At 42.2% G+C, this 144,179-nt stretch overlaps 1 protein-coding gene and 2 long non-coding RNA genes across 8 annotated transcripts; 1 reads left to right on the forward strand and 2 right to left on the reverse strand.

Moving 5' to 3' along the window:
• Window positions 1-1,752: 1,752 nt before the first annotated feature.
• On the reverse strand, window positions 1,753-7,889 carry LOC140116692 (uncharacterized). The gene is made up of 3 exons (XR_011852913.1): window positions 7,769-7,889; window positions 7,502-7,562; window positions 1,753-1,892 (listed from the first exon to the last, which is right to left on the reverse strand). It is a non-coding gene; the product is annotated as an uncharacterized lncRNA (long non-coding RNA).
• Window positions 7,890-12,445: 4,556 nt separating this feature from the next.
• On the reverse strand, window positions 12,446-63,912 carry RAP1A (RAP1A, member of RAS oncogene family). 2 transcript variants are annotated; one of them, XM_072137695.1, is made up of 9 exons: window positions 63,747-63,912; window positions 48,346-48,407; window positions 39,234-39,323; window positions 24,079-24,147; window positions 22,410-22,466; window positions 20,578-20,718; window positions 18,432-18,575; window positions 16,433-16,551; window positions 12,446-13,206 (listed from the first exon to the last, which is right to left on the reverse strand). In XM_072137695.1, the coding sequence occupies exons 3-8, from the start codon at window positions 39,288-39,290 to the stop codon at window positions 16,462-16,464; spliced, it is 558 nt and encodes a 185-aa protein (XP_071993796.1). In that variant the 5' UTR covers window positions 39,291-39,323; window positions 48,346-48,407; window positions 63,747-63,912; the 3' UTR covers window positions 12,446-13,206; window positions 16,433-16,461. The 2 variants fall into 2 exon arrangements, with proteins under 2 accessions (XP_071993796.1, XP_071993797.1); XM_072137696.1 differs by lacking the exon at window positions 63,747-63,912 and adding an exon at window positions 63,108-63,127.
• Window positions 63,913-64,008: 96 nt separating this feature from the next.
• Window positions 64,009-114,280, forward strand: LOC140119068 (uncharacterized). 5 transcript variants are annotated; one of them, XR_011853314.1, is made up of 6 exons: window positions 64,009-64,142; window positions 71,585-71,691; window positions 71,895-71,946; window positions 76,535-76,574; window positions 77,627-77,708; window positions 87,141-87,337. It is a non-coding gene; the product is annotated as an uncharacterized lncRNA (long non-coding RNA). The 5 variants fall into 5 exon arrangements; XR_011853315.1 differs by having other exon boundaries at window positions 87,060-87,142; XR_011853316.1 differs by lacking the exon at window positions 87,141-87,337 and adding an exon at window positions 87,005-87,023.
• Window positions 114,281-144,179: the final 29,899 nt, after the last annotated feature.

Genomic DNA, 144,179 nt, shown 5'->3' on the forward strand with positions numbered 1-144,179 from the left:
CTAGCAAGTGGATGTAGACCAATAAATATTACTCAATAGTAAAGAAAACTAAAATCTTTATTAAATACACATGATGAAATACATTAAATTCAACAAAGTTCGCAGGTACTGAAGTTCATGACCCAAGTGTACCTAATCCTTATATAAGGGTCATATATGGTACAAAGTATAAACATACATAGATATCAATGGAATGTACACAGTATCAGTTGGGGGGATTTATCATCAAGTTTCTGATGTAACCATGGAAACCAAACAGAGCTCAGCTTTAATTTTATACACATCTGTAGGAAAATGAAAGCTGTGCTCTGATTAGTTGCCATGGGCAACTAGAACAATTCTGAGCTAAGAGACTTATGATAAATCTTCCCCAATGTGCAGATATTCTCCATGGATTCTCACGTAGACTGGATCCTTTGCCTTCGGCTCCCTGTTTAGTACCAGGGACAACACATTGAACATGAGCTCCATCATATATTATTTCAAGAATAAAATATTATACTCTGTTGCAATATTGTGCACAGTAAAAGGACATCACACAAGGCAGATTTGCTCCAAATACTTTTCAACCTTAAATTAGTAGCAGTAATATGAATCGGTTTGTTTCATCCACAAAAACCTGGATTTATACAAACCCAATTCAGAGTTATTAAAGGAAACCTACCACTTGTAGTGGCAGGTTTCTGATGGAAATACCGGGCACCAGCTCAGGGTGAGCTGGTGCCGGAGCTTATTTTCGTTAGTGTTTTAAACCGCAGTATCGCGGTTTAAAACACTTTTTAAACTTTATAGCCGGCGCAGGCAGCTACGCGCTCGGAGCTTACCATGCGCGCGGCTCTCATTCACTTCCTATGTAGCCGCGCGCACGGTAAGCGCCGAGCGCGTACCTGCCTGCGCCGGCTATAAAGTTTAAAAAGTGTTTTAAACCACGATACTGCGGTTTAAAGCACTAACGAAAATAAGCTCCGGCACCAGCTCACCCTGAGCTGGTGCCCGGTATTTCCATCTGAAACCTGCCACTTCAAGTGGTAGGTTTCCTTTAAAGACTTGCAAAGAGTTTTGTAAATAATCTGGGAAAATACCAAAAAGTAGAAAAGGAACATAATGGGCAATGTTAATTCAATAGAATCTGTTTGCCAAAACTGACCTATCGCATCCATAATATATACTGTAAAACATTAACCTTGATAATAGTGAACAGAGCTTTACATGTTGTATTAGTAATATGGCTGAAATCTGAGACAATTTCTGTGTGAAGCATAACCGTCATTTGAGATAATTTTTTATATTTTGTGTGGGAGGATGTGGTGAACATTTTTCTAATATAATTCATTAACAGATTCTGCTTAGCTTTTAACAAAAGTCAAGCTACTCCCTGCCATAGAGCTGCATATTCCAGCCTGTACAGTGTGTGTCTATGAGGCTGCATGAGCTAACATCTAATCTCCCGGTGTTTATACAGCTCTGAGATGGGAGGATTAACCCCTCCACTTTCGGCTTGATCTTTGCAAATAATGCTCAAAGCATACTACAGCCAGGGAAAGAGCAGGAGGGTTAACTTTCACAGCTGTGTAAAAAAACAGGAGAGGAGAGAGAGATCAGTCTTCAATCCTGTAGACAGATTTGTAGACGTAACATTTTAACTAGGGGAATATTGCAGCCAGTTTCTTTTAAAACTAAACATAATCTCTTGCTGAAGCATATTAGAAAAGTGTTCACAACACCCCCCCCCTCCCTCCCCAAGAAACACACAATATCATTATTATTTTTTAATTTTAGAAGATACGAAATATCAGACAGACGTGGTGTCACTGAGAGAAGGTTGTCACTCACCATATTCAGTAGGAAGACATCTTGTACATCAGAGGATCTATCACTTCACATCTCCTAATCTGAAATAAAAAGTGAAAACATATTAAATTAAGTGACTCAAAGTAAATCCACAAACTGTGGACATCTGCTCCATAGTGGCCTCTAACCTCCCGTGTTTTGTTAGATTAGCTGTGTACAGTGTTAGATTATCCCCACTGAACATATCAGACGTCCTCTCCAGGAAAAATAAAATGTGACAAGGGACAAGATGACAGGTGACAATAAGTGTTCCTGCATCTAGTATGTGCTGCATTATGTGAGGCTTGAGGTTTACATTGTACATTATTCTTTATATCCACACTACAATATGGAACCATTCAGCATCTTAATAGTCTACTAACCTTTTTTGGGGAAAATAACTGGAAAATGTCAGTGTCACTATCTGCCAGCATCTCCTGCCAGGACATATATTACCAGGCATGGCAGTTGGGTTGCTATGGCAACTTTACCATGAGCCCCTAATCTACACATGGAATTTTATGTTAACTAGTGACTGTTACAATATAGGTTTTACTATGTAGCAGTTAGTTACAGCCACGGCACATTGCCCCTTCATCAGTAAATATTAATCACTCTCCAACCATTGATGTCATGGCCTTTCCCTTCCCACCTATAACTTGGTATCAGTTGTATCATCATCATGTAAAAACAAATGAACTAAAAGAGTTAGAAACTGTTCCTAGGTGATGAGATGAGTGGATGTGACATACCAGATGATGTATTTCGCTAGGAGTGCTCCACCAACGCTTTAGCCGCTGCACTGTACAAAGATGCCAACTGTAGTTGTCAAAGCCACACCCACTTTTTAAAATCAGTTAAATGCTAAGCTCCTATTGGCTAAAGCTTATGGAACAAACCAACCGGGACAGGGACACTATACCGTATATATGAAACCTATTGCTTCTTTTTCACAGAGTCAGTTAATTCCAATATACAATATGTGCTTCACAGTAGCACTAATATAATATATTGGGTAAATTGTCTTGCTTTGCATCAGTTACATTAATGGATTCTAACGCTCTATATACAAGTATCTCCCCATGATGCTTTGAAGAATGGTTTATGCCATGTCATATCTGTAGCCATAGTTTCTCACATTGGGGCTTATTAACTAAGGGTCCGCGGATCGCACTTTCGTCGGATTTTTGAAATTTTCGGGATTTGCACCGCTGTGACAGGTATTTAACTGGGGATTGCGTCGCACACAATCGGATTGTGACGCAGCTGCGCTGGCTTTGATGCGGCAGAAATCGGGGGGCGTGCCGATGGACGCTCTGACTGGGATTTATGATTCGAATTGTGTTGCAAGACCAAGCAAGACCAGAAGTGAGAAGCAGCCTCAGAAGTAGTTGTGTTATCAGAGAGTCATACACTGCTGAACTCTAAAATTTTAACACCAAGAACAGACCATAAAGATTAAAAGGAAGTAGCAGATGGTGCTAAAATCTGGAAATGAGAACATTCTTAAAGGACATCTCACACCAGGATGAAGGATTGTAAACCAAGCACACTGGTGTGTGTGTCCCCTCTGACAGGATCTGCACTTCTTTTAGTTTTTTATGCCCTGCCCTTTTTACAAAACAAAGTCTTTAAAATTATATAAAGAAGCCTGAGGGGCTCCAGGCACCATAGGTGTTGATTGAGACTGGAGCCCCTCAGGCTCATTTGCATAAACCTTTTTTCTTAAAAACAAGGGCATAAGAAGCTGAAAGAAGAGCAGATACTGCCAGAGGGGACACAAACCAGCGTTTAAGTGTGTAATTAACAGCACCTGTTGGTGGTGGCTCCTAACAGGTGGTGACAATAACTAAATCACACTTACAGCCAGTTGAAATGGATTAAAGTTGACTCAACCTGTGTCCTTGTGAGGACGGCAAAGAAAAATTGATGAGAGATTTCAACACAAGATTGTGAAGATGGTGGATAAAAAACCTCGACTAACATCCAAGCTGCCCTGCGGTCCGGGGGTACAACAGTGTCAACCCAAACTATCCATCGGTGTCTGAATGAAAAGGAACTGCATGGTAGGATACCTAGGATGACCCCACTTCTTACACAGAAACATAAAAAAGCCTGGCTGGAGTTTGCCTAAACTTACCTGAGAAAGCCTAAAACGTTTTGGGACAATGTTCTCTGGTCAGATGAGACAAAAGTTGAGCTTTTTGGGAAAAGGAATCAACATAGAGTTTACAGAAAAAAAATAGGCCTCCAAAGAAAAGAACACGGCCCCTGCAGTCAAACATGGCGGAAGTTCCCTGGTGTTTTGGGGTTGCTTTGCTGCCACTGTCACTGGACTGCTTGACCGTGTGCATGGCATTATGAAGTCTGAAGACTACCAACAAATTTTGCAATGAGTCCAGACCTGAATCCCATAGAACACCTGTGGAGAGATGTCACAATGGCAGTTTGGAGAAGGCGCCTTCACATCTCAGGGACCTGGAGCAGATTGCCTAAGAAGAATGGTCTAAAATTCCAGCAGAGCAGTGTAAGAAACTCATTGATGGTTCCCAGAAGCGGTTGCTCGCAGTTATTTTGTCTAAAGGTTGTGCTACTAAGTAAAAGGCTGAGGGTGTGGCCCATTTTTGGAGTTTTGTGCAAAATGATCAATAATGTGACTTTTTATTTCATTCTCTTTTGTGTTTTTTTTTTCATTGCAAGCAAAATACTTTTGGCCAACACTGTATATGAAAGTATCTGTCGTGGTAAATGGCGCACTCAGACACATGAGTGAAATTGCAGGATTTTATTTATTAAAGCGTCTTAAAATAACAACAAGCTTCTAAGGGAAAAGTACCCTTTTTCAAGTACATAGACTGATGCCAAGAATATAAAGAGTGCGATTGTTGGGTGTCATTTTTTTATGATGACAGGTTCCAGTTATTGTACTTCTCAATAATTCTTCTGCTTTTCAATTGTTTATTAACATTATATTGGAGTCATAAATGGGGGGGGGGGGAGTTGTCAGTTCAAATGAGAACTGCTTGTGGCAGGGAGCAAAAGATGACCTGCAACCAATAACCCCCCTTCCCCACCACACACTGCTTGCAGGGATCCAGGTAATGTTAAAGAAAATATTAAAATGCAGCAGAATTATTCAGATGCAAAGCAAAGTCATATTTAGCTTCAACATGCCAGAGGCTATTGAAACCTGTCATCATGTAAAAAGGACAGGTTCCCTTTAAATAAAAAGAAGAATATTATTTCCCCCACATATGTAGCTCATTGAGAGAGATTTATCAGTGATCCGAACTGCAAGAAGTTGCAATTATTCCAGCCAGCGAAGTGGGCGGGCTTGGGGTGTTCCTGGCCCGTGACTGCAATTTTTAATAAATTTCAGAAAATTTTTACTGAAAACTTTTCCAGGTTGAATCTGGCGTAGTTTTGTCTGCCAGAGTGAGTGGCCAGCGGATTTATGATGAGGTATAAGTCTTATGATGTATCCGCCATGGTGGCAGGTGGGCGTTAAAGGGATATTCCCATCTGGGCATTCACATTTAATTTAATTAATTTTCCATTCGTAAACATTTCTTCGATTGGAGATATATATAGCAGATTAATGAAATTGAATGAGAACACCCCCTTTAAACGTATGTATGATAAATGTTCCCCATAGTGTTAGTCTACAGGCCACTTAAGTATTAATATGGCACCATCTAGTGGTTGAAATTGAGTAAGCATTCTAGTGATCTTCCCCAAAGAAAAATCAAGCAGCATTTAACAGCTTGGACTCTTGTAAGACTGGCTATACAGTTATTTATGCCTGACATCAAAGCTGATGGAAAAAAATTGAGGACTTTGTGATTTGCTGCAGCTGATCTGTCACAATTGATAATATATAGGACCATACATACTTATTCAATACATTTATTAACCATTTCTATCAGAAGTTGAAAACAAAACAGCCATTCTGACCCTGTTTTTGTGTTCTATATATTGTGCCATTGATGTTGCATAAAAACATATTACCTTTATCATATTATTATGTATTATTTAAAGCAATGTGTTCATGCCATTTCCACAGCAAGTGGGGATGATGCAGACCACAGCAGAGTGGGTCATAACAGTGTGTTTCTGCCCTGCTCCTTTTGCACTCCATGACTGAAAGATAGGAGGTGTCGTAGAATTGTACGATGTGGAGACACACAGCAGATTAATGGCGGATATTCATGTAGGCGGTATGGACGGAGGCCCGGGGTCTTAGGCCCGCACAAACCTGGGCCCTATATGAAGATCCGCTTTCAGTCCTTCTTCTCCATGCAGCTCTGTCTTTTCTTCTTCCTGCCTGTGCGCATACACAATGACGCGGTGGTGTCATAGCCCGTCCGCACAACATCATAAGTGTGTGCTAGCCGTGAGGGCAGAAGGAAGAGAAGACAGAGCCATGGGGAGAAAAAGCCGAAGATGGGTATAGAATGTTTTTTTTTTCCAAGAGTGCCCTGCTGTGGACATTTCATTAATAGGGGGGAGGAATCTCTACTGTGGACATTCTGTAAAGCGGGCATCTAATGTGGATAGCTCCTTCTCACACTGTAGCCCCTCTGTTATTGTGCCACCAGCTCCCCACATATTATAGCCCCCTCTTATTGTGCTCCCCCAGCAGCTCCCCCTGTTATTGTGCCCTCCAAGCACTGTAATCAGCTCTGTCGGTGTCTGGAGGATACACAAATGCGGGTCCGACTCAGTTCTGGCAGGTGTCTAATGACATTTGCCCTGCACCCAGACACAGTAGGGAAGGGGGTGTTGAAGCCGCCTCCCAGTGCATGTGCCATTACAAGCAATGCCAAGTTATTAAGCAGGGTGTAAAAGATACAGGCCATGGCCAGAGGTCAGTATTAATATATCATTGCATGATTACCATACTTATAATAATATCAATCTTACACATATGTACTCACACACGTTACATAATATTTATTCTTATTGCAGTACATATTGTCTAACTTTGTTGACTCTTAGAACTCTTAATTATACTCTGAATGATATTTTAGTACTCAGGCCAAATATATAACATCTCCATGCTATATATTGTGGAAATAAAGATTGTTTTGTTGAATTATTGAATTGAATTATTGTAGTTTTCTATTATTTGAGGGGCTAGATTTTTTGCCCCGAGGTTGAAAAGTGTATTTATAGGTATTCAATAACACAGGGCCTGGCAAAGAATTGTCCCCTGGGTTGGGACTTCGTATTATATTCCCCTAGATGACCATTTATGCTTTCACACTAAACTGAATTTATCTACAGCATGCACCGGATATTCCCTACATCACTCTTATACACCACATGCTTTATCAACTAATAATCATGGCATTAGTCTATTTGTGAAATCATTTTGAGCTGTACTATACTGTATGCCTACAGATGAAATTTTAAGTTATGAGGTTGATATCCATAATACACATATCACTCATTTTGTACTATTAAGGTGTAAACTAAACTCAGTTGACATTGTTATATACTGTAGGTATGATGTGTGGTTCCCCTAATATATGTGTATGTCCTTATATATTTTTTAATATCCTGAAAGGTAACACTGACTTGGCACTGAGTTCACAAAGAAAAACAGCACCACAGGTAATATCCCCAGGGAGAAGTGAATCCAACCAGAACCTAATTGTGAGGTGCTCACCTGAGGACCACTTGTGGTATCACATCATGGGGTACAAAGAAGATAATGCTTCTCCAAGAACCTAGTGGATAGTAAAATGCACATATCTTAAAACAGCCCTTTGCTCAATCCCAATTCCCCTAAAGGGTTTTGTTAAGGTATAAGTATATAAAAAAATGGGGGCACTATGTGGAGTATCCACACTAAGGCACTAATACTGATTCCACCCCAGTAGGATAGTAAGCTTAAAGAGGACTTTGCATGAAATATAGTATACGGTGAAATTACCTTGCACAGATAACATGTGTGGAGATGTAGCATTTGCCTGGACTAGCGAGTGGCATGCGCAGAAGAGTACAAGCACAAGCTGCATTTTGAGCAGTCCCGGCTTCGGACATGAACTGGAACTTCTGTTGGTTACTAAGGCACTGATGTTCCAGATGTTTATTGTTTTCGTGGCAACTAAAATGAGCTCATAGAGCACATATAGAATGCAGTTAGTGGAGAGTCAGTGTAGTGTTGCTATAGCAACTATGAAAAGTTCTATGGAGGACATATAACATTACATATAAATATATAATTATACAGTAAGTGTGCCAAGTGTGTAATGTTGCTATTACTTCCCGATTCAAAATTGTACACCAAATTAGGTACCAAGCCCACTAAACAAATTAAAGGATCTCTTTATAGTTTTTTTTAGACAAAGGTAACAATCTCGGTGTTTTACCTCAGAACAAACTACAATTCCTTATGTTCTTATAGTGCCTTAGAAAGACTATTGACTTTATCACCATGGACACAGCATCCTTATATAATAATATTATACACGATATGGGGGTTTCAGCCATTTTTTAATACCTTGATAGAGAACCTAACATTCCTTTATGTAAGCGTGAATTCCTTCTAGAAGCTATAAACGGTCAACTTGGATCATAACTATTTTTGATCACATTTATTTGCAGTGAAAAGGGCAGCCGTGGGCAGGAAATATGTGCCTAGCTTTGATTACCAGTTTGTGTGGCTTTTTGAAGAAAAAAAAACTGTATACAGTTGAGAAACATGTGACCTTTTCAAATAAATGAATAACTCCCCTCACACGGGATTGGCTGTAGAGGAGCAGGGGGCGTTGCTAAGCCCAGTGATGGGTGTTTTCATATATTTGAAAAGGTCACATGGAGAAACTGTTCCAGTCCCTCCCATTTGGCAACTGCCTAGTCACACAGCAGATGCTAATGAAAGGTACTATATAACATATCTTTTTTTCTGTAAAACCTATTTTTAATACAAAAACACTTTGGCAGCGTATCTACTATGCTCTGTGGGGACTGGGGGAGTGCTAAAAATGGGTCTCCTGGTGACAGGTTCCCTTTAACACCTTCTTAAGCATAGTTATAGTTACTTTGATTTTACTAGCAGTCATTTTACTTACTAATATCCCTTATGAGCAATATAAGAAAATATAGTAGTAGCTTTAAAGAGCATCTACCACTAGGATGAAGGACTGTATGCAAACGAGCATGAGGTTCATTTGCATAGTCTTTTATCCTGGTGGTAGATGTCCTTTAAGACTAAGGCTATATTCACACTGCCGTTGCCCGCCCGTACCGTACCGTAGCGGGCAACGGCAGTGTACGGGGAGAGGAGGAGGAGGTGAGCGCAGCTAACCCCTGCCCCTCTCCATAGCAACCTATGGCGCATGGCGCCGTATTACGGGAAAAGATAGGACAGGTCCTATCTTTTTCCCGGGTACGGAACGGTACGGTGCCGCACGTGTGCGGCACCGTACCGCTCCCGTAGGGTGCCGTGCGCCCATAGGAGTGTATGGGGGACGTATATCGGCCGTATATACGTCCCCCATACGTTCGTGTGAATATAGCCTAAAGGTTAGTCGGCCCCTTTAGTAACATCCGCACAAGTCAGAAAGATTGTCTGGATCAATAAGTGTCTGATGCCGATTCTTCTATTCATTTTATTACCACTTTCTCAAGAGATGGTACACCTATAAGACATTTTACAGAAACCTTGGAATATCATGTTACATGATCCATTTTAAAAAGACATCATTCCAAGTAATCCTAGACTTAGGTTCCAAAGTTCAAAGTATTTAAATAACAGTCCGTGTCAATTGAAGTGGTCCTGAGAACTATATTGGTCCAATACTTCTGTTCCCTAAAATTATAGGCAGCTTTACATGCGGTCAGCCTTCTATCATAGGACCACCTTCAGTACTGCCTTTTCAGGTGAACATTTTTCTATTAAGAGTTTTATGAGCTGCATTGCTAAGAATGTAGTTTATTTAATGGAATGTGTAAATAAAAGGATTTCATGATAACTCAAATGTTGATATCAATACTCTGCATCGCTTTAATCATCTAAAACACAACGTACTGGGTTTTAAAACTGCAATGCTTTGTTTCATTGGGTTTAAAGGGGGTTTTCCCACAAATTCAAGTTGGGCCCTATCTACAGGATAGGGCCTAATTTGCTGATTGGTGGAGGTCTCAGTGATGAGTGGTGATCTCACTAGGGGTCCTAGGTACTACAGTCGTACCCCTCGACGCTCCAGAAAATGAATGGTGCAGACTACAATCTCCGCCAGCTCCACAGAGATGTATGGAGCAGAACGGACCTGCACGGCCGTCTGTTCCATTAATTTTCTGGAGCGAGAAAGGGTCTGACCGAGGGACCTGGCACCCCATTGGACCCCTCGTTTTTGTGATCTATGGGGGTCTCATCATTGAGACCCCCACTGATCAGCAAGTGAGGATGAGGCCTTACTTCAATTCATGGGAAAACCCCTTTAAATGATTGTTTGGAAAATGTATGTTAAAGTTGTATGTGCTCCATACACATCATGGAGCTCTTCATAGTTGCACTGATGCACCACTAAATCCCCACAGCAAACATCTGGATCATCAGTGCCTTAGCAAATGGAGCTTCCACTTTGACTGCATGGCCATTTACCAGTGTTACTACTCATCTGCATACACTGCTGTGATACTCGCAGTAGTACGCATAGTACGCACCCAACATATCCACACATGTCACCTGTGAAAGGCAATTTCACGGTATATTATATTTCTTGGCATTTTTTTTCATGCTTTATATTTCATGCTTTTTATTTAATACAATGGGGGGGGGGGGATTCATGAAGCCACTTCCACCTAAACAGAAAGTCTATCATTGGTTATGAGTTAAGATGACATTAGAACAAGGCTTGCTGGAAATAATTATTTAACAGAATTACAGTCTAATTAGAATTTCTAGTCTCTAAAACCTCAGCTTGCTCTTCATATTTAGAAATTGAATACTCAAAAATTTAACTAGCAGCACCACACATTACTTGGGTGTATTATGGTGCATGCTGTAGACTTACCCTGCTGTCCCTTTTCAGCCTTCATGAAGTCATGTCTGTCAGAGTTCAAGTAGATGAAGGACATGCATAGTTCTTCCTGATGCTCCTGTGTTAGGCAGCATTTGGGCGCTACCCCCCCCCCCCAAAATGTTCAAAACTCCTTATTTGAAGACTGATAGGCTGCTGTGTATGTGGAGCAGACTGCCAATCAATGCCATTAGGGGTGGAGGAGTAGTCACCTTCTGAATACACTAGACTTCTAGACTTAAAGGGAATCTAACACCACAATTCTACCTATAAAGGTAGAACCGGTGGTAGGTGCATGTATGGGACGTGAGGATAACCCTTTTTAGAGCTAAACCTCACGTCCCCGGTTTCTTTATGAAAACTTTATTGCCGTAATATATAACCGCCCATGCCAAAGTAGCCTCTTTGCTCCCCCTACCCTGAGATCTTCTGCACGCAGGTCCTCATAGCTGTGTGCCCTCGCCCGAGAAGTCGGCCCGCAGCGACAGCTCAGAGGCCAGAGATACTGCGCAAGCGCAGAACTCCGGCTTCTCGGACGAGCTGCACCGAAGATCTTGGGGTAGAACGAGTAAAGAAGCTACTGGGGCACGGAGTAGCCGCAACATATAGCATCATGTCCTGCTACTCCACGCCCCAGTAGCCGCTTTACAAAATTTTCATATTAGGGCAATAAAGTTTTAAAAAAGATAGTGGGGACGTGAGGCTCTAAAAAGGGCTATCCTCATGTCCCATACATGTACCTACCACCCGTTCTACCTTTATAGGTAGAATCGTGGTGGTAGGTTCCCTTCACTGAGGTATTCTCATCTGGGCAATGACATTTAATTCATCTACCATATAGATGCATTTTTTCAATTGGATGTTATTTAAAAAGAAAAGTTCCTGTGCGATGATAGTTTCCCATAAATGTAGTCATGTTGTCCCTTAGGAACAATTTAGTTCTACTGAACAAAGACAAATAGTTTCAGCATATAAAATGGCCGGGATTTACTGTATGTGTGTGTATATATATTTATTATATATACATACACACACATAAAATGTGAATGCCCAGGTGAGAATAGCCCTTTAAACTTTAATCTGATGTACTACTATGCAATTTCTAAAATGGAATTTTGTTGTGAATATGAATAACTCCAGTTCCTTTTATATTTACTGGCACCCTGCTAGCATCGTGTAAGGAGTCCTGGTGGATGGGCATATGGGCAGTTCAAACGACAGTCGTTTTCTCCTCAATCTCCCTCCCCCTCCCATGTGTTGGGAATGAGTAGAGGGGATTGAGGAAAAGACTACTAGTACCGGTCGAAATGACGCCCGGGACTTACCACGCAATGCTGGGAGTGCAGGCCCAATGGTTATTACTTACTAATTTTCATGTGGTGAAAAGTTGTGACTGAGAAAATGCCTTTAATAGATGATCTCCAAAGACTGACACTGGTTATACATTTTTGATTCACTGCTTCTAACCTTCTTACAATATTAAGAAACTGAAATAACAGTATTCTTTAAAAAAAACATGTAAACATGCAAGAGTAAAATATAATGGTGCCACAATGTGAAACAAAAACACACAATCAAGAAAATGAAAATGTACTAAAATTTAATCATTCATAAAAGCTGTAATTTAATTTGTGACAGTAAAACACAAGAAGCAATATTAGAGTTGTTTTAGTATATTATATATATTTCAGCTTTGAAATCCATAGAAATCAGTATCCCGGTTTTCCTATAAAAGACCCCACCATCCCTCCCCAAAGCATTATGCACAAAATGGTTTCTTAATTATAATATAATGGCAAGATGAAAGTTATAACAAACCCAAAAGTTTTAAATATAAAATGAAGTCACCATGACTCAAAAAGGTATTAGCCCCATTGAGTTCATTAAAGGGGATATATATCTCTCTATATATATATTTATAAAGAAAAACTAGAAATGGCTACATTTTTAGTGCTTGACACAGGCATGACTAGGGAGAGGAGCTGGAAGAGAAATCAATCTGAAATTCATTGAAGCCATTAGAACTAGCAATATTTAACATCTGAAATGCATTCATGCTCTCATAATCATTCAGAATCGAGTCAAGTAGGTTTATTTTCACATCTGTCAGCGTCACTATTGCAAGGGGTGACACAACGTGTCTTATAGTCAGAGAGAAATAGCTAAATCATTGCCAGGGAACCTTGTGCAAACAGTATTGGAGATTCAAAGTCTTCACATAATACAGTATGTAAAACAGAAGGAGCCTCTTCAGATATGTTAAGTTAGGATTGGATATCTCTTTTTTTTACAATTTGGAATGCTGGCACTTTCCAACCAGGCAACAGTTCTTCATTCCTATAGTCTAGAAAGGAGAGAGAAAAACAAACAAACTGATAAGTGAATATAAAACAACTGCAAAGTTGTGTAACAATTTTTTACTGAGGGTAAGTACAGTGTCAATTATTGTTAGACTATAGAGGACACAGGTTCCCTTTGAGAAAATACCACTTTGTTAGCTTTACGGCTGCATCTTTACATAACTATTGTCTCCTTATCTGCCTGTAATCTCAGTCAGGTCTCAGTTCTCGTGTATGCGCTCGTCATCTCAGCTCCGACCCCGCGTTTATGCGGAGGGAGAAAGGCGTACTGGGCATGCACGAGAATTGCGACAGCCCAAGGAAAGGGCAAGAAACCAGGAGGCAGGGCCTGCTGCGGCTACGAGGAGATAGGAGATGTGCCCAGAACCCCACCCCTCTGACTGGAAGCGGACCATGAATACAAGTTAATTTTTCCCGACTGCAGGCAGCAGTCTCAATTTATAAAGACAAGTCCAGCATACATGCCACCGGCATGGGCAGGTGTGTAGTCAATACTTTACTGCCCTGTACTCTGTGAATGGTGCAGTGACATGCTAGTGCCAATCATTGAAAGACATTTTTGTGGTGGTTTTTGTTTTAACAATTTGTTTAAAAAAGGGGAAATTGTCTTCATGCTTCTACGGTCAATAGAAATTGACAACATAATTGGTGGTTTATCTGATCAATCATCTTAACACCATCCACATAATTTATCTTTCATGACCAAGCGTGATGGTATCACCCAGTCACTCATCCTTAACCGGTTAAGGACCGGGCCCTCTCCTGTTTTTTCATGTCCATTTTTCACTCCCCACCTTCAAAAATCTATAACTTTTTTATTTTTACACGTAAAGAGCTGTGTGACGGCTTGTTTTCTGTGTAACAAATTGCACTTCATAGTGATGGTATTAAATATTCCATGCCATGTACTCGGAAGCGGGAAAAAAATTCCAAATGCAATGAAAATGGTGAAAAAAAGCATTTGCGCCATTTTCTTGTGGGCTTGGATATAACGTCTTTCACTGAGCGCCCCAAATGACATGTCTACTTTATTCTTTGGGTTGTACGATTAAGGGGATACCAAATTTGTATAGGTTTTATAAAGTTTTCATACATTTACAAAAATTAAAACCAGTCAGGTAAATTAACCCCCTAAACTAAATATATTTTCATAAACTGCCATTAGAGAGCATTGTCTCTATCCCTTCATTGTCCCTCCCTCTACATGCCTGTAAACTTAAGCAATGAGGTCCTAAAGCTGTATGCAAATGACCTGCGAGATGTCCAATGACTCATTATCATATTCAATCTGTTCGGCTTATTCATGAGTGGGAGGCACAGCCACACCCCCCCCTCCAGGTGCTCGACTGACAGTCTGTATAATTGTGGGAGGTATAATGGTGTAATGGCTCCTCCACGTGCTTTCTGGTGCTGGTGCCGCCTGCAGCCTGTGTGTGTATAGGAGAGATACAACAGCTCCAGGCAGCCAGGTTATAGCAGAACATGTCAGGTACTCGTGTAGCTGTAGTCTGTGTCTCACACATGTGTATTAGGAGGGAGAGTAGGTCAGCAGGTAAAGCACAGACACTATAGCAACGCTTTATAATACATTACACACATATGAGCAGGGGGAGGAGAGGGGAAGGGTGACATCACTGTCTCTGACCAAGTGACCAGCCTGATTTACATAATAAAGAAAAGATGATTTTACAATGATAAATGTATGAATAAACTAGATAAAGGCTGTAATGGAATCCTTGTAGTGACTTGACTAGTGACAGAACTGATGACCGGTGTCCTTTAAAGATGTCAAATGGTTGTATAAAGTCATGAGGGTGAAGAGTTTAGCACTGAATTCCAGTTCTCCCTGCCTGAGAAAACCCCTTCACAATAATAGAAGGTCCTGTAACCAGGGATACAAGAAATCTGGTACATGATGTCAATCACAGTTGAAAGGGAGAGCTTGACTTCCGTGCATAACTCTCACCTCTGTGGAGGAAACTTATCATACACCGGTGCCAACCCCAGTCCCGCTAGATACATAAAGAGGCTTATGCCTCTTGAGTTATCTGACTGACAACCAGGCTGCACGGCAAAACTACGCCAGGTTGGACCTCACGCAATTTTGTGGGAAAACCCACTCTGCTGGCAACAGCATGGTAGTGACATAGTAGCAAATATAAATTACATTTCCTTACAGTGTGCAAGAAATAGCGATTATTTCAGCACTTCGATTCCATAAAATGGCATAGAAGCACTGATAAATATCCCCCTGTGACTTTACATCTCAGTTCAAAGTAAATTTTCTGGACAACATGACCATGCTGAACCAGGAAAGAAACAAACTGGAAGGTGTTCATCTACTTTACAACATACTGGTAGTGGTTTGTCACTGCATTGTGCACTTTTTTTCATATGGGTCACCTAAAAGTCAACTATATCACTAACTTTTGGCGAGTGTGAGATGTGTGTATAAAATAGTGTTACAATCATGTTGGCGTACCATGGGGAGAATTTTATACCTACATAGTGTCAAAGGGAGGGAACATGTTCCAAAGCAACAGCAACTATTATAAAACGTAAACGACAAGATTGTTTGTGGTTCTAGGGGTGAAATTGACCTGCTTTATGCTTCTATGTTTGGGTTTGAGCTCCATCACAACATTGTTCTCATGGTATATGCTATCATTTTAAACATTGATCAGTCTATCCGACAGTCATACATGGATATAAGGGTGACACTTGAAAAACGTGATCATGTGATGTGGGTGGAGCTACTAAACTCCACACAAACTGTTAATAGATGGTCTAAATCAACATGTTCAGCGCAGAGAAAGAGACTCATACTGCCTCCTTTATACAGGAATAAAGCTTCTTTTTTAAAATACAGGCGGTGCCCTACTTAAGGACGATCCCTAGTTAAAGGCTGACCCTTTATAGCAAAAGATTTTTTTTTGCTAAATTCAGACAAATTATAACCATGATAAAGATTCTCAAGAAATGAAAGCAAAGGAAACTATGAGAAGAGCAGCTTTCCCCCCTGAAATGCTGCAGATTTGCCATTGAGTTCGTAGCAGACACAGCAATGAAGGCATTAATGAAGCTGATTTAGTGAGGATATCATAAAGGTGTAGACAGATTCCCTTTAATTGGAAAAAAGCAGAATGATCTTTTTTTTTACTAAACCTATGAAGCAAGCGTGAAGAGTCTTTGGGGTCGCGTAAAACTCACCTGGCTCAGACCTGCTGCTTGACTCATATCTAGAGCAGCAGACACGATGATTTCTTTTTAGGTTTCTTCTTTTCCACTGGTGTTTTTCTATTTATCTGCCTGACCAAGTCATAAAAGATCTGAAAGAGAAGATACTTTTTTCATCAAGAATCTGTACTACACACAACAAGCTTTCAATGTGTCATACAACATGTCATAGAAAAGAAATAAAAACTAAACAAAATTCCCCCAGCAATTTTGCTTTTTAAAGGTTGCCTGGGATCAAAAACATTTGTGGCCAGCAGTAAGTACCTTGTAAAATCCAACTCCTTTCTCTTTCCCCTCTTTACGGCGTGTGATTCTTGTCACGTGAGAGCTGCACTGCTAAGTGATAGCTCCTGAGTGCCGAGTGTGGCCTTATTATCCCTGGACTATGGACTCGGGGCTATAGTCCCCTGAAAGCTGGGGCAACTGCTGGAGTCTGAGGTGAGCAATGACATCAGGGACATGTCTGCGAGACCTATATAAATACATGCCTACATATATCATGTATTTACATTATAGCTGCACTGCATGTCCAAGCACAGATCATTGATGTGTGCACACCCCGACAGTGATTCCAAATGTTCATGGTGCAACAGCAAATGCAACGCGCCTCATCACAAAGTGAATGTGACCAATAGAAGGCTTTGAGGCCATGAGGCAGGCGCAGTTTGTGTGGCTACCTCACAGTCAAAACACAAGCTTGTGGGCATGAGGCCTCTCAATCCAAGAAAGAAATAAAATTATATATCTATATATGCCGTTTTTGCATTGAACCTGTTTCTACAGATTGTTTCCCTGCGTAATATAGCAACATATGTTTAAATGTTATTCATTTGCTTTACTATACATTTTTTACTCCTACTTCAACAATGCTCAAAGGAATAGTTTTACATTCTGTCATACAATCTCAACTGAATTGTGCCACCATAAAGACACCTATAACCACTGCATATGCAGCTTCTGACCGTTTCTGTTCTTGCATCGTTAAAGGATAAAAAACCTCAATTGCTTCACAAGAACCCATACAGTCTATGGAATCTGTACAAATAAGGTTAATTAAAATTAACATTTGTAAATTCTTTATGCAATAAAAAAAAAAATCAAAGTATGAAGGAAAAAAATAACAGTTCACCTTTTAATTTTATGTTGTGCATGATCAAGTTTTTTTTTTATTAATAAGCCATAAACCCACAGTGGCTTGGGCACCTTTACTTATTACTGCAGTCAGATTGACTCCCACGAGTCATTGTTGAATGCAGTCACAGGTTCCTTCCCCTGAACTGCTAGTCCACACTGCAACCCAAGAATAGATGACTGTATGACTTGTGCAAGCGGCTGCATAACTCACACTAAGGGGAAAAAAGATATCTAAGAACGTGTTGTAGCTCTGTAGTGCCATATTTCTGCTCAATCTGTATTAATGCTCTAATTTGTGCAAAATGAAGAGTCCAGTGCTTGAACTACAGTCCCTGCACCACTGTACACGGCTTTGGTTGGTGTTGCAGCTCATTCCCACTCACCCAGTGAAAATAGGCCTTGTGTAAAATAAATGCCACATCAAAAGCCTGGAGCAATAAGTGTTGGACCCCGGATGAGCTCCCAGAATACCCAATTCTGGGAGATCACCAATTGAGAAGAATAATACGTGCATTGATAACATAACGGGAAAATTAGGGAATGCACAAACTTGCCCATAATGTCACGTCGTACACTTGAGACCACATTAACCATGCATATGCTGTCCGACCTAAATGTAACATCCCTCTCACCGTTCACCCTGACATTTGCAGACAGTGGGTGGTGCTTCTCACATATAGTCAACGCTCCAGTCACAATTTTCAGGTTTGGATGAGAATACCTTGCATGACCCTAGTGCCCCATAGACATATAGAAGAGAATGACTAGAATGACTCCTTATCTGCAGATTCTACTCAATTATTGCCAAGCAAAGACAAAGATCTAAAAAAATACTCACCTCGTTTACGTTGATTTTAGATTTAGCAGAAGATTCTAAAAAGGCACAGTTATTCCACTGTCTGGCTAAATTTTGTCCCTGCTCTTTGCCAACTACCCGCTCATCTTCCAAATCACATTTATTGCCCACTAATATCATGGGAACCTAAGATGTGGAAAAACAACAATAGGGAAAAGAGATTATAGAAAGAACATACAAATTTCACACATTACATCCATAATCTGGCAATCTTATTTTTCATGGGTTTTGGTTGAATTCTGGCTGTGGCTTGTAGGTTGTAGTGGGCACCCACACTGCCGATGCCAGATCAACACATGGAGCAGAACGAGATGAATAGATGCATTTTTAATTTACTACCCAGGGACCATAGAGTAAAGATTAAAAAAAAAAATCCATTTGAACCATTACAGATTGGGCTAGCTTTGCTTTTATTTAGACCATCTTTTTTGTGATGGCATAAGAGGGCCCATTTGTTAATGGCCCCATTTAACAGTCCAAATAACATAATGTAAACCAAAAAAAGTAATATAGTAATAATGCAGGCACCTTATAGAAAAAAAAAATCATCACCACAGTCACTACTGATATGATGTTACAGCTTATATACACCTATCGCTACGGAAAATGTTGAATAGTGACCTCACTAATTCAACTCCAGTCAATTATTGCCTATGTCCATGAGCTGTGCAGCTTGTTGCTGAACGATGTTATGCGCTCTTCCGTCAAAGGAAGCCTTCACATTAGTGAAATTCAGATTATTTGTTCTACCACAAACGAATATCTTGGATTATGAGTAGAGATGTCCCCCTGGCCAATCACAGCCATAGCTATTATCTTAGGGGCTTTAACTCGCCAGACTGGCTGCATGGGTGCCAATCCAGCATTGTGTTCAACGAAACTAAAAGTTTGGGTCTGGTCATCTGTAATTATGAGCAAAATTCTTATGCAAATCAAAATGCTCGTATATCAAAGCAAGATTTCCTATAAGAAATAATTGCTTTAGGGACTTTTACTTTCTTTTTTTTTTTACTATGAAAATGTTTAACTTTTTTTTTTTAACTTTTTGAGACTTCGACTTGAACAAATGTTGCTCTGATTACCCGTTCAAGCCACTGAACTGCACTACTAGTACTAACAACTACAACACAAGAGACATCATTCACGGCCATATCATCCATGTCCCAGTAGGGATGGGGTTGAAGGAAATTGGGTGAAGCTTATTGAAAGTGATTGATAGGGCAGTGAATAGCAGCAGGAAATCCTGGTATACAGGGGATGACATGATGCTCGTATTGTGAAACAAGTAAACTTGTCTTGTAGAACACTCAGAGGGCAGGTTACTTGTTACTGTATTAGAAAAAAAGTTTTGTTATCTGGTTTTAATGACAACTGGTAATAATTTCCCTATAATATTAGGGACAGCTGGACAGTGTGACCTGGCACAGTGGTTGGTGTTTCTGACTGCAGATGGGAGTTTAGTTACATTCTTAGGTGCTACCAGTGTGAGGGTGAAGACACACATGGCGTTTTTGGGCCGTTTTTACTAAGTGCGTTTTCAGATCGTAAAAAACGCATGCGTTAAAAAACGCATCAGTTTTTAAAAACGCATGCGTTTTTGTCCGGTTTTCAGAATTTGCACAATTAAAAACAGACAAAAACAGATGCGTTTTTAAAAACCGCATGCGTTTTTTAACGCATGCGTTTTTTTATGATCTGAAAACGCACTTAGTAAAAACGGCCCAAAAACGGCCCAAAACCACCATGTGTGTCTTCACCCTAAGGGCATGTGTTTTTTTAATGGAAGCCATCTCCATTTGTTAGGTTTGGACACCAATACATAAATAATCAGATTTGTGTATCTGTGGTGGTTTTTTTCTGCTTTACTTCTCTTGTGCTTGATGGCACATACTCTTTATGCTGCTACATTTTAATTGGGCATTTTTAAATAATGAGGATTGTTCATTGGTGTCAAATAATAAAATTACATTAGGATAAAAACTTGGAGTAGATTGTACTCTTGACATTAGGATACTAGGGTTTCAAGTTCTGTAGGTTGTATATGTAGTACTTTGGTTTTTGAACCCTAAAGTGACTATTGTGTATAACAAAATTTATATTATTGTATGAGTTTTTTAGGTTTACTTACATCTTCTGTGTCTTTAACTCGCAAAATCTGCTCCCTCAAGTCTTGCAAGTCATTAAACGTGGACTGTGCTGTGATTGAGTATACTAGTGCAAATCCCTGACCATTCTTCATATACAAATCTCTCATTGCTGTGAATTGTTCCTAAAAATAAAATAAAACAATCATAAATCCGCCATATGCTGCAGAGTACAGGGAGCAGGTGCTACATAAGTGGTTACAGGGGGTATATTCACATGGAGCAGATTCCCGAAAGATATAAAGCTGCTTTTGCAGCAAGAACTGAGATTTGAACTTAATTACAAATAATGATGCAGAAAACTTTAGCCCACCATCTCTAAGCCCTCTAAACGTAATGGTAAATGTAAATAAAAATAAAATAATTTTCCAGTTTCAAGTTTGTGTCATCTCCAAATTTGGACTAAATTGTTGGTAGCCCTCATTTAATATGAGATATACCCACAAAAGTCTCAGAAATAACCTAAATCCAACAAAAGTTTAAAAAAAATTCGGTGACTGTCAATGAGACTTCTGCACCTCTCAACAGGTATTGTGGGCCACTACTCATGAGCAAACTGCATGTGAAGAGTGCTTTTCCAGATGGCAGGTTGCAGCTCATTCCAAAGATGCTGAATAGGATTTAGGTCAGGACTCATAGATAGACAAATGTTTTCCTCTCGGCCATTCTAGCTGTGTGTTTTGGGAGATTAAAAATGTTGCAAGACCCATGACCTGTGACCTGTGACTGAGGACAAGCTTTCTGACAACGTGCATCACAATTTTCTCTAGGATCCCTTGGTGGTCTTGAGATTTCATTATAAGCTGCACAGATTTAAGACACCCTGTGTCAGATGCAACAGAGCAGCCCCAGAACCTAAAAGAGCCGCCTCCTGCAGGTTTCCCAGTAAGGGCAGTTTTCTTTTCAAGATATGCTTCATTTTTCCCATCTGTGAACACAGAGATGATGTGCCTTGCCAAAAAGTTTTATTTTCGTCTCATCTGTCCATAGGACATTCTCCTAGAAGCTTTGTGGTTTGTCAACATGGAGTTTTGCAGTTCCAATCTTGACATTTTATTATTTGTTTTCAGCAATGGCGTCCTCCTTGCTCGTCTCCCATCAAGTTCACTTTAGTTCAAACAACGATAGATCGTGTGATCTGACACCGATGTTCCTTAAGCTTAAGTTCACCTTTAACCTCTTTAGAAGTTTTTTGGGCACTTCCTATTCATTTTTTGATTGGTCTTAGGACCTTAGAGAAAGAAATTATAGACAAGCATGATAAAAGTAAAGGTTATGAGACAACTCTTTCCTTCGCTTCCTCTGGTCATCTCAACAAACAGCACAGTGAGTAGCTTTAACCCTATATACAGGCACTCACTGATCACAAGATTGCAGACATATGTGATGCCAATTAGTGGACACACTGAGATTTAACATGTCCCATTGTTTTCAGGTGAACCATCATTTCTGTCCAGGATACAAGTTTTAGCTTTTAAAAAAAAAATTGGTTGAAGCATGGTTGAAAAGCAATGTCTGTCTTTCATCTGTTCTTTTTCATGGAAATTTTATTTATTTTTACTTTGGTCAGCTTCAAGTTATGACCAAGTTCTATGACCATTGTGGGTTTTTCTTTCATTAAACGAGAGGTACCAACAATTTTGTCCACGTGTGTATAAGGGTTTATCAAATGGTCACAAAGTTTAACAAAACTTCTTAGTTTGTACATCCCCAAAGTATACACTGTGCTATAAACTACAATGAAATTGTCATAAATAGCTGAATTTGCATTTCTTCATTGTTGATTTGAACAAATGCATGTATAAAAGTCACTTACAGTTCCAGCAGTATCGAGAATTTCAAGCATACATTGTTGTCCTTCTACCTCCACTTGCTAAAGAGAAAAAAAAACAAAACAGGAAGTTATTTCCCATAACATATTCTATGTGCATCTAAGTAATATCTCTATAAAATTCCAAGAGAAAAGACGGAGACCCTTGTAGAGTACAAAAAGTGGCGTTAAAAGGGGTTTTGCCCAGTGAAAAATATTTATGGCATATCCATAGGATATGCTATAAATGTCTAGCAGGCGCAGATCCCACCTCTGGAACTTACAATTTTATTCTAAATGTAACCCTGCCCGCTGCTTTCTGCCTGCTAATAGTCAAATCCAGACCATCAGTGGTGGATGGGTTTTAAGAAAACAGCAGAACCGAGTTATGTAGTTTTTATTACTCCCATAGAAGTGAATGGGGATGGCAGAAACAGAACAGTGAGCTCTTGTTTAAAGGGAATGTGTCACCGGAGTAGTAGTTTTCACTGGTGACAGGTTCCTATAGACACTATAGAGTAGATAGCAATGACGTTTTTATCAAATAAGTGGCTTATTTTGTAAGCAAAATATGCAATATCAGGCTTTACCTGGCTCCCTGCCACCACCCACAGTGAAGTCCCGGGGGCTGCACATTTCAAATTCTAAAGTCCACTGCTCATTTGCATAACTGATTCACTCGCAAACCCCCTCCCGCAACCTCCATTCCTGGACCCAGCCCTTAATGATCGCTGCACCTCACTACGCATGCGTAGTTTCCCTACGCATAGTTGCCTGGCAGTGAGGAAGTGCGCAACTCACTACAGAGTTTGCGTACCTCCGATGCCTTACTGCCTAGCAACCATGCACAGGTAAACTATCCACACGTGGTGCGGTGAGCCGCGTCGCAGCTCAGTGCCCATGTCTGCAATACAAGACTCACAGCGTCAGCAGTGAGCTGACATCATTAAGGGGTGGGCCAAGAAAGGGACGACGTGGGAGTGAATCAAAGAGCAGGCAGACTTTAGAATTAAAAATGCACAACCCCTGGGACTTGACTGCGGGTGGTGGCAGGTTTCAGATTGCAAATTTCGCTAACAAAGTAAGCCACACATTTGATAAACGTCATTGCCATCTACTGTATAGTGCCTATAGGAACCTGTAACCAGTGAAACCCTGGACCCTGATAATCTAACCAGATTGTAAACTGACAGAACTAGATGGATCATAATGTGTCCGCTTAGAGAGTCCCTGCAAACACCATGGAATTTTGCACAACCCAGGGAGTAAGTTTTATTGCCGTTTTAGCTCCCGAGTAAAATTGTAAAGTAAGGGTTTAACATGATCTTTATTGTGTTAACATCACTAGGGGATTAAAATTTGAGAATTTTCTTCCATGGGAAAACCCCTTTAACTATATTGGCAAAACAGAAGCAGCATAGCTAAAAAGTTCTAGAGGTTTGGGACATAGCCTCTAGGTTCATTTTAGAGATGGGCATTTACCATATATATTTGGTAACATGCATAATGGAAAGCAGAAGGAAAAGTTTTCGTTTGATGCCCAATACAAGCTGTACTAGTGATGTCAGGGGCAGCCCATAGTAGAACTTATGAGGGTGTAATGTTTGCCGAGATTGCCCCCAAGTGCGACACACAATTACATTCCATCTACAATATAATTTTAAAGAAACTTTACCTTTCTGTAGGAGTCTTCTATGGTAGGGTCATATTTTTCCACAAAAATTCCCTGAACAAACTGCACTGTCTAAAAAGACAAAAATAATCATTATTCAAAAGCAAGGGCAATAGGGGGAATTACTATACCTGCCCTAAGTAGTCAAAATGTTGCATAACAGAATATGCTGCATTTTGGGCTCATATTCACCTATTGAGCTCAAGTTCTGTAACATTTGTCCTTAAAAGGGAACCTTTCATCAGAAACTGACCTAATTAACCAGTACCAGTGTGTTGTGAAACACATTAACATCTACCAGATCATGTTTCTTTCATGGCTCAGTGTGGTGGCATCATTCAGAAAATCAACTTTGAAGAGGGTTGTAAACTGATTGTATAAAGTCATGCAGGCGGAGAGCTCAGCATTGAAGTCAAGCTCTCCCCACCTGAGAATGAAGGAGATCTGATTAGTGATCTGTCTGGATGCATGACCATCAATTAAAATGATGAGGGCATTCTGAAGTGTGGAAAGCTTGACTTCAATGTTAAACTCTCTGCCTCCTTGAATGTATACAGACAAATTACATGACACTTCAAAGTTGATTATCTGGACAATGCCACCTTGCTGGGCCATGACATGACCTAGAAGGTGTTCAGCTGCTTGAGGACATAAGGGTAGTGGTTTATTAGGTCAATTTAGGCTTACAGGTTTAAAGGGAACCTGTCATCAGACAAATCGCTATGAAACCACAATAAGTACCTTGTATGGCCGATTGCATGTGTGCTGGACATTTCTTAATAAATTGAGATTACTGCCAGCAGCAGAAAAAAAATTTACTTATATTCAAGGTCCACTTCCAGTCTGAGGGGTGGGGGCGAAGTTCCAGGTTCTCCAAGCACAGCAGTCAAGGAGGCGCCGGCACACACAGCCGCATCTTTACATAACCACACCTCCCCATCTCCCTGTAATCTCCATCTCGTCTCAATTCTCGCGCATGCGCTGGTCATCTCTGCTCCGACCCTGCGTTTATGCGGAGGGAGAAAGGTGTACTTTGCATGTGCAGGATCAAGACGAGACCATGGCAGGCCAGGGAGAGGGAAAGAAGCCAGGAGACAGGGCCTGCAGTGACTACGAGGAGATAAGGAGGTGTGGTTATGTAAAGATGGAGTCGTGAGGGCCGGCACCTCGTTGACTGATGTGCCTGAAACTTCCGCCCCACCCCCCTGACTGGAAGCGGAACATAAATATTAGTATATTTTTCCAGCTTCAGGCTGTGGTCTCAATTTATAAGACATGTCCAGCACACATGCAACCGGCGCTACAAGCAACTTATTGTGGTTTCATATTGATTCGCGTGGTGACATGTTCTCTTTAAGAACATGCACTAGGTAACACTTACTCTTCTCTAGCTCCAGATGACCACATCATGGTCACTGGTCTCATTCCCAATAATGTTCCTCAACAATTCATCAGTAATGTCACTGTTCCTGTAACCGCTGAGGACATAGACTGGCCAATTAATCACATGATCTCTGTCAGAGATCCATGCCACAGTGACTGGGAGCCAGACTATATAACATACTAGCAGCTAAAATTACCTATGCTGCAAGTTTAGTATTATGCATCTTATAATTTATGAGGGATTTATTAAGTGACATGCTCCATTCTCCATTGTGTTGCTGTGGAACTGTAGCACCAATTCAAATAACCTTGTGCTTGAATTGCATGGCTTGTATGTCACAAAGTGATGCTCAGATCAGTTTGCAAAAAGGTGGGGGAGAGATATGCCTATAAAACGCCTTTAAGCTTTTCGGAAGTGTTTTCGGTTGGGAACACAAGGGACGAAATAACATTCAGGCAAATCTATCCAGGCTGTGCGTAAAAAGCCCATAGTCTAGAGCAGTAAGGGTGGACTTTTTGGAGATAGAGTGCCACCAATACAATAGAAAGATGGAGAAATTTGGATTTTAGCTTCCCTCCAGGGTTCCCTGAAGAGAAAGAATCAAGATTCTCAAAGCAGGAGCTCCAACAATAATCTGTCTCTATCCACTCCTTCTTGTTCCTGCTGTAACCCTGGCAGCCAATGATGCCGCTTTAAAATGGCAAGTCCCGGGCTGTATTAGACCACAGGAGGAAGCCTTGAGTCCTATCTGGCAATCTCTGTATTGGGATGAAGGCCTGGGTGCCCACAGAAAGGGCTCTGAGTGCCACCTCTGGCACCCGTGACATAGGTTAGCCATCACTGGTCTAGAGTGTTTAAAGGGTGATCGCAGCAGCAGTTTTCTTCAGGTATTAAAAATACTAAAATCTGTGAAATCTGCAGTAAAACGAAAATGTGTAGAGCTTTCCACATTGGAAAAAAAAAAAAATAATACTTTTGTCTTAAAACATCCAGCACCACTGTGGTCCAAAGGCTACAAGAGACAAGACACAGCAAGAATTACCATTTACAGAATAGTGCGGAGACAAAAAGTAGACTTTTTTTTAATCCTGGAGAACCAGGATGTATAACCAGAAAATGATCTTATATAATTTCTTCTAATTATATGTGTTACGCGTCTTTCCTGAAAGGCTACTGGAGCAATCACAATGTGGTCACGCTTGCCCGTTACTTCTTATCTATTACTAACAATGTACAATACAATATACGCTATAATAAAGTCCTGTATAATAGCCCAGTCTACTGAAAAAGCAGAGAGAGTTAATGCCGGCATTATACACGGCTACATATTGGTTAGCGCTCTATCCAAGTGGAAAAACATGTTCCATCACCTCATGCACATAAGCAAAATCACAGCCGCCCATCTGTACAGGTCTCTTCATTGTGCAAACTGCATGGCAATACCCTTTGATCTTGCATAATGTTTGATGAACTTGTCCAAACAGAAGCAAAGATGATCATGTTTTCCAGCAGCTTAATGCAATGAAAAGCAGGCCTGATGCTCATTTCTCACGTCTCACATATGAATCGGAAGCCATATTGGAGTCCATCTCATGACAGAAGAAGAAAGAATAGAAGGTTCTGCTTGACATTTATTGGTGGTATAAGAGATACAGCCTCTCCTTTCTATGTTGTCTGTATAAGGATATGTTCACACGTTGTGTTTATACATTGCATTTACTTAAACACAATGAAAATATGTGAGAGCAAGGTCTATAAGTAGTAGTAGAATGAGTGTGTGCTCAATTGCAGTGGAAATAGATGAAAGTCAGGTGTCAAAAATCAGGTCATAAGGACCTACAGTTATGGTGTTGTTTAAAACCATCTTTAACACCTTAGCGCTCCGCGCCGTAGCTGTACTGCGCAGCTTCCGACGATTAGCGCTCAGCGCAGTACAGCTACGGCGCGAGCGCATAGGATTTTAGAATTGTCACCACGTCTCGCGACGTGGTGACATCGGGACGAGAATTGGGTGACAGAGGCAGGAGGAGTTCCTGTCTCCGTCACCCGACCAATCAAATCGGTCCCGCCCGCCGATCGCCGTGATTGGCCAGTCAAACCTGACTGGCCAATTACAGCGATTTTGGGCTGAAAAACGTGGTTTTAGCCCCTTCCTCTTCCTCCAGCGGCACCATTTTGGTTTGGTATCGCTGGAGAGAGGAAAGAGCGTTACTGTGTGCACCAAAATACACTTTTACACTATAAATAGTGTTCTGATCCTTATCTGATCCCTATTGTTCCCTACAAATTCCCATCCTATCTGTTTTTTCCTGTGTCCTGTGTGTTCCCTGTGTGATCGCCTTGTGTGATCCCACGTGTCTTCCGTTTTTCCCTGTCTGTCCCTTCTGAACCCAAACGCACTTTTCAGTGCGCTGTGTTAGCGTTGTTCTGCACTGGACGCACTTTTCAGTGCGCCGTGTGAATAGCGCTGCACAGAATCTTTAGCAGTCTTAGCGGTAGTTAGTTTGTCTTAGGGCAAGCTAGGTGCATTTGTAGCGCCTTTTTGCGCGGTGCACATAGGTTTTTTTTCGGTGCCTGGTAATATTTTTTTCCAGAGCGCCGTAGGTGTACCCGTACGTAGCTACTTTTTGTGTGTGCCATCTGTGCGGCTTGTCCGTGTGGTTTGGTGTGCATTCTCTTTTTTTTTGTGTGCTATCTGTGCGGCTTGTCCGTGTAGTTTAGTGCGCATTATTTTTTTTGTGTGCTATCTGTGCGGCTTGTCCGTGTAGTTTAGTGCGCATTATTTTTTGTGTGCCATCTGTGCGGCTGGTCCGTGTGGTTTGGTGTGCATTCTCTTTTTTTTTTTTTGTGTGCTATCTGTGCGGCTTGTCCGTGTAGTTTAGTGCACATTATTTTTTGTGTGCCATCTGTGCGGCTTGTCCGTGTGGTTTGGTGTGCATTCTCTTTTTTTTTTTGTGTGCTATCTGTGCGGCTTGTCCGTGTAGTTTAGTGCACATTATTTTTTTTGTGTGCTATCTGTGCGGCTTGTCCGTGTAGTTTAGTGCGCATTATTTTTTGTGTGCCATCTGTGCGGCTTGTCCGTGTGGTTTGGTGTGCATTCTCTTTTTTTTTTTGTGTGCTATCTGTGCGGCTTGTCCGTGTAGTTTAGTGCACATTATTTTTTTTGTGTGCCATCTGTGCGGCTTGTCCGTGTAGTTTAGTGCGCATTATTTTTTGTGTGCCATCTGTGCGGCTTGTCCGTGTGGTTTGGTGTGCATTCTCTTTTTTTTTTGTGTGCCATCTGTGCGGCTTGTCCGTGTGGTTTGGTGTGCATTCTCTTTTTTTTTTTGTGTGCTATCTGTGCGGCTTGTCCGTGTAGTTTAGTGCGCATTATTTTTTGTGTGCCATCTGTGCGGCTTGTCCGTGTGGTTTGGTGTGCATTCTCTTTTTTTTTTTGTGTGCTATCTGTGCGGCTTGTCCGTGTAGTTTAGTGCACATTATTTTTTTTGTGTGCTATCTGTGCGGCTTGTCCGTGTAGTTTAGTGCGCATTATTTTTTGTGTGCCATCTGTGCGGCTTGTCCGTGTGGTTTGGTGTGCATTCTCTTTTTTTTTTGTGTGCCATCTGTGCGGCTTGTCCGTGTGGTTTGGTGTGCATTCTCTTTTTTTTTTTGTGTGCTATCTGTGCGGCTTGTCCGTGTAGTTTAGTGCACATTATTTTTTTTGTGTGCTATCTGTGCGGCTTGTCCGTGTAGTTTAGTGCACATTATTTTTTTTGTGTGCTATCTGTGCGGCTTGTCCGTGTAGTTTAGTGCGCATTATTTTTTGTGTGCCATCTGTGCGGCTTGTCCGTGTGGTTTGGTGTGCATTCTCTTTTTTTTTTTGTGTGCTATCTGTGCGGCTTGTCCGTGTAGTTTAGTGCACATTATTTTTTTTGTGTGCTATCTGTGCGGCTTGTCCGTGTAGTTTAGTGCGCATTATTTTTTGTGTGCCATCTGTGCGGCTTGTCCGTGTGGTTTGGTGTGCATTCTCTTTTTTTTTTGTGTGCCATCTGTGCGGCTTGTCCGTGTGGTTTGGTGTGCATTCTCTTTTTTTTTTTGTGTGCTATCTGTGCGGCTTGTCCGTGTAGTTTAGTGCACATTATTTTTTTTGTGTGCTATCTGTGCGGCTTGTCCGTGTAGTTTAGTGCGCATTATTTTTTGTGTGCCATCTGTGCGGCTTGTCCGTGTGGTTTGGTGTGCATTCTCTTTTTTTTTTTGTGTGCTATCTGTGCGGCTTGTCCGTGTAGTTTAGTGCACATTATTTTTTTTGTGTGCCATCTGTGCGGCTTGTCCGTGTAGTTTAGTGCGCATTATTTTTTGTGTGCCATCTGTGCGGCTTGTCCGTGTGGTTTGGTGTGCATTCTCTTTTTTTTTTGTGTGCCATCTGTGCGGCTTGTCCGTGTGGTTTGGTGTGCATTCTCTTTTTTTTTTTGTGTGCTATCTGTGCGGCTTGTCCGTGTAGTTTAGTGCACATTATTTTTTGTGTGCCATCTGTGCGGCTTGTCCGTGTGGTTTGGTGTGCATTCTCTTTTTTTTTTTGTGTGCTATCTGTGCGGCTTGTCCGTGTAGTTTAGTGCACATTATTTTTTTTGTGTGCCATCTGTGCGGCTTGTCCGTGTAGTTTAGTGCGCATTATTTTTTGTGTGCCATCTGTGCGGCTTGTCCGTGTGGTTTGGTGTGCATTCTCTTTTTTTTTTGTGTGCCATCTGTGTGGCTGGTCCGTGTGGTTTGGTGTGCATTCTCTTTTTTTTTTTGTGTGCTATCTGTGCGGCTTGTCCGTGTAGTTTAGTGCACATTATTTTTTGTGTGCCATCTGTGCGGCTTGTCCGTGTGGTTTGGTGTGCATTCTCTTTTTTTTTTGTGTGCCATCTGTGCGGCTTGTCCGTGTGGTTTGGTGTGCATTCTCTTTTTTTTTTGTGTGCTATCTGTGCGGCTTGTCCGTGTAGTTTAGTGCACATTATTTTTTGTGTGTGCCATCTGTGCGGCTTGTCCGTGTAGTTTAGTGCACATTATTTTTTGTGTGTGCCATCTGTGCGGCTTGTCCGTGTAGTTTGGTGTGCATTATATTTTTTTTTTTTTGTGTGCCTGCTAGACGGTTTATCCGTGTAGTTTGGTGCACATTATCTAATTTTTCTAGTTCTCTATTTTTTTTGTGTGCAATGTCTCAGAAGACGTACACCGTGTTGGAGGCATATAACATGCTTGCCTCTGACACCGAGTCAGCTAGTGGGGATGATGGTCCCTTTTACTTATCATCATCCTCCTGCTCATCTTCTAGTGACCTGGAAGGACCCCCAAGAAGGCGCCGTAGGGTTCCAGGGACTTCTGCAGGAGAAGTGCCTGGGACTTCTGCAGGAGAAGTGCCTGGGACTTCTGCAGGAGAAGTGCCTGGGACTTCTGCAGGAGAAGTGCCTGGGACTTCTGCAGGAGAAGTGCCTGGGACTTCTGCAGGAGAAGTGCCTGGGACTTCTGCAGGAGAAGTGCCTGGGACTTCTGCAGGAGAAGTGCCTGGGACTTCTGCAGGAGAAGTGCCTGGGACTTCTGCAGGAGAAGTGCCTGGGACTTCTGCAGGAGAAGTGCCTGGGACTTCTGCAGGAGAAGTGCCTGGGACTTCTGCAGGAGAAGTGCCTGGGACTTCTGCAGGAGAAGTGCCTGGGACTTCTGCAGGAGAAGTGCCTGGGACTTCTGCAGGAGAAGTTTCTGGGACTTCTGCAGGAGAAGCGTCTGGGGCTTCCACTGACCCCACATGGGTAGCCCCAGATAATTATACCCCTCAGGTCCCTGACTTTACGGGCCATCCTGGAATTAACTTTGACACGACAGGGCTCAGAGCTGTGGACTTTTTTAAGTTTTTTTTTGATGAGGCGCTGCTGAATATTATTATATTTCAGACAAATCTCTACGCTGCACAACATATTGCCCAAAACCCCACGTCCTTTTATGCACAACCCTACAGGTGGACCCCTGTCACTGCAGCAGAGATGCACAAGTATTGGGGCATAATACTCCTTATGGGGATAGTAAAGAAGCCTTCAATCAGGGACTACTGGAGCACAGACATACTGTACCACACCCCCATGTTCCGCATGGCAATGAGCAGGATGCGCTTTGAAGCCATCCATAAGTTTTTGCACTACACTGACAACACACAGTGCCCACCCAGAGGTGACCCCAGTTATGATCGGTTATTTAAGGTCAGGCCCATATTAGATCATTTTAGTGCCAAGTTTGCCCAGGCATATACTCCCGCCAAACATGTGAGCATAGACGAGTCCCTGGTACAATTCAAAGGGAGACTTCAATTCCGCCAGTACCTGCCCAATAAGAGGGCAAGGTATGGTGTGAAGATGTATAAGCTGTGCGAAAGTTCATCAGGGTACACATACAAGTTCAGGGTATATGAAGGGAAGGACTCCACTATAGTGCCCCCAGAATGCCCCCCCTTCCTGGGTGTTACAGGGAAGATAGTGTGGGATTTAGTGCACCCACTGCTGGACCAGGGCTACCACCTCTACCTGGACAATTTCTACACCAGCACCACCCTGTTCAAGTGCCTCACTTCCAGAAATACTGCGGCATGCGGCACTGTACGCAGAAATCAGAGAGGTCTCCCTAAGTCGCTGCTTGGACAAAAACTTAAAAGGCACGAAAGCAGGGCACTATGCAGCGACTCTGTACTGTGTGTTAAGTACAAGGACAAGAGAGAGGTCCTTGTATTAACCACAATACATGAGCACACCACCACCCCTGTCCCAGTACGAGGTGCCAGTGCAGAAGCCCCCAAGCCAGACTGTATTTTAGATTATAATAAATACATGGGAGGGGTGGACTTGTCTGACCAGGTGCTTCAGCCGTACAATGCCATGCGGAAGTCGAGGGTGTGGTACAAGAAGCTGGCCGTGCACATCATGCAGATGGCATTGTATAATGCTTATGTGCTGCATCGATATGCCGGCCAGAGGGGAACTTTCCTGGAATTTCAAGAGGTGGTAATAAAGTACTTTCTTTTTGGAGACCAGGAAGGGGAGAGTGCTAGCACATCTGGAAGTGAGGCCACATCACGTATTGTACCAGGGCAGCACTTTCCAGGAGTAGTTCCCCAATCAGCCAGCAAGGGAAGGTCACAAAAGAGGTGCAGGGTGTGCTCCAAAAATGGCATTAGGAAGGACACCATTCATCACTGTGAGACATGCCCAGAAAAACCAGGGTTATGTATGAAAGATTGCTTCCGAATTTATCATACATCCCTGGATTTTTAGAGTACCCTGTTGTTACCCTGACGCACAGCTTATACATCATGCCGCATCTTCCCTTCTAAGCCCTGCCATGTGCCCAGCCTGTAGATTACTGTCCCGTATGCTTTACCCGGGAAAACATGCATCATGATTTTTAGGGTGTTTGTCTCCCGTGGCAGCAGCTGGGCACAAAATGACATAATGGATATTTTTTACTATGCACTATCCATTATGCACTTTTTCAGGGGTCCACCTGTGGGGTTAAAATGCTAACTATACCCCTAGATTAATTCATGGAGGGGTGTAGTTTCCAAAATAGGGTCAGTTCTTAGGGGTTTCTACTGTACTGGCCCCTATTGGCATCTACAAATCTTTCATGATGCCAAAAAGAAAAAAAAAAGTACAATGTCTGTGCTCCAACAAGTTATTCCCTTTTGAGCCCTGTCGTGTCTCCATCCTACAGATTATTGCCTCCTATGGGGTATTGCCCTAACCGGGGTAACCCGCAGAATGATTTTTGGGGTGTTTGTCTAAAGTGGCATGAGTTGGGCAAAATACTTTTGTCACTTCAATGGCATATTTGATAAATTGCAATACAATTGTTTCTCTGCACTACTCACTTTGTATTACATTTGAGCCAGCACCTTAGTGGTTAAAATGCTCATACAAACCTACATACATTCTTTGAGGGGTGCCCTTTCCAAAATGGGTTCACTACTTGGGGGTTTCTATTGTACTGGTACCTCGGGGGTACCCCCCATTACCAATCTAGTGAAAACGAAGCTTGAAAACCTAAATTGTGCTTCTTTATTCCTGACCCCTGCCGTGTGCCCAGCCTGTAAATTATTGGCACATGTGTGGTATTGCTGTACTCGGGACAACCCGCAGAATGATTTTTGGGGTGTTTGTCTAAAGTGGCATGGGTTGGGCACAGTACATGAGGCACTAAAATGACATTTTTGAGATAAAAACACAATTTTTACTCTGCACCATTTACTTTGCACTCAATTTTGGCCAGCGTGTTGGGGGTTAAAATGCTCATACAAGCCTACATACATTCTTTGAGGGGTGCCCTTTCCAAAATAGGTTCACTACTTGGGGGTTTCTATTGTACTGGTACCTCGGGGGTACCCCCCATTACCAATCTAGTGAAAACGAAGCTTGAAAACCTAAATTGTGCTTCTTTATTCCTGACCCCTGCCGTGTGCCCAGTCTGTAAATTATTGGCACATGTGTGGTATTGCTGTACTCGGGACAACCCACAGAATGATTTTTGGGGTGTTTGTCTAAAGTGGCATGGGTTGGGCACAGTATATGAGGCACTAAAATGACATTTTTGAGATAAAAACACAATTTTTACTCTGCACCATTTACTTTGCATTTAATTTTGACCAGCGTGTCGGGGGTTAAAATGCTCACCACAACCACCGATAAATTCTTTGAGGGGTCTAGTTTCCGTAATGGTATCATTTATTGGGGGTTTCTATTGCACTGGCACCTCACGGGCCCTGCCAACATGACATGGCACTCCAAATCCAAACATGTGAAAACGGAGCTGGAAAATCAAAATTTCATTCCTTCCGTTCTCATCCCTTTTGTGTGCCCAGTCTGTGAATTATTGGCACATGTGTGGTATTGCTGTACTCAGGACAACCCGCAGAATGATTTTTGCGGTGTTTGTCTAAAGTGGCACGGGTTGGGCACAGTATATGAGGCACTAAAATGACATTTTTGAGATAAAAACGCAATTTTTACTCCGCACCATTTACTTTGCATTTAATTTTGACCAGCGTGTCGGGGGTTAAAATGCTCACCACAACCACCGATAAATTCTTTGAGGGGTCTAGTTTCCGTAATGGTATCATTTATTGGGGTTTCTATTGCACTGGCACCTCACGGGCCCTGCCAACATGACATGGCACTCCAAATCCAAACATGTGAAAACGGAGCTGGAAAATCAAAATTTCACTCCTTCCGTTTTCATCCCTTCTGTGTGCCCAGTCTGTAAATTATTGGCACATGTGTGGTATTGCTGTACTCAGGACAACCCGCAGAATGATTTTTGGGGTGTTTGTCTAAAGTGGCATGGGTTGGGCACAGTATATGAGGCACTAAAATGACATTTTTGAGATAAAAACGCAATTTTTACTCTGCACCATTTACTTTGCATTTAATTTTGACCAGCGTGTCGGGGGTTAAAATGCTCACCACAACCACCGATAAATTCTTTGAGGGGTCTAGTTTCCGTAATGGTATCATTTATTGGGGTTTCTATTGCACTGGCACCTCACGGGCCCTGCCAACATGACATGGCACTCCAAATCCAAACATGTGAAAACGGAGCTGGAAAATCAAAATTTCACTCCTTCCGTTTTCATCCCTTCTGTGTGCCCAGTCTGTAAATTATTGGCACATGTGTGGTATTGCTGTACTCAGGACAACCCGCAGAATGATTTTTGGGGTGTTTGTCTAAAGTGGCATGGGTTGGGCACAGTATATGAGGCACTAAAATGACATTTTTGAGATAAAAACGCAATTTTTACTCTGCACCATTTACTTTGCATTTAATTTTGACCAGCGTGTCGGGGGTTAAAATGCTCAGCACAACCACCGATAAATTCTTTGAGGGGTCTAGTTTCCGTAATGGTATCATTTATTGGGGTTTCTATTGCACTGGCACCTCACGGGCCCTGCCAACATGACATGGCACTCCAAATCCAAACATGTGAAAACGGAGCTGGAAAATCAAAATTTCACTCCTTCCGTTTTCATCCCTTCTGTGCGCCCAGTCTGTAAATTATTGGCACATGTGTGGTATTGCTGTACTCGGGACAACCCGCAGAATGATTTTTGGGGTGTTTGTCTAAAGTGGCATGGGTTGGGCACAGTATATGAGGCACTAAAATGACATTTTTGAGATAAAAACACAATTTTTACTCTGCACCATTTACTTTGCATTCAATTTTGACCAGCGTGTCGGGGGTTAAAATGCTCACCACAACCACCGATAAATTCTTTGAGGGGTCTAGTTTCCGAAATGGTGACATTTTGGGGGGTTTTCTATTGTACTTTTACTTCAGGGGCTCTTCAATTACACTGTGGCACCACAAAATATTTGCAGCCAAATTGGCCTTCCAAATTCCCGGTATCGCTAACTCTGTTCTGGACATCGATGTGCGGGGAAACAGCAGCTGACATCCACATGTCTGGTATTGCTGTACTCGGAAGAAGCAGGGCAAGAAATTAGGAATATATATTTACCTCAAATTCCTTCTGAATGTATCCGTTTTAGGGCTAAATTGGAAAGATTGAAATCAAAAATTGAAATTTCAAAATTTCCACTCCATTTTCATATGCTTCCGGAAAAATAATTAAAGGGTTAACAGACTTCTTAAATGCTGATTTGAATAGGTTGAGATGTTAGGTTCATAAAATGGTGTTACTTGTGGGGGTATATAGTACATAAGCCTTTATAGAGCACTTCCAAACTGAATTGATCACCAAAAAGTTCGCATTTTTCAAATTTCAAGAAAATCTGAGAAGTTGCTACTAAAACTTCAAACCTTCTCACATCCATAAAAATAATGGAAACGTAAAAAAACAAATTATGGATATAAAAAGAAGACCAATGGCAAAAGGTTTCTATCAAAAAAAATTTGTGGTATCACTTTTTGTCTAAAAATTATAACATTTGAAACTTTGAAAATAGTCATTTTTTTCAAATTTTTCCTAAATTTTTGAATTTTTACCCCCCAAAAAAGGAACGGATCACTGAAATGACACTACTAACATAAACTACAATGTCTCACGAGAAAACAATCTCAAAATCACAGAGATATCTTAAAGCGTTGAAAAGTTATTACCACAGGAAGAGACACTGGTCAAATTTCCAAAAAAAGTTGCGAGCCTTAACCTGCAAACAGGCTGCGTCCTTAAGGGGTTAAATGCATTGAAAATGCATGTGTTTGGCTGGTTTGAAACAGTTTTTCTTCATTTGTGGATATGTAAGCAGCTGTAAAATGGATTAAAACCAGCCAGGTGTGTGACAGCACCCTTAGAGATGGAGTAGAGCCCTTCTTTATCTACCTACAGGTGATGGAGCTGGAATCACAAGTGACCTATATGAATGGAGCAGTAGTGTGCACACGTCAACACCATTGCACTCCCTTGTTTTGGACGTAAAGCACCAGTTACTACGACTTCATTCACACATTGGTCAACCCTCTGGTTATTACTGAAGGTCCCAGCAGACAGACCCTGTAGCCATGAGTCCTTCCTTTTCTTATAGATGGGAATAGTTACTCATACAGAATAAACACTCGGTCTATCCTGTTCTTATAGCTGTAGACAGGCCGCTGGTTTGCCCAACCCTTGCACACAAGAGTTGGATGCAGTGAGCATGCTGGAATGTCGATCCTGAGACTCAGAAACCAGAACGGAACCGCCATGCTGAGTTCAGCTTTGGTTTTGTGACAGACGTTCCAGCAAGCTCACAATGCGAGTGATGCATTACACTTGCTTGTGGGCAAGAGGGCTTAAAGGGGTTGGCCACATTACCTCATGATTTTTGTAATGTGGGTTAAGGTGCGGATGGGAAGGGGGGCAGGATATTAGGTAATCTACCAGTGTACATCTATTAATAGTTCTGCACCATTTTCTTGACAAATGAAGCCTGCTGTCTTTTACCTCATCAGCCAGACCTTCCAGTCCATAAAATGGCTACAGATGGAGAGTCATGTGATCTCCTTCTGTCCATGAACAATCACCATGCCAGGACCCTAGTATTCATGAATAGTATCATACGGTCCAGGCAGGACGATTGTTCATGGACAGATGGAGATCACATGACCGATGGGTAAAAGACAGGAGGCTTCACATTACATATCAAGAAGTGGTGCAGAACTATTAACAGATGTATAAATGGTAAATTACATAATATCCTGCTCCACACATGTAAACACACATTACAAAAACATTAGGTATAGTGACCAAGCCCTTTAACCCCTTAGCGGCTCTGCACCGGAGGCAAACCTGCATTGGGAGTGGGCTCCGATCACGGGCGTTTAACCCGTTAAATTCCACGGTTAGCGCAACTGTGGCGTTTAACATGCCTTTGTAGCCAAAAAAGTTAAAATGTTATGCCACTTGGAAGACCGTGATGCAAAAATGATAGATTTTTTTTTCCCCCACATTAGGGTTTTATTTGGCAAATTTTGTAAAACACAAGAAAAATTATTAAAGTCTGGTATCTCTGTAATCGTATCAACCCATAGAATAAAGATAAAACTTATTATTAGTCTATACGGTGAACACACACACAAAGTAAAACATCCAGTACAGAATTGATGCTTTTCTACTCCTGCCTTCAAAAATAAGTTCATAAAATTCAACAATAGGGGATACCCACCCCAAAATGGTAACACTGGAAAAAGCAATGCTCACCACATGGCGTCAATATCGAAAAAGCTAAAATTTTATAGCCTACAAAAGGGGCGAATGAGAAAACTAAAATCCTGGCAGCTGCAGAGTGCTGCTCCTATTCTGCACCTCGCTGTGCGCCCATAAAACAAGTAACGCCCACATATGGGGGGTCTCTGTACTTGGGAGAAATTGTATAACAAATTTTAAAAAGGGTTTTCTCTTTTTATATGTTGGAAATTTAGGGCTAAATGAACTTGTAACCGAATAAATCGGACCATTCCAAATTTCACCTCCATTTTGATTCAAATACTATGAAGATTTCAAGAGGTTAACAATCTTCCCAAAAGCTCTTTCTGATAGTTTGAGGGGTGCAGATTTGAAAATAGGTTGATATTGTAGGGTGGCTTTAATGCTAAATATTTAAAATTTCATTCAAAACAGTATTTATCTCCAAAATAGTAGATTCTGAAAATACAAATCGAATATCGATTTTCCGTAAGCCGCGGGACAACAAAGTAAATTATCCAGACATTTCAAAAATTATGAAAATGTTAAGTAGACAAATGTTATTCAGCAACTTATTTTAGGTGCTAAAACTATCTGCCTGAAAACACGATTATTTCGAATTCTGAAAATGGCAAATTTTTCAAAGAAAGATTTATTCGGCAAAGGCACAGTGTGCCATCATCTGAATTTCATAGATTACCGATCCCTGCATCTTATAACCCCCATACTGCAATCACCTCTATACCTCCAGTCATGAGGAAGTTCACAGAGCCATACTGGACATGGCGTCCCTGCTCCATTCTCCTCACCTAATCTGTGTTCGCGTTGGACATGCGGGTAGTCTTGTAAACTTTGTTTCCTTCTAGAGAAGGTTTTTGGGGAAAACACATTTGATACTTGGTGGTTTTAAACATCAAACGTGTCATTAAGTTTCTAGGTAAAAACCAGACGACAGCTTCCCTTTAAATCCTGACTAGTTACACAGTTGCTCCAGTAATTATATTTGAGGAAGAAATAATTGCAAATCAGGACATTTCCTCTCATTTTATAGTTAAAAAGTTACACTGACATTTTGGTCTAGGTTTTTGACTTACCAGTGCCGATTTCCCAACTCCTCCAGAACCGAGGACCACGAGCTTGTACTCGCGCATTATGGGTTTTGGTTTGTCAAATACTGATGCAAACTGTAAAGGTAAAACAATAAATGTATCATAAAAAGGAAAAATATTAGCCAAAACTATTTGAACACACAGGATTCCCCTGCTTCAATAAAAAATAAGTTGCATGGGTATTTTTTCCTACAAAATGACTAGAGCGAGGAGGCAGTGTTGCAGCTATTGAAAAGTGGAAAAGGTAGATATAAAAATGAATGCTAATGTAAGAGGTAAGTAGAAATGGTATACATATACAGGTTTACAGGCAGTACAACGTTACTAGAAATCACTTGCATTTACTATTCTCTAAAGTCAGAACAGGTTATTCAACTACAGTTGTGAAATAAATACGTAGCCATAATGAAAAGCTAGCTCTATATCTATATATACAAAATATCCAATATATAAAATGCAATATATATGGCTTTTAGGGATTTTGCAGACGATGAGTCTCTTCTTTGCCAAGTTCCAGTGCACTGTGGTTCCAAGTAATTCCTCCATGTCCCTGCTAAGCAGAATTATGCCTTTTTATGGCAGTCTGTCTCCCTATAACTTCTAAGATAGTTACTCACCCCTCCTGCTTCTACTTAACAAAAAAGGAGAATGACACAGCCAGCAATAAACATCTTTATTCCTGTGTTTATTCTACTAGCAATGCTGGGGGATTTCTGTTCCAGTTGTAGTAAAGGAACCGTTCCTACCACTCTATAGCGGCAGTACTCTGGTCTATGAACATGACTATTACTTCTGGACACAACATGATCTCTATTGTCATTTTCCAGCACCTATCTCTCTGTAGGCTTGATTTTGGCTCAAAGCTGCTGGGAGGAGAAACTGCCCATGTAACCTGTTCCTGTGCACAGAGCTTCTATGCAAGGCCCAGAACACCTACATAAGAAGAGCGTAAAATAAACAGTATTTCATTCATCTTCTGTTGCTGCACTATATCTTATGCTATGAATGTAGACTTAAAGAGAACCTGTCATGCAAAATAACCCCCCTAAACTAAATATATTTTCATAAACTGCCATTAGAGAGCATTGCCTCTATCCCTTCATTGTCCCTCTACATGCCTGTAAACCTAAGCAATGAGGTCCTAAAGCTGTATGCAAATGACTTGTGAAATGTCCAATGAAGCATTAGCATATTCAAACTGTCCACTCTATTCATGAGTGGGAGGCACAGCCACACCCCCAGTGCTTGACTGACAGCCTGTATAATGATGTGAGGCTGTATAATGATGTGCTTCCTGGTGCTGGTGGCCACGCCCCCTGCAGCCTGTTTGTGCATGTATGTGTGTACAGCTCCAGGCAGCCATGTTACAGCAGAACATGTCAGATTCATGTGTAGCTGATGTCTGTGTCTCTCACCTGTATATTAGGAGGATGCAGCATGTCAGCAGATGCAGCACACACACTGCCATGCTTTACTATACATTACACACAGACATGAGCAGGGGGAGGAGAGGGGAGGGGTAACAGGGGTGACATCACTGCCTCTGACCATGTGACCAGCCTCATTTACATGATAAAAAATAGATGATTGTACAATGAATAATGTATGAAATAACTAGATAAAGGCTGGGGTAGAGCCTTGTGAGCTGCTCCAACAGGTAGAGGTGACAGGACTAGTGACACAGACCTGATGACAGGTGTCCTTTAACCTAACCTGACATTCCCGGCAAGTTTCTGTCATCTTCAAGCAAGATGAAAGTTTGACCATGAGCAGCACTTTCATTGTTTTTGTTTTATTTGAGGCAACAATGTATTGCATCAGCTCGTACTTTAAAGGAAACTTAATACTCACAGATAAACTACAGATACTCACTTATCATCCTCTTCACCTCGATCTCGGCTCCGTTGAGAACGCAGGATGGCCTTAAAGTTACAAAAGGCTGCCTGGGGCACCATGATACATTGTTCAGTGCTCCGGCCTGTTAAATATTCACGCCTCCCTCATGAAGAGGGAGGCATCTATCACACACGAGGAGCTTGACGTCGCCTCGCTCACCAGCATGGGAGAGGGAGGTGAAAAGAGTCACGAATAATTAACAGTCACGGGTGCCGGGACATTGCGTCCCCACGCTCCGGCTAACTTTTCTTTTCAGGCGATCCTGATGTGTCCAGTATAAAGAAGACCAGCGCCGGCATTGAGGTACAGAGGAGTAAAAGTGAGTATCGGTAGATGTATTTTAAAGTTAGAGGAAAGCCACCAGCCAAAGTTTATATGCTTTTTCAATTTTCCCACTGCAGTTTTTCCATCTATAAGGCTGCATTCAGACAGGCCTTGTAGGAACGTATATATCCGTCCGCAGGTTTGCGGCCGGATATACGTCCCTATAGATGTCTATTGGGACCTGGTGGCGTCATGCGCCATCTTTCCCAATGTTTACAGTCATGTAGCAGCTGTTTATTATGGAAAGGGGAGGTTGTGCATCGCTCACCTCTCCAACTCTGCAGTATGAGCTACAGGAAATTCATGCAATATTCGATATACAGTATTGGAATATTGTATGAATTTCCTGTTACTCATTTGTTTCCTGCATGGTCGCACCATCCCTTCCACAACTGGTGAAAATCTTACTGTTATGACATTTCTTTCATTCCATCACTTTTACAATATCCATTTCATCTATCTGTACTGTTATCCCATTTTTAATCATTTTATCATCCTATACTTTTTTATATCTAATATTCCTTTGTCAAATTATTCCTGATTCGTTCCAATCCTCCTGTCCCTTGTGTGCATGCTCCGTTCAACCCAGCTAGCTATTGTGTTCCATAGCCGAGCACAGTGGAATGTGAGAACTGACGCACTTCCAGTCCGCAATGGATGGCGATCAGATAGGAGCTCTGTGCGAAGTATCCAACTAATACACCAATATATACACACGGCACCAAACTATAGAGCAGGGGTCTACTGCCATTCCTTTTTAGCAGATCTGTCTGCATAGCAGCATCTATTAAACTCCATTTGTTCATTTCTTCCATATGTTTTATGGATACAATTATCTATTTTACTGACATTTGTCAGCAGTAATACCAGGGTGGTCATTTCCCACATTGACGTACTCATGACTGGTCTTCAATTGATGCGGTTTATACCAACTGGACTCGTCAATAGATTTTTCAGTAATCTTATCAATGTATATACAACCATGCGCTCCTATGTTGACTCATGTGTTGACTACATGAGTATTTTAAATATGTATATGTTACTTACCATGGTTTCTGACTTGCTTTATGTATTCGAGAATAAGAGTTTTTCATCACAATAAAAGGCCAATACTCACCTTTCTGACGACCCCTGCAGGTCTTCTCCGCGATTCGTCGTGCAGGTACGTGTAGCGTCAGCCAACACTGACAGAGTGTGTGGCTATATAATGGGGCAATGCTAGCTGGCGATATATCTATTTGGGCAATGCTAGCTGGCTATATACTGGGGCTGGAAGGCATGCTTGCTATGAATTTCCCACCCTAGGCTTATACTTGAGCCAATAGGTTTTCCGAGTTGTTTTGTGGTAAAACTAAGAGCATTGGCTTATATTCAGGTCGGCTTATACAGTATATATTTAAGAGTACTTTATCACTCACTTGTGACATATGACTTCTAAACCATTACTCATTTGCTGATATTACAGTGTCTGATGAAGGTCAGACCGAAACTTCACAACAAGTTTATATATTTGTTTGCTGAATAAAAATTCACCTTATAAAATAATCTCAGTGAGACTGGATTCCATATTTAACTACTCATGGGACTGAAACCCTATGCAGAGCACCTGTTCGAACATTACGAGTCCTAAATGAAAGATGAATTATTATGACTGATGCTGGATGATTAATCTGGTGCAGTATAAGACTGGTAAGTCATACTATGCACCTCCTATAAGTTGGTCTAGTTTTCTTCACCACAATATAGAATTTTCTGACGCACGAACTGAATTTACTGTCCAATCACTCCCCCTAGTTACCAAGAACACAGGGGAGCCTTAAATGAGCATAAAATGGTCTTAAAGGGGTATTCCCATTTTGGCAAATTTATGTTCTTGTTTGTATAATGAAATGTTATACAATTTTCCAATATACTTTCTGTATCAATTCTTCACGGTTTTCTATATCTCTGCTTGCTGTCCTGCTATAGAAAGCTTCATTGTTTATTTCCAGTGGACAGAAATCTGACCATGGTCACACAGGTGCACGGCTCGTTAGTATCAGAGTTATTAGAGTGTTATAACGAGCCATGCACCTGTCTAACCATAGTCAGATTTCTGTCCACTGATAATAAACAATGAAGCTTTGCAGGAAAGCAAGCAGAGATCTAGAAAACAGTGAAGAATTGATATAGAAGTATATTGGAAAAATGTACAACTTTTCATTAGACAATGTTTATTTGCTGAAATTGGAAAAGACCCCTTTTAACCTTCAGTAAATGTGGCGCAAAGCAGGTGCAAATTACTCCAGTTTTCTGGCGTAGTCAGATTTAAACATCTCCCCCAATGTTTCACAAATCATACTAGGCCTCATTAATCAAAACAGAGAGCAGTGCTAATTGCTCATGATAACCGGAGCTCAGCTATCACCTTATAAACTTCTGTGGGGAAATGAAATATGAGCTCTGATTTGATTGTCATGAGCAACTAGAACATCTATGCTCCCAGACACTTGATTCAGTAGGCCCACTGCATCTGCTGAAAGGATCCACCAGCAAGTGCTGAGCACAGCCCCACTTTTGCATTACGTTCATTGTGTATGGACTGACTAATAGCAAGGTAAAACATGTGCTGCTGCTATGTGTACACATGCATTTAGGGGTGAATGAGTTTGGGGAGGAGCAAGTCCTGATGAACCGCTTCAAAGCACAATTAAAGTGCATTGTGTGAACGCAGCCTTATGGTTTAGAGAGCCATATGACTGTTACCGCCCCACTCAACTTTGAAAGAAATAACAAAGAAAGAAAATTACCATCAAAATCAAACAAGATAAACCAGGGGCACTTGCTTATAGATGCAGGCACTGCGACTGTGATAACAGTCTTATATTTGTTATCCATTGCCTCCTTCCTCCTAAAATAAACTTTAACATTTTAATGAGCCTGAAGCGTTCTGGGAAATGCTACGAGAGTCCCTCAGTGCTGCAGGTTCATAGGCAGTTAAAATGAGCAAAACAAGTCTCACCCAACCACTGCCTGTGTAATCTAGCAGTAGCAGGAAGTGTGGGTGAGGGCAGACCTGCCCTGCTCATTGTAACAGTATGTGAAGCTGGAGCACTGAGATAAAAGAGTACCCCCTTAGAGTCCTTCAGGCTCATTAGAATAACATTTAGAAAGAAGGAGGGCATGGATAACAAATATAAGGCCACCACAGTCACTGTGCCTGTATCTATAAATAAGTGCCCCTGGTTTATCATGATGTTTTTGATGGTACATTTTCTTTAAACTTAGCTGTATCCCATAAGCACAGCACATCTGCAGTAGAGTAGTATGCACAAGCTTCAGTGCATATGTGCCAGACCCTAGATGAAACCAAGGGGCATTACCTATCACTCAACCCCCATACGTGTGCATCGTGACTCACCTCTAAGACTGCAGTCAGACAATGTGCCAGGATCAAGATAAAATGAGCACTGAAAGCACATGTTACCCCTTGTTAAAAGGAAAGGCAATACACATGTTTCCATGTACTAAACATGTTTCTACATGTGAAACCCACATGTGTGTCTGGTAAAGATTTTCTCCCATTATGCCGGCAAAACAGTCCAAGCAGGACTTTTTTGTTTTGTGTTTTTTTTTTTTTTTTTTTTTTTTAACATGGCAGCACTTATATAGTAGGCTCTGAATCTCCAGTCCATAAAAAGTCCCAACAGGTTCTCTTTATAGCGCAACTGTAAAGCTATAGTGATTTTACCAAATTATTATATGTGATTCACCCTTTGAAAAAAAGCTGAACTATGATGACTTTGTGCTGCTCGTCCTTTTCTTTCCAAAGTTATGGCATTTTCTGTTCTGAAAGTGTGACAAAAATCTTTCTCACCAGAGGTGAAATGGGTGGAGACTAATGTCTGTCTGTCCATGCCCTCAAGCTGAGGCCACTTAGCTTGCCCACAGATCCCATGATGCCTTGTGTTCTCTCTCAAAGTAACTTCTAATAAATATATAGTTTCTGACAAGTAAATCCACTGAACACTGCATAGTGCACATACATGATGTATATAGTGACAGTCTGGAAGCTTCCATCACATGGAGGAGCAAGGAACATGTAATAAGTGGAAGAAATCATAAGTACATGAAAGCTATAGCCTGTGCTGTGTGAGCACCAAGTGTTAATAGCTTATCTGCACAGAGCTGATACTGCAGATGACAAGGTGCGGGAGGGGAGAGACAGAAAGTTCTGTAGAATCACAGACTGGGATGGAGGAACTGAATGGGAACAGGAGAGATCTTGTACCTTACTATTCTGTGCAGGAGACATTTGCTTTTCACACATCCGGCTCTGCTTCATGCACAAAGAGTTCTGTCACATGACCACCTCCTTCTCTGTGAGCAGGGAGGAGCAGCTCTTCCCCTCCATTGAAACAGTAGATTTGTTTATCTGATGTTTATACTAAGGGATTTTAGGGCTTATCAGGAGAGGGAGAGGAAGAAGCTATTGCATCTCTGAGATAATCTGAGGGGGATAGCAAAGAGACTACTGAATACAGGCAGTCTCCGGGTTACATACAAGATAGGATCTGTAGGTTTGTTCTTAAGTTGAATTTGTATGTAAGTCGGAAATGTATATTTTATCATTGTAATCCCAAACTTTTTTGGTCTCTGTGACAATAGGATTTTAAAAATTTTGGGTTGTCATAAGAATCAATATTAACACTAAAACTTTATTATAGAAACCTGTGACAACTGTTATAGCTGTTTATTGTAGCCTAGGACTAAAGTACAATAAATTACCAATATCCAGAGGTCCGTTTGTAACTAGGGGTTGTATTTAAGTTGAGTGTTCTTAAGTAGGGGACTGCCTGTATAGGTAAATATAATGGGCAAAATTGTTTTACATCCAAAGAGCTATTAATTTGTGGGGAAAAAAAAAAAAAACAAAAAAAAAAGAAAGAAAAACTTTAGTTACTCTTTAATGCTACACCAAAAAGGCATCTAACGCAAAGACAAATATCGAAGCTGCCATGTCCTCCAAACTTTCACTTGCAGTTTAATCACTTAAATTGTTACTGTGTGATACGTTGCTGAGAACAATCTGCTTCTGTTCACTTCTAGAGCATTGTTTTCATGCCTTAGTACTCCTACACAACATCTTCCAACAACTTGCACAGAATTAAAAAACAAGCCACTGTTTCTTTAACCCATTAACGACCAAGCACTTTATTTTTGTGCTTTCATTTTTCACTGTACACCTTCAAACATCTATACTTTTCCATGTAAAGAGCTGTGTGAGAGCTTGTTTTCTTGTAATTGCACTTCATTGTGACGGTATTTAATATTTCATACCGAGTACAGGCAGTCCCCGGGTTACATACAAGATAAGGTCTGTAGGTTTTTTCATAAGTTGAGTTTGTATGCAAGTTGGAACTGTATATTTTATCATTCTAATCCCAGCCAGAACTTTTTTGGTCTCTGCGACAATTGGATTTTAAAAATGTTGGGTTGTCATAAGAATTAAAGCTTCATTACAGACACCTGTGATAACTGTTACAGCTGATCATTGTAGGATGGGACTAAAGTACAATAAATTATCAATATCCAGAGGTCCATTTGTAACTATGGGTCGTATGTAAGTCGAGTGTTCTTAAGTAGGGGACCGCCTGTACTGGGAAGCGGTAAAAAAAATTCCAAATGTAGCGAAATTGGTAAAAAAAAAAATCAATTTCTTGGATTTTACGGCTTTCACTGAGCGCCCCAAATGACAGGTATACTTTATTCTTTGGGTCGGTACAATAATTGGGATACTAAATTTATATAGGTTTTACAATGTTTCCATACATTTACAAAAATTAAAACACCTTAATTTTACCATTTTCTGGCACTAACTTTTTCATACTTTAGTGTACGGAGCTGTGTTTGGTGTAATTTTTTGCGACTTTTGATGATGTTTTCAATAATACCATTATAAGAACTGTACCGCCTTACTTCTTATTGAATTGTTTATAGTTTTCAAAATGGCTAAAAAGAGGCATTTTCGTCTTTGGGCGTCATTTTCCACTAGGGTGTTAAATGCCCGTAATAACCATTATATTTTGATAGAGATCAGGCATTTTGGGATGTGGCAATACCCAACATGTTTATGATCTTTAATGTTTATATTTATATATAAGTTCTAGGGAAAGCAGATTTAGATTTTTAAGAATTTTTTATTTTTTAATTGCCTTACTTTAGCATGAAATGGTCAATGCTTCTGGAAGCACACGTAACCATTTGCGGTCACGTTCACACAAGGCGTTTGAAATGCATTTAGAAATGTGTAGCAGGAAGGAGCTTCTCCTAATCACAGACATGCATGTCTAAAACACATCTAATCAGGAGGAAGCTACTTTTTGCTGTGCTAAAATTGCGTTTCTAAACAACAGCAGCCACTCGCAGCTTCCGCCAATGGCCCCACATGTGAACCGATGCCAGAATAGTGACGTAATAGTACTGTGGATTTCAGGAAGTCACTTCTCACAGCACAGTAGTTTTACACCCATTTTCCGGAAGTCATTAAACCTCCAACTGCCCAATGACAATAATGGCCAAATTTGTGGCCATATACATCTCCCCATAGACGTCTATGGCGCCCAGCCACTGTATGGTGTGTGCAACCGTGAGCTACCGCACCGTGCATCTTTTCCTGTGTTTACGGCCTGAGCGCCATGCCTCGCTATGGAGAGGGGTGAGCAGTGCGCAGCAGTATGCTCGGCTGGGCAAGCATACAGTAGTGCGAGCGGAGCCTAATATGTAAGCTTTAGCAGGCAACATTCAAACATGAAAGAATTTTCTTCATAATATTTTGACACAATGAACTGATCAGTTTTTGTAAAACATCATAATTCACTATTGCCATGAGACTTACTTGCTATCCTGAGCATGTAAACAGTTTCTGCTGTGTGTTTCTGGAGCAATTGTATCCAAAACCTGCCAAAAGAAAAATAAATGTTTTATTCATTACTATAGACCACGTACATTTTAATTTCTTGACCATATATTGGGACTGGCCAAAATGTCTGACTTGTTATCCCATTATATTATCTGCCTCTGAAGAATCACCCATTTATGTACACGCCAGGTTTTAAATGTAGGGGTCTAAATACTGGTCAAACAACAGGTCTAAATAGCTCATGCATATGATCCTTGCCCACACTGCTTATGTCCTCCTTTGAATCTTTACATTTCCCACATAGGCTTGCAGAGGAGGCTGTTCCTTCTTATACTGTACCTTACCACACATCAAAAAAATGACACCATGACAGTCCATTGTTTTAGTTATCAGTAGGTAAAAGAAGCCAAGGAAAGAGTGGGAAGCGCATCCTGAGGAGCACACAGAAACCCTTTGGAATACAAAAGTCAAGTCGTCACCAGGAATATCACTTTCGGCCAGTGACCAGTTCCAATAGCCTATACTAGCTATGTGGATTTTAAAAATGCCTTTGTCATCATTCTGTATCATTTCAGTAGGTTACTTGGACTCCTGCAAGCCGTGTGTGGAGAGTCCCAGGGGGCTGGAGTTTGCCTAGGACTGCTCATACATTCTTCCTCTCCTCCACAACGTCTCCCTTCCTCCCCTCCCTGCTCAATGCACAGGACAGGTAGTGAGGATAGAGGAGAGGACTGGATGAGTGTGGAGGGGACAGACACACAGACTACCCCCCCCCCCAGGACCCCACACATGCTGCTGGCAGGGCACCAGGTAGTGTAAAATAAGCCATTATAAAACTACTAAAAATGATATAGAATGCTGTCAAAGGCATTTTTAAAATCAGCATAGTATAGGCTATTGGGACCATTCATGGTGACTGGTTTGCTTTTAATCCATTTATAAAGCAGGGGACACCCAGAGGTTGCTTGGGGTGAATCCTGCAGTGACTCTAGTCAATGACTTACGTGCTTGGTCCAGCTTTGAACATACTTAGCAGTGGTTGGGAGTAATAAAAACACAAGGGGCAATTACTTTCCAGGGCTATATATGTGAAGAATGTTGCTATTCATCCTTCAGTGACCAGACACTTGTAGCCCAGCTAGTAGCTTGAACTGTGAGATAAGCGCTGCAGTATGGGGCCGGCCAACCAAAGCAAGGCATGTATATTACTTACTTGTACCTCGCCAAAAATGATTTCCCTAAGGCTACATTCACACTGCCGCATGGGGGACCTATATACGGCGATATATGTCCCCCATAGACAGCAATTGGCGCACAGCGTCCTACGGGATCGGTACGGTGGCAGTACACGTGCGGCACTGTACAGCTCCGTACCCCGTGAAAAGATAGGACATGTCCTATCTTTTCCCAGCATACGGCGCCATGCGCCATTTATTCCTGTGGAGAGGTGGGAGGAGGGGGGGGGGAGCAGCGCTCACCTCCTCCTCCCGTGCGCTGTTATGTGCCCGCCGTGCTACGGTACGGCAGTGTACATCCAGCCTTACAGTAGCAAGGTAAAAACCATCTCCATAGATCATTCATCATATCATAAACTTGGCAAAACACCACAACAGAACAATCCATATTCAGCTTGCTCGATAGGGGCTAACCTTCATATGCTAAATACTTAGAAATGGGGGGGGGGGTCAGTAGTGACCTAAAAAAGACAGCAATTAGTCAAAATGAAAGGAACCTCCTTCTCTAAAAGGAACCTGTCAGCAAACAGCAAGAACCCTCCAGTAATGTCAAGAACCCGTCAGGTAACACAATATACTCCGCCATTTACTTTTGTTAGGTTAGAGAAATCATCCATTTAACTACAAAAAAAAAAAACGATTTCCTTATAACACACAGCATTTACTCTATGATATAACGGCTCGTGCACCTGTGTGACATCACATGACCATGGGCATATTTCTGTCCACTGGAAGTTAATATAGAAGCTTCTATAGAAGGACAGCAAGCAGAGATCTACAAAACCATGAGTAATTGATACAGAAGATAATGGAAAATAGTAATTGGAAAATTTTCATTACACAAATAATATCAATTATTTGGTGAAAGTGGACAATCTATGATATCAAAAAGGGAAAACTGGGGAGCATGTCTGGAGACCTGAAACATATGAGATGGTTGGCCAAAGTTGGGATCATCAGACCACTGTCCCTGAAATGGGCTTTATATAACCGTGCGACACTGGAAATCAATACTATTCCATCCCTCCGCCACAGGTACAAATAGCACTGGAAAAGGGAGTTTACAGAATGTCTTGGTCTTGCAAAATGAGATCATTATGGTGGGTGGCTGGACTAGTCACTGTGGCTCGTTCACCTAGTCAGAACATGATGGGCCTGGGCAATACTAATTTTCATATAATACGTCACACCATCTACTCCTATGGCACCAACACTGGCGGGTGTCACAGAGACAGTAGACCATGAAAACTGATGTATTTTCCAAAGAATCTTGGGACTGTGGTCACCTCAGAGAAACATTCCTCTAAACCACTACTACAAACATGTCAAATCAATGCAGTAGTTCTCTTTAGTAAAAAATATTTTATTTAAAGAAAAAGGGTCAATCAATAGAGCGCAATGAGGGATTAATATTAGAAATACTATTTTGCTTTATTTCCCAGATACTTAAAAGAGTATTCCTGTATCAGGTACTTATGCTCTCATTCACTTCCTATGTAGCCGCGTGCACGGTAAGCGCCGAGCGCGTACCTGCCTGCGCCGGCTACAACGTTTAAAAAGTGTTTTAAACCGCGATACCGCGGTTTAAAACACTAACTAAAATAAGCTCCGGCACCAGCTCACCCTGAGCTGGTGCCCGATATTGCCATCGGAAACCTGCCACTACAAGTGGTAGGTTTCCTTTAAGTTGGGAGGTCCCCTGAACACTGATATAGGCACCATTCACCACAATCTATGGTAGAGATAAAAATAGCCAAGTCGAATATTCTAGATACCCATGACAGCCAAAGAGTAAAACAAGAAAGATCCTGATAAAACCTGGGTCAATGCATTTGACAAAAAATCTTCCTTTTCTTAGACTCATGAGATACATTTTCTGCCTGAAATGGCCTCTTCTTCAGATGAAATATTTTGCGTTAATGCCACGTGTGAACGCTCCGTCATATACCCTGATGATGTCATTAAAGGATACCCCGGAATTACAGTGCACAACGCTGTGACAGAGTTTCTAGGCTATTCGGTTTACAGAGAGGGCTTTAGAAAAGTGTCCAAATCTTCGAAATGGTTCCCAGATCCCCTAGGATATCAGTAACAGGTGTCTGTACAGAGGACACTTCACAGGAAGCTCGGTGTCCGCACTGTGCTGGATCCCAGCAGACATGAGCTGGAGCCCCTCCCCCGTCCTCACACAGTTGGGGGCTGCAAGAGGGGTACGGCACAGCTCCAGCAGTGTGTGAGCATAATTTTAAAGTTGATTTAAGATGGAAGGAGGCCATGGATAACAAATATAAAACGACTACAGTCATGGTGCCTGGATTATGAGTAACTGTCCCGGGTTTATCAATGATTGATTTCCATGGTAGATTTCTTTAAAGAGAACCCATCACCACATATTCACATATGCAGCTAGTGACAGGTTCATATAGAGCCATATTAACTGACCCCCTTCTTTTAGCTAAAAATTGTTTCCCTTACATCCACATTAATCAACTTTATGTTTTATTACCTGGCATCAAAGGGGGTGTGTCCTGCTAAACCAGATCCTGCCATCTACTCCTTCCCATGCCTCTTCTCTGCATGTCATGTGACACAGGTCATTTAGCCTCCTAACAATAGCAGAATAAAATATGTCCCTTCCGCTATCAACGTTCCTCTATATTACATTCCGAGTTCTAGTTTTTTTACATAATCCAATGGTTAGATTATTTCAGATGCAATCAATGCATATTTACATTGCGATTTAATGAAGGATGGTCTCTATCAACTCTTTAAATCCTCTGGATTCAAGATTTTAAATTAAGTCCGCAATTCAATTAAGTCCAGCAAATGTCCCTTTCCTTAAAGGAAACCTACCACTTCGGGTATGGCTTATAAGCTGGACATGCCGTGCACCAGCTCATGTTTCTAAACAGTTTGAAAGTGTTTTAACAGTTTATTAATGTTTATATTCTTACTAGCTTCCCCGCACCGGGGTCCGCACTCGGCGCACCATGCGCGCTACCACTTCCTATTCAGATGCACGCACGGACGTGCGCATGGTGTGCCGAGCGCGGACCCTGGTGCGGGGAAGCTAGTAAGGATATAAACATTAATAAACTGTTAAAACACTTTCAAACCATTTAAAAACATAACGGAGGTAAGCGCCGGCACCAGCTCTTCCTGAGTTGGTGCACGGCATGTCCAGCTTATAAGCCCTACCCGAAGTGGTAGGTTTCCTTTAAGAAATTCAAGTCTATTGTAAACATGTGGTTATACAAGATTAATTGGGGAAATCAATTAATAAGATGCTGAATGACAGGCCTCATAGGTGTGTTGAGGAAACAGTTTGATGAGATCACAGCGGGCATGGATCATCAGAACCAATACGGAGGCAGCCTAGGGTTGCACAATGTATGAAAATGGGTTTGTCATTTTCAGTACTGTGCACTGAATGACTATCCTGTTCTACAGATTCCTTTGTAGATGTCCAATATTATTGTTGGGTTCTAAAGAGGGAGGGAATCCTCGGAAAAGAGGTGTCAGGCTGTTGGCAGGAACCAAAGCCCTTGAGGAAATGCCATGAACTGTCTATATATGGAATTTCTACATCTCTGAGGCCATCATCTGAGGCCATCATCATCTCTTAATTGAAAGTGAACCTGTCACCACATGTATCCCTCAAATCCACAAACACAGTACCTTGACCAGCAGTTTGGAAGTCCTCTGAACACGTTTTTATTGGTGCGTGTCAAAACCTTGATACTTGTACAATATTTTCATACTCAGAACAGGTCAATAGCAGAATTCTGTCATTTTCAATATGGAATGACTTCTGTTGTACAGGCTCCTAGTATCTGCCTGCAGAGGCAGCACCGGCAACAGGACCATAGTCACGGCTGCCAGTCTACACTTTAGGGCACAGATCCTTCCCCATCCATCAACTCCTCTATCCCTCACCTGGATTTCGTCGCCAGGCAAAGAGAACCCCCTGGGTGAGCCTGAACAGTCGGCCGGAAGTCCCACCCAATTCTGCTTCCGGCCACTCAGTGCTGTGATCCTGCAGAGAGTATTTGTATCTTTTGCAGGATCGCAGCGGCACGATTTGGGTCAGTAGCCCGCAATCAAACAGGAAAATCAACTGTATTTATACGCTTGATTTTTTTGGAGGACTGTGGCAATTCAGAGAGTGACGTTGGAGGGAGGAGCCAGGGCGTGCAGTATAAATGGAAGACAGGATTTCTGTCAGAGGGGAATCCACCATGATAAACCAGGCACACTCATACCGGTTATACACAAACGTGTGCAGCCATGTATACATGCTTTATGGTGGCAAAATCCCACTGAGAACGGGAGTCCCTCCATTATAAACAAATATAAAGCAAGCACGTTGCCTCTGCCAGCCAAACCGCCACGCTGGAATGGTAATAGTTAATTCTGTTGTGGCTGACCAGATTAACAGGTTACAACCATAGTATATCAGAATGGCTACATACTTCCAGTAACTTATCTTGACTGTAGAAGTGAACAGCCACAATCACAGGCAACTCCTAGGGTTACACATTTCAGTTTCGGAAGCTTGAGAAGCCTTTGCTTTACTCTGCTGTATGGAAGACAAAAGTGGCTGTTTTGCTGTCATGTGCCGATGCAGAATGGCAAACACACAAGCTCCTTGTTACTATGGGAGAAGCACAATTGTCTATTTGTCCTTTCCTTGACACACACAAAATATGTTTCCACCCCAATATCCATGTCTAAAATTTCCAAGTAAAGGGAATCCAACATCGAAATCAAGCATGAAATAAACAGTCCATGGCAGCAGCACACCAATTGTCAAAAAAAATTTCATTCACCCATAGTCAGATATATAACACAATGTTTAAGCTCCTCCCTGGAGCCATTATCAAGTGATCACTGCTTTTTGAGTCAAACCTAAGGCCCCTTTCACAGATCCACGTCCACATAAATGCCTATGGTGCCCAGCGGCGGTATGGCAACACACATACTTATGGCACCGGACTGTGCAAAGGGAAAAATAGAGCATGCGCCATCTTTCCCAGTGTTTACGGCCGTGCATCGCTATGGAAAGCACTGCTCACCGCTCCTCCAGCACACTGCTGTATGCGAGCCCTACAGGAAGTGTTCACCTGCCAAATATGGGTTTGGACCCTTATATTGTCACTGTGCTCTTGCAACTTGTTTCTTTGGTTACCAAAATCATGCATGGATAAACCTGGGACATTTACTCATAAATCCAGAAACTGACTGCGGTAATCATCTTATATTGGTTATTCATGGCCTCTTCCTTCATAACTATTACAAGCCTGAAAGGCAACCAGGACAGTTCCCAAAAGAACTTGCCTGTTCCTGCTTGGCATTGCCCTCTCTCTGTCTGATGTAATCTCACTGCAGCACAGGAAGTTGAAGCACACAGTGGGAGGCAGAAATGCTTCTTGCCGCACAGAGGTGCTCCCGAAACCGCCCCAGTAGCCATTCAGGCTCATTAGCATAGGAAGGAAGGAGGCAATGGAAAACAAAAGAAAAATACCACAGGCAAGGTGCCTGGATCTATTAGTAAGTTTTCTTGCCAAGGCCCTTCCACTTGTTTTTTTTTTTGTTGGTTTTGTAAAAGCATCTTAAATGCATCAGGTGGAAATGTGCCCTAAAGTTCGGGTCTGCACATCTCTAGGCCGATGACAGAAATAGCCCCAGAGGTCAGAGAGGAATAGTACAGCACGGTGCATGTGGACTGCTATGTTCAACTGTGAGGTGGGACTCAAATTCCTTTTGCTGTGGATGGGGGATAACCGTATGTTGCCATTATTGGGACCCATTTTTGGGTACATCTAGTTTACTGATAAATCCATTTTATGGCTTAATAGGATTACAATGTTTTCTAATTTTTTTTAATTGTTTAGCTTTGTAACGCTTTAACATACCCAGGAGATTTAGAGACCGTTATCCCATGACAAATTGTACTTCAAATTAGTTTAAAAATTTAGATGATCTCTTTTGTATTTAATTAACAAAAAAATGGAAATTTGGCCAAAAAGTTTGAAAAATTCTTCATTTTCTAAATTCTCTAATTTTGAAGCAGATGGTCATAGGGCCCAAATGAATTCATAACTTACATTTCCCAAATGTCTGCTTTACGTTGGCATGTTTTTTTTTTTAAAGTTCCATGTATTTTAATTTTAGTGCCATTTTTAAAAAAAATTTTGGGGGGGAAAAAAAAAAAAAAATCACCAAAACCTGTATTTAGATGGACCTGCTCAAGCTTCAATTGACAGAGGCTTTAAATAATAGCAAGACTCGTAATTACTCCATTATGGAAACTACACCTCTAAACATATGAAAAAGCACTTTTACGAAGTTTGTTAACCGTTTTGGTGTTTGATAGGGGTTAAAACAAAATGGAGGTGCGGTCTAAAAAATTGTAATTTTTTTTGGACAATACATTCATTTTGGGCAATCATTTGCAATGGATTGAATGAAAAAAAGGACTCCACAAAGTTTGATACCCAATTTCTTCTGAGTACACTGATACCCCATATGTGTTCTGGGCATAGAACGGAAGCTGACGTCTTCCAGAGCAGATATGCATTGGCAAATTGTACAGGCTGAATTATTTTTTTTTTTTTTTTTAATGTGGACCTATGGGCTTATTTTTTTTCCACATGAGATGCACTTTTCTGATACATAATTTTGGGGTATCTATAGCTAATTGAAGACATTTTATTAACTCTTTGTAAGTGGAGGAAATGAAAATCATCAATTTTTGGTAAGATTTTTTTTTTTTGGCCGCTTACCATACCATAAACCTAGTACCGTATATACTTGAGTATAAGCCGACCCGAGTATAAGCCGACACCCCAAATTTTACCGTCAAAACTGGGAAAACCTATTGACTCGAGTATAAGCCGAGGGTGGGAAATGCATTGGTCACAGCCCCCCCCCCCCCAGTATGTATACAGCACTGCCCCCACAATGTCCGCGCGGGTCCTCTTCTGGCTTCCGAGCCCGTCTTCTTTCTTTAACTTCGTGCTGGGCGCCGCTGTTAGAGAAGACAGAAGACGGGCGCGGAAGCCAGAAGAGGACCCGCGTGGACATCGGGGGAGCAGTGCTGCACGTCGATGCCACTGGAGGGTGAGTATACAAGTTTATTATTTTTTACATATTTTTAATGACTATGACTCCTGTATAAGCCGGTCGTTTTTCAGCACATTTTTTGCGCTGAAAATCTCGGCTTATACACGAGTATATATGGTATATTATTTTTACAATTATGAAAACACATTTATATAGATGTTTTTTTCCAATTTTACCGAATAAAAAGTAATTTGGAGAAAATGCTGTTAATTTTAGCGTCATAGTCTTTTCAAATGCATAACCTTTTTATTTTTCGGCTGACAAATCTGGTCAAGGGTTGTTCTTTTTAGTGGTCTCATTTTAGAGTCAGTAAGATTTTTTTAATCACTTTTTAGAGAAGTTTAAAGGTATTAATTCAAAATTATCTTGCAGAACGTTTTTTTTTTCATTTTCTTTTTACTTTTTTTTTACCTTATACAAACTTGAACCAGAGATGCTATGATCTAATCACACATGCTTGGACAGTTTACAGTAAGACACAGAAGGGATCTGACTGTAGAAGAGCTTGGGCATCCCCGGGGCACTTGGCAGACCTCGGGGCTGCCCAGAAGAGGATCGGATTCCCCGGTAAGCGTCACAGAGGTTCCGATCCTTAGGGGGAATACCACGGCGTGTAAGGGATTAACACTCAAGATCAGAGCCAGCTCCGATTGCGAGTGTCGGAGCGTGGTGTCAGCTGTAATATACAGCTGACAACCACTGCTTCTGGTGCTGGCTCCTTTTGTGAGCCGGTGCCAGAAGCTGGATGAAATCAGAATGTCCCAGTGTGGAAAGCATCCTTATGTACTATTACGTCCAAATGCACGTAGAGGTTAAACCCTATTAAAAATAGTTCCTGTCTCTATCCTATCCAATACCTTTTACAGGTCATCCTGATTATTTTTAAAGGGGCTATTTTCAGGAACGTGGCACTGGGTTTTTTTTTTTTTGTTTTTTTTGGGGGGTGGGGGTGGGGAAGTGAACAAATAATTCTGTCATTTTCTTTATAAATATTCTTACATCATTTACAGTGTGAGAAATTATATGTCAGTTGTATAGCGTGGTTCTTTACAGATTCATAGATACCAAATATGTTTCTCTTCTTTAAACGTCTACATGGTTAATGCAACTGGACAGCAGTACTTTCCACAACCGGGTCTGTACTTGTGGTGGGAGAGGAGACAAGCTCCTCTTACTATAGTTGTATGGGACATTAGTCCCGGATCACGTCTCTGTTAGGTATTCAATTATTTCCTTCAGGAATTATGGGTCACAAAACCAGGAATAATGAACACACAGAACAGGTGCAAGTCTCTCCAGTGACTATACAGAGACAGGTACAATGAAAAGACTTGAACTTGTTCTGTGTGTGTTCTGGTTTTGGCTCACATTAACTGAAGCCCTAACGGAGATGTAGACAGAGTCATTTCATGTGCTAATGCTGGTGGCAAGTGGTTAAAGGGAACCTGCCACATCTGCTTAGACGTCTTTTCCTAAACCCTTGTATTTACCATAATATTACAATTATAATGTTAAAATAAAAAAATATCTGTTTGATACACATTATGTTGTTTCATTTGCCAATAAATTGTCAAGTGGGTGTGACCAATCTCCCTGTCAAAGGAGTGTGTATACAGTGACACTGGAATTTCTGTGATGAATAACAAAAGCATAATGCAGATTTCTACAAATATTGGACTTCAGAATTACTTTATGCAGATTACAAGACTTCGCTAAAACAGACATGTCGGGAGAGGTGACAAGACATCAAAAAAAACAAATGGTTTTAAAACCTAACGTGCATAAACTGGAGCTTTAACCCCTTCGCGCTCCGCGGCGGATATATCCGCCACGGAGCGCAGTGACTTAGCGCTCAGTGGCGGATATATCCGCCACGGCTCCTATGCCGGCTCGGCTCTGGATCAGAGCCGAACCGGCATCGGGAAACACGGGGTGCCGGCTGTAACTAATAGCCGGCACCCCAGTGTAACACCCGCGATCGGAGTTGTCTCCGATCGCGGGTGCTTAACACGTTAGATGCCGCGGTCAGCGCGACCGCGGCATCTAACAAGTATCTGGGGGGTCTTTCCCCCACGATCGGCCCCCCCGAACCGTTTTCGGGGGGCGCCGATCGTTGCTATAGTAACTCTGGGGTCCGATCTGGACCCCAGAGTTACTAGCAAGAATTGCCAGTAAGATGGCGTCTGTGACGTCATCTTACTGGCAAAGTGCCAGCCTATGCAAGTGCATAGGCTGACACTGATAATACTCTGCAATACATGAGTATTGCAGAATATTATCATGAAGAAGCAATCAGAAGATTGCTTCTTCATGTCCCATGGTATAAAAGTGAAAAAGTAAAAAAAAAAGTTATTCAATAAAAAAATAAAGTCATAAATCACTAAAAATGCCCCAAACCCCCAAAACATATAAAGAGACATATAACTCAAAAAAAAAGTCTAAATCATAACACAAACCCCACATATATAGTATCACCGCGTCCGTAACAACCCGTAGAATAAAAGTAAATCATTATTGAACCCCCACGATAAACGCCGTAAAAAAAAACTGTTATAAACCCTCCAAAAATTATGATTTTTACCTTTTCAATCCCACAAAAAATGATATAAAATGCGACCAAAAAACCATATGTACTCAGACATGATACTGGTGCAAAGTACAACATGTCCCGCAAAAAACAAGCCATCAACCAGCTCCGTAGCCAAAAACGTAACAAAGTTATGCCACTTGGAAGATGGCAATACAAAAATTATAGATTTTTCCCCACATTAGGGTTTTGTTTGACAAATTTAGTAAAACGTAAGAAAATATATTCATGTCTGGTATCCCCGTAATCGTATCAACCCATAGAATAAAGATAACATGACTATTAGTCTATACGGTGAACACCAAAAAAAAAAAAGTCAAAAATCCAGTACAGAATTGATGCTTTTCTACTCCTGCCCTCAAAAAAAGTTCCTAAATTTTCAACAATAGGTGATACCAACCCCAAAATGGTAACAATGGAAAAAGCATCTCATCCCGCAAAAAAAATGCCGTCACATGGCCCCAATAACGAAAAAACGAAAATTTTATAGCCTTCAAAAGGGGCCAATGAGGAAACTAAATTCCTGGCAGCTGCAGCGCCCTCCTTCCCTTCTGCGCCTCGCTGTGCCCCCATAAAACAAGTAACGGCCACATGTGGGGGGTCTTTGTACTCAGGAGAAATTGCAGAACAAATTGTATGGTGGGTTTTCTCTTTTTATATTTTGGAAATGTGTAAATTTTGGTGCTAAATGAACGTATAAGGGAACAATATGACCATTCTAAATTTCACCTCCATTTTGATTCAATTACTATGAAGATCTCAAGGGGTTAACAATCTTCGTAAAAGCTGTTTCTGATAGCTTGAGGGGTGCAGATTTGAAAATGGGTTGGTTATATAGGGGGTTTTGATGCTAAATATGTAAAATTTCATTCAAAACTGTATTTATCCCCAAAATAGTCAATTCTGAAAATCCGGAAAAGCGATATTCTATTTGCAAGCCGCGTGACGTCAAAATAAATTATCCAGATATTTCAGAAATTATGAAAATGTAAAGTAGACAAATGGGAAATGTTATTCAGCAACTTATTTAGCTGGTAAATCTATCTGCCTGAAAACGTGATGATTTAGAATTTCGAAAATGGCAAATTTTTCAAAAAATTCATCACATTTTCTTTTTTTTGTAAATAAACGCAAAACTTATCTGCCAAAATTTACCACTAAAATGAAGTACAACATGTGGGGAAAAAACAATCTCAGAATCGTTTTGATAAGTAACAGTGTTCAAAAGTTATAACCATATAAAGCGAAGCAAGTCAGAATCCAAAAAATCGGGCTGAGCCTTAAGCTGTAAAATGGCTGCGTCCTTAAGGGGTTAAAAGAACCAAGAAAAAAAAAAAAAAAAGTTAGGCGTTTTACACAAAAAGTAAATTATTTTTGTCATCAAACTTGTATATATCTATCCCAGGTTAACCAATCCTGCCGAGTTCAGTTCAGCTGCTCAGCTTAAAACACACATAGGCTTCGAATGTGACAGAACAAGTTTTGCCTGTGTGCGTTCATGCATCATGTGACTGCTGAGGCCAATCAGTGACTACAGGAAGTTAGAATGTTCAGTGATGGCTGCACCTTTGCATCTGTGACTAGTAAAGACATTGGTTGGCCCTCGGGATCACATGACCTACAACACTGAAAAAAAATGGGGATAACTGGAAAACACCCTCAAACGGCCCTTTGTGGAGGAACGTATGTTCGCCCGGGTGCTTTGCACCCCCTTTCCACATGGAGGAGTGCGGCACGGCCGTACATATGGGGAAAGATAGAAAAAGCTCTTTTTCCTGTGTACGGTATGGTAGACAATGCACTTTCATTTTTGAGTCTAACAAAACTTGCAATATGTTCTAGTTTGATGAGAATTTCTTTGCAAAAATTACATTCAACTAGAGAGAGATAGAGAGATATATATATTACATACACTCACTTTATTAGGTACACCTGTCCAACTGCTCGTTAACACTTAATTTCTAATCAGCCAATCACATGGCGGCAACTCAGTGCATTTAGGCATGTAGACATGGTCAAGACAATCTCCTGCAGTTCAAACCGAGCATCAGTATGGGGAAGAAAGGTGATTTGAGTGCCTTTGAACGTGGCATGGTTTTTGGTGCCAAAAGGGCTGGTCTGAGTATTTCAGAAACTGCTGATCTACTGGGATTTTCACGCACAACCATCTCTAGGGTTTACAGAGAATGGTCCAAAAAAGAAAAAACATCCAGTGAGCGGCAGTTCTGTGGGCGGAAATGCCTTGTTGATGCCAGAGGTCAGAGGAGAAAGGGCAGACTGGTTCGAGCTGATAGAAAGGCAACAATGACTCAAATCGCCACCCGTTACAACCAAGGCAGAAGAGCATCTCTGAACGCACAGTACGTCGAACTTTGAGGCAGATGGGCTACAGCAGCAGAAGATCACACCGGGTGCCACTCCTTTCAGCTAAGAACAGGAAACTGAGGCTACAATTTGCACAAGCTCATCGAAATTGGACAGTAGAAGATTGGAAAAACGTTGCCTGGTCTGATGAGTCTCGATTTCTGCTGCGACATTCGGATGGTAGGGTCAGAATTTGGCGTCAACAACATGAAAGCATGGATCCATCCTGCCTTGTATCAACGGTTCAGGCTGGTGGTGGTGGTGTCATGGTGTGGGGAATATTTTCTTGGCACTCTTTGGGCCCCTTGGTACCAATTGAGTATCGTTGCAATGCCACAGCCTACCTGAGTATTGTTGCTGACCATGTCCATCCCTTTATGACCACAATGTACCCAACATCTGATGGCTACTTTCAGCAGGATAATGCGATAAAGCTGGAATCATCTCAGACTGGTTTCTTGAGCATGACAATGGGGTCACTGTACTCAAATGGCCTCCACAGTCACCAGATCTCAATCCAATAGAGCATTTTTGGGATGTGGTGGAACGGGAGATTCGCATCATGGATGTGCAGCCGACAAATCTGCGGCAACTGTGTGATGCCATCATGTCAATATGGACCAAAATCTCTGAGGAGCTTCCAGCACCTTGTTGAATTTATGCCATGAAGAATTGAGGCAGTTCTGAAGCCAAAAGGGGGTCCGACCCGTTACTAGCATGGTGTACCTAATAAAGTGGCCGATGAGTATGTATATATGTATACACACACACACACATTTAGAGAAGGAAATATACACATACATTTTCCAGGGTGGGATATTGAAAACTTTGCTTCAGTGCTACCTTGTGAAGCAGTCCCCTTTACATTAAACATGAATTTCAGGAAGCCTAACATGGGGTAGTAACCAAACTGGTGTACCTATTCCAAAAGGAGAAGACTCCATTAAAAAAATGTAAAAGAGCATTTAGTAAAGAAATATACTGACTGTTGTGTTACACAGTGTAGTGACAGGGCCAGTGAACTGCTGCCATCTAGAGTGGACCATACTTTAAATAAGATAGAAGATATACTGATCAAACATCTGATCAAACTGCTCATCTCCTCATGCTCTATAATACTGTGGCTGCAAATCAGACTGCAAGATAACCAGAAAGCTTCCCATTAACATGGCTGCAGGGAAAGGCTGTCAAGTTACAGCTCTCTGACTTCACCACAAAATGTTGAAGATGTGTTGCCACAGTCTGGCATCAAGCTACTGCAGTGCCCAGTAGTCCTTATTTTCCTCCATTAGGCCAATAAACAATATTTTATATAGCACGAGATACATAACCATCTGCTAGTTAGAAAATGTATTTTCTTCAGAGAATCGTATCACGTCTTACACCCAAGTCTTCACTAACGGAAAGGAGTGACACCAAGCACTTACCAGCAGATGTGAAACTTTTTCCATCCCCTCATTGAGCAGCCATAGCTTATGATGGGTCTATACTTGTGACCTTCTAACCATCAAGCATCAGTGAAATCTCAATATTGGGTGCACCGCTCCCCCCTACAGACCCCTGTCACATCAGACACATGTGATCAGGGAGGGGGGTGTAAGCATCAGTGACCCAACCAAACACCAAATGCCAGCACTACACAGTACTTCTTCTCTATGACATCTACTTGTTGCAATTTCCTGGGTTACTCAGCGTCCAGCGGAGGAGGACACATAGCAATTACAGGTTACAAATAGCCAGTGCCCAGGCTGCGGCCACAATGTCACACCACCACACCCACCAGCCTTGCCACCCACACAGGACATGGATCCCTGGCAGAGGGCACCAGGACAGAGTGCTAGCTCCTCGGATCAGTAGCCATGGACGGAGGTCAGAGGCCACAAGGGAGGGCAGGACACGCCACACAGACTGGAGGAAGTCCCAGGCCTGAACCCTTCCGCCCTCCACACCCAACCCGGACAGGGCCTAATGTGAAGGGCGGGCCGCAACCCCGGCGTTTCCTCTGCTTCCAGCCCGTCATTCTGTCCACTAGAGAAGCCGAAAGTTCACACCCAGCAGCCGCTTACCAATGGAGTGGCTTCTTCCACAAATCTGCAGCCGCCACCTCCAGCCGGATCCCCCGGCAAAGCCCTCGTCCCCTGGTGTGAGCTCAGAGCCGTCTCCTAACCGGACACACAAGCGCACAACAGCCGCTACCAGCGCCTCACGCCGGGAACCCGCCTCGCCTGTGCGCGTCACCGCCTGCTCGCTGGGAAGAGGCGGGGCCTAAAGGGTGGTGCGCGCGCGACCTGGAGCATCTATCGAGGCGACCAATAGGAGACGTCGAGCAGCCGGGACCGTTATGTGATGTAAAGAGTCCCGGCTTCCTGTCACATACAGCCAGCTGTACGCGCGTATACAAGTGGCCTGGGATTACGACGTGTATGGAAGCAGCCAATAGCAAAGCCTGCGTCATGCTATAGGTACAGTGACGTGTCACAGGCCCGCCCTGGGGGTCACGGTCCTGCTTACAGAACTGTCACGTAGTGAGGCTCCACCTATGGGGAGTCGAGTTCAGCAACCCCACCAAAAAAAACACCGTTGCCTATAGAGACCAGTAACCATTCAGCGTTCACGTTTCAAAAATAGTTTAGGAAAGTGACTGCTGCGGGCAGGAAGAGCATTGCACTGAGCCAATAGAGATGCTCTTTTCTATTTTTCTTGTAAACCTCATTCATGAAAGACAAAATGTAATTGGTTGTCTGCTCTTGTGTCTTGTTAGGATAAATCACCTCAAGTACCTAAATCACCCACATGTCCTTTTGGAATGGTGGTTTGGTGCCCCAGAATGCCCATTAGATTTCCTCTTTGACCGCTAAAAAACCCAAACTTATATAATTACCCGATGCACTCACACTGATGCCGGGAGCACCAGACAGTCTTAGGCCTGATCAGACTCATCACTTGGTAAAGTTTAAGGCCTCTATCACACGAATGTATGAAAACGGCCATATACTAGCCGTACCACGCTATTTTCATATGTGTAGCATACAGCCACATTCATTTCAATACATGGCCATATTGTCCCGCTTCCCAGTACACGCCATGGAATATTAAATACCACCATTTTGAAGTGTAATTTGTCACACAGAAAATAAGCCATAACACAGCTCTGTACATGGAAAAATAAAAAAGTTATAGATTTTTGAAGGTGGCGAGTGAAAAATAAAAACGGAAAGGGAAACTTCTTCCCTATGCGTTCTGTCATAGAACAGTGCAGCGGGAAGTGACTTGACAACACGGTTCAGGCACAGTAATCAGGGCAAGATGGCGGCCATCCATCTTGGCCATGGACCAGAGACAGTCCCCAGTTAATGATCGCTGCTATTGGCTGCTCAATGCAGACCACTGATGATTGGTGCTGTCCTAGACAGCAGCAATTATCATCATGTGTTACTCCCATTAACCCCTGTGATGCCCATTGTGATGAATATTGCTGCTATAGGCTGGTCTGGATCGACCAACCAACAGCAGCGAACATGAACTGTGGGGGGGCAGCGAAACCTGTCTGGACTGCGAGACAAAATGGACGTTTGTCATCTCGTCTAAATCGTGTTACTGATGTCATAAGCAAAATTGCTACAATTGGCTGGTCTGCATTGTCCACCTACTATACCGGGAGCAAGACGTAAAAAATTTAGAGCATGTCCTATTTTCTCCATTATTTCTTTATGCTCCATAGAAGTCTATGGGAATGTTTAAAATATGCGCAACATAGGGTTCTGCACCGTATGCTTACGTATCCCGTATACCACAACCAGTGGGAGGTGTATTTTATCAGCCATCCAACCTGCTATCATTTGCCAGCCCACTGTATTTTATAGGCTACGGATCAGTGACATACAGTACACATATAGATAAAAACTTCACATGTATACAGGGGCTCAGTGGTTAGTATTACAGCCTTGCAGCGCGGGGGACCTGGGTTCAAGTCCCAGGGTGAACATATGCAAAGAGTTTGTATGTTCTCTCTGGGTTTGCGTGGGTTTCCTCCGGGTCCTCCAGTTTCCTCCCACACTCCAAAACATACTGGTAGGTTGATGAGATTGTGAGCCCCATTGGGGACAGGGACCGATTTGGCAAGTTCTGTGCAGCGCTGCGTAATCTGTGTGCGCTATATAAATAAAGGAATTGTTATTATTATTTACGGATTCATACAGGATGGGAATAATCATATGTTTGTGTGAAAGAGGCCTAAGGGGGCATTCCTAAGGCCTTGTGCTTACCTGGAACTGATCCCGAGCGGGCACAGGGCCAGGAGGAGGGGTGAGCGCTCCAACCTCCATAGGCACAAGAGCTCCTCCTTCCATTCTATGCGTGCGTGGCTGCACGACTCTGTCACAGTGCCACAGAGAGAACTCTAAAAGGGCGATTTGTTGTAGTTGGTTCAGTGTACCAAATCGCCCTAACAAGTTCTCATTAAGAGTTCATTTATGGGACTTTCCAGGAATATGGAAAATCCCAAAGGAGCCATGGTAAAAAACATAAAAGGAATACTTTCTTACTGCACTCCATCTCCTGTACCTTCTGGGTACATGCACACAATGGTTTATTTTGGATGTGTGCTATCCTTTTTTTTCGCACAGGATCGTGACACATTGAAAACCATACAAACAGAGGCCAAAAAAAATTACGTAAATGCGTTTTTACACCAGTTTCACCACATTTGGATTTTTCCCCAGCAGTATTCCCAGTTCATGGCTTGGAATAATAAATACCATTCAAGGTATAGTTTGTTACGCAAAAGCAAGTCCTCATACAGCTCCTTACATGAATATAATAAAAACGTTATGGGTTTTTAAAAGTTGTAAGCGACTCTAAAACGGTGAGAAGAGTATTATTACCTTTCTGGAAAAAGTGCTGGGGTCAGGAACCTTTTTGGCTGAGAGAGCCGTGCAATATGTTTAAAGGGCCACTGACAGAACAATTGCTGCAGCAGTCATTAGTACAGCTAGGAGTGTTCCTCCCTGCTGTACTAAGCCACCACCGGACTGAAACAATGGTAATTTGCTGTAAAATAAAAACGAAATAATTTACTTTCGAGCTTGCAATGCATGACATCTTGTCCAGCACTCTGGCTTCTCCTTTTTAATGTGCTGCCTGGATATGGCTTCTTCCCACCTGAAGATAAGAGATGCAGCTTTCAGGCATGCGCAGAAGAAAGAAGAAGCCAGAGTGCTGGACGAGATGTCATGCATCGCAAGCTCTAATGTAAATTATCTATTTTTTATTTTACAGCAAGTTACCATTGTTTTGGTCCAGTGGGGGCTATTACAGCAGGGGGGAACACTCCTTGCTGTATTAAGTGACTGCTGGAGCAATTTTTCTGTCAGTTGCCCTTTACAACTGTTGGTCTTAAATAAAGTGAACAAAAAAGAGGGTGCTCGGTCCCACAGGGAACTAAAACACACCCACTTAAGGTAGTACAAACAAGTCGGCACACCCAGGGTAATAAACAATTGAACTTTATTAAATAGGTTTACATAAAGTGCACATATTTACTAGTATTTAGTTTTAAAGTACAACAATACACACATTTATGTATTCATATATACATCATATACTTAGACATAAAATATATACTCACCATATATACACATACTGCATATTCATACAAACAGACACACACATGCAACATATACACAGTATATACATACACATACAGCATATAAACAGTATATACATATACACACATACAGCATATACACAGTATAACATATACACAGTATATACATACACATACAGCATATAAACAGTATATACATATACACACATACAGCATATACACAGTATATACATATACACACACATACAGCATATACATATACACACATATAGAATAAACACAGTATGTATTCTCTATTTCACTGTTATAAACAAAAATGCAGCATTTCACAGATATAAGTCTAACCTGTCTCTATTAGTCCTGCTGTACACAATTTCAGTTGCCCCTAGACACGACTCTGTAACTTCTGACTTAAGGTTGGGTGGCCGTCATCTTGGATTTCTGTGTGAGATTGTACTCACTGATCACATCCTGCCAGGAGATGGTGAGGAGAGAGAGATGCTGCAAACTACAAACTACAGGGAGATAAGTGATCAGGGAGAAGGGGGAGGCAGGCACATATCTATGAGATGTAGCAGAGCTCACAGTGTAACATTGTAAAAGTCTGTCAGCCTCTGTGTAATAGGCATCATGCATCTCTGATCTGTCTCATCTCTATGTGTCAGTGTGTTAGTACACTGTCAGTAGTCAGGTGAAAGTGCATATACACATGTAACCTGATAATATAACCACATTGTCACCCCACAGAACTAGATGGATAATACAGTAATGTGCCTGCTTAGAGAGGCCCTGTCCACACCCTGGAATCTTACATTGAGCAGCCCAGAGAGTTAAAGAAGCTAAAACAGCTATAAAAACTGAGTAAAATTGTAAAGTAAAGGGTTAAAATGATCTTTATTGTGTTAACATGACAAGGAGATTGAAATGTGAGAATTTCCTTTTGTGGGAAAACCCCTTTAATTCCATGGGTTCCATGAAATGGTCACAGAACAAAATAATTTATTGCTATTATATAAAACTTTTATGTAAAGTTGAAAATCTCTACAAAATGGAAACATTCCTCCATCTCTACCTAGAGGTACATTTTCCTGCACCCATCCTGGTAAAAAAAATTGAAAATCACATTTCATTGGACATAACAGTGAATAAAAAAATGGAAACTGTAGATGAAGACATGTTGCCAAGTATAATGTACAAAGAGCAATACTGTTAGCAGATGGGGAGGGTTTAGCTACTGCATGTGTGTCATGTGAGTCTTCCGTTCTTGTAGTGAAATTCAGCAATTCTTTAAGGAGCTTATGGTGCCTTTGCTGAAGCAGGAAGCTGTTGATCTGTACTTTCACAATCAAGTAAAGCCATTGTTTCAAGCGGCTCGAAATATCTCAAGTATTTTTGTTTCTCAAGGACGCAATGTATCAGTGTATTTCAGATATCTATATCAAAAATTACCAGTGTGCCCTTTCATATATAGAGGCTTGGGCAATTATTTGAGCTTAGATGTACAGACAAAGATGGAAATATGATGTATAACTAATATCTAATAACAGATATATAAAGTTGTCAGAACATCTGACTACAGTATTTTACATGTGTCCATTCTCTGCAGACAAATGAAGCAGAGGAAAGGAGGCTTTAGGCAAGAATGTGGAAGTGAAAGAGGTGTCTGCCAGTATCCCCAGACTCCCCTCTCCCAAAAACACATTCTCAGCTAAATTTATGAATGTACCTAGTAAAGCCCTACAAGAACAAATTGTTATATACTGTATTCTGACAGTAAGAAAACATCTGCAATAGATTGAGCAATTGCTGGTAGTGCTGACCGCGTGAATGGGTGTTGGTCACAATACAGTTAAAGGAAGTTGGGTAAATATATTCTAAAAGTGGAGTTAAATCTGTGTCTTCATAGTTCTTATTTACAAACATACATATATATACACATACAGTATACATGTACATTTTGGTTAGTATATATTTCACAAAGGTTTATGTAATTTGTAATTCTAGGTTTCAGTCCTGAAAATTTTGTTGATGCCGTCACTTAGTGATTGATGGTGTTTTTATACTGTTTAGAGATATATTCTCACAGTATGACTTCCTTAAATAAGAAGGGCGTGGGAACACTTTAAAAAGCAGTAGGTTTCAAAGGGTTTTTCACACATCAGTATACTGCTTCTGTTCTCCCTGTATTTTGATTGTTACCCTATAAATATATATATATTATGGAAGACTCATGATTGAGGAGAATTTTTTGAAGTCATTTCCGCTAGACACCTTACATGCCATCCACGCTCACTTTACCATCATTTACTTTTCAGAAGTAAAAAGAGCAGCATGAAAGTATTTCCACAATTTAGACATACCATAAATTTGAAAAATCTTGTGCATATTCAACACCAGAATTTTGACTTATAAGACTTCATAAGTTCCACTCAATGCATCTTCTTTATACCACACAACATATACTGGCAGTGTAAAGCGCCGTCGAGTTTGATAACGCTATATAAATAAAGATTATTATTATTACAGCCCATATGCAACAGCACCTCAATAACAGAAAGGACTCTCAATGACTGGGGGTCTCAGTCATTTTGGTGAGGCAACACCTTTAAAGGGTATATTCACTATAGAGACGCATTTACAGTTGATGCTTAGGTTACAGATCCCATTGATGTTTAGTAACACACATTAGGAGCCATATGCATACACCTAGTGTTTTCTATATGTCTTAGGCTACATTCACACTACAGTATGGGGGACGTATATACGACCGACGTATATACGGCCGATATACGTCCCCCATACACTTCTATGGGCTCACGGCCCTGTACGGGAGCGGTACGGTGCAGCACACGTGTAGACATGTCCTATCTTTCCCCGTATTACGGCGCCGTGCGCCATTAATTCCTATGGAGAGGGGCGGGGTGAGCTGCGCTCACCTCCTCCTCCTCTCCCCACGCTGCCGTGTGACCGCCGTGCTACGGTGCGGCGGGCTCACGGCAGTGTGAATTTAGCCTTAATTGACCTCTGGAATTGTTGCTTTTGGTAAAAAGAATGATTATAACAGCTCATAGAATAATCTTTGTAAAGGTGGACTATCCTATATTGATGTCCACACTAATGTAGTTTAGTTGTTATTACTGTATGTAGAATATTTTAACTTAAATATCTGTCGTAGCCTCCTTATCACTATGTACAATACCAGTTTCTTCCTGTTTTCCCAACCCATAGCAGCTTCACTGCCAACCACATTTCTCTTGGATTAGTACTTAATAACAATTATTACCACATCACCATTCTGGCAATAAAGAGGGTTCATGTACTAAGATCCATGCACCAGTTTCCTGTCGCATTTTGCAGAGTCGGCCCCCCATATGTGTTGTGCATGACCCCTTTGTGTTGCAGCTGCACTATACTACATGCGACACAGACTTTATCCCTGAAGGGGGCGTTCCAGTGTACAGTGGGAGTCCAACAGAAATGTTGTGTTCGTGCTATGTTGAAGGTGCACCAAAAAATAAGTCCTGCACTCTCTCGGAACAGTGTAGTGGGCCCAGATTAATGAAGAATGTGAACCAGAAATCCTGAATCTGGCGCACCCTCCACTATACGCAAACTGCATATAGTACAGACTGCACTGTTTTTAGTAAATGTGCCCGAATGACACAAAACGAGGATGTGGCTTACTGCTTTGTATACTTCTAAGAGTAATAACATGCACTACTAAAAACATTGCAATTTCCTAGTGTTGCTTAAAGGAAATTGCAATCAAATCAAGCATGGATAAACTAGAGACTCTTACTCAAGGATCTAGGCACTGAGAGTTATACTCTTCCATCTAAAATCAACTTTTAAAATTGTTCTAATGAGCCTGAAAGGCTACTGCCTGATATAATCTCACTGCAGCCAGGGAAGTTTCAGCACACAGTGGGAGGAAAGTGGGGTGCTCTTTGCACACTGTAAATCTGCAACATTGATGGGCTCTGGGAACTACCCTAGAAGCCTTTCAGACTGATTACCATAAAAAATAAATATAAGAAGATTACCACAATCAGTGCCTGGATCTATGAGTAAGTGTTCCTGGTTTTTCCATGCTTGATTTTGATCCTAGACTTCCTTTAAGAAGATAATTTTATGTCTACTAGTGACCATTTGAAAATAACCTAAAATTTACCTTACAGTTGTGTTTCCACATTCAGATTTCTGCAGACTTTGAATGTGAAAGGAGTTAAAGTATTAAAGAAAGATTTACATGTACATGTACATCTTATTTATGAATTCACTCCTTGTTTTTTCCTTCAGAAACTACATGTAGAAATGTGAACATGGCAGGTCATAAAGACATTATAACATGCACTTTCACAATTGGAGAATAAGAAGACTGAGTGATCTGAGCAACTTTGAAAGAGGTGAGGCAAAAAAAATCACAGCCCATGTAAGTGCCTCAATGCCAGAGAAGCAAAAGTCAGGGCATGTTCTATTCCTGCTTGAGTTTGTGGCTTGGGCAGCAACCTCAGGTCGCTTATTTGAGGCTCATGAAATGCACATGTTTGTGTGAAAGGATGAGACAACTGTATTTCATATAAAATAAGGTTTTTCCTTCTTCTATTAGGGTCCTTGCGCATGTGCATTAAAGAACAGGAAGATATGCTGTGGCAGGAGATGTAGGTTGGCTCAATCATAGACTTCTTTCTAGGCATTATAGTGCGTACATTGGGATTATTTTCAGGGAATATGCTTCCGTTCTGTTCCATTTTCACCGATGGAGTGGCAGGTTAAGCATGTGAAATTCCACTCTTTATTCAATACTTCAATATGGAAATAGCAGACAACAGCACTTGGGTATCTCCAACACTCTCATGATCCTTTATGAGACTGCCGGAAATAGCCTAGTGATGTGCCCTGCAACTACTGGCACACCAATAGACTGGAATGGAGTGGCCAGGACACATGCTTGATCCATTCATTTATGAGCAGGAGACCCCACTATTGATTTCTGAAATTGAAATAAATACTGTATGCTTGAAATGTATGAAAAGTTAAGATTTGTTTTCTACAGCCAATGATATTTGTCAGTCTAATTTCCCCAGATATACTTACACAGCTATAGAAAGCAGATTAACCTATATGTTTGTCATTGGATTTGGAGGAAACCTGTGCAAACACAAAGAGCTCAGAGCTTATGTTCACTTAGTTGAATTTTAACCTATGTCACTAGAATTGTAAAATTACAGAGCTAACTATTTCATTAGAAGTAATCAATTAATGCTGGATCCTAACTTTGTAGTAAATATGTCAAGAGACTATTTTTTCCATGAAGGAAATTCATACAACCAACCAATGAACTTAGTGTTTTACTTCTCCTCAAATGTCTATCTCTCTGCAGTCATTTAGTAAAAGTTTTATTACACAAAGATTGACAAGGAGAAGCTGAATTGTCACAATATTACCCACAAAACACATTTTCTCATTTTACAAAGATTCAGCTTCCCTGTGTTTCTTTTTTTTCCTACATTAGCTATAAAAAAATGTAATCTATATTGACATTATAAACAATACATACTAGATAAAAATAGTATGGACAGAGCTATATAGGGCACCTTCAGACTACTGTACTTTACGCACTATTGAATCCCCTCCCCCCTAAAACACTGGACCATTTCCTATCCAGAGCCCTGGATTCAACATCTCTAAAATGTATTATTGTAATTGACAATGTACTTTGACACTCAGGGTATGCAGAAGCCTTTATACTACAATCCATTTTTTTATGTTTTCTGTTGGTATTGGCTGGCTTGACTATGTCAATTCTAGGGGTTGTCTACCTAATCTGTCATGATACCTACTTAGTTAGTATTCGCGGTGTAGTATGACCCATAACAAAAAGCTTGAATTGAAAAAATCCTGTTCTTTAGGGTTTTACTTGCATGTACTTGGATAATGATGAAGGGTGTGTCTGTGGACTACAAACAGCTGTTTGTATGGGGAAGGTAAGCAAAGCAATTGAGGCAGCCAGAACAGAACAGTGGTGACCTGGTATGTTTACTATTCACATATACAGGTGGTCCCCTACTTAAGGACACTCGACTTACAGACAACCCATAGTTACAGACAGACCCCTCTGACCTCTGGTGGAGCTTTCTGAATGCTTTACTATGGTCCCAGGCTGCAATGATCAGCTGTAAAGTGTCTGTAATGAAGCTTTATTGATAATCCTTGGTCCCATTACAGCAAAAAATGTTTAAACTCCAAATGTCACTGGGGCCAAAATTTTTTTTGTCTGGGTCTACAATTATAAAATATACAGTTTCGACTTACATACAAATTCAACTTAAGAACAAACCTCCAGACCCTATCTTGTACGTAACCCGGGGACTGCCTGTAGTAACATTATTTTATGGGTGGGAAGTGGGTCACTTTAAAGAAAATCTACCATCAAAATCAGGCCTTATAAACCATGGGCATTACTCATAGATCCATGCTTCAAGACTGTGATAATCTTCTTATATTTGTTATCCATGGCCTGTTTCCTTCTAAAATCATTTATGCAAATGAGCGAAATTGTCTCTGGGGGTGTTACCAGTGCCCCTCTGTGCTATAGCTTCACAGGCTGTTATTTCCCTCTCCTATTTAGTGAGATCACAACAAGTAGAGGGAAGGGCTGTAGTGCTGAGGGTGCAAGGCGGGAGAGGAAACAATGTAACAGCCGTAAAGCTGTAGGATGTAGGGGCTCTGGTAAACCCCAACCCCCCCCCCCCCCCCCAGAGCCCCTGGATATATGAAGTGTCCTTGGTTTATCATTCTTGACTTCAATGGTAGATTTCTATAAGCATTTAGATCTACCTGAAGAGGGACAGTAAAGGAGTACACATTGTGGATTACATGGTAACATATATGTTTACCATTAAATAAAATACTGTTATAACAATATAATGTAGGTTCAAGTCATTAAAAAAGGTTAATATGGTCTGCCATCATTGCTCCAATGCTTCCTAGCAGCAGGCTTCTGTTAATGCAGAAATAGAATCCTAAAAGGGGCACAAATAGATGACTTAATTATAGCAAGTCCTTATCTGTGTGACAAGTCAGGAGACTGAACAAGCTATAGCTAAGCGTGAAAGATGAGAGCTCTGCTTTTCTCTTTATGCAATGGCCCAGTATATGGATGAATACATTCACTGCAGTGTATTTTTAACATTATTATGTATATTATCATGTATTGCTCAACATATTACCTACATGACATGTCAGTGTATATTTTACAAATATGTTTTGCTGTGTCCCATGAAAAAAAGAGCACATTTTTAAAAAAAAAGATAGGTCATAGGGTCATACAATGTATAATCAGCACAGTGGCTTAGTGGCTAGCATTAGAGCCTTGCAGCGCTGGGGACCTGGGTTCAAGTCCCAGGGTCAACATCTGCAAAGAGTTTGTATCTTCTCTCCTTGTTTGCATGGGTTTCCTCTGGGTCCTCCGGTTTCTTCCCACACAAACATACTGGTAGGTTGATTAGATTGTGAGCCCCATTGGGACCAGGGACCGATTTGGCAAGCTCTGTGTAGCGCTACATAATCTGTGTGCGCTATATAAATACAGGAATTATTATTATTTCTGGACTCTATGGTCAGTTGGTGAAACGGGACACTGCATGGTTTGTGATTCACGGACCAACAACAGCAATCTGTGGGAGCACAGCGGGCGCTGCTCACCCCGCCCCTCTCCATAGGAATATATACCATACCGCTCCCGTTGGGCGCTTGAGTCCATAGCGATGTATGGGTGATATATATCGGCCGTATATACTTCTCCCATACACTTCTATGTGCTCACGGCCCTGTACGGGAGTGGTATGATGCAGCACCGTACCGCTCGCACCCCGTAAAAAGATAGGGCATCTCCTATCTTACCACGTGATACCGCGCTGTGCGCCATATATTCCTATGGAGAGGGGTGGGGGTGAGCAGCGCTCATCCCCTGCTCCTCTCTATAGCGCCGATTTATGCCAGCCGTACTACGGTACGGCGGGCATACATTGTGTGAATGTAGCCTTAGGCTGAGTGCTGTCCATTTTGTCATATAACTTATGGCATATAGCTACATATAAAGCAATACGATTTAAAAGAACTCAAGCATGTATAATTGTCTGTGTGATCATTCTATTCAGTGGTTCATGTCCTAGTTTGGTCTTATTTTCACGGACTACATAGACTATGGAGGGAAATGTAGTCACCATTCTCTGCAGTAAATAAAAGAATGCCACCTCAAAACCGTCCCTTTTTGTGGCAAAATTCGGACAAATCTGCTGCTGAATTTCCACAATGGAAAGATGATCGCTTCTAGTGGCTATGAGCCAGCTGCCCATGCAGTAATAGCAATAAGCTAAAATGAGATAAAAGGTTACCTGTACATATCATCACAGACCTATTAGTCCTGAAAGTAAGCGGATAGGACCTTCTGCATTCATCTGACATACTATGACATCACCGGCGCTGCTCGTGCACACAAACCCCTCAGTCTGCACTTTCTATAGCAGTACTGCCAAGTTGTCTTTCAAAATCTGCTGCCTCATTAAAAAACATTACTCGCTATCATAGTATCTTGTTGCAGAGGAGTGAAATTAACCATGGCAGACATTTCTGGTTAATTGAAGTATTGAGAGAAAGACCACTATACTCTATAAAACCTCAGAATGATATAGTGTACAGCCCTAAAGTTCTACTTACATCACCACAGGGATATATGGTTTTGGGAAATTTTATTGGTTTTTATCTGAAACAATGGACTCATCTAAATGGGTATAAAACATGTATTATCCCTATGAACTAAATAACCCCAAATGAAAACTAAAACATGGTGCTCAATTTAGAAATAATAGAAATAAAAGGGTTAACTGAGCTTTGTTGAGTCAGGAAAGTGTCACTGGGTTTTGTGTAACTGCAGCCACAGGTCATGGTAAAGTAGCAGCTTCAATCTAGACATACTGGAGGAAACCGATACCCCTATCTGGGTGGCAGATGTGGGTAACTAAATAGGGGCATACAAATACACACCCTGAAATAAATACCTAGCTACTCTATCTCTACAACTCAGTGTCTGTTGTAGAGATGGAGCAATAACCTTTGTGCAACCACTGTGGGTAGTCTGTCCACATTCAAACAAAGATAACAGTGGGCTATGTAAATAACCGAGGTAGCAATCCTGCTGTGTACTGTAATTGTAAATTAGAAGGATTTACTTTCATTTTTATCTAGGAGGAAGAAGGAATTATGAAGGAAATACAGCAATTTACAGGTAATATTACATTTATAGTTTTCTAAAAATTATATATATAATTTTGTCAATGAAAGAAAATTCTCAAATTTCAATCCCCTTATAATCATTTTAACCCCTCTCTATCACTCAGTAATGGTCAGTGTAAAATTCCAGAGTGTGGGCGGGGGCTCTCCAAACAGACACATTGGGGCACATTTACTTACCCGGTCCCTGCACGATCCCCAATTGGGACTGTCTGATGAACTCTGCTGCGAAATAAGATTGTGCGCCCTATATCCTGCATGTGTCGCTTCCCCTGATCAGGTCCGCTGGAGTTCACCTTCTTCTTCCTGGTGTATGTAAGTGCTTCGCTTTTGACACAATTTTGACGTTAAATCCTGCGGTTTGTCCGAATCCATTGGATCGTCCGACGACCCGCCCTCCAATTTGTGTGTCCGATCGCATGCACCAAAAACCCCTTTTAAATCCCCGTCCCAGTGGCGCAAAACAGAATTCATCGGGATGTCTGACAAAAGTGTGGTTCGCAGGGCCCTTAGTAAATGACCCCCTTTATGATCCATCTAGGGCTGTGAGTCCTCTCCATACACAAACAGCCAACATGGGACATAATACTACGTCACATGTCAGTATGGGGTTAAGATCAGTGTGCGGCCATTTTCCTTGCTGGTCAAACTATTAGTCCGCCCAGCTCTGTATACTCATTATATGACCATTATACTGTGCTCTTGATACTGTACTGTATTTGCTATCTAGTTGTGACTCAGAATGTTGAATTCCCATCTATGTTATTTGATTGTCTTGTTGCATGTTCACACTTGGCATAGGAAGGGAACTCAATAAGCAGGCAGGGACAATTTTGGGGGCTCAGCAGTAGAGCTCACTGTCCTTGTTTGCGTCCGGCCATTACAGTCAGTTTGTCCCACAAAAAATGATTCATTAGACAGCTCAGTGCACGGAAGTATGTGAAATATATGGATTTCAGAATATGGTGATATCGCAAACTTTTTTTTAAAAAGATTTAAATTTTATTTTAATGCTATTGCATTTGAATTTTTTTGTTTTTTTCCCAGCTGCCAAGTATGTTACATTGAATATTAAATGGCGCCAGTAGAGAGTACAAACCACCGATAACAAAGTCATGGCTTGTGGAAGGTGAGAAGTTAAATGGCATTGAACGGGTTGTCCAGTCATAACAATCTCTGTGCATTGGGCATAGCTTTCTGATTGTCTTCTGACCTTTTGAAAGTTCATAGCCAGTTTAAAGTGGTTGTCCGGAGGTTGAAAAACATGGCTTCTTTCTTCCAAAAAACAGCTCCTCCTATGACCATTGGTAATGGTGGTATTGCAACTAATGTCCATTCATAAATATACAGCTGAGCTGCAATTCCAGAACAAACCATGGTCAGGTGTGGTGCTGTTTTTAGAAGAAAGTGGCCAAGTTTTTCAACCTCTGGACAACCAATTTAATGGAAACTATCTGTCACATGTTTTAGATGTCTTAATAAAGTATAGGATATGATTGTTCCACATAAAATACACATTGCGCTTCTTGAAATGGCTCTGTAACTCTGTGGCCTATTTACTGGAACCTATATTGACATAATGGGGGTTATTTATCAGTGCTTGAACGCCTGTTTTGGGGGATATTTTCTGGTGCAATCCAGAAACAGAAATTATTTCTCCCTTTATGCCCTGTCTACAAGCCTGAATGGGTGCAGGATAAGGCTCAACACAGAATTGCCAAGTGGCACGGGTGCATATACATCCATCTGCCAGATACTCCAGATATATCCAGCTTGCCGGGAGTAGTGATGTCTACGTCATATGCTGGTGCACCCAACCTCAGCGTATGATAAATAACCTCCAATGGCTCCATTTCCTACAATCTTTCAAAACAAGGAATTGCTCATCTGTAATGAGTGATGCTTCTCCCTCCAAGCCCTGCACAATGTATAATTCAATGAATCAGCTTTGACTGAAGCATTCCTTTAAAATTAATTTAGAGTCAAACACAAATAATAGACATTGGCGCACATTTACTAAGGGTCCGCGGACCGCATTTTTTTCGGGTTTTCCAACTTTTTCCGTTTTGCGCCGCACTTAACTGGGGTTTTTGGCATATGCGATCGGATTTTGGCGCAATCAAGCCGACTTTCATGCAACACAAATTGGGGCGTGGCAGTCGGACAACCTGACTGAATGACTTAGTCGCAGGACTAAGCGCAGGATTTAACATTCAAAATTGTGTCGCAAGCCATGCACTTACATGCCCCGGGAAGATGAACGTGAACTCCGGCGGACCTCAGCGAGGAAGCGACACATGCAGGAAATTGGACGCACGATCTTAGTGAATTGCGGCAGTTCCGAATACTCGTTGGACAACGGACCTCGCGGATCGTGACGGGACGGGTAAGTAACTGTGCCCCATTGAGAGGGCTAAAGTACAGAAGTTTCTATCTCTCACAATGGAGCTCATTTACTAAGGGTCCGAATGCTGCCGAATAGCCCCAGGATTTTGGCGCACACAATCGGATTTTGGAGCATCGTCGCCAGCTTGCATGCGACAGAACTCGGGGGGGGGGGGGGGTGACTGTCAGACAACCCGACGGATTCGAACTCGGACACACAATGTTAGTGAATCGTGCCGGACCCGAATCCTCGTCAGACAGCGCACCGCGGGATCGCGATGGGACCGGGTAAGTAAATCTGCCCCAATGTCTGTGGATTATCTTATGTGAGAGAAGGAAGAGGATTTGGTTGTGGGCTCTTTAACACAGGCTGTGTATGGGACTTCTTTTAGTGGATAACAAGAAAAGAAGTGGAAGGGATAAACTTTTTGTGGCTTCATGGCGGGAAGTTCCTATCCACTCTGCAAGCACAGGGAAAAAATGTCTAACTGTGGAAATTATGCAGCAAAGAGAGGAACATGCCTAAAATGTGCAGGTTATACATAGTTGCCTTAAAAAGAAAACAAGAAAGTTTATATTTGGTTGTTTTGAAAGAAAATATAAGAATATATAGCCATAGAAGGATTGCCAAACTGACCAACACAGGTGTAATACAAACTGCCAAAGGCACTCAGTGTGTAAAGTAAAGCAAACAGTAAAACCACAAATGAGGATAAAATCACTGCACTCACCAGGCATAAAAATCTTTGCTTTTTCTCAAGAGCCAGGAAGCACCCTTTGCTGTACTGTTTTTTTTAAATGGGACACTCCCTATTTTAGGTATCGCCTGTATGGAAATTTTAAGTTAAGTTTTGACTTGAAAAATCTTATTCTCTAATAAAGCCGTTTGGACACTAGATATAATGGCTGAACCTCGTCTTGGAAAGGTCCTAGTGTACTCTTGCTTATTCTTATGAGTAGATAAGAATAAATAACCCCCATTATGTCTATATTGGTTACAGTAAATAGGCCACAGTTACAGAGCCATTTCAAGAAGGGCAATGTGTATTTTATGTGGAACAATCATATACTATAATTTATTAAGAAAAGCAAGAAAATCCCAGATAATTGATGGTTATGGTAATCATCAGGTGATAATGACGTTATCCTAACTTTCGCTGAACAGTGGGTGTAGCACTAAACACAATTCAAAGAGACTTCAATTCAAAGGAAAATTGATAATCAGAAACAAAATATTTTCCTTCAGGGAATAGTGGCTGCTGAATACTGATACAATGGGGGACATGTATCACTCCTATTGCTTTCTTTTTCTTTTTTTTGTGAGACTTTTTGCAGTTTGAGACTTTTTAGTTGCAGAATCCAGCAGCTTACCAAAGTTATCTGCCTCAAGGATTTAATGCAGTTACTGTATTACCGTATTTATCTTTGTAGCCCAGATGTTTGTTCAACTTTGGGACTTTTGGGCTCTGAAATTGTCATATTCTTGCACCTAACATGTCGCAAAATGGAGCATGCTAGGCTTACTTTTGGTAAACAACTATTTGGTGAGACTAATCAGGCAACTCCTCACATGTATCACAAAGGAAAAAAACCTTACGATACATCGCAATGACAAATTAGGCCAATTTCAGGAAACTTGGAAAAGTGGCAGCTGAAAAACTATGATGCATGTGCCCCCCAGACTTACTTTTGGGAGCTACAATTTGGGACTAAAAAGTCACAAACCACAAACAGTAGCAAAAGTGAGACTAAACAGGCAACTTTTCATTTGTATCAGAAAGGGATAAAAACTTAAGAGACATTACAATGATTAATTAGGCCAACTTCAGAAAACTTGAAAAAGTGTCAGCCGAAATACTGTGATACATGAGAATTATTAGACTTCTAGATGTACCAATGGCATGTCAGCCGAATGCAGTTCTCGCTGATTTACTGTATAGGCAATAACTTCTATATCATTCAGAACTTGACCGCTTGAACATCTACCAGTTGCCTGATTGAGGGGTCTACAAAAGTCCTAGTGGTCACCCTTCAGCCCAAAGATCTATAAATTATTGACTATCCAGTGCGGAGGTGATGACAGTTCTGGCTGTGATATCCCTTTAAGCAGGATTCGGGTAGTGTGATATTGAATATCTATATGAAATGTCTGCCTCTTAGCTAAACTAATGAGGGGTTTTCGGGATATCCCAAGACAAAACTTGCAATGTAGATCTGAATGCAATATTGTATTATTACTGGGTACAAATGTAGACATTCTGTTGGGAAATAAGGTTTTATGATCAGGAAGGTGGTTTTTTTATTAGTATTTTCTGAGTTATGCATTTATTTTATCCACCTCTTCTTTCAACTGTTAAAGATACAGATGTTAAAATGTGGGCCAAATATGTGCATATAGAGTAAAATGTAGGTACATTTATGCATCAGGAAAGATAATATAATAGAACATTTATACCAGATGTTGTTTCCTGAATGATTGGTATACATGTACTATTTCCTACCACAGTTTCCCCACTACAGGCCTAGGGTGTGCTTACCTTTGCTGTCACTAAACCATTAGCAGTGGTTACAAGACCTTCATATCAATCATAAAAAGCAATTGTCTGAAAGATCATTGATCCCTATGACAACCATTATTTAATAGTTCACACTTCAGCAGGCATTACACAGAATCAGAGTTTTAATCTAAGTCATAATGAGGAAGTGAACATTGATTCATTCTATTTCAGTCAATGCGCTGCATGTATAGAAAGTAAACATCTTGCTGTGTACGTCAATGGAAACATATTGTCCATACACTTTTAAATATCAGTTAGGCCTCTTGCACACAAACATATTGGACAGTGATGGCGAACCTTTTGGAGACCGAGTGCCCAAACTGCAACCAAAATCCACTTATTTACCATGAAGTGCCAGCATGGCATTTGAAGCAGTAACTTATAACTACCTGTTCTTCCACATCTTTCAATCGTATCGGCCCCCTGAGGCCACCAATACAGTTGAAAGAAGGAGGGCAAATTCAGTCTCTGTAGAGGAAGAATGTTGGGTCCAGCAGGAGGACCTCCAGAGGTATTGCAGTTCTTTCAGCACCATCTCACTTTTCCTGCAGTTCCAATTAGACAATGAATTGTCGCTTTAAAATAGCGCTGAGAGCAGCATCTCTTCCTGGGACTGCAGAAAGTTTTTTGGTTGATTTGGTGAACTCTGTCCAGGGCCATGGTCTGAGTGCCCACAGAAATCGCTCTGAGTGCCACCTCTGGCACCCGTGCGATAGGTTCGCCACCACTGATATGGGGGAACGTGATCTGGCCTCACAATTTGCAGCCGGATCACAGCCCCTATAGACGTCTATGGCACGTGTATTCGGTGTGGTGTGAACACTGTTTCTCACACACTGTGAAAGAGCCAGGCGTCTACCTTGTATAATATGGGACATGTGCTATAGGTTGTCACTTTACGGCGGTAGCTGCTCAGCTTTCAATGGAGAGGGGTAAAGAGCTCTTCCAGAAGGCATTTCATCCAGAATATCCTCAAAAAATCCACCGGTTGTCTAATGTCCCAAGTTGATGGACCGTTGGTTAAATGTCCCAAAGCCCCTTATAGCACTTTGGTTTGTAGACACTATTAAAAACTAAATCTTTATCGTTCACTATAAATCAGTCAGAAACCACCACCCTTTGTATTTAAGATCAGAAATGTTTTAGGGTGATTTGGGAAACTAAACCTCCTGTCCGTAAGGACATGTGGGTGGTTTAGTGTCCTAAATCGCCCTGATGGTTTCTCTTTAAGCTTGAAAACATTAAGATTTTAAGTTTAGCCAAAATTGCCCATCTCTATAAAGGGAGTTATACAACTTCCCAGCATACTTTCTGTACCCTAACAGTTTCTACAATTTTTAAGTGTAGACATTTAATGGGAACATTCATTTCCAAGGGTGAAAAATTGTGCTGGTCATGTGATGCTAGCAAAGATGTGTGGATATCAAGCAAAACACAGATTTATTCATATGACACAGACAGATGTTCATCTGCAAAAAATTAAAGCTCTGCAATAATTTGATGCATAATAATAAACTAATGAGTACAGTACAAACAGTTGTAACCAGAAGTTTACATACGCACTATAAAAAACACATAGGCATGTTTCATGACATAAAATCAGAATTAATCTTTCCCTTTTTTAGATCAATTAGGATTACCAAAAATATTTACAAATGCCAGAATAATGAGAGAGGATTTTTAAGGCATTTATTGGTATATTACTTTATGCCCAGCCTATAAAAAACAACAACTCTGTACTCACCTTTGTGATGACAGCCCCCTTCTTCCACCCCCCCCCCCCCCGCAGGCCCTATTGTTTACCAGTGTCCCTGTGACACTGTTATGTCAGCAAGCGGCTGGTTTGTGCAATGGAAGAGCACAGGAACACAGAGCCAGAGCATCGCAAGAAAAGGATCTGCGGGCTGGCATCGGAAAGGTACAGAGAACAGAGGTCTGGTTTTTTATAGGCTGGGCATACCTTGGCCAGGGAGAAGACTATATACTGGGAGCAGAGGCTGCTAGCTTTATACCATATATATTTGAGTATAAGCCGAGCATTTCACAGATATAATTCCAACCTGTTTCTATCAGTCTTTTCAGTTGCTCTGGGATCCGACCATAAGTAAATCTTCTGATTTTTATGATCGGGCAGGACAGATTCTTTTCATGAATTGCTGTCTGCTGGATGAAGTGTGATCTCTGCCCCTCCCCCTCCATTACAAGTGGAACTCACACACAGACACTAACAGACACTTCTTGCCTGCAAGCAGCGTGCACATACTTGCTTTACATGTTAAAGGCAAGATAAGATCTTTATAGCATGGGAAGGAAACATGTAGCAGATCTGACTGTGTTATAGCTGAGGTAGCAGAGTATCATTGTGCATTATATCCATCTCATTGATCTCATCAGCTCTCATCTCTGATCTGTCTCTTCTTTCTTTTTCTATGTGTCACATAATAGTGAATGTTTCAAAGCTGAATGAAAGTGTAAATAAACCTGTACCCTGATAATATAACCACATTGTCAGCACACAGGGATGTGTCTGCTTAGAGAGTTCTGCCCACACTTTGGAATTTTACACTGACCATCACATAGTGATAGGAGCTAAAACAGCAATAAAACTCAGTAAAATTGTAAGGGAGTTAAAAATTATCTTTATTTTGTAAACATCACTAGGGGGTTATAATTATGAGAACTTTCTTTCATGGGCAAACCTTTTTAAGTACAAAGAGAATGGGCCCTTAGAATCATTTCCTCTAATGGTTCCATGGTCTCCTTGCTTATAACTGAACACACTCCAACTGTCCAATCAAATGTTTGCGGTTATTTTTAAAATGTATTTAAACAAAAGCATTTTCTAATGTCACAGTTGATGCTTTAAATTTAGTGTCATTTGCAACATGTCTGTTTCCTGAAACATTTTGTGGTTTGCTTATCGGGGCACGGTGACTGAGATGTAGGAAGCATTCATTAGAAAATGCTTTATCCCTGACAACACCCTGCAGCTATTTAAAAACAAATAGTGCTGCGTCTATGAAGATATATTGTGTATTCTTAAAGTTAACAGCTAATTACATTGCTTTGTCAACAGCGAAAGAAGAAGCAGCTTCTATAATGCCTGATAGCACCATGTGGGTAAAACCACAGGACCCTGGTGCCCTCCCAACCTGACTTTAGAGACAAACAGAGGAACAGTCTATTGAACTGAGTTATTGAACTCTTCAATACCTTAAACTTTATCACATCCTACCGTATATCTCAATGAATGAAATATTCCAGTTGCACTTCTTTATTCAACATATAGTGGAATGTGTTGAGAACAGTAAAACATAATTAATATTAACATCAACATTCTCATGCTATTGCTTACTTAGTAAGTCATATAGGTGACATCTACCTCAATTTAATTTTGAACAAAACAATAATGGGAGTCCATATAACCGAAAAGAATTAAACATTATTAATTTTAATGCTTTCCCTGCCAAAGACGTATCTCATACATACTCACAGAGCGGCACCTCTGTGGCCAAGGACATATGTTATACATCCTGGATTCTTAGAATCTTAATTTTCTTTTATCTTAAAGAGGAGAATCTCCTTATCTTTCCCGTTTAAAGTGACAATTTTGGGTTGATTTTTTTATATCTAAAAGGATCACTCCCGACCTGTAAGTGAACCTATCATTAGGGACCTCATTTTCTCCAAAGATAGGTTGCAGAAGCCCATCATACCTACATTGCAAATATGTCTTTCTGCCTTCTCTAAGCATTTGCATTACAATATACACTCACCGGCCACTTTATTAGGTACACCATGCTAGTAACTGGTTGGACCCCCTTTTGCCTTCAGAACTGCCTCAATTCTTCGTGGCATCGATTCAGCAAGGTGCTGGAAGCATTCCTCAGAGATTTTGGTCCATATTGACATGATGGCATCACACAGTTGCCGCAGATTTGTCGGCTGCACATCCATGATGCGAATCTCCCGTTCCACCACATCCCAAAGATGCTCTATTGGATCTGGTGACTGTGGAGGCCATTTGAGTACAGTGAGTACATTGTCATGTTCAAGAAACCAGTCTGAGATGATTCCAGCTTTATGACATGGCGCATTATCCTGCTGAAAGTAGCCATCAGATGTTGGGTACATTGTGGTCATAAAGGGATGGACATGGTCAGCAACAATACTCAGGTAGGCTGTGGCATTGCAACGATGCTCAATTGGTACCAAGGGGCCCAAAGAGTGCCAAGAAAATATTCTTCACACCATGACACCACCACCACCAGCCTGAACCGTTGATACAAGGCAGGATGGATCCATGCTTTCATGTTGTTGACGCCAAATTCTGACCCTACCATCTGAATGTCGCAGCAGAAATCGAGACTCATCAGACCAGGCAACGTTTTTCCAATCTTCTACTGTCCAATTTCGATGAGCTTGTGCAAATTGTAGCCTCAGTTTCCTGTTCTTAGCTGAAAGGAGCGGCGCCCGGTGTGGTCTTCTGCTGCTGTAGCCCATCTGCCTCAAAGTTCATTGTACTGTGTGTTCAGAGATGCTCTTCTGCCTACCTTGGTTGTAACGGGTGGCAATTTGAGTCACTGTTGCCTTTCTTTCAGCTCGAACCAGTCTGCCCATTCTCCTCTGACCTCTGGCATCAACAAGACATTTCCGCCCACAGAACTGCCGCTCACTGGATGTTTTTTCTTTTTCTCTGTAAACCCTAGAGATGGTTGTGCGTGAAAATCCCAGTAGATCAGCAGTTTCTTAAATACTCAGACCAGCCCTTCTGGCACCAACAACCATGCCACGTTCAAAGGCACTCAAATCACCTTTCTTCCCCATACTGATGCTCGGTTTGAACTGCAGGAGATTGTCTTGACCATGTCTACATGCCTAAATGCACTGAGTTGCCGCCATGGCTGATTAGAAATTAAGTGTTAACGAGCAGTTGGACAGGTGTACCTAATAAAGTGGACGGTGAGTGTAATTGTGTGTTTTAACTTACCTGGCTTCCTGACAAAATCCAGTGTTTAGTCCCTGGGGTTGACTTTGGTTTGGATGCATTTAAAAAAACAACACATTACTTGTCTTTGCTGCCCACTCCTTTGATAGCCCACGCATTATCTGCACTTGAAAAAGGCATTGACATGTATTAAAAACACCAAATAAGTGTGTAAAATACTGAGACACTGAACAAACTCTGACTGAAAACTGATTGAACTGTTTTTCACTGACCAACCCCTGATTGCACTCTGATTTTGTAGGCCATGACTATCTTAAAATTTCTAGCTGAAAAGTAGGTTTTTGTTTTAGTGATTTTATGATGATTTATTCTGATGAACATATGACTATGATATATCTATGGGCTCTACACATGTTCATCTTTTACATTTAGGAGGTACAAACAATATTTCTGCTTGGGGCACATTTTTGACATGAAATAAAATGTTAAATTTTTGTAATAACATTTTACACATTATATCAAAATTGCATGCAGGTGCCTCTGTCTATAAACTCTGTAATGCAATTTTGATACTATAAAAACCTTGTAGAAACCAGTGGAAATGCCTCAAGACTAGGAAATGAGACACAGAAATGTGTGTAACCCTCAAGTGTCTGTATCACCTCTGTAGAACGCCTGGGCATGCATCTGATGAAGAGGCGGATGTCATCCTGAGGGATCACATCCCAGACCTGGATTAAAACATAAGTCAACTCCTGGACAGTCTGTGGTGTAATGTGGTGTTGGTGGAGGCAGGGTGGGCTTCAAGTTTCAGTAGGCCCCTGGGCGACAGAGCCTCAGGGTGCCCCTTTGCAGTGAACTCACGTGGCGGCATTAAAAATTCATAAACTAAAACAGTCCCCTGTTCATGGTTATTTTATATAAAGCCCCCCCCCCCCAACCCCCATAGATTCTTTACGTACAGCCTAATTTGGGCCCCCAAGCAGCTCTGGGCCCCAGAACTTGCCCGGGTATGCCCAGTGCTGATGTCGGCCCTAGGTGGATGGAGCGAGACATGATGTCCAAGATATGTTAAATTTTTATCCAGGTCTGAGGAAAGGGCAGGTTAGTCAATATTAATTGTAATCCTGTGATGGAATGCCTCCTATATATCTGGACCCTTATTGTTTTAATTGTTTAGTTAATCATGTGATGGAATTGAGTGCTGCATAGAAAACAGATTAAGGCTAGTTTCACACTGCTGTATGCTTGCCTGGCCGTACGGTAGTGCGCTGGATAGGAAGAGGGGTGAGTGATGTTCACCCCTCCTCTCTCCATAGCGAGGCCTGGCTGGAAGCTATAGCATGACCTATCTTTTCCCTGTGCATGGTATCGTGCCGGGCACCATAACCGTCTATGGGGACATATATTAGTTCGCAAGTTAATATATCCCCAAAACGGCTTTGTAAAATCAGCCAAGGATCTACTAATCCTAGAGGCCTGAGCTAGAATTTTAGTAAGTCGTCAACATTCTGAAAAATATATCTAACATAAAAAGTTGTGAAAAAAAATATTTTCTTGTGAAATTTTCCCTTTTAAATAATGGGCCTATTCTCTTCTCGGGTATTTATAGCATTTGATGTTGGCCCCCATTTGTAAGATGTCTTTGCAGCCACTGATAACTATGGATGAGGGAGAGGAGGGGAGAAATCAAATATGGCCATCTGTTCTCTGCTGAAGTATTTGCAATTTTTCTATGCTATGACATAATTGCAATATTTCTGTTCTGGGACATCATACTGACTGTTTTTGACATTGTTATATATTTAGGAGACCAGAATAGTGACAAGCTTTTTTGTTCTGTAGAGAGTTCTTTTATACAAGCTATGGAAATGCGAAAAATTAGGGCTTCACTCACTTCAGTACAAATTCCCAACAGATTTAAAAACTGAGCTTGCAGATTTAATATATCTAACCTAGATAATCATTTATGCTTGTGCTGTGGAATGTCTATTCTTGTGGAAAGCAGCATTATAATTTGTCACAGCTGCTCAGAGTCGATACAGTTGTGTAAAATAGCACTACGCTTACTATTACTTGACTCTCTAGGAAAGCTATTGCCCCACCCTTCACATTACTTTTTTTCTGACCTACATGATAAAAAAAAATATTAGTAGGATGTTTTGTAAATGTCCATGAATTCTATCTATGGTATATAACAGTAAAGATTGTTGAAAAAAATCTACAAAAACACTGTAAACCAAAAAGGACAATCAAATATATTTGAAAAGAAAATAAGTAATCTACAAGAAGAAGTTACACTTAAAGGAAATCTACCAATGGGATAGGGCTTTATTCACCAGTAATGCTGCTAGGTAGCTTCCAGCAGGGTCCTATGTGACATCCTGTACTTTGATTAAAAATTAACTTTGACTGGACTTACACATCCCCCTGATCGTTTCTCCTTCGCCTCCCTGCTCCCTCTGCACTCTCCCCTATCCACTGTGAAATCTTGCAGCAGCACAGAGCTCTACTTTGTGCTGCCACAAGTTTTCGGCACACAGCAGGTGACAGAGAGTGCAGAAGGAGTATGAAGGCAATGGAGAAGCGCTGCAGGGGTGCACTTGTGCTTGATTTACATAAATGTTAAAATAAATGTTTTAATAAGAGTATGGGACCAAAACACATAATAAACATAGGGCTGTATTCAGAAATGTGAATAATGGTGAAGATCATGACATTGGACACATACCATAAACATAAGATCTATTAGCTGGAGGCACATGCATACTCTTAAGCTCAACGTGCAAATGTTTTGAATTTGGAAAGGGGAGCTTAAACAGCCAAGAACCAATTAACTGTCAGTCAGAATCCAACTGTCAATCAGCTCCCCACAAGGCAGCCCTGGGTGTGGTTCACAAGCTCTGAATTCAGCAGGCACAGTTCATACAGAGGATTCTGAAAGCTTTATTATTGGATTGTATATGTTTTGCTGAACAGACTGATTTTGATAATGCACAGATTTAAATCCAGAGAAGGCGAAATCAGGACTTGTATGTGTTTATTACCACCTTCTGTTATTATGACAAGTACATTTGAAAAAGAACAAAAAGGAGGTTCCATAACAGACCAGAGATTCTTGATCCATAATAACAAAAAGTTTATATATTAGTTGCCAATGACACCAAAGATTAGGAAGTGAAACAGGAAACACCTGAGACAGAACTACCTAGAGAGTGTGTAGGAGGTTAAACATGTCAATATCCACCCCAACATCTAGTTACAATGCAATACAGTATATACTGTGTGTCCATTCTCTAGTTCAGACAACAGATCAAGATTTGTAATTTAATTTTACAATAAGAAAAATACGGTTTATCATAAAATGCAAAGAAAATAACTTTATTCTCTATTCTATTCTGCTATCAATGCTTTTCCACCATTAACAGATGACTGTCAGTACAGCGGAAAGGAAATGTTAAAGTTCACAGTGAGTGGAAAAATAAAGGAAGTGAATGTCAGGAATGTTTTAACCAACATTAGGAGAAATTCTGTTTAGAGAAAAGAATAACAGCTGCTTTCAACAGGATTACAATGATGTAACACCCTGAATACCAGTGTCAAAATAATTGTTGGATCGAAAACTATTTATCATGAGTTTTAGGATACTTTGACATCATCAGTATTTAATCAGTATTTATGAATCAAAACTTGAAAAAGCAATCTTTACAGTAAAACAGTAATATGGAAAGATGTTGTATTGGTAACACAGGACTCAGGGAGACAGACTGAGCCCCCCAAACTGTCCCTGCCTGGGTCCCCCATTAGCAGTTGCCAGTAACTGGTCATCATTCCATTCCCTCCTGCACCAAAGTAGGGACATTAAACAAGACAAACAGACAAATAAGACAGAAGAATAATAAGCCGTCTGGTTACAACAGAGATACAAGGTACAAAATTGCAGATAAACAGGGATAGTCACAAAATTAGAGCCAAAATCGAGTAACCATAAGTACAGATACGAGAGTAGAACTCGCACAGAACAGTAAAGCAAACTTTTAACTAGCGAGAGACAAGGCAAACTGAAGATATTTATGTGTTAACCAGGAACCCTGCTCCAGGTGCAACCCCTGCTGGTCCAGTACAAGACTGCAAAAAGTCAGGTGTGATAATTTCACTCAGCAGTACAACATTAAAAACTCTGTTCAGACAAAATCAAGTGAGTCACAAAGAGATCAGTGGGTTAAAACAGATCTGTTCTGTGTTTAAGACCTACTTCTGGTATTGACCTCCAAATACTAATGTAAAATAGTATTGAAATTCTAATGAATTTTACCATCAAAATCAAACTTCAAAATACCATCAAAATCAACCATTGTAAACCAAGGGCACATACTCATAGATCCAGGCACTGTGACTGAGGTAATCTTCTTATATTAAACTGTCTCACCCCCATTCCCCATCCCTAAGAATTTTTGTGTAGTGAACATTTCCTCCTCACTGTCTTTCTACTTACTGCAAAAGGGCTTCAGAAGTAGGGGGAGGGTATGACGGTGTAACAGCATGTAATGCCATGGATAACAAATACACTTGGGCTGTATCCTGGCCTAGCATATGGACGTCTGGAGAAACGGAGGGGGGAACTCTCCTCACCTCTTTCCTCTCCATAGGGAGCTAGGCCATACGTATGGGGAAAGATAGAGAGTGCCCTGGAAACAACATGGTACGGTGACACACGCGTACTCACTGTACCGTACTGTGCCGTATATAATGCACTTCTATGGCAACCGTATGCTAAATTTTTTTGTGCATTGGGTTTATCATGTGTGTCTGGTTTATCATGCTCGATTGTGATGGTACTTTTTGTTTAAAATTGGGGGCCACACTAGGCAGAGATGGTGTGGCTTGAGGTTAAGTCCATATGGGGTAAAAATGGTGTAATTTTCTTTAATACTTTTTATTGAGTCAAAGTATCATTTGTTACACACATGAAATGGAATAGATATCAGACTCATTTTTATTTAAAGGTTACAGATTATCTTTCCAGGATAATAACAAAACCAAATACAGATAGTTTTTAACTTTTTAACATTATAACAACATACAAACTAATTCCAGAGAGATTCACAAATTATTTCTTATATTTCTTGTGATGATCTTTCATGTAGGTGTCATGGAGGATCATAGATTAGGATATCATGAACACACTCTTAAGAATATAAGGAACTTGTATCTAGTCTAGAAGGGTTTGTTTTACAATTTTATACCAGGGGTCCCACATTATGTAGTGGGCACTGAGGGATCGGTTTCTGAGAGCAAGGGTTCTTTCCAGATGGCATTGTTGGGAGAATATTTCTTGTAGGTTTGGTTGGTTGTTGGGATGTCTTCCATGCTTTTGCAAGGAGGAGTTTTGCTGCTTTAAAAATATTTGCATAATTTTTAAAGCTTTTTTCCTGTAAAAACATAAGAAGCTGAAAGAAGAGTTGGTCCTACCAGAGGGGTATGTCAGTGTGCTTGGTTTACAATCCTTAATCCTGGTGGTAGATGTCCTTTAAAGGAAACCTACCACTTGAAGTGGCAGGTTTCAGAAGAAAACACCGAGCACCAGCTCAGGGTGAGCTGGTGCCTGAGCTTATTTTTGTTAGTGTTTTAAACCGCGATATCGCGGTTTAAAGCACTTTTTAAACTGTATAGCCGGCGCAGGGAGGTACGCGATCGGCGCTTACCATGCGCGCGGCTCTCCTTCACTTCCTATGTAGCAGCGCGCATGGTAAGCGCCGAGCGCGTACCTCCCTGCGCCGGCTATACAGTTTAAAAAGTGTTTTAAACCGCGATACCGCGTTTTAAAACACTAACAAAAATAAGCACCGGCACCAGCTCAGCCTGAGCTGGTGCTCGGTGTTTTCTTCTGAAACCTGCCACTTCAAGTGGTAGGTTTCCTTTAAAAGCCAAATTTATTGAAATGGCAAATGCTGATGATAAATGTAAGGAGCATAATAAAGAGGTGCACTATTCCTGAGTAATGATAAATTCAACCCGGAGAACAATCTACATGAGTTAACTATTGTCCAAATAATATTATTATATTACACAGTCATAAGCAGCTATATAGTTTACATCATTGAATACAGTAAATGTGACTATTTGTGAGACCATGAGGTCATACATATAATCAATGCAATAATCATACATTTAAGTGTGTTAGTAGCAGCAGGTCTGTGAAACATACATTTTTGATATTATATTCTAGGATTGAAGCTGGAATTGGTGTAATGATATGTGAGATTTTTCACACAAAAGCATAGCCCCTTTTCTCTCTGAGTTTAATTGCAAAAATCAAAGAACACAGCAGTGTGAGGACACTCCCCGAGTTCTCCAAGACCAGCAACAATTCTGGAATATAGATCAATTTTCACAATACATACAAAGCTATACAGTGGTACAATGGTTATACAGATCTCATAGGTTGACACCTAACACTGACCAGACCCATTTAAGACCTCAACATATTATAGAGGAGAAGCGTCTGAGAGTAGAACTGTTATAGTTGCCTATAGCAACCAATTAGAGTTTAGCTTTCATTTTCCCACAGCTGTTTATAAAATTAAAGCTGATCTCTAATTGGGTGCCATGAGCAGCTAGAACAGTTCTGCTCTCAGACACTTTTGACATATCCCATAATAAAGCTAGTAAAATTCATAACTCGCTCATACACACACCTGTCCCCAATATTCAGATGTAAGATTTCAAAGTTCACACATCTATATTTATCCACACGTCACACCCAGCTCTTCCTCCTTAAAGCTCCTGTAGGGAACATTGCACCTATGGCATTGACACTGGTCAGTGACATCATCAATGGAGAACCAGATGGGAAAACTAAGAGGATTGAGGCTGCGGTCACATAAAGCTTTTTAATTGTGGTTTGAAACACAATTCAAAGGTTGCATTGAAGAGTTTGACCCAACCAGTGGTGCATGTTCCTGATTGCAAGTGATGGGTTACACTATCCCACTCTTTCCAGGTCTCCTTAGGAAAAGAGCCATGTACAAGTTTTTATTATATAACACAAAACTGCCTAGAGTTTAATGTGAAAGTTTTTTGTGAGCTGCCATATTTAGTTCTTATTCTTGTTTTTTGCAGCTGCATTGCGATTCATATTAAACCCTGAGGGCAGTTTTAATGCTCTAAGCTTCCATAATATAGATTTTTAGGTCTATTCACCTATTCTTTATCATCTGTGTCACACTATTATTATTCACAATAAACACATGCTCACATTTCAGAACTGTGAATGTGACTTTAAATAGGGCACAGCAGGGTAACTGTCTTGCATAACCCGTCTCCATTATAATTCACCACCGCATTTGTTACTTTGTTACATTAAAGTTTCTTTGTAAGAAGCTTTCATGCTTTTATCATGTACCTACTAGGACAACTGCATATTGTATAGAAGAGATGTAAAGTATTAAACCATGGAAAATGTTTCAGGGAACTAGGAATGTATAAATTGTTAGAGTTAGTATGATTGAAAAAATCCTGTACAGGTGGTCAACTACTTAAGAACACCCGACTTACAGATGACCCCTAGTTACAAACACCCATCTGGATGTACTATAGCCCCAGGCTACAATGCTACATGTGTTGGTAACCTGCTGTATGGGCACACGCCAGAGCGTTGAAGGGAAGCTGCACCATTCAGAGCAGATTATGCATTGTCACTTTTTATTGGCTTTACAATCTTTATTTTTTTGGCAATTTAGACATATAAGGGCTTATTTTTTGCGACATGAGATGCACTTTACACACTTCATTTTAGTGGGTTTCAGTGGTTACCGCGATGCAGTACTATTACGTCAAATGTCGGGAATCTCAGTTTTTAAAATGCACCAGAATTTCTGTTTTAAGTTTCCTAGACTATAAGACCAGATGTATGGACCATTAAAGACATAATAGGGAATGTGAGCAGCAGATTAAGATTTGTACAAGTACATAGATAGGGCATCTGAATTTATGATCCTCCTCCAACCTATATGTGTTATTCATGTTACTCAGGAAAAAAAAGTTACACTTATAGATTATTTGCATATGCCATTGGGCCATTTTTTAACATAAAAGGGGTATTTCATACCCAACCAGAGGGTGCTGTTAGTGGAGCTGGTAAAAAAAATTCCTTTGACATCAAATAATCATAAAATGCACATTTAACTATATTCAATTTTAACCACCATTGCTTAGTGCTATATGCCCTACTGTGCTCTTCTGATGCATGCAAGGAACACTTCCCAAACACATCATGAGGCAACATATAGTGCAGAGTATATAGGCCATCTGTATGAAAAATGGTTGGTTTACCAGAGAATCCTTTATAAATAAATTTGCTACAATGTGCTGTATATTGGTTTATTATTAAAGGACATCTACCATCAGGCATACTGAAGGTTGACGTATCCTCATGACTTTTTTTTATTACTACTCCATTCGCGGCAATATAGAGTTATAAATTAGCCTGGGCACTCCGGCGACTTCACTGCAGTGCCTCAGAGCGCCTTGTATCCGTTATGCTAGCGGCGACTCTCTCCCCTTCCTGAAGGAGCAGGGTGTGTTTCAGCAGTGTTGTCCCAACCAATCAGGTTGCACCCTCTGCCTTATAGTCCTTTGTGCTCTGCTCCCCGCGCCTGAGTAAAGCTTCCGAGTTTGCTAGTCTGCTGTATGGGGTGTGTTTCTGCTGATTTCCCATGTGTGATCTCCCGGTTAGTTCCTGATTCTATTCCAGCTTTGTACTCCCTGGTAAATTTACCCCGGCTTGTATTCTGAACCTGTGCTGCCTGCCACGACCCTCTGCCTGTTCTCCACTTTGCTTCTATGCTGCCTGCCCCAACTCTGGACCAACTTTGACTACCGCCTTGCCTGATACCTCGGTACCACATACCGGTGCCTGCTGGGCCAGCTGCTATCAATACTGGGACCACCACAACAGGTGACCTTGCAATCTGTCCACAGCAAAGTCCAGATCCCTGTATAGTATCATAGTATATAAGACTGGAAAAAGACGCAAGTCCATCAAGTCCAACCTTTAACAATTAAATAAATGCTTTATCCCCATAACCCGTGATATATAGGTTTAAAAGGGTGAATAACGGAGAGGTCCAGGGATAACGCCCTTAATGTGTGGCCCAAAGCCAAACTAGTTAGTACAGTGGGTTCACAACTCGCTACACATAATGTAAAAAACTTTGGGTCTACTTCTTCTCAGCCTCACTGAAGCTTCATTGGATATAGCACACTGCAAATCAACAGTGATGCTACTGGGGACTTTGCACGTGAGGGACATTCCTTCCATGTAACATAGCTGCCATAGAAATATTTTCCTGGTTTTGCATCCCATCGCTGGAGCTAATGAGACTCATGAGGCCATAGGTCTTTGAGTTATTCTGAGTAAGAGCTCAGGGTCAGACTGGCGACATTCTCCAGAATGACTAGATTTTTTTGCTGGTGAGTTGTAGGGACTTGTTAGACGGGAAATAAAAGGGTTAGAGGCAGCTGTGACTGACATGTCATGGAAGTAGTGAGGTCAGTGGTACAAAATAAAGCCATTGCAGAGCATATAACAGAAAGAGCTTTGTCACAAGCTCATCCTCGCTTCTGCATCTCATCATCCTTGAAAAACTCAGTCCTCTGTTCTCAAAGATCAAGAAACAATGGCATATATTAATGGAGAACCAGGTCAAGTTTATTTATAAAGAAATGCATCCATTTATCTTTTATTGATTTTGAGATATAAAATAATAATTAAACATTGTTACAAGAAACATTCAGATGAAAAAATATGTAAGGATACAGTTTAAAGGCGCAATTGTAGGATATTATGGCAGTGAAAAAGATACATCTGATTTGTCAGGGTTAAATTATAATACATTCTAATAAGAGGATTTAGTTAAATAAGGTATTTGACGAAAATGTAAACCTCAGCCAAATTTTAGTAATGCCCTTTAGATCTGAAACATGTTACTTAGAAGTAAAACAGTAAAAAAGTATTTCTTACAAGGCATCAATATACATCATATCTATGGGCCATTTTATACACTGTATTCCCCCATGTATCCCATGGATGAAAAGAATTTTCTCAAAAAATCTCAATCACTATGTTATATGCGAATAACATAATTATTGAGATTTTTTGAGAAAATTTTTTTTTTTCAAATACTGCAAAGGTTTTAACAGCTCAGGCAACATACTCGATGTATTTAATATACCATTCATTGGGAGGGATTCATCAACCTGTTTACGCCAGAATTCTGAATTAATTTCAACCTGAAATGCAGTATGCCACATTTATTGAGGGTTTTAGACCACTTATGGACAGTTTCCAGACTTGAGCCTGCAAAGTGAGGGGCAGAAAATGCAGACAAACACTACAACAACTAACAGCTAGTATAAAGAATGTATCTATAGTTTTAAACTCCTCTAGATTCATCATCCTTCATGATTAATCTGGCACAGAACAAGACTGTGGAGTCTAACACTTCACTGGTCTATTCACCAACACTTATACATCTTCCCTATTGTCCTTGGAAGCTAGAAAGAAATTCCAAATACAGTAATATTCACAAAAAAAACTTGCCACCATTTTCTTACAGGACTTGTTTTTATGGCTTTCACTTTGCGATCTAAATAAACCACCCTCTTTATTCATGGGTCAGTAGAATCATAGGAATAACAAATTTATATACAGTGGATATGGAAAGTATTAAGATGCTTTAAATTTTTTAATTTTCAATTTGTTTAATCGCAACCAATTGGTAAGTTTTTTTTCTCATTTATCGTTAAGTTATAGCATGGTTTATAATCTGGCAATATTTTAGTTGGTAGCAAACTTTTGGCTGCCCCTCCCCCAGTGCATAAAGGCCTATTGTCAGGGTTCTGGGTCTGTGGACCCTCTGGTCCACTGCAGGAGATGGTACTAGCCGACACCTGGGACCGGAGTCTAAGTGGCACCTGGTCTTCACCAGAGCCCGCCGCAAAGAAGGATGGTCTTGCTGTGGCGGGGTGCCACCAGGTCGTTCCACAGGTGTGACTAACCCTTGGTGGCAGCCAAGGTAGTAGTGCAGAACACAGTCTGAGCCCGGGGAAGGAACACTGCAACTCGGGAGCAGGCAGACAGAAAAGGAACGCAGGTATAGGCTGGAACGCAAGAATAGGATTAAAGTCAAGGTCAGACAGGAGGTCAGGACAAGCGGCACAGAATTGGATTCAGGGACGTAGCAGAAGGTCAAGACAGGCGGCAAGAAATCGAGGTCAAGAACGTAGCAGAAAGTCACAGCAGGAAATGCACAGGAATCACTAAAGGAATGCTTTCTCTAAGGCGTTAGAGGCACAAAAATCCAGCAGGAGTCACAGGAAGAGGCCTTCTATTTATCAGGTCAGCGGCCAGCCTGCTCCAATTAGCAGCACAGCAGCCCTTTGAATCTAACAGAGCCAGAGGAGACTGCGCTGAAGCAAGGAGAGGTAAGTCTGCACCTAGCGCGGAGGGGCACACAGGTGCAAAGCGAGCAGGGCCCTCACACCTATTGTTGTTCTATATGACGATTTGTACTCTGTAGTGTAAAATTATATTTGAATATGTCCACTATGATTTGTGAACCGCTATGGAATTTGATGGCGCTATATAAATAAAGATTATTATTATGATGTAGCCTTGGCCTAATTTGGTGGACATCAGGGACCTGGATTATTTTTTTTTATAAAATGGTTAACAAGGATGTATCAGGGAGTTTTTATTTAAATAATATATGTTTCCTAAAATAGTGTGTTTGCCAAACTTGCTTTAGTAATGGTGATGTCTAATTGACAACCATTACTAAGGCCAGGGCCTAGTGTTAGCCAGTAGAAATGACTGAAACTAACCCAATTATCATTATTTTGATACCCACCGCCATCAGGGGTGCCGCGAAGCTACAATAAAGCACTTCACCATCTACATATGATCTGGTACAGAGTTGGCTACAAGCTCGTAACATTGGGCTGTGCGTGGCCCAAAAACATGGGTTCCACATCTTAGGAATGTCAGCCTGCTGCTGCTTTATTATATCTGTCAGGTTATTGAAAATGGGGGCCCTAAACCCTTTTTTTAATTATTATATTTTTTTGGAGAATGTTTTTAATACATTTTTAAAAAATGTTTAGGAGCTCTGGTCTGAAGAGTGAATATTGGGGCCTGGTGTTTACATTTAATTACCTTATATACTCGAGTATAAGCCTAGTTTTTCAGCACAAAATTTTTGCTCAAAAACTCTAACTCGGCTTATACTCGAGTCAACTAAAAAAATAAAGACAAAACTCACCTTTTTGACGTCACCCATAGGTCCTCTTCTGTCTGAAAGATGAGTACAGTGTTAGTTTTTTTCCTACTACAGGGGTTGGGCAGGCTGTATGCTACAGGGGCTGGCAGACTATATACTGGGAGGCTGTAACCAATGCATATCCCACCCTTTGCTTATACTCGAGTCAATAGGTTTTCCCGTTTTTTTGTGTTGAAATTAGGGGTCTCGGCTTATACTCGGGTCGGCTTATACTCGAGTATATACGGTACTCGTCTGGTGATACTTAAAGAAAGTGAGGGAGGGGGTTAATCTTTCTTACAGTAATGTCAGTCTCTTCATGTATCACTGAAAGAAAGGATCAGAATCATCAAGATTCAGAGACCAATTGCAAAACACTGATGTGATTTCATTTATAGGGTTTACATAGTATATATTTAGAAATTATAACTATACTTTGTTCTTAGAAATACTTGACACCCTTTTACTCACATTCTTTTTTTTATAGATGTGCTGAATTATCAGATAACTGAATGTTTAGATGATCCAGCAGAGAAATGGTTAAGCCACATACTTTCCTTGTCTTCATACAATCATGCTCTGCTTTTTCCAGGAAAAAGTCTGGCCCCATGGCATTCTTCCAAAGTCGGCCACCCCACCTATCCTTCCTGTGTTTCATCTCTGTCTGAAAAGGGATGTGGCCCCAGCTGTGCTCCGAGTTGTTCTGTTAATGCAAGTACAATGCTAGATTGTAGGGGGTTGGCTTGTGATCCCCTTTAGTAATTTACAGAGTGGTACTGAGTCATCTGGTCAGTGCTCAGTGAGGATGTGATACTGTATCCCGGTCTTCCAGTGAAAGGGACATTTATATATTGTCAGTGAAAGAAGTTGAGAAGCTTCCGGTTACTACGTACAGTTCCTCTCCTACCCTCTGCAGGAAGTCCCTTGCTTACAGTGCTGGATACCCCCAGGCTGCTTCCTCTTCCATGTTACTATGATGTATAGGGGAAGTGTGTCCATCAAAGCGCAAAGCACAGCAAAAATGTTGTCCCTTATGAACCAAGGAAAAAAGTCTGTGATGACAACCTGATTCACTTTTAAGTGTTCCCTATCAGACACCATCTGTGTTCACACCCCTACTTTACAAGTAGTAAAACTTCAGCTATGAAGTTGCCAAAGCAAATATATGACATAATATTTACATTTTGTGGAGACCACCCATATGTGGTGTGCTGTCAGTTGGGCATGATTTAATACAGCTTAGGGTTAGAATGTAAAAATATTGCTTGGGTGCATATACAGTAAAAAGAGGGAATATGAATGAAAAGGTAACAAGTTAAATAAAAAAGTTGCATACATTTTTTACCAAATTTACTTATTCTGAGTTCTTGCATATGTTTTCCATGAAGTAGTATGGGGTCATGAAGAATCTGTATAACATGTTCATTACAAAACTGCTGGTAGTAGATGGTAATGATACTGGGAAGTCCCACTTGGGTTACTGTGGGACTTTCCACAAAGAAATACATTAAAATCAGTAACATGGTGGATAGAATGAGGAAGTTGTAAATGTACGTGGCACTTCTGGAAATGATGACAAGTAGATGAAAGATCCACTCAGATGGGATGCTGATTGTCTTAGGAATAGATTGAGGAGGTTTGTCTACCAGGATGAATTGCATTAGTTGCATAAACAGCGGTGTAACTGATTTTTAGTGCCAGGAATCATCATTGTGTATGACTGGGCTTGGCATTGGATATATAGAGAACAACGTCTTTGTCTAACAGTGGTACTTAAACAAGCTTTCGTGTATTAGGGAGTATGTGTGCCTTTAAAGAGGATCTGTCAGCCCCAAAAAGGCCCCCATCCAAACATGCCCCCCATAATCCTCTTCGCAGTCCCTATCTATCTATGCTAAATTTATTCTAATGTATTTAGGGAAAGTTTAGGTAAATCTTCCTGGAAGAACTGACCTCTTACCAAATAAGAGGTTGGATCCAATTAACTTCATGCTTGTGGTTGGGTATATTCATGAGGGGGCTGGCACTTCTCTGTATCCACAGGCCGCCGCTCACCCGGGATTTGGTTCTTACATGTGCATGCACACACTGGATGCCAGCTATGATGGCATCCAGTGCACAAACGCTCACAGCGGGGCCATGTCAGTGAAGCCCAAACGCTGCCGGCTCTCCTCGATGCAGCCTGCCCGCTTGTCCTGCTTGCTTTTGTGCAATATATACGATGCTGGCGGCTTCACTGACATGGCCCCGCTGAGAGTGCTTGTGCACTGGATGCCATCATCGCTGGCATCCAGTGTGTGCATGCACGCATCCTGGGGGAGTGGCGGCCAGTGGATACAGTGGAGTGCTGGCCCCCTCATGAATATATACCCGACCTCAAGCACGAAGTTACGTGGATCCAACCACTTATTTGGTAAGATATTGGTTTATTATGCAGTATGCAACTAAGGAGGTAAACCAAGAGTTGGATATGTTTCTGCATATAGACTGGCCTGTGAAAGATAGGTATAGGTATGTCACTGCCTATTCATTTTTAACTTATAACTAGAGATGAGCGAACATACTCGTCCGAGCTTGATGCTCGATCGAGCATTAGCGTACTCGTAACTGCTCGTTGCTCGGACGAGTATTTCGCCCGCTCGAGAAAATGGCAGCTCCCGCCGTTTTGCTTTTTGGCGGCCAGAAACAGAGCCAATCACAAGCCAGGAGACTCTGCACTCCACCCAGCATGACGTGGTACCCTTACACGTAGATAGCAGTGGTTGGCTGGCCAGATCAGGTGACCCTGGGATAGACTAGCCGCTGCCCGCGCTGCTCGGATCATTCTCTGTCTGGATGCCGCTAGGGAGAGAGCTGCTGCTGCTCAGGGAAAGCGTTAGGGTGTTCTATTAGCTTACTGTTAGGCAGGAGTGATTCTAAAAGAACCCAACAGCCCTTCTTAGGGCTACAATAACGTTATAATTTTTTTTTTTTTTTATTTGCAGCTAGTACCATATTGTGAGGAATTAGCAGGGGGACTTGCTACCGTTGTGTTTAGCTCTTAGTGACACACATATCCACCTCAAACACCAAAGTGGGAAAATTTATTAGGGGTTTGAGTAGAATTAGGCACAGTCTGCCAGTTTCTTTTTATTTTACGTTTATTTTTTTCATAACTCAGCGTCATCTCATCTGGCATAGTAGTGTGCTGTAATACTTGGCTAGAAAATAGCCATAGGAGAATACAAACGTCTTAATTACGCCTACAGTAGCGTTATATATATTTGATTTCTGGTTGATCTGCTGGTGGCTGTACTTGCTGCAGTGCATCTACTATCAAATTGGGAGCAATTTGGAGTCAGACTTGCGACCACTGTGTTTTAGTGACGCACATATCCATCGCAAAGACCGAAGTGGGAAAATTTATTAGGGCCCGGGGTTGTATTTCAATTAGGCACAGTCTGCCAGTTTCTTTTTATTTTACGTTTATTTTTTTCATAACTCAGCGTCATCTCATCTGGCATAGTAGTGTGCTGTAATACTTGGCTAGAAAATAGCCATAGGAGAATACAAACGTCTTAATTACGCCTGCAGTAGCGTTATATATATTTGATTTCTGGTTGATCTGCTGGTGGCTGTACTTGCTGCAGTGCATCTACTATCAAATTGGGAGCAATTTGGAGTCAGACTTGCGACCACTGTGTTTTAGTGACGCACATATCCATCGCAAAGACCGAAGTGGGAAAATTTATTAGGGCCCGGGGTTGTATTTCAATTAGGCACAGTCTGCCAGTTTCTTTTTATTTTACGTTTATTTTTTTCATAACTCAGCGTCATCTCATCTGGCATAGTAGTGTGCTGTAATACTTGGCTAGAAAATAGCCATAGGAGAATACAAACGTCTTAATTACGCCTACAGTAGCGTTATATATATTTGATTTCTGGTTGATCTGCTGGTGGCTGTACTTGCTGCAGTGCATCTACTATCAAATTGGGAGCAATTTGGAGTCAGACTTGCGACCACTGTGTTTTAGTGACGCACATATCCATCGCAAAGACCGAAATGGGAAAATTTATTAGGGCCCGGGGTTGTATTTCAATTAGGCACAGTCTGCCAGTTTCTTTTTATTTTACGTTTATTTTTTTCATAACTCAGCGTCATCTCATCTGGCATAGTAGTGTGCTGTAATACTTGGCTAGAAAATAGCCATAGGAGAATACAAACGTCTTAATTACGCCTACAGTAGCGTTATATATATTTGATTTCTGGTTGATCTGCTGGTGGCTGTACTTGCTGCAGTGCATCTACTATCAAATTGGGAGCAATTTGGAGTCAGACTTGCGACCACTGTGTTTTAGTGACGCACATATCCATCGCAAAGACCGAAGTGGGAAAATTTATTAGGGCCCGGGGTTGTATTTCAACTAGGCACAGTCTGCCATTTCCTTTTTTATTTTACGTTTATTTTTTTCATAACTCAGCGTCATCTCATCTGGCATAGTAGTGTGCTGTAATACTTGGCTAGAAAATAGCCATAGCAATAGGATAGCATCGTTTGGTTTTAAAAACTAAAAAACACAAAAAAAAAACAAAAAAAAAAAAAAAAAGTTAAAAAAAAAATACAAGTTATAACTCTCATTTTCAAAATGTTTAACCCGAGGGCTAGGGGTAGAGGACGAGGGCGGGGACGTGGGCGTCCAACTACTGCAGGGGTCAGAGGCCGTGGTCCTGGGCGGGGTGAGACACCACCTGCTTATGAGGGAGCAGGGGAACGCCGCAGAGCTACACTCCCTAGGTTCATGTCTGAAGTTACTGGGAATCGTGGTAGAGCACTGTTGAGGCCAGAACAGTGCGAACAGGTGATGTCGTGGATTGCCGACAATGCTTCGAGCAATTTGTCCACCAGTCAGTCTTCCACGCAGTCCACCCATGTCACCGAAATCGGCACTCCTCCAGCTCCTGCACCTCAGCCTCCTCCCCCCCAGTCTGCCCCCTCCCAGCAAAATTTGCCATTTGAACCGGCATACTCTGAGGAACTGTTTTCTGGACCCTTCCCACAGTCACAAACCACTTGTCCGGTTGCTGATGAGCAATTTTCCGATGCCCAGGTTTTCCACCAGTCGCAGTCTGTGGGTGATGATGACCTTGTTGACGTAGTGGAAGAAGTGTGTAAAGAGGTGTCCGACGATGAGGAGACACGGTTGTCAGACAGTGGGGAAGTTGTTGTCAGGGCAGGAAGTCCGAGGGGGGAGCAGACTGAGGGATCGGAGGATGATGAGGTGACAGACCCAAGCTGGGTTGAGAGGCCGGGTGAACACAGTGCTTCTGAGACGGAGGAGAGTCCTCGACCAGAACAGGTTGGAAGAGGCAGTGGTGGGGCCAGACGGAGAGGCAGGGCCAGAGCTGGTGCATCAGCGCCAAATGTGTCAACTAGTGAAGCTCCCGTGGCGAGGGCTCCTGCGGCGAGGGCTAGATTTTCAGAAGTCTGGAGGTTCTTTAAGGAAACACCGGATGACCGACGGACTGTGGTGTGCCACATTTGCCAAACCAGGATCAGCAGGGGTTCCACCACTACTAGCTTAACTACCACCAGTATGCGCAGGCATATGAATGCTAAACACCCCACTCAGTGGCAACAAGCGCGTTCACCTCTGGCCGTGCACACCACTGCTCCTTCCCCTGTGTCAGCTGATAGTCAGCCCCCTGCCCAGGACCCTGCCACAAAAACCCCATCGTCACCTCCACGATCCTCCACAGCATCCACCAGCGTTCAGCTCTCCATACCCCAGACGCTGGAGCGGAAACGCAAATATAGTGCAACCCACCCGCACGCCCAAGCCCTTAATGTGCACATCTCCAGATTGCTAAGCCTGGAGATGCTGCCCTATAGGCTAGTAGAGACCGAGGCCTTTCGCAGCCTCATGGCGGCGGCCGCCCCTCGGTATTCGGTCCCCAGCCGCCACTACTTTTCCCGATGTGCCGTCCCAGCCCTGCACCAGCACGTGTCAGACAACATAATCCGTGCCCTGACCAATGCCGTTTCTGACAAGGTCCACCTGACCACAGACACGTGGACGAGTGCTGCCGGGCAGGGCCACTATATATCTCTGACGGCACATTGGGTTAACTTGGTGGAGGCTGGGACCGAGTGTGACCCTGCGGCTGGTCATATACTGCCGACGCCGAGGATTGCGGGGCCTACCTCGGTCCAGGTGTTTGAGGCCTACTATGCCTCCTCCTCCTCCCACCCCTCCTCCACCTCCTCCTCCGAACGACCATCCGTGGGCATGGCGCCATCAGTCGGTAGCTCTAGGCACAGCAGCAGTGCCGTCGCTAAGCGACAGCAGGCGGTGCTCAAACTGCTGAGCCTAGGCGATAAAAGGCACACCGCCCAAGAACTATTACAGGGCATCACGGCGCAGACTGATCTGTGGCTGGCACCGCTGAACCTGAAGCCAGGCATGGTTGTGTGTGACAACGGCCGTAACCTGGTGGCGGCTCTGCAACTCGGCAGACTGACACATGTGCCATGCCTGGCCCATGTGTTAAATCTGATAGTTCAGCGTTTCCTCAAGACATACCCCAATCTGTCTGATTTGCTCACGAAGGTGCGCCGCATCTGTGCGCATTTCAGGAAGTCCAGCACAGATGCTGCCACTCTCAGGGCAGCGCAGCGCCGCCTCCAACTGCCCGCTCACCGACTGTTGTGCGACGTGCCCACGAGGTGGAATTCAACACTGACCATGTTATCCAGAGTTTACCAGCAGCGCCGAGCGATTGTAGACTGCCAGATGTCAACTTCCACCAGAACTGGTAGTCAGGTCAGTCAGCTTCCTCAAGTCTACAATGAGGAGTGGACGTGGATGTCTGATATCTGTCAGGTGCTGAGTAACTTTGAGGAGTCAACACAGATGGTCAGTGGCGATGCCGCCATCATCAGCCTCACCATCCCGCTGCTTGGCCTGTTGAAAAACTCTCTGGTCAGCATGAAGTCGGAAGCTTTGCGCTCCTCACAAGAGACAGGGGAAGAAGATTCCCTTGTTGATAGCCAAAGCACCCTTAGGTCTGTTTCTCAGCGCATATCGGAGGAGGTGGAGGTGGAGGAGGATGAGGAGGAAGAGGAGGAGAATGTTGGCGAGACACAAGAGGGGACCATTGTTGAGTCCTACACTGTTGAGCGTGTATGGGCAGAAGAAGAGGAGTTGGAGGAGTTGGAAGAGGAGGAAATGGACAGTCAGGCCAGTGAGGGGAGTGAATTCTTACGCGTTGGTACTCTGGCGCATATGGCAGATTTCATGCTAGGCTGCCTATCCCGTGACCCTCGCGTTCAAAGAATTTATTCCAGCACCGATTACTGGGTGTTCACTCTCCTGGACCCACGGTACAAGCAAAATCTCTCCACTCTCATCCCTGGAGAGGAAAGGAGTGTGAGAATGCATGAATACCAGCAGGCCCTGGTGCACAAGCTGAAACAGTATTTCCCTTCTGACAGCGCTAGCGGCAGAGTGCGTAGTTCTGCGGGACAAGTAGCGAGGGAGAGTAGGCGAGCAGGCAGCTTGTCCAGCACTGGCAAGGGTACGCTTTACAAGGCTTTTGCCAGCTTTATGTCACCCCAGCAAGACACTGTCACCTGTCCCCAGTCTCGGCAGAGTAGGGCTGATCTTTACAGAAAGATGGTGAGGGAGTACGTAGCTGACCATACCATCGTCCTAAATGATCACACAGCTCCCTACAACTACTGGGTTTCAAAGCTGGACATGTGGCACGAACTGGCGCTCTACGCCTTGGAGGTTCTTGCCTGCCCTGCCGCTAGCGTCTTGTCAGAGCGGGTTTTCAGTGCAGCTGGTGGCATCATCACCGATAAGCGTACACGCCTGTCGACTGACAGCGCTGACAGGCTGACGCTTATCAAGATGAATAAAGCATGGATTTCTCCTAATTTCAAATCTCCAGCAGGTGAAGGAAGCTCAACCTGAATAATTTATCCACTCCTCCTCCTCCTCATTTTCCTCCTTCTCCTCCTCTTTCTACAGTAAAGCAGAGGAAACTGGCTGTTTTTTGACAGGGCCCACTGGCTCTAGGTATAGTACTTTATGCATTTAATTTTTCTGGAGGGCCACCGACACGGTCCTCTGTTTTAAACAATTTTTGGGAGTGCCACATACAGGCACTCAATCTATTCAATTTTTCTGGAGGGCCACCTTTCCGGTCCTCTGTTTTAAACAATTTTTTGGGACTGCCACATACAGGCACTCAATCTATTCCATTTTTCTGGAGGGCCACCTACCTGCTCCTCTGGTTTAAAAACTTTTTTGGACTGCCACATACAGGCACTCAATCTATTCCATTTTTCTGGAGGGCCACCTACCTGCTCCTCTGGTTTAAAAACTTTTTTGGACTGCCACATACAGGCACTCAATCTATTCCATTTTTCCGGAGGGCCACCTACCTGCTCCTCTGGTTTGAAAACTTTTTTGGACTGCCACATACAGGCACTCAATCTATTCCATTTTTCTGGAGGGCCACCTACCTGCTCCTCTGGTTTGAAAAATTTTTTGGACTGCCACATACAGGCACTCAATCTATTCCATTTTTCTGGAGGGCCACCTACCTGCTCCTCTGGTTTGAAAAATTTTTTGGACTGCCACATACAGGCACTATCCAAATTGAATTGTCTCCATAGCAGCCTCCACACGTTGTCTCCATTGCTACCTCCAAAAGTCGTCCATATAGCTGCCTCCATACATCGTCCCTTTATCAAACGAGGTTTGTCAGGCCGAAATTTGGGTTGTTTTCATGGATTCCACATCAAAGTTGTTAACTTTGTCGCCACCCTGCTGTGTTATCCACAAAATACACTGGCAAACTTTTACCATTTACGGATATTATTTCAGCGCTTCTTGCGCATCTGTTTACATTCCCCTCACCCGCCATATCCTAAACTTATAAGAACGCTACTACACTTGATCTTATACAAAAGGTTCTTAGAAGTGCTGTTTGGGGAGTAGCCTAGAGACAGGGGCTTGGATTGGCGAAAGCTCGCCTAGCAGCGGAGCGCCAGCTCCATGCGCATCATGCGCTTCTTGCGCATCTGTTTACATTCCCCTCACCCGCCATATCCCAAACTTATAAGAACGCTACTACACTTAACTTGGTGCAGGCTGGGACCGAGTCTGACCCTGGGGCTGGTCATATACTGCCGACGCAGAGGATTGCGGGGCCTACCTCGGTCCAGGTCTCAAAGGCCTACTATACCTCCAAATCCTCCCACCCCTCCTCCACCTCCTCCTCCTCCGAATTACCATCCGTGGGCATGGCGCCATCAGTCGGTAGCTCTAGGCACAGCAGCAGTGCCGTTGCTTAGCGACAGCAGGCGGTGCTCAAACTGCTGAGCCTAGGTGATAAAAGGCACACCGCCCAAGAGCTATTGCAGGGCATTCCACATCAAACTTGTTAACTTTGTCGCCACCCTGCTGTGTAAGCCACAAAATATACTGGAAAACTTTTTTCATTTACGGATATTATTTCAGCGCTTCTTGCGCAGATGTTTACATTCCCCTCACCCGCCATATCCCAAACTTATAAGAACGCTACTACACTTGATCTTATCCGAAAGGTTCTTAGAAGTGCTGTTTGGGGAGTAGCCTAGAGACAGGGGCTTGGATTGGCGAAAGCTCACCTGGCAGCGGAGCGCCAGCTCCATGCCAAGAACCAACTAACATAGTTTTAACTGCAGCACCTTTAATCTACTACTAGTTCACTGCCTCCATACATCGTCCCCTTATCAAACGAGCTGTGTCAGGCAGAATTTTGGATTGTTTTCATGGCTTCCATGTTAACTTTGTCGCCACCCTGCTGTGTAATCCACAAAATATACTGGCAAACTTTTATCATGTACCAATATTATTTGAGCGCTTCTTGCTCACCTCCTTTGGTTCCTCTCTGCTACCCATTGGTTTGAAGCCTGAGTCCATTTAGGGTATGTCGCCATGCCACTCTCTAGCCTTCCGCTGCTGCCGCTGCCTCTGCATGCCGTCCCCTATAGTGTCAGGGTCAATTATTGGATGTTTTAGATGCTATCTAGCTTCATTCTGTCACTCTGTCATGGCCATGCTGTTGGCCATAATTTTGGCATAATGGTGCATTTAAGCAGCCTCAGAGGCATCCATGCATGCTGCCCCTGCTGTTTCCTGTCCATTTCCGTGGTGTTTCCATCCTTTTCTGAGGTTCCCAGGTGTTTGGCCAAGCTTCCCTGTGCAGAGCCTTGGTCCCCTTGAAAAATGCTCGAGTCTCCCATTGACTTCAATGGGGCTCGTTACTCGAAACGAGCACTCGAGCATCGGGAAAAGTTCGTCTCGAATAACGAGTACCCGAGCATTTTAGTGCTCGCTCATCTCTACTTATAACACAATCCTGATCTTGATGTGTAGGATGGTACTCTATTCTGGTGCTACAGCCTTGTCACATGGAAGACATTCTGTTAGCATCACACTTTTTGCTGCTTGACTCCATCCGTTGTGTCTACCATGCCAACATTTCTCAGGTGTGACTTTTGAGTAAGGTTTTCCTCTTTGCTGCTGTACAGTGCAGCTGCCTTCCTTGGCTCAAATCCTGTCCTTGTCACTTCCATGTCTCTGAATGTACTCCAACAACATTTATCAATACCAATCCATGACCTGTGTATTGATGTGCAACGTTAATGTCCCCAAGCTCCCTCCCACCTGTTTAACATGGTATATAATAGAATGATTTGCCACTTTAAATATATAGGTTTTTGGAACTATGGTGTGGGTTTAGTTCCTACATTTAGGGCAGGGGAATGACTTAGAATGGAATTAAAGAACAAAATAATTGTACGAGATGGCAATCAGATTGGTGGTTACAGAGGTCTCAAATGAGGCAACTAGCAGGGAGATTTCAGAGCAGGTCCAACGCTTGGCCCACTGGATTACTAAGAGTGAAAATGTAGGATCATGTTACGCACAGCAGGGGAAAACAGATTGGTACAGTAACTTTGGGTGTCTTACAGATCTGTACTTATTAGTATTATGATTATTAGGTCTAAGTAGACATTCATTTATGAAATAGTCATTTATTCTACACTTTCTTTCGATAAATTCTCTTCATCAGTCACAGCTGTTACTTGTTGCTGTTATCACTAAAGTTGAAAATGACAACTATATATTCTCATTGCATTTCCTGTTTTTTCAACAGTTGGTTAGATTGAGATCTTGTAGAGCACAGCAGTATAACTTTCTTTTGGAGGGTAGTTGCTCTTCTTGACTTTAAACCACACTCAAAGGAACTCTACCACCTATGAGATGACCCCACAAGTGAAGACACCCTTGTCTAGCATCATTTTAGAACTTTCCAGACATACATTTTTTTTTCTTTTGCCCAGTGATCTCTCATTTTAGACAAATTAAGATTGTATTTTGATGAAAATGAGTTTCACTGTGCCCCTGGTGCGTGGCGGAGGAGGAATCCATTTTCTGCTTTCTATATCACAATAGGCGTTGATTGACAGTCCCATGATGAAAAGAGAACGGGTGTAGCAGCCCCTGGTGCATGACATTTTTCATAGGATTTTCTTGCCTTTTTGGCATAAAAATACAGTAACCAAAAATAGCATTGCGGTTTTTGGCTATGTTTTAATTGCAAAAAATCACAATGGCCACAAATATCAAAGCGTAAAGCTAGATTTATGACATGTGATTTCTTAAAATAATCACACTTAACTTGTGATTATTTGAAAAAAAAATTCAAAAACTGCTGACAGATTTATTAAAGGGCCGAAGTCTCGTCTAATGATAAATAACATCCATAGACTGGCAGTCCTAGATGCTATCAACATTTAAAGGAAACCTACCACTTTCAAATTGTACTTCTAAGCATCACATACCGTGCACCAGCTCAGGAGCTCAGAGCATATCTTCGTTATTTTTATTATGCGCTGTAATGCTTTTAAACACTTTTTTAATCTTTATATTCGAAGCAGCTTCGGTGCATGGTGGTACGCGCTCGGCACACACATGTGAGCGACCGCGCGTGCTCCTGAATAGGAAGTGCTGGAGAGCCGGAGAGCAGCTGACGTCACGCGCCCACGGTCGCACGCATGGTGTGTGCTGAGTGTGTACCACCGTGCGCCGAATATAAAGATTAGAAAAGTTTTTAAAAGCATTACAGCGGTTTATGGAAATAACGAAGATATGCTCCGGCACCAGCTCACCCTGAGCTGGCGCACGGTATGCGATGCTTGGAAGTACGATTTGAAAGTTGTAGGTTTCCATTAAAAGGCGTATATAAGGGCAATTTGGGACATTTTACCACCCATAGATCCTAGTGGTTTGTAATATGAAATCACCTTTAATCAGCACTGACCAAGACTGTCTTTGAAAAAACAAAATACACTCTGGTAGCCTTCAGAAAAATGTGTTCAGCCCATGGAAATAGACCTGTATGCTTGTCCCATTCCACAGACTGTACACATAGAGAAATATGATGCTGCGACTCCCTAGCCGAACTACAGTGCCAACACTGTTATAATTGTTACAGTAGCAGTGCTGCAGTTTGTCTGGCACTCAGGGAGTCTTAAAATCAAATTGCTATATGACTCCCATCTTATGCAATATGTATAGTCTATAAGATGGGATCATATATTTTTGGTGGCAACTGCTCGTAATGTTGTGCACTCGTTGTGCTTACCGTACCAAACCTGGGTGCCATAGCCGTCTATGGTGGACGTATTGCAGCCAGATATACATTGCCCGGATGGTCGTGTGAAAGGACCCTATAGTCTGCAAGCATTGGACTTAGACCTGCACAACATTTCCTCTGCTTTATTGAAGCATGCCCAGGCTGCTGGGGCTCCTGAGATGGGTGAGGCTTATCAGACTCATATTTACGTGAGTCTAGCTTTTTGCCTTTTTTAACCATAAGCTCTTGTATAGGGAGATTTTGGGACACTAAGCCTTCGATCCATAAGAAAAGTACAGGTTCAGGTTCACTTTAAAGGAAATCTTTCAACAAAAAAAGCATGATAAACCAGAAGCATTCACTTGTAGAACCAGGCACAGTGACTGCAGTCATTTTCTTTGGTCTTCTTTTTAAAATCAACTTTTAGAATAATGTTAATGAGCCAGAAGAGCTCCTGGGAGAGTTACCAGTACCTCTCTATGCTGTACCTTCACACGGTCTCACCCTCCCCATTGTTCTCTGCTTCATATAATCTCATTGATTTTAGAGGGAAGAAGGCCATGAATAACAAATATAAGAAGATTGCCATCTATGTTTCTATGAGTGTCCCTGGTTTGTCATGCTTGATTTTGATGGTAGATTTCCTATAAGAGGGAATTTTGGTTCCAAGTTTTGAGGATCACCAAGGTTCTAGGATCAATGAAAACCCCTTTAAAAGGTAATAATCACCTTAGTTACTGCTTTGTTAAACATTAGATTTTTTGATTATTTTTGGACAAGGTTTTAAAATTCCTCCCCAATATAAGAGGAATTAGTCAAGTGACTGAGTAATATTTTTATATGCCTATGGCCTTTATATGCAGACACACAATCTTTCATGATATGTATAGGTCGTGTTAGAGGATAACATGCATAGATAAGGCCTCCTCACTGGTCGTCATGTGCTTGAAATGTACAGTACAACCATTCACTGTAAGGAAGAACTGGTGAACTGTTGAACATGATATGTTGCTTGAATGCAGTGCAAAACCTTTCTAAATAAGGAAAGATGTAAAATGCTTGTCATTACAGTCAGTATTGAGTTTAACTGAGGCTGCCTCTATTTCCATGTAGAAGAATCCTTGGAATGAAGCATGAATGCAGTTCACCAGGCTCTATTGGCCACATAAAAGACAGCTGGCTCCTATGAGCCAAGGAAGTGAAAGTATTTTAGGGCCAACTCCCCAATACAGCTCACCGTTAAGGACAGCTGAGGTCAATGTGGAAGTAAGCCAACCTTTACTAACCCAAGCGTGACCCTTTAAATTCTCCTTGTTTGTTATTGTAGGTATTATATTGCTTATTATTAAGTTTCTTCAGAAAGACATCATTACTGCTGTAATCATGCATTTGCATTAACAGGCAGGTTAAACATGCCTCTTTATGACATCAGTAGGAAAAAACAAAGGTCAGTTTTCACAAGTTTGTCTCCAGACTGTATTTTTATGTGTGTATGTTTGTTTTTTTTCAGAATCTGAACTTTTAATAAAGGACATTTACCAGAGGATTGCCTGATGAGGCGTGATTGCGCTTGTCAAACCCAGCCTCCAAGGCATGCAGTGGGTAGGATATCCTGACCAATGGCAAACAAATCCCAGATATATCCCTGTTCCCCCACCGCATAACATGTTGTATCTGGGAATGAGATACAATATAGCCAGGGGTTAAGTAGTGCCAATCCTCCCCATGCACTTGTCCCTTTGCAGATACTCATATTTTATTCAGCCCACACCTTTTTTCCGCAGGTACACTTTAAGAACCTAGTCTGGGCAGATGTGTAAACCATAAAACAACTGGGACATGATGATCATTTTCACAAAGTTGCCCCTTCCCACGGAGGACATTGGTGGTTTACATATAGTGGCAGATAAAGGCATAGTTGTTCCTTTTGTCTGACCACTATACGTTGTATCATATATCAACATATGTGTTCAGCGGAGGCAAAAGAAGTCTATGTAGAGGGGATGTATCCCGTCTCTAGGCTAGGCTAGTGGTTACATTGCTCAACAGGAGGGGAGAACCTGTAGATGTCACTTTCCACATCGTACACTCTGCTGCCCATGTACACTCTTCCCTCCGCTTTCAGGGGGAAACGGGAGGCACAGAGGATGCAACTTGCTGTATAAGCATACAGTGGTATACGTCTGTGCCATACATTGTAACGACACATTGGAATCCCCCTGATGTGCCCTTACAACATATGGCAAAAAACGTGATGCGAACCCAGCCTTATACACATCGGACGCCGATTGCAAATAACCTAAACTGCCTGATCCCACTCAACATGCAGGCCCATGTAATATACATCACTTATTTCTTTAAATCCCTTTATATACTGCCCCATGTAAAAATATCACCCCTGCCTCTATCCTTCTATGCAGCCCAGGATTAAATATATTAATTCTGTCTATTTAGGCTCAAACTACAAACTACACTCCTCTGCCTTTATTGCTCCATACTGTGACCCACAGCCAGACATTGCCAGCCTGGGCTTCTCTGCTTTATGATGACCTCCCCCCTCATAATCCTGATAGGCTCATTTCCCTCCTCGACATCATACCTACTAAGAGCAACTAAACACAAGCAAACCTAGTGATGATACCAATGACCTTCCCAGTTCTGGGACCTTTGCTCCGGTGCAACCTGCAGTGGCAGAAAGGTACAGTGCCAGTAGCATTTTTCTCACCATTATAGTAAATGTCCAGACAATTTTTCAACATTTTTCAATTTTTACAGACTAACTTTTCTGATGGAGAAAGAGGGATATAAGATACACTAGACCAGTGATGGCGAACCTTTTAGCGGCCGAGTGCCCAAACTGCAACCCAAAACCCCCCTTATTTATCGCGGGGTGCCAACCAAAAATTAAAGCAGTAACTTATTGCTGCTTGTTCAACAACTTTCAATCATATTGGCTTCCTGAGAACAGCAACACAGTAGAAAGAGGGAAATTTTTCTTCATTTTAGCTTCTTGCCAGTGTCCCTCTGTACACAGAGAAAATCATGGGGGCAGCAGGAGGTCCTCTAAAGATAATTCGGCCCTGTCTACTCATTCTACCTCTTCCTACAGTCCCAAGTAGCAAAGCAAGTATCAAAATATGACTGAAAGCAGCATCTTTTAAGTTGCTTGGAACTGCAGGAAGATTCTTTGAGTTCTGTCTCGCGTGCTGGGGCGATGGCCCGAGTGCCCACAGAAAGGGCTCGGAGTGCCGCCTCTGGCACCAGTGCCATAGGTTCGCCACCACTGCACTAGACTGCAGCTACCCCCTCCCCCACTCATTTGCCCTTTTCCCAGCTTTTAACTCCACCCCTTGTATTCCCACACAGCATAATGTCCCACTTAGTAAAATCACATCTTACTGTGACACCCAAACTACCGTATATATTGTCTCACTGTGGGCGTGGAAGAGCATGAATGTAGAAATGCGCATTGGGGGATTGGTGGGCCGGAGTGGGACTTTCCTGCCCTGCACCTGTGCACTCTATAGCCTGCTAACATTCATTACAAGTTTGAAGGTTATGGTACAATTCTACGGCAGACAGGACATCATGCTGAAGTGTACATCAGCGTGAGCCACCCGCCAGATACATCAGGTGGAGCAAGCGTTGGCATATCATAAATGCCCCAGCTAAAATTGCTAAATCCCTCCTGCTCTTCAAAAGGAACCTGTCAACAAAAATTGATTTAATAAACCCCTATTAGTATGTTGTGAAGCAGATGAACAAATTTCAGGCCATCTTTCATGGCCCAATGTAGTAGCATTATCCAGATCTCAAAAAACCTCATCTGGAAGGTGTTAATTAGAGATGAGCAAGTATACTTGTCCGAGCTTGATGCTCGTTCGAGTATTAGTGTACTCGAAATCGGCTCGTTGCTCGGACGAGTATTTCGCCTGCTCGATAACGAGATTTCACTTAAGGAAACACAGTGAAGAACAGTGAAGAACACAGTGAAAACAGTGAAAGAATCTTCACACATATTGTTCTTCACATACTATTATGAAGAACAGCGTTCTGCACTCGTGTCTTCGGATAAGTTAGCAGATGTACGGAAACATCTGCAATGTGTTCTTCAGTGAAGCTCCGCAACACAGTTTTTTTAAAAAATGCAGCCGTTTTTCCGAATCCGTCGGGTTTTCGTTTGGCCACGCCCCCCGATTTCCATCGCGTGCATGCCAGCGCCGATGCGCCACAATCCGATCGCCTGCGCCAAAATCCAGGGGCAATTCAGGGGAAATCGGCGCAAATCGGAAATATTCGGGTAACACGTCGGGAAAAAGGGAATCGGGCCCTTAGTAAATGACCCCCAATATGTGTGAAGAACACATTGCAGATGTTTAACACGGGACATTCTCATTTTTGAAGTTCCACGAATATTCCATTGAATTAAAAAAATGAAGAAACAGGACTGACTTCCTTATTTCTCAATAAAATGACACATTTTATTGCAGAGCCTTGGTCCCCTTGAAAAATGCTTGAGTCTCCTATTGACTTCAATGGGGTTCGTTATTCGATACGAGCACTCGAGCATCGGGAAAAGTTTGACTCGAGTAACGAGCACTCGAGCATTTTAGTGCTCGCTCATCTCTAGTGTTAATCTACTTGACACTATCCCGAAAGTGGTTTATTAGACCAATTTCTGCTGACAGGTTCTCTTTAATTTGCTAACTGTAGATGGGAGACTATATTTTCCTCCTGCTCTATAACATGCTGCCTGCAGTTAGAACATAGATTAAAATCTGCTTAGCTCCTTTTGTTATATAATATGCTGCCTGCTGGTAGGACACTGTACAATATTCACACCCTCTCCTTCTCTACAGCAAACTGCCTGTAGTGTAAAAATTCCCAAAAAATAATTTTTGGTACCGGTAGCTTTTACTGAAACATGTTAAGCAACTATTACAAGTTTCTTTGTATTTTAAGCAAACATGGGAGAGATATGAAACTGTGTTGGAACAATGAAATCTGGATGTCTTACAATGCAACAGCAGATAAGTTGCTTTCATAATGTTGGCAATTTCAGAAACATCATATCTTGCTGTGCTATGTATTTCTTACTTACCTTTATGGAACCTCTGGAAACCATGAAGAACAGCTGTGTTATCTATCTCCATAATCCCAAACCACATCAGGATGGAGGAGACACAGTGCTATTCCCATAAAAATATCCCTGAACATCCTTTACATGTCTGACTGTTTTAATATTTGTTTTATAACACCAAATTTGCAACATTACTCAGAAAAAGCAATCCATCTCTTCCTAATGACATGAATACATTTAACCTGGAATGTGCTATTTGCTAAAAAAACTTATGTGTAACAGCCCATCCAAACAGCTAACATTCCCACTGAATGGTCTTCTGCAGAGTAAATATAGCAAACGAATGTCTGATGCAGTATTAAACATTTGTGGTTAAATATTTCCAGGAAGGTTTCTTTTTGTACAGAAATTGTGGCAATGTTAACCTTAAACTAGAGAAAGAGGGACACTTTTTTGTCACCTTAAGCCACCCTCATTGTCCTGCCCCTTACCCCCCTTTAGCACTGTATAATGCTGATGTAAATGGCCCCTACAATGTACACTCACCGACCACTTTATTAGATACACCATGCTAGTAACGGGTTGGACCCCCTTTTGCCTTCAGAACTGCCTCAATTCTTCGTGGCATAGATTCAACAAGGTGCTGGAAGCATTCCTCAGAGATTTTGGTCCATATTGACATGATGGCATCACACAGTTGGCGCAGATTTGTCGGCTGCACATCCATGATGCGTATCTCCAGTTCCACCACATCCCAAAGATGCTCTATTGGATTGAGATCTGGTGACTGTGGAGGCCATTTGAGTACAGTGAACTCATTGTCATGTTCAAGAAACCAGTCTGAGATGATTCCAGCTTTATGACATGGCGCATTATCCTGCTGAAAGTAGCCATCAGATGTTGGGTACATTGTGTCATAAAGGGATGGACATGGTCAGCAACAATACTCAGGTAGGCTGTGGCGTTGCAACGATGCTCAATTGGTACCAAGGGGCCCAAAGAGTGCCAAGAAAATATTCCCCACACCATGACACCACCACCACCAGCCTGAACCGTTGATACAAGGCAGGATGGATCCATGCTTTCATGTTGTTGACGCCAAATTCTGACCCTACCATCCCAATGTCGCAGCAGAAATCGAGACTCATCAGACCAGGCAACGTTTTTCCAATCTTCTACTGTCCAATTTCGATGAGCTTGGGCAAATTGTAGCCTCAGTTTCCTGTTCTTAGCTGAAAGGAGTGGCACCCGGTGTGGTCTTCTGCTGCTGTAGCCCATCTGCCTCAAAGTTCCACGTACTGTGCATTCAGAGATGCTTTTCTGCCTACCTTGGTTGTAATGGGTGGCGATTTGAGTCATTGTTGCCTTTCTATCAGCTCGAACCAGTCTGCCCATTCTCCTCTGACCTCTGGCATCAACAAGGCATTTCCGCCCACAGAACTGCCGCTCACTGTAAACCCTAGAGATGGTTGTGCGTGAAAATCCCAGTAGATCAGCAGTTTCTGAAATACTCAGACCAGCCCTTCTGGCACCAACAACCATGCCACGTTCAAAGGCACTCAAATCACCTTTCTTCCCCATACTGATGCTCGGTTTGAACTGCAGGAGATTGTCTTGACCATGTCTACATGCCTAAATGCACTGAGTTGCCGCCATGTGATTGGCTGATTAGAAATTAAGTGTTAACGAGCAGTTGGACAGGTGTACCTAATAAAGTGGACGGTGAGTGTGTAATGCCCCTTTACTTTTAGTCCCCCACTTCATGAACCCCTTTATTTATCCCTCCTTCCCCATAGCTTTTTGTATTCCAATCCCCACACTCACATTGTGCCTGCTCATTTTCAAATAAGATGAGTCAGGTTTTGTGATTGCTGGTGGAATCCCTGGTTCTATAGACTTAGAAACTTGCTTTTTGTGTCTTATTAAAGATAAGAATCTCGTCTTTCATCAGGCTTATGAAGTTTTGGGCTACAGAAATGGACACACATAATCTGAAAGATTAGATTCTTATCTTTAATACAACACAAAAAGCTTGTTTCTATGTACTATAGAACCAAAGATATGGGCTTTTGTTTATAGGTAAACAGGTGAGATTTGACATAAAAGAGAGAATTCTAGAAGTGACATTGCATCCCCTACCTGAGAGGGCTATTAGTTTAGAGGGGTAAAACCTGTTGAAGGGGTTCGCTTTAATGAAGGGGACACAGATTAGCGATTGCATTCACAATAATTGCACACTGTCGGACTGGGATGTCAATGGTCTACTAGTAAAACCTGTTCATGGGACCCACTACTGTATAGCTTCATGAAAAATATTACTCCCATTTGTAAATTCCAAATAAATAGCTGACACACATTTCTTTTGAAAGTAGCATACTTCCTAGCCCTTTCATTGGACTTTCAGTAACCTGCTGATTGATTCTTGTTTTCAACTTTTTTTCCTCTTAGTTCTGTGAGTCAGGAACATACACAACAGCAGACTCCAGGCTGCAACTAGATACTGCAAAGTGATAGGGGCCACACAGCATGAATGAGAAGTTAGAGCCAAAGAATGAATTGCTCTATATAAATGTACCGTACGTGCACCTCCACTCTTCTTATTCCTTGCAATGGAGCTCCAAAAACATGATCTTCTAGACTGATCCCTCAAAATACATAAAAGAAATCCAAAAAAGTAGGATTAACCTAACAAACTGTGTCTCAACATTCCAATGGAGAAAACACATTCATATAAAAATTCAGATCCAGACTCCATTGGCATCAGGGTTCAAATTTCCCTGGAAAATTCCTGAAAAAAAATTCGGAAAATTTTAACCCTGATGCCAATGGAGTCTGGATCTGAATCTTTAATACGACTGTGTTTTTACCTCTGGAATGTTGAGCCACGGTTTGTTAGGTTTATCCTCCATCTTTTTTGGATGAATTAAACTAGTCGGCTACACACTGCGTCATTTCCGTCATCTAATATATACAGTATATAGTCTATAATATAAATATATAGGAGGGTTGATATATGCTGAATATCTGTATTATGTATGGTTAGGGTACTCTGCTATGCACCACACATGCAGGAACTGGGAGCGCACATTCAGGGGCATATATTCACCTGTGGGCCAACCCAAGCCTGACCTATGGCTCCATCTAGCAGCTTCTTTTTTTCTCAGACATCTTGTGCTAAAGTCTCCTCCTGTATTATGGGATATTAGAATAAAAAATATTGTACATATTCTGAAAACACTTATTAATATGATTTACTTTTGCTATCTAGATAGGGGTGTTCTTGGGACCACATAATTCCAGTGGAAGATTCACTAGACCAAAGCAACTTTTTATGTTTATTTTGTGTTAAGAGGATTTCATACTTTAACTTAACCAAAGAAATAAAACACTAAAATAAACTTTGTTCCAGTCCATTATTAACCGAGAAACTTTATAATTTTTAACCTGTTTGTTAGTATAAAGTACATTTAGAAACATAGGGGAACATTTATCAGGGTTTCTATGCCATTAGACTGGCAGGAGCCTCTTGCACCAGAGGGGTTGGGAATTTATCCTACTTCATTGCACGTTTACACAGTTTTTATAATTGTAAATAAAATAAATTGGATTCATACTTTTTCAATTGCCAAATATTGTGGATCTAAGAAAAAAACTTTTATTTTTATAGTGGTCAATCTTTATAGCATTCAGTATGGTGTCAGTGTAAAACTAGTGTCTGTGTCAGTAGTGTCTAGTGTAGAACTAGCAGAGACCATGTATATGTAGTCAGAAGTGTGAGGTACAGTGTAACTGAAGAGACAGTAATAGATGCCTTGTAGCTCATATGTGCTTTGTTTTACATTCTTGCCTTCTCCTGGGGTGTGAGGGAACTCCACTCCTAATATTATGCCCATCTGGAGCTCATTAAATGTTGAAGACCACACAAAGATGGTCTAATTCCTGCAATGACCTCTCCACTGAAGCCAAACCTTTGTATTGAGGCAGGGTCAGTTCACATGGTAACAGTGTGTTCTGTTCACTTTGTCGGCAACAAACAATAGTATAACAATAGAATGTGTTACACATTAGTTTTTTTCTTTGTTCTGTAGTAAAAAAAACTCCTATTCATAAATTTCACTGTCATCATAGAGATATGTCAAAGAACTAAGGTAATACCTCACAACTTTTGTGATGTGACAAAAGATGCACCCCACTCCATATTGGCGTATAATGCTTCTTTTTCTGTAGCTCCTACCTAATACTGCCCATTTTCTCTAGCTCCCTTCTTAGAATGCCCCATTTTTGCTAATCTACCCAGTTATAACGCCCTCACTTTTTTGTAGCACCTGATTTATGCCTTGTTTCCTGTAGCACCCCCATCTATAATGGTCCTGTTTTTCGTCCCTTATATCAATCATGCCCCCTTTTGGTGAGACCCTCCTTTGACTTCCCTTTTTGCTGTGAAAAGGAAATTTAAAAAATCAGATACTCACCATTCCCTGTTGCCGTGCCGCAGTCCTCTTCTGTTCTGTCTTTTTTAGTTTTGCTCCCAAGCCAGTTGACGTGGTTACATCATCATTCAGAGCAAGAGGCTCACTATTGATGCGAGAAGCCACCTGCATTCTGCTTCGCCACTGTATTCAACTGTATCTCCATCTTCGAACACTGGGATCATGCTTTTTGTGAGCAAAATTAACTTAGCACACAGTAGGGTTTTTAAATCTACTTACACAGTGTACTGCTTTCAGCATGAGAGTTTCAGCATTATATGGGCTTTACCCAGTGCCGTAACAAGACTTTACTGGGCCCTGGTGCAACTTTGGATCCAGGCCCCGATATACCTAAATTCTCCCTGCCACCTTTGTCCTGCACATTACACTTGATAATACACTTATATTGTGCACAGAATTTTACTCATAGAACCTTACACCTTATTCAGCTCCCCTATTGATATACTTATTAAAGAAATGTCCACAGCAGCCCCCTTAAAGGGGTATTCTCGTCTGGGCATTTACATTTCAGTTTGATAAATCTTCCATATATAAACATTTCTTCAATTAGATGTTATTAAAAAAAATGTTCCTGTGTGAAGATAATTTCTCATAAATGTAGCCATTTTATCCCTTAAAAACGAGATGGCTTCCCCAGATACGGCCACCTCTGCCTGAGAGATTGCACAGATAAACAAAAAGTTTTTGTATATGAAATGTCCGGGAGTTACTGCAGGTCCTACACCAGTACTGTAGTAATGATTGCTGAATCCTGGTGATCCGGCAGGACTCTATAGCGCATGTTAAGATTGGTACACAAAAGACAGGGGATAGTGTGCCCTGAGCTTGCCCCAACCTCTGTCCCTTCCTATAGCCCCCCCACGCTAAACCGTGGGGCGACTACTTGAAGACTCGAGATACGCTGGATAAAAGTGAGGGAAGGGAAACACAAACAGACTGACAAACATAAAACACAAAAGAATCGTAAACAAGCCGGAGTCACAACGAGAGGGTACGTCAATAGCAAAATCAGTAGGCAAAGAGTCAAAGTCAAAAACTAGCCGAGGTAACAACAATACAGATACAGATACTGAGCAATACAACCTAGTAGCAGCGAGTGGAGAAAGGGATTTTCAAACACTGGCACAGGTGACTAGTGAAGCTGCAATTTATGCAGCCAGAACTCCACCTCCAGAACCTGATAGGAGCTGGACAGCATCTGGGAATTAACCCCTCATGGTGCAGAATACCAGGCACCAAGCAGAGGTTCAAAGTCCCAGCCACTCCTAGACAGCGCGAGATCTTAGCAGCCGCTGCCCAGGACGAGAGGTGGAGTTTGCGCGGATACGCGCCGGGGTTCGGAGAACGCTGCTGGTACCACCAGAAGAACCAGAAGTCCCAGCAATCTCCCTAGCGAACCTGACAGCGCATGTCTGGCCACCGCTTCCAGAGTGTGACGTGGTCGTAACCGAGGAAGCCATCTCGTTTCTAAGGGACAACATGGCTATGTTTTTAGGAAATTATCTTCACACAGGAACATTTTTTTTAATAACATCCAATTGAAGAAATGTTTATATATGGAAGATTAGTGAAACTGAATGTGAATGCCCAGATGAGAATACCCCTTTAATGAAATGTCTGCATAGGCCCATTTAAAGTGGTATTCCCAAAAAGACAAGTTTCTTAAATATACTCAGGAAAATAACACATTCTCTAATTTAATGTTATACCTGTAAAATGCTGTATTTTTGTTAATAAGTCCAACATGTCTCATCAGTCCTGCTGTAAACAATTTCAGTTGCCCCTAAACATGATCCAGTAACCATAGCCACCTTGTATTTCTGTGTGACGGTCGTGGAGCTGAATTTTTCTCTCTGCTCCCTGCACTCTAGGCCGCCCCCTGCAGGACAGAATGGAGCTCACAGACACTCAGTTCCTACCAACAAACAACACATGGTGAGGAGACAGAAGCTACAGGCAGATAAGTTCTTTATCTGGGGAGGTACGCACAGCAGATCTCATAGAACAGATATGTAGCAGTGCTGACACTGTGTAATAGGCATCTCATGGATCTCATCATCTCATCCCTTATCTGTCTCAGCTCTCTTTCTATGTGTCAGTGCTAGTACAATTTTCAGAAGGTAAATAATCGTGTATATACACCTGTACCCTGATACAGCACATAGAACTAGATGGATCATGAAGTGTCTGCTTAGAGTAAGGGGTTAAAATTATCTTTATTGTGTAAACATCACTAGGGGATTGAGATTTCAGAATTTTCTTTTGTGGGAAAACCCCACCTTAATGAAATGTCAGTAGAGAACCCCTTATTGATATGCTTACAGCAGCCCCCTTAATGCAATGTCAACAGGCGCCCCCTTAATAAATTGTCAGCATAGGCCCCCTTAATGAACTTTCAGCAGAGACCACCTTAATGAGATGTTAGCAGAGACCACTTAAAGAAACAAAAACAATAAACTCCATACTCACTTCAACCAGCGATCCCACAGCTTCCTCCCTGGAAGCAGAGAGCGCAGATGCACATGTATCCGTGCACTGTAGTCGTGCACACTGTATCTTGTGGCGTTAGCGCTGCTGCTGATGACATCAGTGTGCGCAAGTTCAGCACATAGACGTGCATCTGCCTGCGCCGCTATTGTAATGAGTTGTATGTAAGCTTAGTGTATTTTAACTTCTGACTTTGCAGAAAATAAATAAAGTGCCTTAAAAAATATCTAATTATTCTGCCAAGGTTTATACTGATTTTATGATAGTGAGATAAACGTGTAGAAGTGTCTCTTTATATAGTATTTGTAAACTCCTGATTCCAACTGTAACTCTACTATACACTGTTCCTTGGAGACATGATAAAGCATCCTCTATACTAGCTCTGCATCATCGATCCGCATACACACTCAGCTCTGAATCATCCATCCACATACACACTCTGCCCTGCATCATCCATCCACATACACACTCAGTCCTGCATCATCCATCCTCATACACACTCAGCTCTGCATCATCCATAGTTACACATTCAGCTCTGAATCATCCATCCACATGCACACTGAGCTCTGCATCATCCACCCACATACACACTCAGCTCTGCATCATCCATCCACATACACACTCAGCTCCGCATCATCCATCCACATACACACTCAGCTCTGCATCATCCATCCACATAAACACTCAGCTCTGCATCATCCATCCACATACACACTCCGCTCTGCATCATCCATCCACATACACACGCTCACATCCACACAACCCCCCCCCCCACACACACACATACACACACACACACACATACACACACACACATACTTTCCCCATTCCTCTTCTTCTCACCCTGTCCCAGTGCAGCATGGCAGTATGAGACCTGTGGTGATGTAAGAAGCATGTGATCAGTCACATGATTCTGACATCACCGCAGGTCCTGGACCTGTAGGACATCGGGGAGAGGGGAGAGCAGTGGCAGAGGCTCTCCTCTCTGGGAGATCGGGTGCAGCTCTGTATCAGGGCATCACCCGATCTCCATTACAGCAGTCAGGAGGGTCTGGCAGTGCTTAATCCTCCTGACCTCCGGTCTATAAGACGCAGGCACTTTTTAGCAAGATTTCCTCATTGCTGTGAAGCAACAGCCATTCTCTTCTCATATGTGAGGGAGCTGAACACCAGTATACACATTGATAATTCCTCCATGTGACTCTATCACCCAACATAAACATTTAGCCAGCACCTCCCACTCTGCACTGCTCCTTGTGAAACTGGGCAAAGGAGGGTGCACCTGACCTTAAAGTCTTGCATATAGGGAAAGGAAATTTCTCTGCAGAATACAGAATCTATCAAGAAAGGCATACAGTGATCTTTAACTAGAGATAAGCATACCCGATGATTGGGTTTGGCCACCTGATCCGGACATATTGCCAGACAAGTAGCCATGTATAAATATTCCCCCTTTCCCTGTGGAGAGCCTGTGTGGTGCAGGCTATGTAATTTATAATGCTTGTGAAACATACCTTTCCTTAGACTCCATTATAGATAGATAGAATGCTTTATTGTCCCCATAGGGGAAATTGATTTTCATGATCACAATTATACATATACAAACAATAAAGATACTAGCATACATATAATACGTACAAATAAATACATCCACGAATGAGTAAATTTTTTTTTTTTTTTTTAAAAGACGGTAAAAAGAAAAAAAACACCTTGGTTAAAAATAACATCAATTACTTGCCCAAGTTAACTAGTGCAATTACCCTAGGTATGAAAGAGTTTTTAAAACTATTTGTTCTACATTTAATATGCAGAAACTGTTCACTAAATGTACTGCGTTGACCAGTTAGTATGTTATGCAATGGACTTGAATTTGGAGAGCATACGTACACACAAGACTGACTCCCAGTCCTCCGTCTTAGAACCAACAATTGAGCTCACCTTCCTAACCAATTTCTTGAATTTGTTTACGTCTTTCGTACGTGCATTGTTTCCCCAGCACACCACCGCATAAAATAAAACACTCCCAATTACAGACTGGTAAAAGGACATCAACATCCTACGGTCCACATCGAAAGACCTAAGGAATCTTAAGAAGTAAAGTCTCCCAGACGCCTTCTTATACAATTTCTCTGAATTTATATGCCACAATAGCTTGTCACGCGTTCCACTGTGACACCCCTAATCTTTGTAGGCTCACAATCAGTATCCCGTTCCTTTCGGAAACTAATTACCATTTCCTTGGTCTTCGATAGATTCAATTCCAATCCATTTGTGTCACACCACTCCGAGAACAAGTCAATAGTCGACCAGTACTCAGACAAGTCTCCCGCTTTTATACACCCTATTATCGCAGTGTCATCGGAATACTTCTGCAAGAAACACGGACTTCGATTTTTTTGGAAGTCAGCAGTATGGATGGTAAATAAAAACGGGGCAAGGACAGTCCCCTGCGGGGCTCCAATGTTACTCACAGCCACATCCGACACAGTGTTTCCAATTTTCACCTTAATGTCAGATAATTAAAGATCCACTGGGTTAGTAGAAAAATTGTCAGCGGAGGCAGACTCAAACAGCTACAACCATCGCAACATGATATAGGGATAGAACTAACAAAAATAAGAAGATCTGAAAGGTTGGACATGAAATATTGTAATGTTGCATATTGGAAATGTTATTTTTTGTAGCAATTGCTTTGAGTACTGCAAAGTGGTGGAGCTTTTACTGTTTGTACAATACCTTTCCACCGGGCCTGACCTTATGGTGTGGGGGCAGCTGGATTCCCCTGATACTTGAGTGGCTGGCTTTAGTGCGGGATTGCAAGAAGAAGGGGAAGCCATAATAAGATGGAAGGTTTCCCCCAGGGGGAGTCCTGGTATATGCATGATGTAGGGATCCCCAGATACATGGTAGAGGGGAGACCTATGATGTCTTTAAGGGATCACATGTGGAGACAAGATGTAGAACATCAAGCTTACAGTCTCTTTATTTCATTACTTCAAAGGTAACAGGCTGCGGTAATGGTCCTATCTAGCTGGTCCGAGGTAGCTGGTTTGATGCAGCCTGGTAATACTCACAGCCCAGATCCAGGAACTTGGGACTGGAGAAGGTAGACGCTAATTCAGCAGCAATCTTAGGGCAGGCCCGGTATAGGTGCATCAACTGGAGGATCATAGACTGCTGAGAAGACTGCGGATCCCAGGGAGACCGTCACAGGTTCTGTGGTACTAGCTACCACTACAGTGATGTAGTCCCTGCCATTTCCAGATGACTGTAGATGGGACCGATGATGCGGATCTGGAATGGAGATATGGCTAGGGATGTGCTGGCTTCCCATTGTCTCCGTTTGAGCTCCACTAGGGCCTGGTCATACAAACTCTAAGTTCTTTGATACATTGGCCCAGATTTAATAAAGCCCCCTGCCCCCCCGCGCACCAGTTTTCTGTCAGTCTTTGCATGTTATTTTATGTGCAAACTGAATGCACATGTATTTAGGAAGTGTCAGGGCCACATGTGTCGCAAGCGACTCATTTGTATTTCGTATTCACTATACCCGACGCAACACAAAATTCTGACAGAAATGTGTCACACTCCCTATGTTAAAGGTACCAAATATACTCGAGTATAAGCCGAGTTTTTCAGCACATAAAATGTGCTTAATCGGCTAATACTCAAGTCAATGAAAAAAACCCCTCTGTAACCCGTTGCAGTCCCGCTTGCCGACATCATGGTGTGTGCACCGCCATCAGCACACACTATGATGTCAGCAAGTGTCTGATGTCATGGTGTATGCGATGGGACCGTGAGGGGAGCTGAAGATGGAGCCGAAGCTGTGGGGGCATCAGAAAGGTGAGTACACAGTTTTTTTGTTTCTTTTAAAGCTGGGCAGGGGGTTGCTGGCTCTATAAGGGGTGAGGGTATTCAATGGCTATATACAGGGGGCGGCAAGCACTGGTTATACACGGGAAAGTGCAGGCACTGGCTATATATGGGGTGGTGCAGGCACTGGTTATACAGTGGGGGCAGGTTGTGGCTATATACTGAGGGACAGGCACTGACTATATATTGCAGGGCATCCACTGGCTATATACTGGGGGACATGCACTGGCTATATACTGGGGGCCATGCACTGGCTATATACTCAGGGGCAGGCACTGGCTATATACTGAGGGCCAGACACTGTGTATATAATGGAGGGCACTGGCTATATACAAGGGGGCAGGCACTGTCTGTATACAAGGGTACTGCTGGCAATATACAAAGGGACTGCTGGCTATATACAAATATACAAGGGGCAGGCACTGGCTGTATACAATGGGGGATGCTGGCTATTTACTGAGGACAGGGGGCTACTGGTTTTATACTAGGGGCAGAGACTGGCTATATACTGGGGGGGGGCTGCTGGCTATATACCGGGATACTGTGACCAATGCATTTCCCACCCTTGGTTTAAACTCGAGTCCACAGGTTTTCCCAGTTTTTTGTGTTAAAATTAGGTACCTTGGAGTATACTAAAGTATATATTGTACACCAAAAAAATGTTGGTGCACTCCATCGAAGCAATGCAGGGAGCGCCAGATTCATGAAGAACGGGAGCCACAGTTCCTGAATCTGACACGCACTGTACACTACACAGGCAAACTGCACATATTACAGTTTGCACTGTTTTTGATAAATGTGGGCCATTGCTGGACCATTACATTTGGCACTACAAAGTAAATAGGATTATAGAGTATAATAGAGGGTAATATAGTTATTTTCACTCTGTATGAATAGTCAAAATGTAGAGTTTATACCATTTATCACTGTTTATATAGAGATCAATGGGCTTTTAAAACACAACAGCTTGAAACTCTTTGAATGGTTTGTATAGCATAAAAATTTAAAGGAGCTTTACTGGGCCAGTAAAATAATAAATCATGGTTGGTTCCTTCATCAAGCGTTTTTTCAAATACCATTGTTTGTGTTTAAACTCCATCAGACTTCAATAAGGGCCAATTTGTGGAAGCTTTAAAATATCAAAAAGTGTTAAAATTGCATTGAAACAGTGGAGCACATTTACTTACCCGGTCCATTCGCGTTCCAGCGCTGGTTTCTCGGACGAGCGCTCGGGTCTTCCGGCGATTCATGAAGGTCCTGCGCCCGATGTCCACCAGGTGTCGCTGCTGCACCAAGGTCTGCCGAGTTGCGTCGGAGTTCACTGATCTCTTCCTGGTGCATGTAAGTATGGCGCGTGCGACCAATTTTTTTTTAAAAATGCGGCGGTCTTTCCAAATCCGTCGGGTTTTCATTCGACCACGCCCCCCGATTTCCGTCGCGTGCATGCCAGCGCCGATGCGCCACAATCCGATCGAGTGCGCCAAAAACCTGGGGCAATTCAGGGAAAATCTGCGCAAATTGGAAATATTCGGGTAACACGTCGGGAAACCATGAATCGGGCCCTTAGTAAATGACCCCCATTGTGTTATTAAAGATGCCACTTTTGTAAACCTTCTACATGCCTTTATCTAAAGCAATGTGCGTCAGTGACACACCCACGGAGCATTCATGGCCTTTAAGTCTCCATATGTACCATAAGTGCCATATGTATATGGCAAATTATCCAAAAGGAGATCACTTTTCTAAAATAAATGTATACTGTAAGTTCCATGCAGTTAATTTTAAGAAAGGAAAGCTAGCCAAATCAGTCATGTCTGCTAGTGTTATATGATGCCTTTTCAGATATATGCCTTTGATTTACTTGTACTATCTGTCATTATCTTAATACTATCTAAACATTTACAAACTTCAAAATATGGGAATAGCTGAAAGATACATTATCATGACTTGTCATATTTAATGTATCCGCTTCTGGAGACAGAGTTCTGTCTAAAGATCTCAGTTATCTGTGTCTAAATAGATGAAACCATGGTTTCCCCTGAACCTTCCTCTGTGCGTCTGTGCAGGAGCTGATAAGTAGAACATTACGCTTGCACAGATGCTGCTCTTCCCATACATGGAAACAGCACTATGTACTTTCCTTGCCTGTACCCCATTGATTGGGTGGAGCTCTTGTGTTAGGATTTCAGGGATTCCTCTAGGACTGTAAGCCAAGTTCGCTTGATATTGAGCAGGTCTTAATAAATATGTAACCATCTCAGTTGACACTTGTATATGAGCAAGGAGCTATTCTAATGATTTGGCAGAGGTGGGAATGAATTTGACTGAGATGTCAGCTGCAAAACATGACATTTGAGCTAAGCGCTACCTTGTGCAGCTGTGTATTTCAGCATGTCATGTCCATTGTCAAGTCTAAACAGTACATTCTGGAGGTAAAAAGTTAAAATGGCAAAATGAGAATGTAATAAAATATTTTACAACGTTGACAACGCTCAGAAAACGTGGCAGGGATTAGTGACGGGTTATAAATTCTATCTTTTTTTTCAGACAGATACACTTTGATTGTTAACACCTATCCACAGGAATGGAAATAATCTGATTGGTCCAACTGCTTGGAACTCCATCAGTTTACGTGAATCATCCCCCAATGGTCACTAATTGAGGGAGCACCGGGTCAAGCATTTCCCAATTGCCAAGCACTCAGCTACTCCCATTGACTGTCTATGAGAGTGGCTGAGAACCACAAGAACTTGAAGAGACAGAAACCAAGCAATTCATTATTGCCAGTGTGGCACTCTAATTATCAATAGTACCTGTGTCTTAAAGATTTACTCTATTGCATATTGGATCTGATAGGGGTAGATACTCCCCCACTTGCTCCAAATGGGCACTGCCACGGGCAGCTGCTCCCCCCTCAACTACCTAGTAGCTTTTTAGTATGAGAGTTTTGTAATATGTAAGTATAGTTTATGTGCCATTTACAGCACAGAAAATCTACATGTGCAATGCTGTAATAACATCTGACCTGATGTGCTGAGTCTCTCCTGCAGCTTGGCTGCTGGGAAGGAACTGCAGTAAAAGCCTAGTGATTCCACCCACACCAACATTCACTTTATCTCTTCCTTACCTGTTAGTCAAGAAGACACAGCTAACATAGTGGATTATTCAGCCGCAGTCGTTAAAAGTATAACAACTTTGCTCTACAGTGCCAGAGAGGTATGCTTGGTGTTTCATCTTTGTCCTAGGTTAGAGGTTGCGGTGTAAAAAAAGAGGTCTTCCGTAAATATTGCAACCATCTACATTTTTTATCACCTTGTTTTATTCCCCAAATTCTATTTTTTATTATTATGATTATTTTTGAATCTGACAAAGCATTACAACAGTAATTGTGATTTCACCTTCATGCCATCTCCACACCAAGTCGGTATGGAGGGGGCTTGAAGGGGGCGCGACTCGCGGCAGAGTGGTCCAGTGCAGGGCGTATTTGCCCTGTGCCTACGCACTACTTAGACTATTTTTTGTGCAACACAAAATTTTGAACTCTGAAAATGAAAACTTTAAAAATGTTTGCCAAATTTCCATTTTTTTCATAAACACAAAAGATATCATCAAAATGTTTCTATTAACTTGAAGTACAATGTGTGACGAGAAAACATTTCAAAATCCCCTGGATATGTTAAAGTTTTACAAAGTTATAACCTCCTATAATGACACAGGACAAATTTTAAAAATCAGGCCTGGTCCTAAGGCCCTAAAGGCTCTAAAGCCTTCTCTACAGGGTACAGCATAAGTATCTGGTGGCAGTCATAACAACATTATACAGACTTGATTGCTGCAGAATAAAGACAAAAGAAAGGTATTTTAGTTGAAAATGGACTGCAATCTAAAGAGGTCATAGACTTGTTTAAAAAGATAGGAACTCTCATTGTCTTGGGGTGTATTTTTCCACATAAAATCATATCTCCATTTTACTCAATCTTAGGGTGCATGCACATGAACGTGTGCCTGCACAGCTACGGCCGGGCAGGCACGTGTCGGGCGCATCGAAGAGGAGGAGAAGCGAGCGCTGCCTGCCCCTCCTCTCTCCATAGAGAATAGTGGCCACGGCCGTTCTTACGGCCATAGATAGAGCATGCTCTATCTTTTTTGCAACCACGGCACAGTACAGGGAGCACATGTTGTGCTCACCGTACCGAGCTTGGGTGCCATAGACAACTCTGGGATACATACGGCCCTATATTTGCAGCCATATATATGTCCTCCATACGTTGGTGTGCATGGACCCTTAAGGTTGTTTTTCTAAACTAACCTCACAGAAACATCCTCGGAATTAACTGAATTAATACACTTAGGTGCAGTTGACCTCATCTCTACCTTTAAGCAGCAACTGCTTGTCCACTTAGCCAAAAAGAAGCGGATGTTTCCTGTGGTCAAGTGGCAGTATTTTCTTAGACTGTCCCAGTAGCTGAAATAAGGAAGGAAGTTTCTGGCTACATGAGATTTCACAGACAGAATGTGGAGCCAGATCAAGCTGAGTATGTACAAATAAATTGGGTAACATTTTAGAAACAGTTATCATGATCACAAACTGAAACGCTTCTCTCCTTTCTAATATATGTATCAGTATCGCCTGGAAGCGATGACTGTTTTCTCAGTGGTGAGGGAATGAGCAGTAACAGGAAGCGAGATATGACTGATAGCCGCCTGCTGACTTGCTCTACATTTTAAACTCTTGCTTGAGCCTCAGACTCTAAGATATGGCACACATTCATCATTTAATAAAATATTTCTGGCTATTAATATGTTCCTACTTCTTTTTCAGAACAAATATTTTCTTACCTTAAAAATAAAATCTGTCTTAGATGTGTTATATTAAAAATAAAGCTAGCTATTATATGCATGGTATAATTAAAGGAGCTCTCCAGAAAATGTTAGTTTTTATTTTTTTCTCCCATTTATACTGCAGAGAAACAACCCTAAAACATAGTGTGGCAGATTTACGAAAAGTGACCCAAGGTAAGACATTGAAAGTAAGACTTGAGAGTCTTGTTCTGCGCAAGATTCATATATGGTAAGTGAATGGTTCAGGGTGATAAATTTGTTGTAGTTTAAGACTGTCTAGCTGTACTTTGCATCTAATAGTGGGCTTACTTTACGCCAGAAAACTAGGACAAAATTCTGTTAGGTCAGCATTATTGTTGAAACACAGAACTTTTGGGTGTGAGGCTACGTCCCCATTTCATAGGCCACACTCATTTTGTAGGAGTGCCAGAAAACAAGAGGAGGACACTGTGGGAGTGCAGCAGAGGTAAGTGGTCATTTATTCTTTTAAAACAAAAGCACAGAAACAGTGTATGTAATACACCCTGGGGGCATTTATCAGTGCTTCAACTGCAGTTTCTCGGAGAGGTACGGCCACCAGTGAAATGGGCTGCCAAGGGGCGTTTCTGCCTCAGGCCTATGTACTTTCTAAAAAGCTGAGGCCGGACCTGGCATAGATTTTGCCCAGTGGTGCAGCCGTCTGATGCATACATCAAGAGGCCTATACCTCTTGATGTATCCTCCGCAACAAGGGGCATGCCTTTATCAGACATGGCTCCCCCCATGTGTATTATAATGAGCGGCACAGTGTATAGAATACACACGGTGTATTATACAAGGGATCACATTGAACATAATATAACTTCAGGGGGACTGGTTGTGTACAAAACAACTATAGGAGCACAGTGTGTTTAATATAACTTCAGTGGGGCATGGTGTGTATAAGATAACTATGGGGGACACAGTATGTTTAATATGTAAATCAAGTTCGCTCTGTAAATATTTAAAATCATAGAGGGTGCTATAAATTTATGTATCTGGTGCTTTTTGTTTATTTGGAGTTCAGTTTGGTTGCTGATTTTATGAATTGAGCTATGTTCTGGTGTTTTTTTTTATACTGAGCCTGGTTCTGTATCTATGTGCTTATCTGTGTTCTAGTTCTATGTTTCTATACAGAGCTCAATTCTGGTACTATATTTCAGTACTGGGCTTGGTCCTTGTGATTTATTTATGTACTGAGTTCGGTTCAGCTTCTGTATTTATATATTGAGCTTGATGCTTTATCTATGTACTAAACTTGGTTCTGATGCTATATATATATGCCTAATGGTTGGTAGGGAATGAAATACGTATTTCTCTCAGCAAAATGCAAAAAAATGTATTTACAGTATACAGATTTATATAAACAGTCTTATATAAATATTTATATACATTCACTCTAATAAGACGTTGTGAATGACATAGCTACCGCTACAGAAGCTGCTGATCCTGCCTCCCGGTCTCCGTACTTAGGTTGCACTGCTCTGCTGCTATGTAGTATCAGGAACAGAAGGCGGGACTACATTGGTTGGTCTGAGACAATACGTGTGCTGGGACTGGGGTACAGAGGTAAAAAAAAACTGGACTATACCACTGAATGCAGGAAGGTTGGGAGCTATGATATTAGGCCTTCAGAGAGGTGGTGTTACGGGGATTATTGAGTCAGACACATTCAACTGAAACAAAGGGGTTAAAGGGGTTATACCGGGAATATGAATGTCTGATACAAAAACCCATGATGCTATAAATAAATGAATATAACAAAACTCAATGTCATTAGTCACAAAATGGAGCTTAAATAGTTTGATTGTATGATTTAAAAAATGTATGGCCTCTCTAAAGTATAAGGACTTATCACCAAGATGGCCGCCACTGGAAACTACATGTCCCATGATCCTTTAGTTCTCAGTAACGCCTCTTGCCTCTTATGCTCTGCTTCCTGTGATGATCTAACAGACTTTCTTGCTCAGTTACCATAGTAATGATGTGTAACTGCCATCACTGCACATTACATCACCACAACACTGGCCATACTGGATGTACTGCAACCAAAAGTGTTGTCACAGCTCTGCAGTCACTTCACACCAAGGCCACAGCTCCTACATGTTTTAGACCCAAAAGAGCAGCAACTTATGTAGTTGAGCATTAACTCTTTGCTCTTTGGCACTCAGCAAATACAGACTGTCCGGTCCTAAGAAACTGGGGCAGACTTAAACGATATCTACCACCAGGATGAAGGACTGAAAACCAAGCACACTGACATACTGGTGTGTGTCCCCTCTGGCAGAATCTGCTCTTCTTTAGCCCTTATTTTTACGGAAAAAAAAAATTAAAACTATGCAAATCTGCCCCGGTGTCTTCATCTAATCAAGAGCATCCTCCCATCATCTCCATACAAAATGTGCAGCAAAAGAATACGGCACTCACCGATTCCAAGACGTGGAAAGTGTCCTTTATTGGTGTGGAGGCATGCAGGGGGGTCCAGAGACAGACTCCGGCAACGGGGCCGTTTCGCGCGCTATGGCGCTTTCTCAAGCCGGATCATCTCCCATCATCTCCAGTCTACTCAACACCTGAATAGTACAGCACTGGTTCCTGACAAGATATTTGCCACTTGATCTGTTTTCTACTACTATTTCTCTACTACCACATGGTGCCCGTTGGCAAGCCCAGCCAATCTGCTGATACGGCAAACTGCTACATTTCTGTCCTGGGATCTTAACCAACCCCAGTTAATAGGAAAAGTGAATTGATAGACTCTTGAAATCTATTTTTTTTATGTAGAAATTCAGTTTTTTAAGTGATAACGTGGGAATATAATCCTTCTTGTTGCCCCATTTTAACACTAAATGTAAGATAAATTGTAGTTGCAAATTATTATTTTTTATTTTGATTGAAGGGAATGATGAAACCTCCACTTTGTGAAACAAAAACAGTAGCGGAAGCTTTGTCACACTGTCACACCTCATCTGACCTGTAACTGGGTGTCTAAGGGTCTAACGTGTTTGAGGTCCTCCACTCTGCTGCCACCTAGCTGCAGCAGTTTTCTGTGACCTTATTTATCTCCCTTTTATCAGTTTTCAGCATATATTTATGTGACTCAACTATAAGATATATATACTGAAAAGTAGTTGAGAGGAAGCAGTTTTATTTAGATCTTCATATTTGTGGGGGCTCGAAGACACCCATACTGATAATCACAGTTTGCAGAGGCCTTGTTATAGAATTTGTAATGCGTTTAAAGTTATGACCATGAATTATGGAAAATGCTATTGCTCAACAACATGCCTCCATAGACTTCTAGTTCTCCCCATCCTCCATGGAAGTATGCTGTGATTTAATGTAATCAGATACATACAGGGGGTAGATATTTAAACCTAATGCTAGCAATGGATCATTGGAGAGCCTCCTCCTGGGTCCAACACTGATTTTTTTCTAGTAACATGCTAGGGGTTATAGGAGGCATTAGCTTGAAAGCTCTCATAGTGGCACAAGTAATGAGAATGCCAAGGGCAGCATCAACACTAAATCGGCTGTTTCTGCAATATTACTAGAGACCAGGCAATGAGAAGAAATCATACATAGAGCAACAGTGGTTAGTGAATGCCCCCGTCAGGACAGCTTTGAAATGTTCCTTGAAGTTTCTGAGCCACAATGCAAAGTCTGTACCAGAGAACCCAACTATCATAAATTGTACTGGTAAAGACCCCTTAGGGTGCGAAGACGGCCGCATCAATTTAGGAATTGTGACAATAATTTGATAATTTATAACAAAATTGTTATTTAGTGTCAGTTTTATGTCCTGTTAACACGAAACTGTCACGTAATAATAATTAATAATAATTATAATAATTATTGTCACAATTCTGGATGAATCACGGCCACGTCATAGCTGCACCATCTATTCGCACCCTTATGGGTCCACTCAGTTGAAACTCAACCTCTGGATCCCCTCAAGTTACATCCCAGACCTTTACACTAAGAGAGATATTGGGGCACATATTTCCGTTTTGCACTGAATTGCCCCGGGTTTTTGGCGCACGCGATCGTATTGTGGCGCATCGCCACCGCTCTAGCACGTGACAGAAATCTAAGTCTGTGGTCGTCGGACAACCCGGCGGATTCGGAAAAAACATGGAATTTAAAAAACGAATTGTGTCGCAAGATTAGCACTCACATGCACCAGGAAGAAGAAGGTGAACTCCGGTGGACCTCGGCGCAGCAGCGACACCTGCAGGAAATTGGCCGCACGATCTTAGTGAATCGTGCTGGACCCGAATCCTCGTCGGACAACGTACCGGGGATCGCGACAGGACCGGTAAGTAAATCTGCCCCATAAATGGGAACCCGATTGACGCATCAGATAGTCGAATGGTTAAGCAGGAAGACTGCCATTTACTGCTTTCTATGTCGTTGCAGGGCTACACTGGACACATGGATGTGTTTATAAAACTCTTCAGCCTCAGGCTTCATGCACACAAACATGTTTAAGGGCCATGTTCTAGTCGTGTTTTCAGCGGGTATCACACGTCCCCATTTATTTCTATTTATTTCAAGAGGCCTTATACAACAGTTAAGTTTTCATGCTGTGGCTACAACTAGACATCTTCGGGTCTTTTCACAGTGGATTTGGAAAGTTATGTTTTTGCTTAGGTGGTTTCTCAGCTAGTGAAGAATTGTGAAACAGCTCACAAGGCATTCAGTAAATGAATACTCAGGAGACTACAATTCAGGAAATAAAAGCTGAAAAGGGGAAGTCCCTGATGTAACTCTGAATTTGATTCTGCAATTATGTATTAATACTATCATGTTGTCTGCCTTGTGCTGGATTATAAATTATCTTTTTTTGGCAAGAAATTGCATAAAAAGTATAACACACTCCAAAATTCAAGTAGGAAATTCTTTATCCATATATCTCATAGGGTATTCTTAGGGTCTGATTTCAGCAATAACCCAACTGTTATGTTCCCCCTCCACCCACTTCACCAGCCAAGCATAAATACTACAAAACTTTGCTGAGAGCAAAAGGCGAGCAAGCCACTTGGAGCAGAGCATTTACATCCTCATTCTGCAAGGAAAGGCAATGTAAGATTTACATTATAAATTTATATTAAAGAGCAAGTTTAGCAACTGAGTTGCATCTTGAGTAACTGTGGCACTTCTCAGTGTCAGGAGGGCTTGCAAAACACTTATCAAAGTTTACAAAAAGGACTAAATGTGGTACTTGATCCTAACTTTAACAACTGTTAAAGGGAATCAGTCACCAGGATTTACCATTGCCGGGCACACCATTGTTTTTATTGTCTAACTGTTCTTCCATGACAAAACTTTAGTATAGAAATATGCTTATTAGACTGTGCTTTGGGGGACATTATTAAAGTGCCTTGGGACTTTTGCGCCACATCTTAAACCAAAATGAAGCTGAAGGTAGAAGAATAAGAGAAGAAACAGGGCAGCAAAAGTGAAACAGGGGGCTCTATTTTTGCTATGGAGGTGGTGCCCGGAGGTGCTCTACTAACGCCTCATAGGGACTTTAGCTTAATTTACAGTAAGTTAACTTTTGGCAAGGAAGAAGCAAATAGAAAATAAAAAACAGAAGTATGGGTGGTGGCTGGATATAGGCCTACGTAATATAGCAGTTAGTCCTGGAAAGTAAATCCTGTTTACAGTTTCCCTTTAAGTTGGTAGTGTAGGAAGGCGGCGAGGGAGGGGACATTCTCAGCTCACACCACACTTCAAATAGGTTACAGCTAATGATTTTACTAGTGGTCTCTGGTTATAATGCTTGTCGGAAGTCAGGAGTACCTTTCTCAAGTAAAGTAGTCCTGAAGGTGGACTGACACTCTATAGAGCTGCTGAGGCCTAGGAGGCCTGTGGTCAGAGCACGAGCTGTGAGGTGGTGCTTCTCAGTCAGAAGCTAGGTCTGAAGAGGTCTAACTCCTCCCCTGACTAAGGGCTCCAGTTCACAATTAAGTGCATTAAGGCATATTGTTGGATGATAATAACAATAAACAATATTTAACCCTTGCCTAACCAGGCAGAATCTACCGCTGCACAATGACCTAAGTATATGTAGAGCTGATCAGAATCTCTATTAAATAAATAAACAGATAAAGTCTTGAACGCCTAAATTGGGCATAAAATGTAAATACATCCTCCACAGTTCTGCAGCTGATATTATTTTCCATAATGAGCTGTATAATATTACAGTATCTTATTTTTTCTGTTAGTAAGGGTTTTGATTAGAGATGAGCGAACACACTCGTTTTCGACAGCTCGAGAAAATGGCATCTCGCGCTGTTTTGATTTTTGGCGGCCAGAAACAGAGCCAATCACAAGCCAGGAGACTCTGCACTCCACCCAGCATGACGTGGTGCACTTACATGTCGATAGCAGTGGTTGGCTGGCCTGATCAGGTGACCCTGGAATAGACTAGCCCCTGCCCGCGCTGCTCGCATCATTCTCTGCCTGGATGCCGTTAGGGAGAGAGCTGCTGCTGCAGGGATAGCGTTTGGGTGTTATATTAGCTTACTGTTAGGCAGGAGTGAGTCTACAAGAACCCAACAGCCCTTGTTAGGGCTAGAATTTTTTTTTTTTCTTTGCTTGTGGCTGGGCTTGCTGGCACTAGTAGTGCAGCTAGTACCATATTGTGACGAATTTGCAGGGAGACTTGCTAACGTTCTATTTAGCTCTTAGTGACGCACATATCCATCTCAAACACCTAAGTGGGAAAATTTATTAGGGGTTTGATTGAATTAGGCACAGTCTGCCAAAAACCCCCCACAAAAAAACACCAAAAAAAAACCACAAAAAAACAAAAAAAAAATTTACAGTTTACACTTTAATTTTGAAAATGTTGAACCCGAGGGCTAGGAGTAGGGGTAGAGGGCGTGGGCGTCCAACTACTGCAGGGATCAGAGGCTGTGGTCCTGGGCGGGTGAGACACCACCTGTTGATGAGGGAGCAGGGGAACGCCGCAGAGCTACACTCCCTAGGTTCATGTCTCGAGTTACTGGGACTCGTGGTAGAGCACTGTTGAGGCCAGAACAGTGCAAACAGTTGATGTTGTGGATTGCGGACAATGCTTCTAGCCATTTGTCCACCAGTCAGTCTTCCACGCAGTCCACCCATGTCACCGAAATCAGCACTCCTCCAGCTCCTCCACCTCAGCCTCCTTCCCCCCAGTCTGCCCCCTCCTAGGAAAATTTGGCATTTAAACCGGCATACTCTGAGGAACTGTTTTCTGGACCCTTCCCAGAGTCACAAACCACTTGTCCGGTTGCTGCTGAGCTCTTTCCCGATGCCCAGGTTTTCCACCGGTCGCAGTCTGTGGGTGATGATGACATTGTTGACGTAGTGGAAGAAGTGTGTAAAGAGGTGTCGGACGATGAGGAGACACGGTTGTCAGACAGTGGTGAAGTTGTTGGCAGGGCAGGAAGTCCGAGGGGGGAGCAGACTGAGGGATCGGAGGATGATGAGGTGACAGACTCAAGCTGGGTTGATAGGCCGGGTGAACACAGTGCTTCTGAGACGGAGGCGAGTCCTCGACGAGAACAGGTTGGAAGAGGCAGGGCCAGAGCTGGTGCATCAGCGCCAATTGTTTCAGGTAGTGAAGCTCCCGTGGTGAGGGCTAGATTTTCAGAAGTCTGGAGGTTCTTTAAAGAAACACCGGATGACCGACGGACTGTGGTGTGCAACCTGTGCCACACCAGGATCAGCAGGGGTTTCACCACTACCAGCTTAACCACCAACAGTATGCGCAGGCATATAAATGCTAAACACCCCACTCAATGGAACCAAGACCGTTCACCTCCGGCCGGGTACACCACTGCTTCTTACCCTGTGTCATCTGCTGCCTCTGCTAGTCAGCCCCCTGCCCAGGACCCCAGCCCAAACACCTCTCGTGCGAAAACCACACCTTCGCCTCCACGATCCTCCACAGCATCCACCAATGTCTCCATGCGCAGCGTTCAGCTGTCTATACCCCAAACGCTGGAGCGCAAGAGGAAATACGGTGCAACCCACACGCCCAAGCCCTCAACGTCAACATCTCCAAATTACTCAGCCTGGAGATGCTGTCCTATAGGCTGGTAGAGACCAAGGCGTTTCGTAAGCCGCCACTACTTTTCCCGATGTGCCGTCCCAGCCCTGCACCAGCACGTGTCAGACAACATCATCCGTGCCCTGACCAACGCAGTTTCTGACAAGGTCCATCTGACCACGGACACGTGGACGAGTGCTGCCGGGCAGGGCCACTATATATTGCTGACAGCACATTGGGTTAACTTGGTGGAGGCTGGGACCGAGTCTGACCCTGAGGCTGGTCATATACTGCCGACGCCAAGGATTGTGGGGCCTACCTCGGTCCAGGTCTCTCAGGCCTACTATGCCTCCTCCTCCCACCCCTCCTCCACCTCCTCCTCCGAATTACCATCCGTGGGCATGGCGCCATCAGTCGGTAGCTTTAGGCACAGCAGCAGTGCCGTCGCTAAGCGACAGCAGGCGGTGCTCAAACTGCTGAGCCTAGGCGATAAAAGGCACACCCCCCAAGAGCTATTACAGGTCATCATGGCGCAGACTGATCTGTGGCCGGCACCGCTGAACCTGAAGCCAGGAATGGTTGTGTGTGACAACGGCCATAACCTGGTGGCGGCTCTGCAACTCGGCAGACTGACACATGTGCCATGCCTGGCCCATGTGTTAAATCTCATAGTTCAGCGGTTCCACAAGACATACCCCAATCTGTCTGATTTGCTCACGAAGGTGCGCCGCATCTGTGCGCATTTCAGGAAGTCCATCACAAATCCTGCCACTCTCAGGGCAGCGCAGCCCCGCCCCCAACTGCCTGCTCACCGACTGTTGTGCGACGTGCCCACGAGGTGGAATTCAACATTAACCATGTTATCCAGAGTTTACCGGCTGCGCAGAGCGATTGTAGACTGCCAGATGTCAACTTCCACCTGAACTGGTAGTCAGGTCAGTCAGCTTCCTCAAGTCTACAATGACGAGTGGACGTGGATGTCTGATATCTGTCAGGTGCTGAGTAAATTTGAGGAGTCAACACAGATGGTCAGTGGCGATGCCGCCATCATCAGCTTCACCACCCCGCTGCTTGGCCTGTTGAAAAACTCTCTGGTCAGCATGAAGTTGGAAGCTTTGCGCTCATCACAAGAGAAGGGGGAAGAAGATTCCCTTGTTGATAGCCAAAGCACCCTCAGTTCTGTTTCTAAACGTATATTGGAGGAGGTGGAGGAGGAAGAGGAGGAGAATGTTGGCGAGACAGAAGAGGGGAGCATTGCTCAGTCCTTCATTGTTCAGCATGTATGGGCAGAAGAAGAGGAGTTGGAGGAGGAGGAAATGGACAGTCAGGCCAGTGAGGGGAGTGAATTCTTGCGCATTGGGACTCTGGTGCATATGGCAGATTTCATGCTAGGCTGCCTATCCCGTGACCCTCGCGTTCAAAGAATTTATTCCAGCACCGATTACTGGGAATTCACTCTCCTGGACCCACGGTACAAGCAAAATCTTTCCACTCTCATCCCTGGAGAGGAAAGGAGTGTGAGAATGCATGAATACCAGCAGGCACTGGTGCACAAGCTGAAACAGTATTTCCCTTCTGACAGCGCTAGCGGCAGAGGGCGTACTTCTGCGGGACAGGTAGCGAGGGAGAGTAGGGGAGCAGGCAGCTTGTCCAGCACTGGCAGGGGTGCGCTTTACAAGGCCTTTGCCAGTTTTATGTCACCTCAGCAAGACACTGTCACCTGTCCCCAGTCTCGGCAGAGTAGGGCTGATCTTTACAGAAAGATGGTGAGGGAGTACGTAGCTGACCATACCATCGTCCTAAATGATCACACAGCTCTATACAACTACTGGGTTTCAAAGCTGGACAAGTGGCACGAACTGGCGCTGAACGCCTTGGAGGTTCTTGCCTGCCCTGCCACTAGCGTGTTGTCTGAGCGGGTTTTCAGTGCAGCTGGTGGCATCATCACCGATAAGCGTACACGCCTGTCGACTGACAGCGCTGACAGGCTGACGCTTATCAAGATGAATAAAACCTGGATTTCTCAGGATTTCCATTCTCCACCAGGTGAAAGAAGCTCAACCTGAATATAGTATGGACTCCTCCTCCTCATTTTCCTCCCACTCCTCCTCTTTGTACACTAAAGCAGAGGAAACTGGTTATTTTTGCCAGGGCCAACTGGCTCTAGCTATAGTACTCTATGTATTAAATTTTTCTTGAGGGCCACCTACCCGGTCCTCTGTTTTAAACAATTTTTGGGAGTGCCACATACAGGTACTCTATGTATTTAATTTTTCTGGAGGACCACCTTCCTGCTTCTCTGGTTTGAAAAATTTTTTGGACTGCTACATACAGGCACTATCCAAATTTAATTGTCTCCATAGCAGCCTCCACACATCGTCTTTATAGCTGCCTCCAAAAGTCGTCCATATAGCTGCCTCCATACATCGTCCCTTTAGCAAACGAGCTGTGTCAGGCAGAATTTTGGGTTGTTTTAACGGCTTCCACATCAAACTTGTTAACTTTGTCGCCACCCTGCTGTGTTATCCACAAAATATACCGCCAATCTTTTATCATTGACCGATATTATTTCAGCGCTTCTTGCAGATCTGTTTTCGTTCCCCTCCCCCGCCATAACCAGGCCAATTACTTATAAGAACAGTACTACACTTGATCTTATACAAAAGGTTCTTAGAAGTGCTGTTTGTAGCCCCCGCCTGCTTTGAAAATTATAATTTTTTCAAAGTAAACGCTTCCGGCGCCCAGGCCCATTTTGGGTGGGAAGGCTTAGACAGGAGAAAGCTCGCTTGGCAGCGGATCGCCAGCTCCATTCCAAGATTAGGCAGCTTCAGAGGCATCCATGCATACTGCCCCTGCTGTTTCCTGTCCATTTCGCCTCCACAGCATCCACCAATGTCTCCATGCGCAACTTTCAACTGTTTATACCGCTGGACGCTGGAGCGCGAGAGGAAATACAGCACATCATCCCCAAGCTGTGTCAGGCAGAATTTTCAGGTGTTTCACCAGATACATAATGGAACTCGGCGCATCTGTCGCTGCCATGCTGGAGACCTGAAGTTTCATCATAGCAGCGCAATATGAATGCCCCATACTGTCGCTCTTAATCATGGAAGTCGTCTCCATGGCTGCCTCCGCATGTCGTCCCCTTATCAAACGAGCGGTGTCAGGCTAATTTTTCGGGTGTTTCACCAGATACGTTATGGAACTTGGTCACTATGTCGCCACCATGCTGTGTTATCGACAAAATTATACCATCAACCTTTTGTTCACATAGGAAATAATTTCAGCGCTTCTTGCTCACCTCCTTTGGTTCTTCTCTGCCGCCTTAACCAGGCAAAATACTGATACATACAGTGCTACACGTTATCCTCGCCAAAAGGAATTTTTTTAATTGGTTTGAAGCCATGCCACTCTAGCCTGCCGCTGCTGCCGCTCCCCGCTCAGGTCCGCCGGAGTTCACCTTCTTCTTCCCGGTGCATATAAGTGCTTGGCTTGTGACAAAATGTTAAATCCGGCGCTTAGCAACAATCCATCAGATCGTCTAACGGCCAGCCCACCGTTTTGTGCGTGCGACACAATCCCCGGCGCGATCCCCAAAAAGTCGGGAAACTTGACGAAAATGCGGCTGCGGGACCCTTAGTAAATAAGCCCCATAGTGTTGCTCCCCTCATCTCTCTATGATATTGTGGCCACCCTCACACTGTTGCCTCCTTCCTGCACATTGTGTCCCCCCTCACATAGTGGTCCCCTGTCAACACTCATTTACATTGTGCTCCCCCTCTTAATATTGTTGCACTGTAATTACAAAATAATAAACGTCAGTTATTTACTTCTGCCTGTTCCTCCGTAATGCCCTCTGCTGCACACAGAACAAGCAGA

Source organism: Engystomops pustulosus, chromosome 2 (genome assembly GCF_040894005.1).
Source record: "Engystomops pustulosus chromosome 2, aEngPut4.maternal, whole genome shotgun sequence".
Classification (NCBI taxonomy): domain Eukaryota; kingdom Metazoa; phylum Chordata; class Amphibia; order Anura; family Leptodactylidae; genus Engystomops; species Engystomops pustulosus.

Coding starts and splice junctions, on each gene's coding strand:
- RAP1A (XM_072137695.1), bottom strand. CDS start 39,290: ATGCGCGAGTACAAGCTCGTGGTCCTCGGTTCTGGAGGAGTTGGGAAA. Junction 20,719..22,409: donor TTCTCGATACTGCTGGAACT/GTAAGTGACTTT, acceptor TTTTATTTTTAG/GAACAATTCACAGCAATGAG. Junction 18,576..20,577: donor GAGTTAAAGACACAGAAGAT/GTAAGTAAACCT, acceptor TCCACATCTTAG/GTTCCCATGATATTAGTGGG.